The sequence below is a fragment of the Hemiscyllium ocellatum genome, chromosome 10, assembly GCF_020745735.1.
Source record: "Hemiscyllium ocellatum isolate sHemOce1 chromosome 10, sHemOce1.pat.X.cur, whole genome shotgun sequence".
Taxonomy (NCBI): Eukaryota; Metazoa; Chordata; class Chondrichthyes; order Orectolobiformes; family Hemiscylliidae; genus Hemiscyllium; species Hemiscyllium ocellatum.
The window spans coordinates 77,874,238-78,018,416 of NC_083410.1; positions in this window are offsets into that span (position 1 = coordinate 77,874,238).

Genomic DNA, 144,179 nt, shown 5'->3' on the forward strand with positions numbered 1-144,179 from the left:
TTGAGCGAAGATTTTCTAAATTAGCTGCTTTACTACCAAGGTCACTGTTACTGGTATCATGCAACTGAACAGCAACCTTCCACCGTTTATTCTTCACAGAATCCAGAGACTGATTTGTGTATCCTTTTAACTGTTATCTTTTTTACTCAATAGACATATCTAATTTCTGTGTTCTGTGCTCTTAGCTCGCCATTACAGAGTGCCTTCTTTTTCACTGTACTTGCTGTTTCCATCATTGTTTCCTTCATTGTGACGATGCTGATTGGCTGTCCAATCTTTTCACAAGAGAGATTATATTTCAACTTTTTTTTACTTGAAGGTGGAGGGAAGAAGTGAGCAAATTTCAGAAAGATACGCAACAGTAAACATGCATTCAAAAATATATACAAAAGTTGGGATTGGAAGCTGCTGTCCAAAAATAAAGTCAGGGAAATGAAAGAGAAATGAGAGAACAAAAAACAAACAGCAAAGACAAACAAATCAAAATGGGAGCAGAGATTACAATCTAAAATTGTCAAAACTAATTGTAGAATCCTTGCAGTGTGAAAACATGTCATTCGGTCCAGCATTTGACTCTCCGAAGAGCATCCCACCTAGACCCATTTCCCTCTAACTTATCCTTGTATCAAATTCACCGAACCTACACATCCCTGAATATAATGGGCAATTTAGCATGGCTAATCAACCCAACCTGCACATCTTTGGATAGAAGGAGGAAACTGGAGCAGCTAGCAGGAATGCACACAGACACTTGGAGAATGTGCAAATTCCACACAGACAGTCACCCAAGGATGGAATCAAACTAGGTCCCCAGCACTGTGAGGCAGCAGTGCAAACCACCATGCTGCTCTTTAAACTGCACATCTTTGGACTGTTGGAGGAAACCAGAGCACCCAAAGCAAACACATGCAGACATGGGGAGATCTTGAATCCATTAGGGTCTAAATTGCCTTGACTATTAGATGCTGTTTCTTGTGCTGGCATTGAGCTTCATTGTAAAACTGCAGCTGGCCAAGAACATAAATGTTGGAGTGAGAATGAGGGGGAGGAAAAAAATGACAAACAACCAGAAACTCAAGGTCAATCGTGCAGACTGAATGCAGGTGTTCCACAAAGTTATGATTGGGCCTATGTTTTATCTCTCCATTATAGATGGGAACATATCATGAGCATTGAATACTGTATACTAGATTGAAAGGTTTACAAATAAATTGCTATTTCACCTTTGAAAGAATGTTTGTGGCTTGAGCAGTCAAGACTTTGGAGAAAAAGAGTGTGTTTTGCATTTCCTGTGCTTGCATGGAAAGGTGCTTGGAAAGATTATTGGGGTGACTGAGGACTAGCTGAAGAAGTGGTTCCTTTGGAATGTTGAAAGAAATGGGAAGATATCTTGATAGACATCTGCATGCCTGGAGGAGGACATTAGCTGCAGCACAGCTAGCACCCCTCCAAAGATCAATCAATGTTGCTGTTAGCTTGCACTGCACAGCATCCCCTGCACATTATAAATATCAGGACACAATTCCTAAATACATTCTAAGTGCTGCCACATGGAGCTCTCTATCAGGTTAGCCATACTTTACTTGGAGTTAATGTGCTCAGAGCTGGAGTTATTGTGGTGCATATGAGCTGGAAAGATTCTAAAAGATTCTCTCCCCAAAACTCTACACTATCTCAGGGAACAGAGCATGGACCTGTGTAAAGTAGGACCTCCTTTCCAGTGGTCCTGAGGCCCTCGCTCCTGAGAATGGCTGTGTCTGGCCTTCACTCTGCATACAGAGCTGGTCATCATTGCCTCTGGTTCTATCATCTCTTGCTGCATGCTCGTAGAGTGCTCATCATCCTGTTCTACCATATCTATATATGTGTAAGGAGCCACAAGAGATGGGTCAGTACTTTGCAAGAAGGTACTACAGTATTATTACAGCAAATTATTACAGTATTAAGCAGGAGCTTGGGAGTATTAAATGGGTGGAGCTGTTATCAAGTAAGTCCACGTTTGATACATGGGTATTGTTTAAAGACCTACTGATGGGAGTTCAGGACTGACATGTTCCAGTAAGGAGGAAGGACAAGGATGACAAGGATAATGAGGAACATTGTGAATTTAATCAAAAGGGAAAAAGAAGCATATTGAAGGTTCAGGAAGCTACAATTGGATATGGCCTTAGAGAAAGCAGGAAGGAACTCAAGCAGGGAATTAGGAGAGCAAGAAGGGGCCATGAAATGACTTTGGCAAATAGGGTTAAAGAGACTCCCAAGGCATTCTATACAGGTATTAAAGAAAAAGACGAGAATGGGGTAGAAGATAGGACCACTCAAGGATAAAGGAGGGAACTTGTTGTTTGAGGGAGAAGTTGTGGACGAACTCCTTAATGAGTACTTTGCACCAGTATTCATCCAGGAGGAGGATATGGAGGATAATGAGATTTGTGTGGAGTGTGCTAATATGCTGGGACATTTTCAGCTCAAGGAAAAAAGTGGTGTTGGATCTCTCACGAGGCATTAAAAGGATAACTCCCTGGTGCCGATGGTACGTACCCCAAGTTATTGAGACAGGCAAGAGAGGAGATTTCTGGGGCCTTGATCAAGATCTTTGTATCCTCATGAGCCATGGGTGAGGTGCTGGAGGATTGGTGAGTAGCTAATTTAGTTCCTTTGTTCAAGAAGGGATAATCCAGAAATCAATAAACCAGTGTGCCTCACATTGGCGATTGGGAAGCTATTGGAGAGAATTCTTAGGGATAGGATTTACACATATTTGAAAAGCATGACCTAATTAGGGGCAGTCAGCAGAAGCAGGCTTTATGCAGGGCAGTTCATGTCTTACTAACTTGATTGAATTTTTTGAGGAGGTGATGAAGGTGATCAATGAGGGTATAGTAGTAGATGTTGTCATGTGGATTTTAGTAAGGCTTTTGACAAGATCCCTTATAGTAGGTTCATCTGAAAGATTAAGATGCATAGGATCGACAGTGACTTGGTCACTTGGATTCAGAATCGGTTGCCCACAGAAGGCAGAGGTAATGTTTTATTTGTGGCTGGAGGTCCGTAACTAGTGGTGTTCCACAGGCATCTGTAGTGGGACCTCTGCTCTTTGTGATATATATAAATGACTTGGATGAAAATGTAGATGGGGGCGGGGGTAGGTGTTGGGTTAGTCAGTTTGGAGACAATTCAAAGATTAGTGGATAGTGGAGAAAGTTGTCAAAGTATACAGTGGGATATAGATCATGTGCAGAAATGGCAGATAATCTGGATAAGTGTGAGATGCTGCACTTTTGGAGATCAAGTGTAAGGAAAAATATTACAATTAATGGCAGGACCCTGGAATAGCATCGACGTATAGTTGCAATTCCACAACGTTGTGAAAGTGGCCACACAAGTGGATAAGGTGGTGAAGAAGGTGTATGGCATGCTCACCTTTATTGGTTGGAGAATTGAGTACAACAGTCAGGATGTCATGTTGCAGCTTTATAAGGTCACACTTAAAATATTGCATTCAATTCTGCTTGCCACCTTACAGGAAGGATGTGGAGGCTTTGGAGAGGATGCAGAAGAGGTGGTGCCTGGATTAGAGGGTATGAGCTATGAGGAGGGGCTAAGAAAACTCAGGTTGTTTTCTCTGGAGTGACAGAGGCTGAGGGAGACTTGATAGAAGTCTACAAAATTATGAGATGCATAGATAGGCTTGATTGTCAGAATCTTTTTCCCAGAGTTGAAATGTCTAATAGCAGGGAGCATGCATTTAGAGCGAGTGGAGTTCAAAGGAGATGTGTGGGGCAAGTTATTTACACTGAAAGTGTTTGGAGTCTGCAATGTGCTGCCAGATGTAGTGGTGGACATAGATATAATTGGGGCATTTAGGGATCTTTTAAAATAGTAGATGCATATGCAAGGAATGGAAGGATTTGGACCAAGGGCAGGAAGAGATTATTTATTTAGTTTCATGTTCAGCATAACATCGTGGGCCAAAGGGTCCACTGCTGTGCTGTACTGTTCTATGTTCTATAACAGAGTCAAAAAGTGTGCTGCTGGAAAAGCACAGCAGGTCAGGCAGTATTCGAGGAGCAGGGGAGTCGATGTTTCAAGCATAAGCCCTTCATCAGGAATGCTGTCTGACCCGCTGTACTTTTCTAGCACCACACCTTTTGACTCTGATCTCCAGCATTTGCAGTTCTTACTTTCTTCTATGTTGTGTAACAGTGTCTACACTAGTGCAGGGTGTGCTCATAAAATGTGATAGTGTTAGAGGTTTGTGAACCTTTGAAATTCTGTGCCACAGATGGTTGTGGAAGCTTAGCGTTTGAGTAGGTTTAAGATAGAGATTGGTAAATTTCTGATGAGATATGGGGTTATGGAGTGGGGTGGGCGAAAACCATTGAAGTGTCTAATCTGCCATGGATATATTCAATTGCATGGCAAGCTTGATAGGCTTATTGGCTTACTCCTGTTCCTACATTGGTCTTCATTTTCTTACTCTGGGCCCAGAGGAAAGGGGAATGTATGCTTTAGGATAAGACACCTGCAGCTATGAAAGGCACAGAACAGAAAGTGAGAGTTCCTCTGGACAAATGGAAACATCTGCATAGGAAGCTACCTCATACTGCAACACCTTGTCGGAGAAGGTGGGATGCACTATACCCCCTGAATGCACACGTTGCCCTCTGTAATCACATCACATAATGTAAGGCTCATTGTGATCTCTCAGCTAACTAAGGCAGACTGCTTCCTCTTTTACTATCCTTGCTGTCTCCAACACTGTCCCCTTCATTGTGACAATGCCATGGAATAAGGTTGTCAAATATTTTCATAAGGGAAACCATCCAATATTCTCTTTGTGGGGTGGGGTGGGAGTGTTTGGTGGGAGATATAGAGGTAAGTGAGCACTTTTCAGGAAGATAAGCAACAGTTAGCATACATTCAAGAATTATTACAAAAATGGAGGTTGGAAGCTGGGACCTTTCAACTTGGGATTTCATTCTCTCCAAGCCTGTTTTTCTGATAGAGTTTTTTTTTTCTGGGGGAGGAGGGGGCAGTGAGTAAAAACGGAGGAAGAGGGGAAAGGTGGCTGTGTGTTTGGCTTATTCAGCCTCCATGTTCAGACATATTGACACTCCCCTCCTCCTATCACTTCTCACCACTTCTCCCTTTCTTTTCCCCCTCCTCACAGACCTTCTCTCCTCTCTTTCTCTATCCTTAGCTCCCTCTCCTCCTCCTTTCTCTCTCTTCATCCTCTCTTCCTCCTCTGTTCTCTGCCTCTGTCTTCATTCCTTTCTGTTCCACCCTTAATTCCTTCTCCTCTCTCCATCCTTACATGCACACTCCCCCACCTAATTGCCCCCATAATCCTCCCCTTCCATGATGAATGAAAGTAGGAATATTCACACAGCCTGCTGCTTTTCATAGTGAGCCTATCAGTAGCTAATTGTGGAAGAGAAACAGACTCAGATTGGACAAGCAGCAGGGTGTGTGAATAGTGAGCCTATCAATAGCAAAAGTAAGAGAGAGCTTCCATCTGATTGGAGGATCAGCTCCTTGTGGAATCGTCTATGTGCTTGCCACTGAAACAAACGTCAAAGGCAGGATAGAGTCCCAGCGAGCTTCATTCTGGCCTGGGGGCCACCTGTTGAACAAGGCTGCTGCAGAGGAAGAGCTGGCCTCCTCAGAAACAACCCTCTTCTGGTCATCTTGTAACTGTTCTCCTGCAAGGACAAATAGAGTGAGATAGGGCATTACCATTTGTCTAACGTGATCTATCCAACAAAGATTTGCAGGTGTCACTGGTGATGGGCTGGCAGTATCACTATGGCAATGAATGATTCAGAATGGCAGGTGCATGGAAGGAAGTCATGGGTGATTCTCTTGTTTCATGACCCCTTATTCACTTCACTACCACTGCCCCCCACACCCTCCCCCCACCACCCCCAGCTCCGATCCCTCCCTTTCAGATCAAAAAATACAAAATTTGAGGATGCTGACAATCAGATACAAACATTGAAATTGCTGGAAAAAAAATCAGCAGTGGACAGAAAGCAGAGATGTTAACTTTGCCTCCTTTTCATATCCTTCAGGTGCCCAGGATTGAGAATCCTATCACAGTGGGGTTGGATTCTTTTCTTTGGTTTTGAAAAATGTCTTGGCTTTTATAGTCTATTCCTCCACTTCTAAAGCCCATCGTGAAATCAGGTTTCAGTATAGTACACTTTACAATCAATATGTAGATAGACAGCTATTCACAATTTGGAGAAAGTGAGGACTGCAGATGCTGAAGTACCAGAGTTGAAAAATGTGGTGCAGGAAAAACACAGCAGGTCAGGCAGCATCCGAGGAGCAGGAGAATCGACGTTTTCGGGCATAAATCCTTCTGCAGGAATGAGGCTGGTGTGCCAAGTGGGCTGAGATAAAAGGTAGGGGGGAGGAAATTTGGGGTAGGGGTGCTGGGAATACGATAGATAGAAGGAGGTGAGGGTGATAGGCCGGAGAGGGGGTGGGGGCGGAGAGGTCGGGAAGAAGATTGCAGGTCAAGAGGACGGTGCTAAATCTGAGGGTTGGGACTGAGATAAGGTGGGGGGAGGGGAAATGAGGAAACTGGAGAAATCTACATTCATCACGTGTGGTTGGAGGGTTCCTAGGCGGAAGATGAGGTGCTCTTCCTCCAGGCATCGTGTGGCCAGGGTCTGGTGATGGAGGAGGCCAAGGACCTGCATGTCATTAGCAGAGTGGGAGGGAGAGTTAAAGTGTTGAGCCACGGGGCGGTTGGGTTAGTTTGTGCGGGTGTCCCAGAGGTGTTCCCTGAAACGTTCCGCAAGTAGGCGGCTTGTCTCCCCAATATAGAGGGGGCCACATCGGGTGCAGCGGATACAGTAAATGATGTGTGTGGAGTTGCAGGTGAATTTGCGACGGATATAGAAGGATCCATTTGGGCCTTAAAGGGAGGTGTGGGCACAGGTTTTGCACTTCTTGTGGTTGCAGGGGAAGGTGCTGGGAGTGGAGGTTGGGTTTGTGGGGGCGGGGGGTGTGGACCTGACGAGGGAGTCACGGAGGGAGTGGTCTCTCCTGAATGCTGATAGGGGTGGAGAGGGAAATATATCCCTGGTGGAGGGGTCTGTCTGGAGGTGACGGAAATGACAGAGGATGATACGATGTATCCGGAGGTTGGTGGGGTGGAAGGTGAGGACCAGTGGGGTTCTGTCCTGGTGGCGATTGGAGGGGCGGGGGTTCAAGGGCAGAGGTACGGGAAGTGGAGGAGATGTGGTAGAGAGCATCGTTGACCACGTCGGAAGGGAAATTGCAGTCTTTGAAGAAGGAGGCCATTTGAATTGTTCGGTAGTGGAATTGATCCTCCTGGGAGCAGATGCGGCGGAGGCGGAGGAATTGGGAATATCAGATGGCATTTCTACAGGGGGCAGGGTGGGAGGAGGTGTAGTCTAGGTAGCTGTGGGAGTCGGTCGGTTTGTAGTAAATGCCTGTGTTGAGTCGGCCGCCCGAGATAGAAATAGAGAGGTCTAGGAAGGGGAGGGAGGAGTCTGAGACAGTCCAGGTAAATTTGGGGATGGAAGGTGTTAGTAAAGTGGATAAACTGTTCAACCTCCTTGTGGGAGCATGAGGTAGCGCCGATACAGTCATCGATGTAGCTGAGGAAAAGGTGGTGGGTGGTGCCAGTGTAGCTGTGGTAGATGGACTGTTCCACATATCCGAAGAGGCAGGCATAGCTGGGGCCCATGCGGGTGCCCATGACTACTCCTTTGGTTTGGAGGAAGTGGGAGGATTGGAAGGAGAAGATGTAAAGAGTGAGGACCAGTTCAGTCAGTCGAAGGAGGGTGTCAGTGGAAGGTTCCTGTTGGTTTGGCGGGAGAGGAAGAAGCGGAGGGCTTGGAGGCCTTCGTGATGGGGGATGGAAGTGTATACAGACTGGATGTCGATTGTGAAAATAAGGCGTTGGGGGCCGGGGAAGTGAAAATCATGGAGGATTTTGGGTGGTGTCCCAAACGTAGGTGAGGGGTTCTTGGACTAAGGGGGACAGGACAGTGTTGAGGTAGGCAGAGATGAGTTCGGTGGTGCAGGAGCAGACTGAGACAATAGGTCAGCCGGGGCAGTCAGGTTTGTGGATTTTGGGCAGGAGGTAGAAACGGGCGGTGCGGGGTTGTGGGACTATGAGGTTGGAGGCGGTGGATGGGAGATCCCCTGAGGTGATGAGGTTATGGATGGTCTGGGAGATGATGGTTTGGTGGTGGGAGGTGGGTCATGGTCAAGGGGACAGTAGGAGGAGAGTATTTGTGCGTGATGGAGAGAAAGTGTACATGTGTGTTTCAGCACAAAATCATGGGTTGAAGGACCTGTTTTTGTGCTGCACTGTTCTACGTTCTAAAGCCGAGAGTGTTAAAAGGGTAGGGAAGAGAAATGCTGAAAATTATAAGCTTTTCGAGAGAAACTGTTTCCATTGGCAAAAGAGTCAGTTACCAGTGGATGCCAGTTTAACATAATTTACAAAAAATACACAGTGCAGGGGAGATGAAAAGATGAAAAGAAGTTTTTTCATGTTGTTAGTTGTTATAATTTAAAATGGGCTTTAGAGGCAGGTTCAATAGTAATTTTCAAAAGGAAATTGGATATTTTTCTGAAGAAAGATCAATTTACATGTCTGTGGACAAAGAGCAAAAGGTGAGACTAATTGGATAACTGAACTGGCACAAATTCAATTTCATCCAATGTCCTCCTTTGTGACTAGATAATTCTATGATTCAGCTATAATGAACAAATTAAATATACACATCCACAATAATAAAATTTCACAATATTAAAATAGAAACTCTTACATATAAACAAGCACCCAAATTAAAAGCAGGAGTAGGCCATTAGCTCTCCACCACCACCACTGCTCAATCTTTTGATAAGATTGTAGCTGATCAGTTTGTGGCCTCAACTCTATTTTGCTGTCTACCCATAACACTCTCAGACTCCTAATTGACAAGGGATTCAACCTAACTCAATATTAAATATATTTAATATACCAGTCTCCAATGATCTCTGGGAGGTGAATTAACAAATTTATGATTCTCTGAGAGAAAAAAAACTTCTCTTCACCTCTGTCTTCAATGGGAAATTTATTTTACACAGCATACCCTATTTCTAGCCCCTCCTCTCGTAGAAACATTCTCTCCGTATCCAGATTGTTCAGTCCCCTCAAGATCTTGTACATTTCAATAAGATTATCTCTGATTCCTTTAAACTTCAATGGATACTGTCTCAACCTGTCCAACCTTTCCTCATAACTCCTTCAGTAATCAGTTGAGTAATCTTTTTCTAAACTATTTCTGTTGGAATTATATCCTTTAAATAAGGAAACTAAAACTAGGCAGTGCCTTGTTACCTTTTCTTCTTTTTTTGTCTTTGTTAGCTGATTTTTCTTCCACTTCTATACTCTGTACCTTCCTGTGATCTGGACAAGTTGAGTACGTGAGCAAACTCATGGCAGATGTAGTACAATGTGGAAACAGAGACCAGAGCAAGAGAAAGAAACTTAAGCAAACAGTGGTTGATGGTTCGCCAGGGAAGGAAAATAGCTGATAATGGGAATAATGAGTAAGTGAAAATAAGATGTGTTAAAAGCATACCATGTCACAACAGAGGCTGGGGTGTAAGGTTAGGTAACAGACATGGAAGAATATGTTCAGGCTTTAAAATGATTGAATTCAATGCTGAGTCCTGGAAGCTGCAGGGTCTCCAAGCAAACATGAGAGGGAAGAGAAACATATGTCTGGTGATATCATCCCATTGAATGTAACAGATAATGGCGGCTTATGATCCTTTGGATGTTAATACTGGTGAGGTGGAAAGTGAGGACCAGGGAATGCCGTGGGAGGGAAGAGAAGGAATGAGGGCAGAAATGCTGGAAATAGGTAGGACATAGCTGAGGGCTGTTTCAACCACAGTGACAGGAAATTTTCAGTTGAGGAAAAAGATCAATATTTTCCTTCCAGGAAAAGTGACATCATGAGAACAGATATGATGGAGACAGAGGAACTGAGACAATTTGATCGAGTCCTTCCTGAAAGCAAGATGTGATGATATGTAGTCGGGGTAACTGTGACAGTCGTAGAATCCCTATGGTATGGAAACAGGCCATTAGGTCCAACAATCCACACCAACCCTCTGAAGAGTAACTCACCAGACCCATTTCCCTACATTTACCCCTTATAAATGAACCTAACCTATACATCCATGAACTCTATAGGCAATTTAGCATGGTTAATTCACCTAACCTGCACATCTTTGGATTGTGGGATGAAACCAAAGCACCTGCAGGAAACCCATGCAGACAGAGGGAGAATGTGCAAACTCCACCCAAACAGTGACATGAGGCTGGAATTGAACCAAGGTCGCTGCTGTGAAGCAGCAGTGCTAACCATTGTGCCACTGGGAAGTTTGCAGTGGATTTTGCTGGCAGCCTATCTCCAGAAATGGAAACAGAGATTTTGAGGAAGGGAAGGGAGAAAATAGACCAAGTGAAAGGGACAGCAAGGTAGAAATTGGTGTCAAAATTGGTAAATCTTTCCAATTCTGTATGAAGGAGTAAAGCAGCACTTATGATGTATTGGAAAATGAATTGTGGAGAAGACTGGAACGAGGAACCTCCCAAACAAAGACACAGGCCCCAGGTGGGTACCTTTGATCTGAGGAAATTAAAGGAGATAGAGGAAAAAATGTTCAAAGTGAGGATGGGCTCAGCCAGGCAAAAGGAGGGTGGTAGTCAGCGGCAATGGATCAGAGCTTTTTTCCAGGAAGAAGTGGGAAGCCTGAAGACTATCCAGTGGGGGAATGGATGTGTAAAGGGATTTTACATCCATGGTAAAGAGGAGGCAGATGTTGCCCACAAACTGGAAATTTTGAAACTAATGTAAAGCGACAGAAGAATTGCAGATATAAATGGGAAAGCACTGGACAAGGGATGAAAAAAATTAAGTCAAGGAAGGAAGCGATCAGTTCTGTGGAGTTGAAATGGGCAAACAATGGGTCTACCCAGGTAGTCCTGTTATGAATTGTGGGAAGAAGGTAGAAATGGCTGTACGGAGCCAGGGAGAGTGGGGCAGAATCCCCCGATAATCAGATAAAATGAGATTAGTGGCTGCTATGGGCACAATAACCTAGGTTTGATGATAGTGTCATGGTTCATAGAGAATTAGGAAGTGGTATACCAGAAATCACGTTCAGCCTCCACAACATATAAGTTAGTATGCAGAAAACAACAGTTTTACAACAGTCAGTAGGCTTGTTTACACAGTTAGGGCTGGATCCAAGGATATGGAGTGCTTCCCTTTTAACTTGCTGATTTTGTACAAGGCACTAGTTAGTTCACTACTGTGAACAGATTTGGTCTCTTTAGTTATGGAAAGATATACTGACATTGGAAGCAATTTAGTGAAGGTCATTAGGTTGATTAGGTATGAAGGGGTTTTCTTTTGAGATGGGGATGAGTAGATTGGGCTTAAACTCATTGAGGTTTAGGAGAATAAAAGAACACCTTATTGAAACATGGTAAGATTCTTAGAAGACTTGACAGGAAAAGTCATTTTCCTCTGAGAGACAGTCTTGGACTGGGGGCATAATTTCAGAATAAATTGCCATATATTTAAATCAGAGATTAAAAGAAATATCCTCTCTCAGAGGGTGGTGAATCTGTGATATTCTTTACCACAAAGGGCTCTTGGGGCTGTGTCATTGAGTATGTTCAAGGCTAGATAGTTTGTAATCAGTAAGAGAATCAATGATTATTGGGATAAGACAAGCAAGTGGAGTTGAGGCTTATGAGATCAGCCATGATCTCATGAAATGGCACAACAGACTCAATGGGCTGAAAGTCAATCTCTGCTCTTATATCTAAAGGTCTTATGGTCTTTTGGCCCAGAGGCCTTTTTGCAGTTTCCTCATAACTCACAATCCCACTTAGTTTTTTTCTTGTCAGCAACTTTGGAAATATTATATTTGGTTCCTTCACGCAAGTCATTTATATATGTACCAAGAATAATCGGGACCCAAGCACGGATTCCTTTGGTACACCTCTAGTCACCACCTGCCCACCCAGAAAAAGACTCATTTATTCCCACACCCTGTTTCCAGTCTGTCAACTAATCTCAACTCTCATGTGCTTTAAATTTTTCTATTAGTCTCTGATGTGAGACTTTGTCAAAATCCTCCTTAACAATCTCTCAATTCAACAATTCTACAGTGAAACAAGCTACTAATCAAAATAGTTACATCTCCAAAACCCATTACTAGATTTTTTTCTATTCAAACGTTTTAATTGCCAAAACAGGCCATGCCCGATTTACTTTGTGTTATCCTTATAAGTGCTGGTAGAACACTAATTACTTTTTAATGCTGACACAAGTAAAGCAGAATCAATAATCACAGGTGTACTGCTGCAGTTTTCTTCTGAGGTAATAGCACCAATCCTCTGCTAAAGTAAAGTATTTTGATTTCTTCATGGATGGGTTCCTGGATGTCAATACATGATCACTGCGTATTTCTAGTGCTGCTTGACTTCCCTGGCATCCAGTTGTACCCTAAAGTTTACAACTAGACCAATTCCAAAAGAATCCCTTTCTCTCCTTGATGCTGTTATATTTCTCAGTTTCAAATGTTTTCCCAACTTTTTTTGAAAGGATATCTGGGTTTCTGCCTCAGTCATGTTCCAATAATCCTCCAAGTAAAATGATTTCTCCTTATTCTATCTTTTCATAGAAAATAGAACAGTACAGCACAGTACAGGCTCTTCGGCCCACAATGTTGTGCCAAATCCTTGTCTTAATCTCAGATCAACCTACACACCCCTCTACTTTACTGCCTTCCATGTGTTTGTCCAGTAGTTGTTTAAATGTCTCTAATGTCTCTGACTCTACTACCACTGCTGGCAGTGCATTCCACACTCACATCACTCTCTGTGTAAAGAACCTATCTCTGATATCTCCTTGATACCTTCCTCCAATCACCTTAAAATTATGACCTCTCATGACAGCCATTTCTGCCCTGGGGAAAAATCTCTGGCTATCTACTCCATCCATGCTTCTCATTACCTTGTACACCTCTATCAAGTCACCTCTCTTTCTTCTTCTCTCCGGTGTAAAAAGCCCAGGTTCATGCAACCTCTGATCCTCCCTTCATAAGACAAGCCCCCCCCCCCTCCAATCCAAGCAGCATCCTTTCTTTGACAGGTCTTTAAATTGATTACCCCCTTGTTATCAGATCAATGAAGAAAGGAAATAAGTTGTCACTCTTCAAAATATTTCTAAATCTAAATGAAATGCTATTCAACCTCCTCATTGCCATCATGATAAGGTCAGGAATGTCTCAGAATGGCTGAAGGATATCCTTCTGGGAAAGACTGAACAGTCAGAAGTCATGATGCACATTGGTACTAATGACACAGGTAGGAAGCAGTTGGAATTTTGGGAACTGGAAAGAAAATTAGCAAACAGGATCACAAGTAATAGCCTCCAGATTACTCCCAGTGCCACATGCAACTTAGTGCAGAAGTAGGAAGTTAAGAAATGTGTGGCTAGAAAAATGGTGCTAGAGGGAGGAAATTAGATTCCTTGGATACTGACACAAGTTTGAGAGAAACCACACTTTTACAAAGTAGATACGTTGCACCTGAACAGAGCTGGGATTGAGTTCCTTGTGCGCACTTTGCCAGTACTATTCAGAAGGGCTAAGCCAGGATGTATGTAATGCTGAGAGATGCATATATGTTGAGATCAGAATAAGAGAGAAAGTAATGAAATCTGAATCAGGGTTGCACTGCATGTATGTGAACAAATATAATTAATAAGACAGGGGAGTTACAGGCACAAGATTGCCTTGTGAAATTATGATGTTGTGGAGATAACAAAAATCTGGCTTAAGGAAAGGCAGATTTGGATGTTAAATATTTCTGGCTACATGGTGTTCAGAAAAGACAGAAAAGAGAAACAAAGAGGAGGGACAACATTTCTTTGGCTAAGGAAAGTGATTGTAATGATTTCAGCCAGGTGGACCTCATAGAATTTGAGTTCCCCGATTGGAGCTGTTAATCTGGTCCAATCAGGAAGCTCTGGCTGACAGGTAAGAACAGGAGTGATCTGATAAAAAGAACAGGGTGTCAGACATCCTGTTCACTCTGAGTGCTGGCTCTGATGGAGTTGGATTAGTGTTAAGGACTCTGCATGTGTTAATAAAAGGTGACTTTGTGACAGGATATCAGCCTCTGTGGAGTTATTTCAGAGGGCATTGCAGTACTGGAGAAAAAAGGGATGCTTCATGTGTTCAAGGACAGAATCAATTTAGCTGGATTGAGGGAATAAGATAAGTGCAATTTCATTGCTCAATGTAATACATAGACAGCAGCTGATGGGAAAGCTATAAAAGGAATAGATTTGCCTGAAATTACAGAGCTATGTAAACATCATAGAGTAGTTCCAATGGAGCATTTTAATTAAATGTAAATTGATTGGTTAGTGGTGGTGTCAGTGGTAATGAGTGAAAGTGTTCTCCAATAGTGTTTAGTACAATTTTCCACAACAATGTTTGTACTATCCAGCAGGAAAGCGGGCTGCTACACTTGGTCCTTGGGAATGAGATGGGTCAAATAGATTAAGTTACAGTGGGGAAACATTTGAGACCGTGATTATTGTAATATAAGGTTTAAGATGATGGTAAAAATGGCATTGGTCAATCCAGAGTAAAAATAATCAACTGGTGGAGAAGTGACTTCAATGAAGCATGTCCAGGGCCAGGCTGGAATCAAAGATGGGGCAGGAAAAGCAAAAAAACCTGAACAATGAACTAGCTTCAAAGTTGTTGTGGTTTGGACACAGTCAATATATATTCCCTCAACAAGGAAACGCAGGACAAACAAATCCAAAGCTCCCTGAATGATGAACGAAGTTAAAGAAGAAAACTAGATTAGATTCCCTAAAGTGTGGAAACAGGCCATTTAACCCAACAAGTCAACACTGACACTCTGAAGAGTGACCCACGCAGACTAATTTCCTCTATACTTACCCATGACTAATGCATCCAACACTATGGATGATTTAGCATGGCCAAGTCATCTGATCTGCACACCTTTGGACATCTAAGGTGTGCTTATGATATATGTCAGTAGTAAGTACAATTTGCTGAATTTAAAGCTGGATTAATAAGGTCCAGAAGAGAGGTGAATAAGCAAATATGAGAAGTAAGAAGGATTCTTAGAAATTACTGACAGTTAACACAAAAGGAAATCTCAGAATCTTCTATGAGCATATCCACAATTAAAGGGTGCTAACAGGTTGTCCGCGGGTGATTTGTGACCTAAAGGGGATTTTAATCTTCAAGGCAAAGACAGGAGTGATGTGTTAAATGAATACTTTGCATTTGACTTAGCCTACGAGGCAAATGCAGCCCAATCCATGGTAACTGAGGAGAAAGTACATTCACTTTGAAGTGCTTAAAATTGATTAGGAAGTGGATAAGCTGTTGGTACATAAAGGTACCAGAACAAGATGAGATGCATCCAAAGATAGTGAAGAAATTAAGAGGGAACATTGTAAATGGCCTGTCAATAATCTTTAAATCTTTCTTGGATTCAGAGATAGTGTTATAGGTTTGGAGAATTGCAAACATTATGCACTTGTTCAAAAAAAGATTTTAAAGATCAGCCCAGCAATGTGTTAGGAACCTTACCTTTGCTGATATATATTTATAAGTGATCTCGATCTTGATGGATAGGGACAATTTCAACATTTGCAGCCAACACAAAACTTGGAAAACAACAATGTAGAACTTCAGAAGGACATTGACAAGTTAGTAGAATGGACAGGTCGGTGGCAGATGAATTTCAATCTGAAGTGTGAGATGAAGTATTTTGGTACAAGAACATGCAGAGTTACAAAAAACTAAAGGGTACTGTTCTAAAGGATTGCAGGAAATCTGGATATATATGTGTATAAGTCATTTAAGGTGGCAGGAAAGGTACAGAGAGTTTTTATTAAACCAGATATTGTCTTGGCTTCATTAATAGGTTAATAGAGTGCAAGAACAGGAAGGTTATGATAAACTCAAATAAGAAACTAGTTACACCTCTATTGGAGTATTTTATACAGTTCTGGGTGTCACATAATAGGAAGGATGTGAATGCATTCATAAGAGTGGAAAAGAGGTTATGGGAATGGTTCCAGGGATGGGACACATCAGGACTGAGGAAACATTAGACAAGCTAGGATGGTTTACCTTCAAAAGAAGAAAGCTAAGAAAAGATTTAATTTAAATTTGGCAAATTTGGTATTTAATGAGGCAAGATATGACCTTAACAAGAAAGTTTAATGATCAATAATGAACGTCAACTGCCAATTTGCTGCTGTCTTGCAAGAATCTCACCACGCCACTTGTGAAAATCATAAAGGACAAAGAGTGATGATTTTGAAGCCAAGCTGTGCTGCACCCATCTTTGTCCAGTAATCCTTAGAGCTGCATTGGTATGTCAGATTAAACCGTGTGCTAATTTCTAGAGTGAATCTTACCCATTTCTCTAAAATGTAATTGTAGCTTATGATGGACAGTGACATTGTCTTTGCTTGTGAATATTTCAGTAACACAAAACAACTACCCTACTGCATGTACAATATTACTCGCTAATAAGTGATACATATTTTTAAACATAAATATAAAACAACAGCAAGATTGAAGTGAACTGTTCCATCAAGATGTTGATCTGTCTATGCCTATGAAAGGAAAATTAAATGAGGTATTCCGTTTAGTTTGAACATTTAATGCAAATGATCACATCATCTGTCAGAATCAGGCACTAGGGAGTTTTGATTGAGAACAGATTTAACAACAGGTTAATTGTAGCAATGTAGTTAATGTCTCATTGATCATTTACTTTCCAAACCAATTTATATGTCACGCCTTTACAACCCAATTTACAATACCATTTGCTTCAATGTATCTCTGCTACAACAACCAAACCTTGACCCATTGTGCAATTCTTTTCTTGTAACAACCATTTTTTTCTCTGCTTCCAATATGGATTCAGTTTGCCCTTTAGAGAAGGATAGTTTGTGTCTTGACCACTTCCTGTTGTCAAATATTTATCTGCCATAGGTTTCTGACTGAAGTTTGGGAGGAATGTCTTGAGCTCTGGTGCAAATTGGACTCAACATATATTGGGAAGCAGCATGATTAAAATAGTTTCTTGCTTTACAAAGATATTTTCACGACTTTATTTTGTTCCCAGGTACTTTACAACCAATGAAGTATTCTTGAAGTCCAGTCACATTTGTAATGTATGAAATGAAGCAGCCAATTGCCCACAGCAGAATGACAATAATCAGACCACCTGTTGCACTGATGTTGATGAGATAAATACTATGGAGAATTTCATGTTTTTTTATTATATAGTTTAATTGAATTCAATTGAGAGGCTTAATGGGTAGTTGGTTTAATGTCTCATTTAAAAGGCAACACCCATGACAGTGTAGTCATCCTTTAGTGCTGCACAGAATTATTAGCTGAGAATGGAACTTGGGTGCAAGTATGACCATTTGAGCACTGGTTGATATTTTTTACAGTGACATGAGATGGGTCTTGTTGCCTCTCCTGTAACTAGATTTGTTAATGCTTGCCTTTACAGTAACAAAGGTTGAATGAATTGCATAACACTTCTTCCTTAGATGTGTCAGTAGCAGACTAATAACTGTATTCTGCCAAGATTTGTATGAGTAGAACCACCTAAACCTGATGAAATGGTAGCCCTAATCATGAAAATTTTAAACTGGAAATAAACTAGAAATGGGTCATGAAGATTTTAAGTGATGTGGTTGTGACTAATGCTGTCAGCAGCTTGTTATTTTGTGGGATTGTTTGTGAGAATAAAGATACTGGAAGGTACTAGAGCAACTCACCAAACACGGCAGCATCTGTGAAAAGAGAAACAGAGTTAATATTTCAAATCTCTATGACTCTTCTTCAGAACTGAAGTTCTGTAGAAGTTTGAAAGAAGAGTCATACCAGACTCAAAGTTGGCTTTGTTTCTCTCTTCACAAATGCTGCCAATCCTGCTGAGTTTCTCCAGCATTCTTTGTGTTTGTTTCAGACTTTCAGCATCATCATTATTTGCTTTTGTAATAAATATTGATTATATTGGGCTGGAAACAAATGGCGCAGAATCCTGTAGGGGTCTGAGCAATGTGGGCTACAGAGAGATGTGTGGCAGAGTAGGTTGACAAGTGCAATGAGGCCCATCTTGATGTCAGGAACAAATTGTGCTATCTTTTATGCTTTTTCAAGTGCCATAAAGAGATTTTCACCAGGCAGCTGCAAGTTGCCACCTGACAGGGAATAATGCATATTAAGCACCTTGTTAAGAAACTATATCATCTTATTTGATATTTGGTTACCCATGTTACCAAATTCGACAAACAAGCTCAGCATCAGGAAAGCTCAACAAGAAAACCAGAACAAGCACTCAGCAGATTCGACTGACATGACATCCATTTTGGGAACAGAACACTGACCACAGGAACACTATATCCACAGACATTGGCATCCAACATGTGCCAACTTCTAAGAACCCTCATGACATATCTCTGATTCACTGACATGACATTTCTGCACTTCAGTGCTGCACCTTGGGCTGCATCAGCAACTATCATTATAATGCTGCAGCAAGGACATTGTGTAATCAGGGACATACACCCAGCTCATGGACTGAACTAGGTTGCATCTCTGACTTTTAGCCTGCTTTCATAGCACTTACTCATTCTGACCCTACCTGGACACTAATGCATCCTTTCTTTGCATTGCCACTTTGCTCTTTGGTCCCTCAGTCAGGCTTATTTTACCACTGTCTAGCCTGACCATTTAGCTCAAATTCAGAGACTTGAAATTTGTCATAGTTGCCAGCAAACCTCACCAAAGCCAAGACAGACAGCCTTTGGTTAGGGATTTGCACCACAGAATTAAATGAGGGGTTACACTAGCGATTTTCCTGTCCTCTGGGACCCTCCCTGACTCCAGTCATATCTGAAAGATCACTACGAAAGCCTCCACGATTTCATCAGCTGTCTCCTTCAAAACTCTAGGGTAGAGGTGGGGAACATATGGCCTTCTAAGCCATTGTGTGTGGCCTTTTGAATGAATCCAAATTTTGCAGAACAAATCTTTTATTTTTTATTAATTTTTTTTGTTCTTTATTATTTTTATTTTAATCTTAAAATGAATGTATTTAAAATACCATAGTGTAAACGAAAATTCAACAAAATAATCCTCACAGACTGACCGCCACAACAAAAAAATTGCTAAGTCATAAGGGCTATTTTGACACCTGCTATGCTCATGATTTAGTTACAATGTGACTCTAGAATGTACGTTATCTTCCCCGACTGACTGACACCACTACTGCCCGAGGCTGGTTGGTGAGGGCCTGTGGGTATCCAGTAAGCCAGTCAAGATCAATGATTGAAGAATATATAATTGAAGTTTCTTGGATGCGGCCTTATTGGATTACAACTAATATAATGCAACCTTCCAACATGAAAAGGTTCCCTATCTCTGCTCTAGGATGTAGTCCATCTGGTCCAGGTGATTTTTCCACTTTCAGACCTTTCAGTTTTTCTAGCACCTTCTCCTTGGTGATGGCCACCATACTCATCTCTGCCCCCTGACTCTCTTGAATTTTTGTGATATTACTTTTGTCTTTCACCGTGAAGAATGATGCAAAGTACTTATTCAGTTCCTCACCCATCTTTGCTCCCTATTATTACATCTCCAGGGTCATGTTCCAGTAGCCCAGTGTCCCATTTTACCTGTCTTTTGCCCTTTATATATCTCAAGAAACTCTTGCAATCTTTTTTAATATTACTGGCTAGTTTACCCTCATATTTAATCTTCTCTCTCCTTATTTCTTTCTTCTTTGTCCTCTGTTGGTCTTTGTAGGTTTCCCAATCTCTGGCTTCCCACTGCCTTTTGCCACATTATATGTTTTCTCTTTTGCTTTTATGCTATCCATGACTTTCCTGGTCATCCATGGTTGCCTCCTCCTCCCTTTAGTATGCTTCTCTTTCCTCAGGATGAATCTCTGCTGTGTCTTACGGATTACTCTCACAAACCCCTGCCACTGCTGTTCCACTGCCTTTCCTGCTGGGCTCCTTTCCCAGTCAAGAGCTGAAAATGTGTTGCTGGTCAAAGCACAGCAGGTCAGGCAGCATCCAAGGAACAGGAAATTCGACGTTTCGGGCATAAGCCCTTCATCAGGAATCCTTTCCCAGTCAATTCTGGTCAGCTCCTCCCTCATGCCTCTGTAATTGCCTTTACTTAACTATAACATCATTACATCTGATTCTACATTCTCCTTCTCAAATTGCAAAGTAAGTTTGATCATGTTATGATCACTGCTTCAGAGGGTTCCGTCACCTTAAGCTCCCTTATCAAGTCCGCCTCATTATACAACACTAAATCCAGTATTGCCAGTTCCCTCGTGAGGTACATCACAAGCTGCTCCCAAAAGCCATCTCATAGACATTCCACAAATTCATTTTCTTGCAATCTACTACCCACCTGATTTTCCCAGTTCACCTGCATAATAATATCCCCTATGATCATTGTAACATTGCCTTTATTACTTGCCTTTTCTACCTCTTGGTGTATCTCGTGCCCCAAATCCTAACTACTGTTTGGAGGCCTGTAAATAATTCCTGTTATGGTATTTTTCATCTTTGTGGTTCTTCAACTCTACCCAGACAGACTCTACACCATCTGACCCTACATCATTTCTTGCTACTGATTTAATTTCATTTCTTACTAATATGGCAACCCCACCCCCTCTGCCCACCTGCCTTTTTTAAATAAGGTGTGTATCCTTGGATATTTAGTTCCAAGTCCTGATCCCCTTGCAGCCACCCGGTGATGCCTACCACATCATACTTGCCAATTTTGATCTGTGCCACAAGCTCATTTACTCCTGTGTGCATTTAGATACAACACCTTCAGTCCTGTATTAACCGTCCCTCTTCTCATAATCATTTGTTTATCCAGTATGTATGCAGTTTCATTCCTAACCCTTTCCAAACACTTTGTCCTATTTTGTGTACTGGAGATTTTAATAACTTCTCCTGAATTCTCCTTTCTTTTCATTTTTTTTCGTATTTTTCCATGCAGTTGAATCCACTCCCACAGATGTTAATCTGTAGCTTTGCTCTCCATTGGTTATTATGCTTCTTGGAGTTTTGCCCTTCCCTTCCCCCCACTTGCTAGCGTAAAGTCCTGTTGATCACTCTATTTATCATTTTCGCTGGAACACTGGTCCCAGTTTGGTTCAGGTGGAGACTATCCCAACAATGCAGGTCCCTCCTCTTCCAATACTGGTGCCAGTGCCCCAGTCAAGGTAACTATTGGAGTTAGTGGGTTTGTAGGAGAAATTGGTGGCAAGCCTGTCCCCAGAAATGGAAACACTGATGTCAAGAAAGGGAAGGGAAGGGAAGAGGCAGAGATGGACTAGGTGAAGGTGAGAGCAGGGTGAAAATTGGAAACAAAATTGATACATTTTTTCCAGTTCCAGACCAAGCAGGGAAGCAGACTCAATAATGTCATCGATATATCAGGGAAACTGTTGAGGGGAGGCTTCCAAGTAGAACTGGAGCAAGGAATGCTTTACAAACCCCACAAAGTGACAGGTTTAAGTGTGGGTGCTCACTGCCACACTTGGATCTGAAGAAAGTGAGGGGAATTAAAACAGAAGTTGTTCAGATGAGGATGAGCTCAGCCAGGTGGAGTAGGACAGTGGAGGATGGGGATGGGGATGGTTCAGGCCTTCTTTCTTGGAAGAAATGGAGGGCCCTCAGACAGGTTGTACCAGGTCGGGCTATCATGAGCTGGGGTCTGTAGTGGGGAGATCCCTACAATAGATAAGGTTGGTGACATCTGTGGACACAATGGCCTGATGCTGATGGTAGGGTTATGAGAGATAGGAGGAAGTGTCAAAAAGGTGGTACTCAGCCTCCTCAATGTACATGTGTTGCTGGAAAAGCGCAGCAGGTCAGGCAGCATCCAAGGAACAGGAAATTTGATGTTTCGGGCATAAGCCCTTCATTCCTGATGAAGGGCTTATGCCCGAAACGTCGAATTTCCTGTTCCTTGGATGCTGCCTGACCTGCTGCGCTTTTCCAGCAGCACGTTTTCAGCTCTGATACTCCAGCATCTGCAGACCTCACTTTCTCCTCCTCAATGTACAGGTCAGTACACTAGACAACAAGTCAGCAGACTTGATTACAAAGTCAGGATTAGATTTGAGAACATTGGGTGCAGAATGTTTAGAGAGAGAGGTTCAAATGGGTGAGGCATGGTGAGAAATTAAGGCGACCAATGCTACACATACAGTTCCTGGTGAGCAGGTCAAGTGCTGGTAAAAGGCCAGAGAGAGAGGTTCAGGTGGAGAGAAAGTATTGGAGGTGGGTGAAGGGATCTATGGGATGCAGAGAGGATTCCTGTCCACCGAAATGGGCACAAAGGTGAAGGCAGCAGAAGAAGAGTTCAAAGTCAACGTCATGTTCCAGATATCCTAACTGCTATTCCAAGTCCATTCATTCTTTCAGTTTCTCCATGCTCCCCACCCCCCATCTGTTCTCATGTTTCCACTTTGCTCCTGATTATCTTCCTTTTTCTAAACTGGGGATTCCCACCACCAAACTCTTGACATGATCCTTGATCATGTCTATCCCTTTTCCAACATTTTTGCTCTCATCCCTTCCTCTCCCTCCCAGGTTTTTCACTTTCCTCACCTTCCACTCCACTCCATTCAATATCCTCTACCTTTTCTACCATGTCCAATGTAATGTCATCAACAAACATATCTTCCACTTATCTCCCTTCCAGTCATTCCGAATAAATCATTCCCTCCACCCCTCAGTTACTTCTCAAGTCCCCTCTCCTTCCCATGGTATCTGTGCATGTAAGAGTTGAAACACTTGCCTTTTTATATCTTCCCTTCTCACTGTTCATCATCCTAAATTTTCTGATTAGGTTAAACAGTGACTTGTGTACATTTCTTTCAATTTATCACACTGTATTTGTGGCTCTAATGTGCTCTGTGTTTCATTGAAGAGACAAAATAAAGATTGGAATACAGATTTGTGGTCACCTCCATTCAGTTCACAAGCATGCACAGAACTCCCAATAGCTTGCCATTTTAATTCTCCCCATGCTGTCACTGTTATTTCTATCTCAGTCACCCAGTATTTCAATAAAGCTCAGCCTAAGATCAAAGAACAGCTCAGTTAAGCACTCTACAGATTTGCAGTCAACATTGTGTTTAGTAATTATAGCCTACAATCTCTGCCTCCATTTTGATTCTCTTTTCTCAGTTAGCATTGATTTTATAGTTTCAGCTTTGTATTTTTGCATGACAGTTATTCATCATTCTGCCATTTGCAGTTCTTTCAGACTCTTTTTTCTTTCCTTGTCCATTGCCAACTCCCTTGGCCCTTCACCACAAAATCTTTTGTCATTTAATCTCGTCTGTATTTCTAATCACAAACATTACTCTTTGTTCTTTTTCTTCCTCACCCGTTATCTTTCACCTGCTTAAAATCTGTTTTATTTCATTGACTTTTAAGGGTCAATAAATATCCCACATTAGGCTACTTAATAAAATAAAAGCCCATGGAGATAGTATGTTAGCAGAGATAGATGATTGGCTAACTAATAGAAGTCAAAGAGAGTTGGGATAACTGGTCAGTTTTATGGTGGCAACATATAATTAGTGGTGTGCCACAGAGATCAGTGCTGGGTTCATGGTTAGATGAGGAAAATGAAAGCACTGTAGCCAATTTTGTAGATGACACAAAAAGGGTGGGAAGACTACTGTTGAGGATGACACCAAGAGTTTACAGGGGGATATAGACAGGATAGGAGAGTGGAGAGAAATGTGGCAGATGGGAAAATGTGGGAAAATATAAGATTATGCACTTTGGCAGTAAGATTAGAGAAGCTGAATATTACTTTAAAAGAGAATAACTACAGAAAGCTACAGAACAGAGGAATTTAGGAGTCCTCATCCACAAATCATAAAAAGCTAGCATCAAAGTTCAGTGGATAATAGGGAAGGCAAATGGAATGTTGGACTCATGGGAGAATTCAGGACCAGATGGCATAATCTCAGAATTTGGGGTCACACATTTAAGACAGGGATGAGAAAAAATTTCTTTAGTCAGAATTGAATCTGTAGGATCCTTTACCACGGAGGACTGTTGATGCTGGGGCATTAAGTATATTCAAGGCTGAGATAGACAGGTTATTATTAATCAGAAAGGGAATCAAAGGTTATGAGGAAAAGGCAGGACAATGGAGTTGAGGATTATCAGATCAACCACAATCTTACTTGAATGATGAATTAGACTTGATGGACTAAAAGACATACTTCTGCCTGACATTTTATGGTCTTTCAGATTCCCAGAAATGGTTTTACTTTTTTATATTATTGCACTTTAGCTATTGGAGTACTGTATATACATTTATATTACTGTAAGGACTTTCAGAAGGACATGACTGGGCAGACATATTGAACAGAATATTAACTGCTGAAAGGAGCTGGGTCAGGGAGTGGAGCTGAATGGGAAACACAACATGATCCTGCCCACGTCCAAGTTTGACCCGAGCAGCTGTCAGGAAAAATCATAAAAATATGTAAATATGAAATGAGCTATGAATTTAATCACGCATTCTGACTTTAACAACCAATGCACAAATTCCTGGCATTCTCTGTATCTTACCAGGGTCACAGAGGTTAATGCTCAGAGGGCAGAGATTGCTTAATAAAACTGCTAGAGACAAAGAAACTGCAGATGATGGAATCCAAAGTAGATAGGCAGGTGGCTGGAAGAACACAGCAAGCCAGGCAGCTTCATGAGGGAGAGAAGTCAACATTTCAGGTGTAACCCTTCTTCAGGCCTGGGGGTGGGTGCAGGGGGAGCTGCAAATAAAGGGGGTGGCAGGGACAGGGTGGTGAAGTGGGGTTAGATAAAAACAGGTAGAGGGTATGACCTGGTTGGTCAATGGAAGGAATTAATCCAGTTGGTGGAAGAGAGCAGTGGAAGGGAGGGTGGGGCACTGGGAAGGGAGTCAGGGGATGGGAAGGGAGGTTATTTGAAATTAGAGAATTCAATGTTGAGTTCTCCCAGCTATAGGCTGCGCAGGCGGAAGATGGGATGTTGTTCCTCCAATTTGCTGTTTGGTTCATTGTGGCAATGGAGGAGGCCAAGGATGGTCATGTCGGAAAGGGATTGGGAAGGGGAATTAACATGGGCGGTGACTGGGAGGTCCGGTCAGCCTCTGCGGACCCTGCTGAGATGTTCAGTGAAATATTCCCTAAGTTTACGTTTGCTCTCCCCAATGGAGAGAAGACCACATCGGGAGCAACTGATGTTGTAAACTAGGTTCAAAGAGAGGCAGGTGAACCCCTCTTTCACCTGGAAGGACTGTTTGGGGCCCTGGATGCTGGTGAGGGGGGTGGTGTACTGGCAGGTTTTGCATTTTTTCGGGTTGCAGGGGAAGGTACCTGGGGGTTTGGGGTGATTGATGGGGTGAGTGGCGCAAACCAAGGACCATTGACGGGAATGGTCAATGATTAACCTCCTGATGTTGCCTGACCTGCTGTGTTCTTCCAGCCTCCTGCCTGTCTAATAAAGATTATGGCCTGCCACAGTAAAAGGCTCATACTTGCAGAATTAGTTATCAGAGCCTGAAATCACAGCTTTGAGGGTACCCTTCAAATTTTTATAAATACTTTCAACTACTTTTGATCATTCTCAGATTATTTAAAGATACTTTGAAAGGAGAGGAAGTTGGGAACAGGTAGACTGATATCTCTCTTAAGTTATGATAAGTTGGAGGAGTACATAATCATTTTAACCTGACTACTCCAGCAAAAATAAAAATACTTTTTCAGTTACCTTTTCTATATCAGATTGTAAAGAAAAAGATCCAGCAGAGAAATGTTTTAATAATCACAATTATTATCAAAGCAAAAGTCGCTCACTAGAAATGCAATAATTGGTTAACATCACACAAACATTAGTGGGTGGCACGGTGGCAGAGTGGTTAGCACTGCTGCCTCACAGAGCCAGAGACCCAGGTTCAATTCCCGCCTCAGGCGATTGACTGTGTGGAGTTTGCACATTCTCCCCGTGTCTGTGTGGGTTTCTTCCGAGTGCTCCGGTTTCCTCCCACAGTCCAAAGATGTGTGGGTCAGGTGAATTGAGAAGCGCAACCCACCCTTATCCCGACATTTACCCCTTCATCTAACACTATGGGTAATTTAGCATGGCCAATTCACCTGACCTACACATCTTGTGGGAGGAAGCCAGAGCACCCAGAGGAAACCCATGCACACACGGGAAGAATATGCAAACTCCACACAGGCAGTTGTCTGAGCCAGGAATTGAACCCAGTTCTCTGGCACTTCAAGGCAACAGTGCTAACCACTGTGCCACTGTGCCACCTATGGTGCCGCCAAGGTATTGTAAACCTTTGGAGTATAGCTGAAACATCTGTATCAACCATTCCCTACTGGACCTTACCCTGTCCAGAGCCAACATGTTCTTTTTGAAGATCTATCACCAAATTGCCCAATTAATCAACTAAGCAGGTAACAGTTAACAAGCATGGCCCAGGGCAGTGCAATAATGACAAAAAGATGAAGGAAGGTTTGGGTTACATCAAAATAGTGTTGGAAGGAGAGATAATGCACCCCTCTCCCTTGCGGTGCCTACCTCTATCTGACAGTTTTGAAAGCATTGATGGGCAACACAAGTTCACTGTCCAAGGACACCTCCGCACAAATATGGCTGCTGAAAAAAGTGAGCAGTTCTGCTGAGCTTCCTAGTGTCCTGCCAATCACTGCATTTTCCTTGTCTTGATCTTTCTTCCAAAGCTCATCATCTCACTTTTATCATGGTTAAATTCCATCAGCCTGGTCAAGAACATCACACTCCATCATCTGAATTCTCCATCATCTTACATCCTCCTTTTCCCGTTTAAAGACAGATGTGAAGTACTCGTTTAACACTCTTCCAGTATCTTCTGGCTTCACATACAGATTGCCCCCTTAGTTGCTAACAGGCCCTAATCTCTCTCAGCAATGAGAAACTATAGCATCCTCCATAGCCAACCACCTAGACATATAGATGGCGACTTTAGTCAATGCATCTAACTCTTTTATTTTAAAATCATCACCAAATCACCTGTGTCACCATTTAATACAGCAAGTTACAAGCACTGCCCACCAGCTGAAGTGCAACAATGAGAGAGAAGGGTTGGAAGAGAGGGAAGAGATTAAATTTGCATGGAATTGGAAGAGGAAATAAGGTGCTCCAACCCCTGCAGTAGCCACCTCTTTCTGAAGGCATCAAGGATGTTGGTGGACACCACATACTCCCTTTCCAAGGATACCAGTGCATGAATATAGTCATGGAAGACAGCAGGCAGTTGGGAAGTTAGACTTCCTCACAGACTGCTACTTGGACTTGTTGATGACTGCTTTGGCCAGACCCGGGTGTAGGCCCAAGAGGAAACCATCTGACTTGCCAGCTCCCCTCGCCATCTGGTTAAATCCAGCTCTTCTTTTTTTTAGTTTGGTCAGCAGGCTTTGGGGTTTCAAACCCCACCATGCTGAAATTAAACAGCTGTTTTGCAACTGTCTTAACAGTGAAAGAGGTGAATGACATCCCAGAAACACATATACATTAAGAGATAAGAAGGAGGAAGGAATTTCAAACAGTTGCAATCATTGGGGAAACAATACAAAGAAAAATATAGGAACTAGAAGCAAACAAGTCTCTGAATCGACTTAATCCTAAGGTTTTTTAAAAAAGCAGGATTTGAGCTATGTACACCCAATGTATTGGATTTAATTTTTTAAAATCCCCAGGGTTTTGAAATGGTGCTACTAGAATGGAAAACAGTAAAACAGTTCCTCTACGCAAGAAATGCTGGAATCTATTATGAAGGAGGTTTTATTTGTATCCATTTATATTCATATCTATTCATAGTCATATCTATTCTTAAATGAAGAGACCAAAACCATGTGAGGAACTCTAGATGTGATTTTATCAATGTCCTGGACAAGTGTAGCAAGACATCTTTACTCTTATATTCTATTTCTGTTGCAAAAAATGGCAATTCCATTTGCCTTCCTAATCACTTGTTGTACCAGATTTTAACTTTATCTGCTTCATACACTCAGGGCCCTTTGTATCTCAAAATTCTGCAAAGTTTATCTCATTTTAATTAATATGCTACTTTTCTATTGTTCCTGACAAAGCAGATAAATGTGCACTCACCAATATTAACGTCATCTGCCAGATCTTTGCCCACTCACTGAACATATCTAAAACCAACAGATTCCTTACCCCAGATCTTCTAATTATAGTCAGAACACCTACACCCAGATGAAATTGGGTGCCAAAAATGCACACTTATTTTGAGTTTGTTTGCTGCCTTTTCTGAGTCAAATAGATTTGAAGGGAATTGGGGCCATATCCCTAATAATGTAACTGGAGCTAGGAACAGCCTGTTTAAGCAATACAATCAATTCTTTAGACAGAAACCAAACCTGTGTCAAGTTTCTGCAGCAATTCTCAGATTTCACAATAGTTTAGTTTACACATAATTTCTAAATTTAATGTTATTCCTCTTAATGTAAAATTTCAGAAGTCCAAGTTATTCCCGCCTCAGGCGACTGACTGTGTGGAGTTTGCACGTTCTCCCCGTGTCTGCGTGGGTTTCCTCCGGGTGCTCCGGTTTCCTCCCACAGTCCAAAGATGCGCGGGTCAGGTGAATTGGCCAAGCTAAATTGCCCGTAGTGTTAGGTAAGGGGTATATGTAGGGGTATGGGTGGGTTGCGCGTCGGTGTGGACTTGTTGGGCCGAAGGGCCTGTTTCCACACTGTAAGTAATCTTATAGTCCAATAGGTTTATTTGACATCACAAGCTTTCGGTGCGCTGCTCCTTCATCAGGTGAACTCTTAATATAAGTTTAATTTTATTTTAATGTTTATTCTAAGTATTCAATGTCATTGTTATTTAACCATTTTTAATGTGATTAGTAGTTAGCTATTTTGCACATTGTTACTAAATGATTAAATATTAATTTGCTGAAATTACGCAGTTTGTCTGTGGAGGCTGGCATACAGGAAATGTCAATAAGGAAGATAACTCAAAACTGCAGCGATCAAGATATGAATGTTCTGTTTATTGATGTCTGTCAATGTCTACCTGGGATAATGGATCAATGCCAGAAAAAAATGCGTGATCTGATATGTGAGTGTATCTGTTTGCATATGTGTAAATGTCTTACAATGTTACTAGTATTAACTTTGATCATCAAGTGCCTCAGAGCATTGACCTTTAGAAGTTCACAGAAGTCATAAGATGTGTGACAAGACAGGACAGCATGATTTCATTTAAATTTTCATATCTTCTTTCTGGCATTGCTGACTCACAATGCACTGGAAGGATTTTTGACGAAAGCTGCAGGGCCATACAGCAAAGGTTTGCAAATAGCAAAAGTTCAGAAGGTGCCTTCTTGGCCATTCCCTTTCCAATATATGATAACAAGTGGAGATTCAGGCATGGACATGAATAAAGATGATGGAATACACTAGTCTAAGGCTTACAGTATTGGGAGAAGAGTTAAATTGTAACAAAGAATAATTATGTTTCTTTTTCTCCTCTGACAAAAGCCACGGACACGTCAGATGGCAATGTAGCTCAGTTTGTTCCATTGTCCAAGATATCTGAAACAGGTGGGGATGGGACAGAGGCATTCTGAAGCAATGCAGTTGAAGAGGGAGGATATTGTGTTGAGGGTGATATTTCTGTCTCTGAGGGTGGTGATGATCGTAACAATTCATTGATCATTTTAAATGTAACAGTGTTTGAGGAGGGCATGGCTTGTGATGCTTTGTTTGTATCAGAGTCGAGAGTGCGGTGCTGGAAAAGCACAGCAGGCCAGGAAGCATCCGAAGAGCAGGAGAATCGACATTTCGGGCAACTGTAGCCCAGTATAGAGACACTGCTGCTGTCTACTTATAACACAGACATCATATATATGGTGGAAGGGAATGAGTCATATTAGTCTCACAGCTGCAATATAACTTTATGATGGAATATTTTATCAGAGAATCATAATATGTCCATTAAAAAGACTGCCCTGCATTAAACAACTTTTAAAATATGTCTTAAGTAAAGTTTTCACCAGATTGTTTCCTGTTGCCTGAACGCTTAAGTCACATAGAAAAGTTGTAACCTGGATCAATCAGGTTGACATCAATGAATGAAGTACAAAACCCTATTAAGAATTGCCTCAGTCATAAGTGAATGCAGGTCCTCACAGTGTTATGGCAAGTGCCACACAAGTCACCAGTCCTGTGTTGAAGTGACCTACCAGTGCTGTGGTGATTTTCATTGGCATTGACAAGGTAGCAGACATCTCAAGGTTCGCAAAAAGACTTCATCCAAAATGTACAGAGACATTCAATTGTATCTTTGTTGAAGGGTAGTCTCCTCACATTGTTCCTCAGACATCATTTTTGCATGTACACTCTGTGGGCTCAGTAATTGCTCCTCTACACAACCATACATGAGCTGCCCTGTACCTGTGTGCATTCAACATCAGCAACACAACACTGGAAATTGAAACCTGAATGCTGAGGAAGAAAGTGGCAAACATATCTTCCACTAAAGGTTTCATTGTAGGGATATTGGGATACTTGCTAAAAGTGATTGATAATATCAGCCAACTGCTCACTTGCATATATCGTATATCATTTGAAACAGTAAATTATAAAACTCTGCACAACTCTTAACAGATATTTCAAATATGATCTCGAAAAATGTTATAAAGATCAATTACAGACACTCTTGGCACTGAAGTACATCATTTGGCATGACTGAGCAATATCCTTACCTGAAACTTTTGGCATGTCTTCAATATCATTAATTCAAAAGGACAACCTTTCACTTAATCTCACTAGCACTGAAATGTAATCTCTCATCTATCAGTTGGAAACAATTGCATGGAGAGCTGTAAATTAACATCCCAATTGTTATCAATTGTCATTTTCATTAATTGGCATCAAATATAATCACAATACTCATGTTAACTATATTATGAGATCCCCAGTGCTTTTAACTGACTGAAGCATAGAGTTGATTGGACCAAGTCTCTGCAGTGAGATAATTTGACTAATTCTTTCTGCAGTTTATCATACAGTCTATACTATTTTCTATAGTCCTATAGTCTGAATATAGCTGCATCTTAAGAAATCAAGCATATGTTTATTTCTTGACAGGTCTTAGAGACACTAAATGCCAGTCCACAATTCTTTGATGGTTGCTTATAGCTAGAACTATAACCTGAGTAGTTACCTGACAATGTTTAGCAGGATGTCCTGCATGCAGTCACTAGTAGTTCTTTATGCCAAATCATATAGAAAACCCCAAAGTGCTGACTTTCCACTCACTTCAGCTGCTGTGGCATATTGGGAATTTCTCACTGATTCATCCAAAGACCCTCAACATTCTTAGGATCAAGTATAAATACTCTGGCATCAAACTTGCTGGCTTCTACAAGTTGTCCCACTTGTTCGAAATTCGGTCAACCAAGCTCCCCATCGAAGTGTGTCATGTTTATGACACTAACCTTTGCAAGCACATCACAGGTTCTACTCAGTGAGATTACCTTTGCATGGATTTCTCCTCTGATGATCACAACTCACATCAGAACCAAGCATGTACATCTTTCCAAGGGTCTCACAAAATTGCTTCAAGTAAAAATTCATGCACGGTTTACTTTCATAACACCAGAGACCACCAGTCTTTGAAATTCCAGTTAATACAATCCTAACCAACTCACGCTTTCCTCATACAACAGACCTGCCAAATTTGGAGGAATCAATTTGGTGAACAAAACAGAAGTTGTGAGAAAAACTCAGTAGGTCTGGCTGCATCTGTGGAGAGAAAGCAGAGCTAACATTTCAGGTTCACTGACCCTTCTTCAGAACTGATTGTAGCTAGGAAAAGGTTGGTGGCATGGGGAGGGGGAAGAATAAACAGGAGATGGAAATAGAGGACAAAGAGAGAGATAAACTGTTGGACAGATAAAGGATTGGGAAAGGTCGGCTGGGAGAATGAATAGCTCCAAATTGGGACTATTAGTAGCTTAAGATGGGTTGTGTGCGGTGGCAATCCATGTCATGACAAGGTCTGGTGTGTGGGGTTTTGTAAGGATATGGGAGAAGGTGTTCAAGCCGTAAAGTTGTTGAACTCAATATTGAGTCCAGAAGGCTACAGAATTTCCAAGCAGAAAATGAGGTGCTGTTCTTTCGGCTTGCACTGAGCTTCACTGGAGGACTGCTTAATGCCTGAGATAGAATTTTAGGCCAGGGAACTCATTGGTAGGCAATTGGAAGCTCAGGCTCTATTTTTTGGACAGAATATAAATGTTCTGCAAAGCAGTCTCCCGTTCTGCACTTTGTTTTATAACGTAGAACAGTACAATACAGTACAGGCCCTTCAGCCCGTGATATTATGCCGACCTTTTATCCAACTCTAAAATCAAACTAACCTACATACCCTCCATTTTACTATCATCCATGCGCGTATCCAAGAATCGCTTAAATGTCCATAATGTCTCTGACTCTACTACACCTCTGGCAGTGCATTCCACACACCCACCACTCTCTCTGTAAAGAACCTATCTCTGACATCTCCCCAAAACCTTCCTCCAATCACCTTACATTTATGCCCCTGGTGATAGACATTTCCACCCTGGGAAAAGGTCTCTGGCTATTCATTCTATCTATGCCTCTCATCATCTTGTACACCTCTATCACCCCACCTCTCATCCTTCTTCACTCCACTGAGAAAAGCCGTAGCTTCCTTTACTTCATAAGACATGCTCACCAATCCAGGCAACATCCTGGTAAATCTCCTCTGCGTTCTCTGTAAAGCTTTCACATTCTTCATATAATGAGGTAACCAAACTGAACACAATATTCCAAGTGTGGTCTAACCAGGGCTCTATAAAGCTGCAGCATAACCTCGCGACTCTTGAACGCAATCCCCCTGCTAATGACAGCCAACACACCAAATGCCTTCTTAACATCTCTATCAACTTGGTTGGCAACTTGAGGGATCTATGGACATGGATCCCAAGATCCTTTAACCCTGTATTCAAATTCAACCTTCCAAAATGAATCACTTCACACTTTTCCAGGTTGAACTCTATCTGCCACTTTTCGGCCCAATTCTGTATCCTGTCAATGTCCTATTGCAACCCACAACAGTCCTCCACATTGTTCAACACTCCACCAATCTTCATGTCATTCACCATTCCACTAACCTTTGTGTCAGTGTAGAATGGACCAGATCTCCTCTACATTGGGAAAACAAAGCACAGACTGGGAATTTCCAGTAATTGCTGTTTTGTTTCTGATTTCCAGCATTTGTAGTTATTGTTTTTTCTTATCATTGGTAGAACATTGCTGCACTCCCTCCATAGCAAGAGCATGCTTCCTCAGATATGAAGACCAAAACTGTACACAATATTCCAGGTGTGGCCTCACTAATGTCCTGCATAATTGCAGCAGGCCATTTTTGTATATATACTGTAGGCAACATGGTGACTTAATGGTTAGCACTGTTACCTCATAGTGCCAAGGACCCAGGTTTGATTCCAACTTGGGGCGACTGTCTGTGTGAAGTTGCATGTTCTCACCATATCTGTGTGGGTTTCCTCTCGGTATTCTGGTTTTTTACTACAGTCCAAAGATGTGCAGGTTAGGTAGACTGGCCATGTTATACTATCCACAGTGTCCAGAAATGTGGTGTCTTAGTGGTTTAGCCATGGGAAATGCAGTTAGAGACAAAAAGAAACTGCAGAAGCTGGAATCTAAGCAGGAGGCTAGACGAACACAACAAGCCAGCCAGCATCAGAAGGTAGAGAAGTCAATGTTTCTGATGTAATCCTTCTTCAGGACTCATGGTAAATGCAGAGCTATGGGGATAGATGCTGGGTGAGAGTCAGTGCAGACTGTGTGGGTTGAATGGCCACTTTCTGCGTATAATTACATTTCTGCTAATGTTCTGACACACAGTTCTGAGAAAATGTCTATATGTCCATAATACTCAGGTGAAGATCTTGTACCCTCAAGGTTCTTCTTAGTCTTTGAATTCAGCTATAGATTGTTGAGAATCATGGCAATAGCAACAGCAAGCCAGTTGAGGAAAGTTTGTGTCAGCGAATCCATCTGTACATCTAGTTGAAAGCAGATTAAGCTGTAAATGTACCAATGGCAAGCTTATCAGTATAAGGGAGGCAGTAGAAACTATGGGAGGGCAATTAGCCATAAGGGGTGCGATAGTACTGGCCAGGTGGGCTAATAGCAGTCAGGAAAGCAACAGTTGTGACCAAATAGAGAAGCAGTGGCCTTCAGTGGAGGACTATTAGCACCTGGGAAAAATACAGTTGCTAGGCGAAAGAGAACCTATGAGGTCAGGAGAGTGGCCAGAGTGAAAACAATGGAGCTGGAGGGAAAGGCAAAGTGGGAAAGCATGGAAGCGTTGGATTGATCTGACCTTCTTTTCTTGCCTGAACAGGTAGTCAACTGTTTCTCTAATCACCCACCATGTCATTCCATTTGGATTGTCGCTGGTGTGCATGATGCCACCTGACCTGCTGTGCTTTTCCAGCACCACACTAATCTTAACCCCAGCAGACAGCCAAGAGGGGAGAAGTTCACATTGGTCTTCTGACTAGGTGAAAACTCCGACAGCATTGACTCATTGTCTCCCCACCGAGGTAAAGTATGACATGCAAAGTGGAAGAGATGAAGGCATAAAATGGGGCTTCTGTCCTGTGGTTGAACATCCTGTAGGTGACAAGTAATGGTCCTGAAGTGGCCTATTTTATGTTGTTCCAGTTACTGCATGATTTACATCCTCAACTTTGCAGGTTTGATGTTTTTTATTCACAGGATTGAGGACATCGCTGGCTAGGCTAGCATTTATTGCTAACCCTGAATTGCTGAGAGGGGCAGTTGAAAGTGAACCACACTGCTATGGGTCTGAAATCATACAGTCCAGACCAATTGTTAGACTCTTAATTCCAGATGCATATTGAATTCAAATTCCACCATTTGCTATGGTGGGATTTGAACCTGGGTCTGTAGAACATTATCAGGATCTCTGGATTAGCAGTAGGCCACTGCCTTCCCTTTGGTATTGTCAATGATTTTTGCAATAGTAATTCATCAAAAAAATGTAAGGGATGAAATTAATATTTTCACTAGAAGAGCCATTCACACTCCATGCATGCTTATTTATTTGTAGATCTACCTGTTACGAGACATTATTATATATCTCTGGAGCAGGTAGGGCTTGAAGCCAGGCCACCTGACCTGGAGGTAGGACCCTACCATTACACCACATAAGTCCTGATAAATTGTTTATATATTTCTCACATACAAGGAAGGAATTTGTGGAATAGCAAAGGTACAGTCTCTTCAGCAGCCAAGCTAAGATCACTGCAAACAAAACTATGAGCAGAACTTGAAAGACTTCACAGCAAAAGAAACAGCAAGAACATGAAAGACCTGCTGAATAGGAAAATAAATTCAGAATTCTGTACTATGCATTATTCAACTGGTTTCCACAACTCTGAATTCCCAAAGCAGTCAAAGAAGGTAATGTGATTTTCTCTTCTTATCAAAATTACATTTCCTGTAAAAGTGCAACTTCCATGTGACATTTTCCCTTTCATAGAGGATAATATTTACACTGAGGTAAGGCCAATCAGTGCAAATTTTAACATGCATTTTTTGTGCACAAGACACCGGTGCCCAGCAATTGTCCTGAAGAACCAGTCACTGGGATGTGCAAGATGACACCTAGCCCCCTAACAGCAAACTCTTCCTTCAAACAGAGACCACCCTAAATGATGAAAGTCACAAAAGGCTGTAAGTGGGAAAGAAGATCTGATATATGTACTACTCACAGAATAAAAAAAACCTTGATTTTCTTGTTGACACAAGAAGAGAATGTAGTGCAATTCTCAAGACACAAGATTTTAGTGCAATCAACCCATCATCTTCATTGTCACATACTCAAATGCATTTCTTACCTGTATTGCAGGTATTTTTGAGGTGACATGAACACACTGAGTTCTGACATTATAGGTGTTTTAACCGTTACTAGCTATAAGGCAGCAACTCGTTGGTCATGATGAGATGATCTTGTGGTGAAATATTGTATTTTAGAGGCAGATAGCCTCATCAGTCTACACCTATTTTCAAAAGTACCTTATTCTCCATAAAATGTAGCCAGCCTGAAACATATACTAAAATCATTTAGACTCCTTTTATTTCCTTCACAGTTAAGTTGTAATCTCTTATGAGTTGATGTAATAATATACTGTCTTTGCAGTGTTCATGAGATGGCAGTAAAGGAAAATGGAATGCCAGTGAAGACTGAGTTGGAAGTTAAGTGCACTGCCAATTGCTACTGTTTGAGCTCAAGTCACCTGTTCACCACACAGAAAATGGATTTCAGTAACATAACGGGAGATATGCAGCCATTTGATAAACGAGGAGGATCAGCGTTCAGTTGTTTGAACAACTCTCATCTTTTTATGCTCTGTATCATTTCTATTTGGTTACCAATATTTTTATAGTTGAATATGTTTATAATTTCAGTTTTTGATTTATCATCTTTGTTGTTATTTTTATAGTTCTTATGCTTATACAGTTTTTATAGTTTACATCGTAATTATATTTATAACTTGCATCGTCTTGTAGATTTTTAAAAATTATCTGACAAGTTTAATGAATTCAGTTAATTGCATTTTAATTTATTTTCTGAGTTTTTATTTCCTTCGTCTCAATGCTCTGTCTGCTGATTGAACTCAATATCAATTTATGGCAAACAACAAATACCTTTGACAGCTTGCGATGCCTTAAATGAAAACCTCTGGATATCTTTGAGAGCTTCTATGCTTTGATTCCAGTTATTCAATACTTAAGATATACTGTCTCTTTGATATTGAAGAGTACTATCCACTCATTCCAAATGAGAACACTTGATAGCTGCATTCTTTCTAAGAGCACTGAAAGCAAAATCGATCTTGGAATTTTTGATGGGGATCGCAAGAGATACTCTGTTAAAATCTAAATCAACCAGATGGCATTACAGAAACCAGTTAAAAGGTATTTGCAAACACATATCCTTTTCTTCAGAAAGAGCTGATCAAAACACTTTCATAGACTTATAACAATGAAATGTAACAAGCCAGTTAAAAGGCATTGCAATCACATACTCTTCATTTCAGTATGAGCTCAGCAGAGGCTTTTGGAAATTAGGGACCTTTTTAAATGAACAAATATCTGAATTGCCTCATGATATTTTAAATTGTTTTTTCTAATTTAGAGTTACAGAGCAATTTCAACCTGCACAAAATGTTTTTAATTCAGCTTCGACAGGTCTTCAATAAAACTGTTGCCTTACTCAATTCGCAGAGTAATAGAGTCTTATAGCACAAAAGAGGCCCTTCTGCCCTTTGGGTCTGCACTGATCTATCTACACTATTCCCATTTTCCAGTACTTGGACCATAACCTTGAATGTTATGACATTTCATGTGCCTATCCACATACATTTTACAGACTGTGATGGTTCCTGCCTCTCCTCCTCTCTTTGGCTGTGTATTCCAGATTCCTACCAATCTCTGGGTGACAGATGTTTTTCTCAAATCCTCTCTAAACATCCATCTGTTCACTTTAAAATTACGCCCCTTCATTATTGACTTCTCAACTAAGAGGAACAATTGCTTCCTCTCCACCCTGACTATGCCCCCCTCATAATCGTATGCATCTCATTCAGAATCCCCTCAGTCAAATGGAAATCAAGTAAAGCACATCTTTAGGTTTCACTTTATCCATGTTGTTTGTAACTCCTTCAAAAAACTTCAACAGGCTTTTAAAAATGCTTTCAGATGATGTGGGCAGTATTTATTGTCTGTCCTGATTGTCCTTGAGGGGGTGGTAGCAAGTTGCCTTTTTGAACAGCTACAGAAGTTTGACCCAGCAACAGTGGAGTGGAAAAACAACACTGCAGTTTCAAGTCAGGATGGTGCACAGGAGGGGAACACATGTTCCCATGCACTTGTCCTTCGAGGTAGGTAGAAGTTACAGCTTTGAAAGGTGCTGTCAAAGGAACCTTGATAAGTTCTGCAGTGGATCTTGCAGTTATTTCCAATCAAATTATTTAGACATTTTGTTACACATCTCAGGTGACACTTGAACCTGGGCCTTGTGGCACAACTGTAGGGATACTATCATTTAGTCACAACACCCCTTGCAATCGATCTTCCATGTTTAGTACACATTACAGCCACTGTGTGTCAGTGGTGAAAGGAGTATATGTATAAAGTAATAGATAGGTTGCTGATCAAACGGGTTGCTTTGTCATGGATGATGTTAAGTCACTTGAGTATTGCTGGAGCAGCATGCAAATCCGGGTAAGTGGAGAGTGCTCAATCATACTCCTGAATTGTGCTGTGCCAGTAGGGCAGATTTTGATGAGCCTGGAGATGGTTTCCTCACCTCAGAGTTACTACCCTTTAACAAAATCTTACATCTGTATTTTTACGTCTATTCCAGTTCAATTTTATCATTGGTAGCTCACAGGATATCAATGATGGAGAATTTAATAATGGTAATGACTTTGAATATCAGTGGAAATGGTTAGAGTCTTTGTTATTGGAGATGGTTATTGACTGGCACATGTGTGACACAAATGTCACTTTATCAGTGTAACCCTGAGTGTTGTTCAGGTCTTGCTGCATTTGGACATGGACTGCTTCAGTACCTGATGAGTTCCAAACAATGTGCAGTCATCAGCAAATATTCCAACTTTTGAGCTTTTGATAGAGAAAGATCATTGATTAAGTGGTTGAAAATGATTGGTCTTTGGACACCAATCTGAGGATCTCTTGTAGCAATGATCTAAGGTCCAGATGTTTGGCCTCCAACAATTACTACTATCTTCCTTTCTGCTCGGTCAGAATCCAACCAGTGGAGAGTTTTCCCTAATCCCTATTCACTTGAAGTTTGTTAGGGCTCTTTCATACCACACTCAGTCAAATGCTGCTTTAAAGTCAAAAAATGTCACTCTCACTTTATCTCTGGAATTCACCTCTTTGACCATGTTTGAACAAAAGCTGTAATAAATTGTGGATTGAGGTCTTTTGTTGAAACCCAAAATGAGAACCTGAAGCAGATTGTTGCTGAGTGGGTACTATTTGATTGCATTACTAATGAAAACTCACCACAATTTGATGATGATCAAAAGTGGACAGATGGGGTGGCAATTACCCAGGTCAGATTTATCCTACTTTTTATAAATGTGACATAGCTGAATGATTTTCCAAATTGTCAAGTTGACACCTGAATTTGTAGCTGTACAGGAATACCATAGTTAACAGTGCAACTAATTTGAGCATAGTGTCACAGAAATGTGCAAGAGACCCTTCAGTCCAATTTTCCAGGCTGACCAGATATCCTAACCTAATCTAGTCCCATTTTCCAGCACTTGGCTCATATCCCTTTAAACCCTTCTTATTCATATAAGCATCCAGATGCCTTTCAAATGTTGTAATTGTACCAACCTCCACCACTCTCTCTAGCAGCTCATTTCATACACACACCACCGTCTATGTGAAAAAGTTGCCCCTTAGGAGTCTTTTAAATTTTTCCCCTTTCACTCTAAACCTATGCCTTCTAGTTCTGGACTCCCCCACCCCAGGGAAAAGACCTATCTCTTTATATAATCCATACCCCTCATGATCTTATAAATCTCTATAAGGTCACCCCTCAGCCTCTGACAATCCCGGGAAAGCCACCTCAGCCTGTTCAGCCTCTCCCTACTGCTCAAATCCTCCAACTCCAGCAATATCCTTGTAAATCTTTTCTGAACCCTTTGAAGTTTCACAACATCCTTCCAAATAGGAAGGAGACCAGAATTGCAACCAATATTCCAAAAGTTGCCTAACCAATGTCCTGTATAGCCACAACATGACCTGACAATTCCTGTACTCAATACTCTGACCAATAAAGGAAAGCATACCAAATGCCTTCTTCACTATCCTATCTTTCAAGGAACTATGAACCTGCACTCCAAGGTCTCTTTGTTCAACAACACTCCCCAGGACCTTACCATTTTTTGTATAAGTTCTGCTCTGATTTGCCTTTCCAAAATACAGCCCCTTATATATATCTAAATTAAACTCTATCTGCTACTCCTCAGCCCATTGGTCCATCTGATCAAGATCCTGTGGTATTCTGAGGTAATCTTCTTCACTGTCCATGCTTGGCATCCTATCTGAGCATGAAATAAGTTTATAACCTTATATTTGCTGACGTCCAACTATGAAGCAATTCATGTCTCTGTCTGAATCTGTACCAATCTCATCTGCTGCCTACACCATCATCTATGTCTTTTTAAAGATTTAAATTTTCATATGTCAACTTTTCCTGGCGAGACTCAATAAACTTGAACTCATTCAAAACTCTGTTTCTCATTATCCTCCATAAATCCAGTTCCATTCACCCATTCCTTGACCTACAGAAGCTGCTGGTCTAGAAATATAGTTTCACTCCTCTCTATGGATCATCCAGCTCGAGAACATTGTAATTCCAGTGGACCCCCAATTCTGACCTGCCGCGCACCCCCTCAGTTTAATTGCTTCACCCGATCAGAATATGAATTTTAATATTTATGAATGTGAATCTTAATCAATATGAATCTGAATCATTGTGAATCTAAATTTGAATCATTCTAACTGTGAAACTGAATGAATGTAAATCAGTACTGTGCTTTCATATGTCTAGGCCCTTAACTCAGGAATTTTCTCTCTGCCACTCTCTGCCTTCACCTTTTCACCTTCAATTCATCAGCATTCTTCCATCTACATAAGATGATAAACATTCAGCAAATCCATTGGGAATAGGGTAGCTTCATTTGGAGCACTTTTGCTGGTGGCTGAAGAGGCTAATATGTGAGAAGTGAAGTAGAACTCACTCATGTAAGGTGGCTATCAATGGTCTTTGTGCATTGTCATTTTTGGTGTTGAAGCCATTGCTATTGCCACTGATCATCATGGTGATGCCACCATTTTCCTCAGTCATGGCCCAGAATCTCATAGTACAAAAATCAATGTCTAGTGCCTCCAGACCTTGTAAGCATTGTTGTTGTAAATTTTAGGGCATCCTACCAAGTTTCTTGCTTCAGTTACCTCACCAGACCCATCCTTGGGTAGGTGACCATCTTCTATCATGTGAATGTGCCCAAGCCAGTGAAATCACCTCTGTCTGATGAATGACAAAATTCTCACAAGATTTGCCTTTGACAGGATTGTGCCTTCATGATGATATCTTTGCAGGCTGCTCAGAATGAACCTCATACTGCAAAGATAAAAGTTTTTGATCTTTTCTTGACAGTTCAAACTCATCTTGTTCCACAGCCATACAACATCGCGTTTAGATCACAGGCCTCATAAACTAACATTTTAATCTGAAAAATCTCCAGGGCAATTAGGTCCAGCCAGCAATGCCAACATCCAATGACGTTTTTTTTTTCAAATCACTTGTTTCTATTTCATTCATTTTTTATATGTCAGCCAAAAGTGGTAGCTGTTTTCTCAATGTGCTTTGAGTTCTGGATTAAGAATTAGTCTATCAATATTAGAAGAATTTGCTGATATTTACATTGGAATGTAATTTCAGGTGATCAAGGATGGAGATCTGACACACAACAGCACAGCCACGGTTTTCTTAATTCTTCAAAAGAAACCTTTAAATACAACTTAAAACATATACCTCTTTGACCAAGGTTTTGTTCATACATCCAAATGTCACCTTATGTGATTTAGGGCTAAATTTTGATTGGTAAAGTTTCTTTGAAGATCATGAAGATATTTTACTACATTAAGGCTTCCAAGTAAATTAATGTTGTCCTTTGAAGAGCATGAAGACCTTTTATTACATGAAGGCGCTATATAAATGAATATTGTTATTGTGCAAGGTCAGCATTTGAAGTTACAACTTTAGGAAATAAGGTCGGATCCTGTAAAATGTGTGGAATACTTTTTCCCTCTTCAATGTTTCCAACTTGTTTTCCAGTGGCCAGAACAACCAAAGCAAAACAGAAAATAGCTGAAAGTGTTTTCTGTCAGTTAATCGACAGAATGGTTAAAACAGATGCTGCAAGATTTACATTTCCTTGCTATTTTTCTGTTATTACCATGATAATAATGAATATTTTTTCCATCTCACTGTGCCTGCATGGGTTTTTGCTGCATGCTCTGGTTTCTTCCCACAATCCAAAGGTGCACAGGTAGATAGGTTAGTCATGGTAAAACGCAGAGTTACTGAATTTGGGGCTGGTGGGGTGTTCTTTAGAGGGTCGTACAGACTCAATGGGCTAAATGCCCTCTATATGCATTGTGGAGATTCAATGGCATACAGGCTTTTTTCTAAGCTAAAAAAAGACTTTGCAAATTTTTAAATGGAAAATGTAACTCCCTTATTTAAGAAAGATGAGAGACAATAGTGAGGAAATTATACACCATTCAGTTGAATGTTTGTGTGAAATTTATTGGAATCTACAATTAAGGAGAGAGTGAGAGAGAGAGCTAGATGCCGAAGGCTTATTGAACTTTGAGCTGATCAGGGAGAGAATATATGGGGATCTAAAGAATAGGTGATATCTAATTTGTCAGCTTTTTGACAAATTAACTGAAGTGATAGAGGAATGTCAATGGGTGTAAGGGACTATTATTTTTAATTAAAGCTTATGTAATTGAAGCAAATTCTTGAGCTTGTTAGGAGAATGAGTTAAAAACAGAGAGTATGAATACTGAGAATGAACTTGAAATGGGAAAATGTAACTAATATTGCCTCACAGGATCTGTGCTGAGGTTACAACTTAGACTTAGAACTAATGACTTTGATAAAATAATAGAGAGGCACATATCCAAGTTTTTGGATGATGCAGAGCTTGGTGCCATTACAAATAGTGCAGACAAATGCCTGAAATTATAGAGATATCAACAGATTAAGTGGGAAATACTGTGGCAAATGGATTTCACTGCAGATAAGTGGGCTAGAATGTAAAGGATGAGAAGTTTTATTACAACTATATAAAACACCAATTAGATTGCAGCTGGAAAACAGCATTCAGTTCTGGGCACTATGCTTTACAAAGGATATTTTGGCCCTGGAAGGAGCAAAGGTCCATCAGGACATTCACAAGGCACTGAGGATTAGATCATGAGGAGCAATTTCATAAACTGTGCTTGAATTCCCCAGAACCAAGAAGATTAAGGGAAAATTTAATTCCAATTTTAAGGATTTTGAAAGGAATTAACAGAGTACATAGTGATCTTTTCCACTGCCAGAGGAATGTAGCACAAAGATTCAAAACCTAAATATCAGAGTGATGTTTCTCAAGACAGGACTTCGGAAACACTTTGCAAAGTCATGGTCAAGGTTTAGAATTATCTCCCAAAAAAATTGACAATATCAACCCAAGTAATCATTTTATATCTGAATAAAGACAGAGAGATCATAACATGTTATCGAGGTGATGGTGTCAAGCTGAAACTGATAGTCAAGTTCCATATCCATGAAGGTGGTCCCAGTCATGATCTTGGGTTCATGTTGCGCTACATGTGATGCCAACATACTGTTCTATTTTTGTAAAACCTTCTTCACTGCTCTGCTTTGACACCATCATCTTGATAACTTGTTACTTTACTTGTCTCTCTACTTTAATTAGTTTGTACAGTTTTAGATTCCTTATTACTTTGATTAGACCGTCGGTATGAGACTCTTATACCCATCATGGTATTCCAGCCATTTGGTTTATTTTCAGCACCTTATTTTTTTCAATTTTTAAAATTATTTCTCTGAATCATCTAATCAGATTATAGATCATCCCTTCAATTGCTATTCAGCTGTTGACACTTTATTCACACTGTCCGACACTTTTGATCACCTGCAGACACTTATTATTCGGCCTGTCGACACTCCATTCATACCAGTTGTATGATCTTTTGATCTCCCTGTCTATAAATTCTGTATGCTTCTCTTCACTCCACCTGAACCATGGAACAGTGCCCTAAAAGCTTGTGATTTCAAGTAAACCTGTTGGACTATAATCTGGTGTGGTGTGACTTCTGACCTTGTCCATACCAGTCGGACACTGGCCCCTCCATATCTTAATTAAACTCAACTCCTCAGCTTGACCCCATCTTCAAATCCTTTCCTGAAGATCAAAAAGGGAGAAAAGGTTTGTTTTGAATCAGACTGCTTGGATTTGTTATGACATATATCCATATTGATTGTAGGTCTTAAACCTGGACTCTCTGGTCAGGAGATAGAGACTTATCACTGCACAAGAAGAACCAACTTTTATCATGAAATTTCTGCTAGCTAGCTCCGCCTTTTCACTTTTGAAAGGTTATGTTTATAAATTATTCATTTGAATTATTAATTTATTGTTCAGAATTGATACCTTCTCCTTCATGAAGTACATATCCACTGTTGTGTCAAGCCTTATTTTCCAAAAATTTCTTCACCAGTCCCTGAGTGACAGAAAAATTGAAATGTGAAGCCCCCACCACCAAGTGCATCTTGATCTAACTGAATGGAGGAACTAATGCACAGGGAGCTGAATCATCTATTCTGGTTTCTATGTTTATGCTTGTTTTATAGGTCATGGTTACTGGAAAGTTTGTGTTAAAGATACCATTACCTTTGTAACAAATTTATGCACTCTGAATCCTAATACAAATTTCCACATTTATGGCAATGATACTCAGCAACCAAAAACCTATCAACCTTTAAGTGCTGTAGTCTAAATTCTATACATAATTTTGCATGAATACGACACTGTTGTTATGTGATACTCTCATTGTAATTTAATGTTTAAAATTTTATTAAGTTCAATTTGGCTCTGAAGGAATTGAATTTGCAAAACAGTATAGCTGGAAATATATATTAGGGTCAGATTTTTGCATATGCACAGAGGCAAGCAACCAATAAAAAAAATTGATATAATGCATTACAACTTAAAACCTCCCATTCCCAATCCTGCCAATTGTCATGAGGATGGGTGGGCACATGCAGTTCCTTGTACAGTTAACTGTGCACATTCAGGCAATTAAGCAGCTCCTTCAGTCTTCACCTTCAGAGGTAGCAAAATTTTCACAAGGATGGATAATATTTTGGAGCTTTATAATACTGAACAAAGTTCACAGATTTGGAAGTTTTAATAGTTTGAAAACTGTAGGTTTTGAAGAAAATATATTTCAGATTAATGAAATGTTAATGATTCAATCCTTTTCTACCCTATTCCAGCTTTGATCTTTATCTATTCTGGCCAAAAGAACTGTAGATTCTTTCAGTTTTAAAATTACTCACAGATGGCAGACTGAGTCAGTCCAAGATGCCACCCATGTCATGATGTTCCATCTCCATTCCTAATTCCCAGTCACTGAATTGCATCCTAACATGTGTGAATCTAAGAATGAACTTTTCTTGTGCAAAACCTGTTTCCCACAATATCCTCCAGCCCACCAATATCCTCCTGTCCCTCACTAATTGAACCTCTGCCTGCACCAGTATCAGAAGCTTTGCCTAATTACTCACAGTTGGTTAAGAGATTGTTGACATCACAGCCAGGAAAGGGGCTCAATTCCATCCCTTCAACTAAATTATAAATCTAAGGCTTACCCAGCGTGGCCTGATGGGTACACGGTCACACAGTTGTTCAGTAACTGGAAATCCATGTTGTGGGAAACAGGTTTTGTACATGAAAAACCCCTTTTGAGATACACACATGTGAGGATGCAAATCAATCCAAAGGGACTGCATCCCGGCGAATGTGTGCAGCAAGTAAAAGTTAGATGAACACTAAGCTCATCTACGGTACTTTTTATTGAAGTTAAACAATTAAATTCGTTTAGAGATTCTGATGAAGTTTCCTACCTATTGAGGTAAGTAGATTATGTGCATATGAGCTTAGAATTGATGTTAATAGATCCTATTCTATTAGCCTTCTGAGCAAATGTTTGTTATAAATATTCTCTGAGTCTCAAAAGTTAATCGAGTGAACTTTCAGCATATTAATCCATCCCCTTTATTCAATTCTGTATGTCTGTCTTCAGCATTTAACTCCTCACTCCATTTCCAGACCCTGATACTGGTAACAGAGTCTCCAATTAATATTTAATAATTTCTTCTCAGGTTCATCTAACTTTGTGATATGGCATTGTTAATCCTCCAGAATTATCCTGGAATCTGCAGGAATTAAAGATTGATCTTATACAGATCATTGCAAAAAATGTAGGAGAAAAGTCAGAGAAGGACTGAAAAATTTTTGCTTTTTGTTTTCATTTTCCTCAAAAACCTTTTGTTCATTTATTCTAAATCTATTAGCAGTATGAAGAAAGGATGTCCAACTAAGCAGGGTAATTGGAGGCAGGAAGTAATTTCATGAAACCTTCAGGGAGAGTTGGCAAACCTAGTTGAAGAACTAATGGTGTACTCAACCCAATATTGATCCAGCTGTACGTTCAGGGAGCTATAGCACACAACTATTGTTGCCAGGGATTCACTTCACGTATTTGGGAAATGGGCATTTCTCCCAAATTCAAATCTCATTGAGACTTATTAATTTTAAACCTCCTTCTACCAGACTATCCTAGATACGAAGAAGAGAAGAGGACTTCAATCCTGAATTTTATTTCTGTCATCAAATTGACCACTTAATTGGGTTTTCAGCAGGTGAGAATAGAAAAAACTTGGTTTAAATTAAAAGCAAATGAGAATTTGAAAACAACAGAAAGCAATGAAGACAAGATTAGATTACTTACAGTGTGGAAACAGGTCCTTCGGCCCAACAAGTCCACACTGACCCGCCGAAGCACAACCCACCCATACCCCTACATTTACCCCTTTACCTAACACTACGGGCAATTTAGCATGGCCAATTCACCTGACCCGCACATCTTTGTGACTGTGGGAGGAAACCGGAGCACCCGGAGGAAACCCACGCAGACACGGGGAGAATGTGCAAACTCCACACAGTCAGTCGCCTGAGTCTGGAATTGAACCCGGGTCTCTGGCGCTGTGAGGCAGCAGTGCCTCACAAGCACGATCAAATAGAAAGAAAAGAAAGGGAAGAGCATGTTCTGTAAACTTTCAAAACCTATGATTAGAAACTCAGTAACAAAGGAAGTTGAAACTGTTTCTATTTTTAAAAGTCAAATAAAATAGGCTCCTTTTCTATATAATTTATGCCCCTCAGAAGTTCAAAAACATGCATTGGGTCCTCCTCAAACTTTTTGTATTCTGTGAAAACAATTTTATTTTTGTACATTCTCTTTATAAATTGAGCTTCTCTCTAAACATTGTCCAATGTACCAACAGCTTTTGGATTAGCAGTAATCCAAATAGGGTCTCAACAACTTATGTCTGGAAGATAGAGTTGATACTGACAAAGGTCCCATTTATTGTCCATCCCTGTTGCCTTTGGTGGTGATGATGGATATTCACCTTGAAATGTTATAGTTTTACCACTCATTGTACAATGGTAATAGTTGGGAAAATTCAGATCAATTATGTAGAAATGCTGAAGAAACAGGGGTGTTCACTGAATTTAAGATGGTGGTGGTGACTTGGAGAGGAGATTTCAAATGTCATTTTATTCAAGCATAATGATGTTTTTGTTTAGTTAAAAATCACACAACACCAGGTTATAGTCCAACAGGTTTAGTTGGAAGTACTAGCTTTTGAAGCACTGCTCCTTCATCAGGTGGTTGATGGGGCCTGATGAAGGAACTGCACCCTGAAAGCTAGTGCTTCCAAATAAACCTGTTGGACTATAACCTGGTGTTGTTTGATTTTTAACTTTGTACACTCCAGTCCAACACCAGCACCTCCAAATCATGTTTTTATTTAAGGACTGTATTCCTTTTAGATCAAAGCTGAATCATCTATTAGCATAGTTAACGGAGGGTTTGAGGACTTTTGTGTTATCAACAAAAAAAAAGGTTTTCTGGGAAGTTCCAAATGAGGTAACAATGATGGAGGTCTCCCCATTGACTGCACAAAAACAGCAAACCACTGTGAAATGTTACACATACTATTGTTGAACTTATTCCAATTTACAAAAACAAAAGACCCTGAGAGATAGATTTGCCATCCGTTTTGCATCAATGACTGTTACTCATATGACTGAAATTATTCTCCGATACTAAAGTTCTTTTATCCCAAACTTAAACCTGGTAGTCCACAAATCAACGTCAGTGGTATTGTGGTTACAGAGAAAGGCTGTGCTATTTGCTGTGCAAGACCATGAGGTTTAAAAATAAATTGAAATCCTCATCTGGCCTGTTTTCAAAATGACTGAATGAATGAATGATTTATTGTCATGTGTATTTTACAGTGAATTACAATAAAATACAGAGAAAATCTTTCATTGTTGCCATAATCCGGCACTTATAAGGAAAATGGACCTCCAGTTACAACAGTCACCAGTCCCAGTCTCTCTGATTTGTTGAACAGTTCCTACTTTGAAGGACCCTATAGTTAATCCTGATCTGACCCCAGCTATCTAAATTTAGCTAAACTCCACTTCCAAATTGGGAAAAGCTCTATCTTGTGATTCCAAAGATCGTCAAATGTAAACTACTTTGTTTTAAAACTAGTAGAAGTGCACACTTTCCTTTAATTGTACAACTCGTTCTGCTATAATGCATGTTTTGTTAATGCAAATTTGCTGTAACGCAATAGAAAAATTTGGGACACCATTTCTAAAGTGCAAACTTTTAAAGGGTGTATTGGTTATAATATGATTCTGGCCTCATTAGTTTAAATGGTGCTATTATTACGTGACTTTCTTTTAACATGGGGTTCCACAAGAACGGAACTAACAGCTTATAGCAGAACCGACTGTATCTTGCTTGGGAGTATGCGCAGTGTTTGTTGTAGTGATAGACTTTCTGAATGAGTGTGTGAATAAATACTATTCTTTATGTAGATCCATGAAAATGTGCTGCTACCTACTTTTAGCTTGACTGCATACTAACAGTTTTGGCGTCCACACTTCAGCCATTTCAAATCTGAACCATATTGATTATGAACAGAAGGGAAGGAGAATTGAGGATTTTAGTGCATCTCCCATCCCTGTCCAAAACAGAAATTGAAGTGATGCATTTCAAGATTTAAACCAATTAGACTAGAACAAGTCAAATCTGACATTAAAAGAATAAACTGGAAGCCAAAACAAGAAAATATTCAGTTGCTGAAAATAGCTTTTTAACAAACAGCTAAAGCAGTATCAACTCTAGAAAATATCACTAACAGTGTTAAAAGTAAAATATTTGTTAATATTGTTCATACTTTGGATTCTTTGAACAGTTCCTATGTTAAAAACACTTGACCCAAGTGCTCTTGTTGGTGAGGTGGACAAACAGACATGAAATTCAGTTTGTGGTTCAACTCAATTTTATTAGCAAAATATTCTTTATGAGAAACATCAAATGAGCATTTCCCAAATTCCCACCATATTTATAGAGCCAGAAATGTACAGCATGGAAACAGACCCTTTGGTCCAATCTGTCAATGCCGACCAGATATCCCAGCCCAATCCAGTCCCACCTGCCAGCACTCATTCCCATATCCCTCCAAAACCTTTCTATTTATATACCCATCCACATGCCTCTTAAATGTTGCAATTGTACTAGCCGCCACCACTTCCTCTGGCAGCTCATTCCATGTATGTACCACTCTCTATGTGAAAATGTTGCCCCATAGGTCTCTTTTATATCTTTCCCTCTCACCCTAAACTTATGCCCTCTAGTTCTGGATTCCCCCACCCCCGGAAAGAGACTTTGTCTATTAGTCCTATCCATGCCCCTTTTAAGTCACCCCTCAGCCTCCAACAGCCCCAGCCTATTCAACCTTTCCCTGAAGCTCCAATCCCCCAACCTGGCAACATCTTTGCAAATCTTTTCTGAACCCTTTCAAGTTTCAGAATTCCATGCAATATTCCAAAAGTGGCCTAACCAATGTCCTGTACAGCCACAACATTGACCTCAAACTCCTATACTCAATGCTCTGACCAATAAAGGAATGCATACAAAGCACCTTCTTCATTATCCTATCTAATTGCAACCGCTACTTTCAAGGAGCTATGATCCTGCACTCCAAGGTCTCTTTGTTCACCAGCACTCCAAGGTCTCTTTGTTCAGTAGCACTCCCTAGGATCATACCATTAAGTGTATAAGTCCTGCTAAGATTTGCTTTCCCAAAATGCAACACCTTGCATTTATCTAAATTAAATTCCATCTCCCACTTCTCAACCCATTGGCCCAACTGGTCAAGATCCTGTTGTAATCTGAAATAAGCTTCATCGCTGTCCACTACAGCTCCAAATTTGGAGTCATCTGCAAACTTACTAACAATACCTCTTATGCTCACTTCCAAATCATTTATATAAATGATGAAAAATAGTGGACCCTGCAATGATTCTTGTGGCTCTATTCCTGAGATGCTGCCTGGCCTGCTGTGCTTTGACCAGCAACACATTTGCAGCTGTGATCTCCAGCATCTGCAGACCTCATTTTTTACTCTTTGCACTCCACTGGTCACAGGCCTCCAATCTGAAAAACAACCCTCTACCCCCACCCTACGTCTTCTACCTTTGAGCCAGTTCTGTATCCAAATGTCTAGTTTTCTCTGTATTTCATGAGATCTAACCTTGCTAACCAGTCTCCCATGGAGAACCTTTTTGAACACCTTACTGAAGGTCTCACCAAGACCTTCCCCACACCTCCACTACTTGCCTTTAAACAACCGTCAAACCTCAAACAGATTGTTGTTCATAGCAAGCTGCCCAGCTCTCAGGACAACTCCATACAACCCTGTCACGGTAGACACTGCAAGACATGTCAGAGTGTGAACATAGATACCACCATTACGCATGGGGACACCTCCCACCTTGTACATGGCAGGTACTCATGTGACTCAGCCAATGTTGTATATCTTATACGTTGCAGGCAAGGATGCCTGGAAGCGTGGTACATCGGAGAAAACGAGCAAAGGCTATGACAATGGATGAATGGGCACCGCATAACAATCAACAGACAGGAGGGTTCTCTCCCAGTTGGGGAACACTTCAGTGGTCCAGGACATTCAGCCTCGGACCTTCGGGTGACCATCCTCCAAGGTGGACTTCAAGACAGGCAGCAGAGAAAAGTGGCCGAGCAGAGGCTGATAGCTAAGTTCGGCACCCATAGGGAGGGCCTCAACTGGGACCTTGGGTTCATGTCACATTACAGGTGATCACCATTGCATTGTACACATACACAGATGCTCCTACACACACACACACTCTCACACACACACAGGCACTCCTATACACACATACACACGGACACACATACACACAAATGCTCACACAGACACCCACACACACCCTTACAGACACACATGCTCCCACACTCACACATGCACCCCCTCACAGACTTAAGACACTCTGCACTCACTATACACACACATACACTTTCTCACACTCACAACACCTAACCCAGACAGATACACACACAGACAGATAAAGGCGCACATGCACACATATATTTTGTGGGGTGAATTTGTACTTGCAGGGTTACATTGTACTTTGCTCAAAAACTGCATGCATTCATGTAGAACTGTGAGTTCAAAAACTGCATGAATTTATGTAAAACTCCGTCATCTCACTTTTTAGATTAGAATCAATCTAAACATCATGGCATAGACAGAGAACACAGGGGGCCAACACCTTCAACATATTCTAGATTAGTGGTGCTGGAAGAGCACAGCAGTTCAGGCAGCATTCGAGGAGCAGTAAAATCGACGTTTCGGGCAAAAGCCCTTCATCAGGAATACAGGCAGAGAGCCTGAAGGGTGGAGAGATAAGTGAGAGGAGGGTGGAGGTGGGGAGAAAGCAGCATATAGTGAAATAGGTGAGTGGGGGAGGGGATGAAGGTGATAGGTTGGGGGAGAAGGGTGGAGTGGATAGGTGGAAAAGAAGATAGGCAGGTAGGACCTGGGAGTTGCAGTGGGAGAGGGACTCCCTGAGATTCTTGTGGAGAGAGGAGGAAAACTTCTTCAAGGCAGGCATCCTTGCAAGAGGATTCATAGTACCTTCAACATATTGTGTAGCTATTACCATTGTTAACAGCTAACCCGAGAATGCAACTTTTTAATAAAAAAGGATTTGTGATTTACACATGAAAGAAGTGAAACTATCACTGTATTCTAACAGATGAAAGACATAACAGACAATCAATTTTTCAATGTATAATTTCCGTTACATCACATTGTAAATTTTTGCTATAAATTCTGTGTTAGGATTGAGCCCTCCACTATCACCTGATGAAGGAGCGTCCCTCCGAAAGCTAGTGTGCTTCCAATTAAACCTGTTGGACTATAACCTGGTGTTGTGTGATTTTTAACCAATCAACAATCTTTAGTAATAGTCATCTCACTGTTTTCTAGCAAGCATCTCATCTCACCTGAGAAACGTGATGAGAAATATGACTTGTCATTCCCATTGTCAAGACAGGCCTCCATGGAATTCTCATTCAATTCTCCCAAATTTCTAGCCTTGGCCTATATTGTTCAGTCTCCTATAAGACTTTGTCATTGACTTTGCCTCGTGAAACAAAATTCATCAAGTTTATCATTCTCATCAAACTATCATTTGCAGGCTCAGTTTTGATTGTGATAAACTTTGGTGAATCTGAACACATTGACAGAAACATGAAGATAACCACTATTTCATGACAGGAGGGTGGAGGGGATCATTTGGAGCAATTGTACTGAACCATATTAAAGAAAAAGCTACAAAGTGCAGAGCCATAAATGTGAAACAAAGATGACACTCAATTCCGGTATCAGTAGTCAGAATCATCAGTTTGGAAGTGAGGGAGAATGGAGATGGCACAATAGGAGTCGAGGAAAGCACTGCCTTTCACATTCTGTCCTGAATGCACTGGTTAGAGGCATAGACAGATAAAAAGAGATTCTGTTTGCATGGGGCGACAATGGGTGCGGGCAAGACACTCTCAAGGCTGAGCCTCTCGAGGCAATATGAGCATGTGGCAAAAATGGTTAATGTACTGCATTGCCTTAAAGGGTAGCACTGAGTTGATACTTCACATGATGAGTTACTAGACACAGAACCACTGCCAGAATAGGGATATAGGTCATCTGATATGAAGTTGAACACCATTTCTGCTGCACGGGCCTCAGAAAAAGATCTCTTGAAGTGGACTGATGATAATGTTGCATTCTGGGATATTTGGCATGTTAACAGAATCTGCCATATAACCCTCCACTCACTGATAGGAGTATGGCACAGGGCAGTATGCAGTGTTGAGATCTGCCCTTTCAAGCATGGAACTTCGACACCTCCCAAAGAACACTGACAGACTGACCCATTGAGTATTTCCTGTCCTCTGTCTCAGCTTTCACTGCATGGTATGTGGAATGCATCCATTATACCAGTTTGCAAAGGAAACTTAGACAGAGGTCACTACCTGGTATGGCAAAGGCGGTTACAGAGAGTGGTGAACTCAGCGCGGGCAATCACAAAAGCCAACCTTCCAACTATAGAATCCATCTATCAGGCCTGCTGTCAAGGAAAGGCTGCCAGCATTCTCAAAGATCCATTCCACCCCGGCAATGTTTTTCTACAACCTCTACCATGGTTTTACAACAGTTTCTACCCTACTGTTGTTAGAGTAGTGAAAGGACTCACAAATTCTTAACATTTGCCTCTACCTGTGTTTTTGTTTTTGATGCTGTTGGCTATTGTTTACTCATCTATGCCATTTAACTCTGTGATCTGCCTGTATTGCTCGTAAGACAAAGCTTTTCACTGTGCCTCAGTACACATGACAATAAATTCAATTCAATTCAATTCAGTTCAGAAATCCTTGGCCTTTGCCAACATGGAAGCAAATCTGACTGATTAGTGGTGTGTAACAATTCTCATAGCAATCCAGTAACCTGTGTTCCTGGAGATTGTGAAGATGGTTGAAGGGCATGCTATGTGAATAGCAGTGACACTCAAGAGCATTTTTCTGTTATCCTTTCTCAAAATGGCAGCATTAACCACTGCCACTCTCACCACAAGCACTCCATCTGTATCCTTTCAATAATAAATAATGTTGGCCAAGAGAATTTTAGTAAGAGATTAAAGTGGAAGAGATTCAGGGAACAGTGGGACCATATTATGGTCAGCAAGTTCATCTGAACTAAGCTGTGATCCCAACACAGTCATTTTTATTTCATCCAGTTCTTGTCATGAATGTGTTCGCCTTCCTTCCTCCTTCTCTTTCTTTTCTTCTCTTCTTCCTCCACTTTCTCCCAAGATGGGCTCCAGTGTTGGTCCAGAAAATGAGACACTTTAGGAGATAATTTGAGCTAATCTTGGAACACTTTTAATTTTATAAGCACTTAGATACTAAGTTACAGATTTCAAATAAGCAATTCTAACTTGCAAGTTAATTTAGAACTGTTCCTACCAATACATGCACAGATGAATTTACTGTTAATATCCACCATTTGCTTACAATAATGTTCACTTGGTAGTGTATGATAATGTGTATGCTTACTATCAATGTTAACTGTGCTTGATTGGGTAAGCATGGGTGCGAACTCAGAGAAAAAGAAACTGTAGAAAGACCAGGAAGCTGAAGCTGGAGCTGTAGCATGGAGTAGAACAGAGAATAAAGAGCATAAGACATAGAACAGTATAGTACAGTACAGTCCCTTCAGCTCTTGATGTTGTGTCAACCTTTTATCCTACTTTAAGATCAAACTAAACTACGTACCCTTCATTGTACTATCTTCCATGTGCCTACTCAAGAATCGCTTAAATGTCCCTAATGTATCTTACTCTACTACCACCATTGCTGGCAGTACATTCCATGCACTCACCGTTCTCTGTGTAAAGAACCGATCTCTGATATCTCCCCTAAACCTTCCTCCAAACACCTTACAATTATGCCTCCTCATGATAGCTATTTCCACCCTGGGAAAGAGTCTCTGGCTATCCACTCTATCTACGCCTCTCATCATCGTGCAAATCTCTATCAAGTCACCTCTCATCCTTCTTTGCTCCAATGAGAAAAGCCCGAGCTCCCTCAATCTATCTTCATAAGACATGCCCTCCAGTCCAGGCAATATTCTGACCATTCTCCTCTGCACCCTCACTAAAGCTTCCAATCTTTCCTATAATGAGGCGAACAGAACCGAACACAATATTCCAAGTGTGTTCTAACAAGGGCTTTATAGAGCTGCAGCATAACCTCGCAGCTCTTAAATTCAATCCCCCTGCTAATGAAAGCCAACACACCATATGCTTTCTTAACGACTCTGTCAACTTGGGTGACAACTTTGAGGGATCTATGGACATAGCCCCAAGATGCTTCTGTTCCTCCACACTGCCAAGAATTCTGCCTTTAACCCTGTATTCAAATTCGATTTTCCAAAGTGATTCACCTCACACTTTTCCAGGTTGAAGTCCATCTTCCACTTCACAGTCCAGTTCTGCAACTTGTCAATGTCCTATTGCAACCTACAACAACCCTCCACACTATCCACCACTCCACAAATCTTCGTGTCATTGGCAATCTTATTAACCCATCTTTCCACTTCCTCATCTAAGCCTTTTATAAAAATCACAAAGAGCAAACATCCCAGAACCAATCCATGTGGAACATCACTAGTCACCAAGCTCTATGCTTAATACTTTCCATCTACTATCACCCTCTGTCTCCTATTGGCCAGCCAATGCTGTATGCAGACAGCCAGGTTTCCCTGTAGCCCGTGCCTCCTTACCTTCTGAATGAGCCTACCATGGGAAGCCTTATGAAATGCCCTGCTAAAATCCATGTACATCACATGCATGGCTCCACCTTCGTCAATGTGTTTGTCACATCGTCAAAGAATTCAATACAGTTTGTGAGGTATAACCTACTCCTCACAAAGCCATGCTGACTTTTCCTAATAAAGCAATGGTTTTCCAAATTATCATAAACACTGTCTCTCAAAATCCTCTCCAATCTGAGCACAGGTTTGGTAAGGATACTAGTTTTTTTTAATATAATCTGTTTGGAAATTCAGAACAGTGGGAAACGAGGTTGGGGCAGTTGAATGCTCCTCCTGTAGAATACTGGAGGCAATGGTCACCACTAATGTCCCTGCTGACTTAATCTGTGGGAAGTGCATCCAACTCTAGCTCCTTGGAATCGGTATTAGAGAAAAGGAGCTGGAGCTGGATGAACTTCAAATTATTTGGGAGGCAGACAGCATAATTGAGAAGAGTTACAGGAAGGTAGTCACACCTCAGGTACAGGAAGAAGGAGGTGGGTTACAGTCAGGGGATGGAAAGGAAACAGGCAGACAGTGCAGGGATAGTCAACATGGCTTTGTGCATGGGATATCATGTCTCACAAACTTGATTGAGTTTTTTGAAGAAGTAACAAAAAGGATTGATGAGGGCAAAGTGATACATGTGATCTATATGGACTTCATTAAGGTGTTTGACAAGGTTCCCCATGGGAGACTGATTAGCAAGGTTAGATCTCATGGAATACGGGGAGAACTAGCTATTTGGATACAGAACTGGCTGAAAGGTAGAAGACAGGGTAGTGGTGGAGGATTGTTTTTCAGAGTGGAGGCCTGTGACCAGTGGAGTGCCACAAGGATCAGTGCTGGGTCATCTATTATTTGTCATTTGCATAAATGATTTAGATGTGAGTAAGAGGTACAGTTAGTAAATTTGTAGACGACGCCAAAATTGTAGGTGTAGTGGACAGCGAAGAGGGTTACCTCAGATTGCACCAGGATCTGGACCAGATGGGCCAATGGGCTGAGAAGTGGCAGATGGAGTTTAATTCAGATAACTGTGAGGTGTTACATTTTTGGAAAGCAAATCTTAGCCAGACTTATGCACTTAATGGTAAAGTCCTAGGGAGTGTTGTTGAACAAAGAGACTTTGGAGTGCAGGTTCATAGCTCCTTGAAAGTGGAGTTGCAGGTCGATAGAAGGCATTTGGGATGCTTCCCTTTATTGGTCAGAGTATTGAGTACAGGAGTTGGGAGGTCATGTTGTAGCTGTACAGGACATTGGTTAGGTCACTGTTGGAATATTGCGTGCAATTCTGGTCTCCTTCCTATCGGAAAGATGTCTTCTTCCTATCAGAAACTTGAAAGGGTTCAGAAAATATTTACAAGAATGTTGCCAGGGTTGGAGGATTTGAGCTATAGGGAGAAGCTGAACAGGCTGGGGCTGTTTTCCCTGGAACGTTGGAGGCTGAGGGATGACTTTATAGAGGTTTACAAAATTATGAGGGGCATGGATAGGATAAATAGGCAAAGTCTTTTCCCTGGGATCGGGGAGTCCAGAACTAGAGGGCATATGTTTAGGGCGAGAGGGTAAAGATATAATAGAGACCTAAGGGGCAACTTTGTTACACAGAGGGTGGTACGTGTATGGAATGAACTGCCAGAGGAAGTGGTGGAGGTTGGTACGGTTGCAACATTTAAAAGGCATTTGGATGGGTATATGGTTGGGAAGGGTTTGGAGGGACATGGGCCAGGTGCTGGCAAGTGGGACTAGATTGGATTGGGATATGTGGCCAACATGGATGGGTTGGACTGAAGGGTCTGTTTCCATGCTGTACATCTCTATGACTCTCTGACTCTGTGGTCATTCCCCTCATTAACAAATATACCATTTTGGATACTGTTGGGGGGTGGGACTTACCAAGGGTAAGTAATGGGGTACAGATCTCTGACACAGAATCTGTTCCTGTTGTTTAGAAGGGAAGGTGGGGAGGAGAGTAGAGCATTAGTCATTAGGACTCCATAGTTTGGGGACAGATAGGAGTTGCTGTGGGAAGGAGGGAGACTCGCTTCCGTTGCTTCTGTTGCTTCCGTAATTTCTCGGATCATGTTTTTGGGATCCTGAAAAGGGAGGGGAGCTGCCCCAAGTCGTGGTCCACGTAGGCAGCAATGACATGGGTAGGTTAAGGGATGGGAATGTAAGGCAGAAATTCAGGGAGCTAGGATGGAAGTTTAAAGCTAGAACAAACAGAGTTGTTATTTCTGGTTTGTTACCTATGCCACGTGCTAGGGAGGTGAGGAATAGGGAGAAAGAGGAGTTGAACAGGATGATCTCCACCTGAACCAGAGGGGTACTACTGTCCGGGGTGGGGGTGGGGCAGGTTTGCGAATGCTCTTTTGGAGGGTTTAAACTAATTCAGCAGGGGGATGGGAACCTGAATTGTAGCTCCAGTGTATAGGAGTTTAAGAGTAGTGAGGTCAAAAATAATGTTTAAAGTCACAGGAGTGTACTGGCAAGCAAGAAGGTAGTTTGAAGTGTTTCTACTTCAATGCCAGGAGCATCTATAATAAGGTGGGTGAACTTGCAGCATAGGGTAGTACCTGGGACTTCAATATTGTGACCATTTCAGAGACATTGATAGAGCAGGGACAGGAATGGTTGTTGCAGGTTCAGAGGTTTAGCTGTCTCAGTAAATCAGGAAATGTGGTGAAAGAGGGGGAGGTGTGGCATTGTTAGTCTAGTACACTATTAAGGTGGCAGAAAGAATGCTTGATGAGGACTCATCTACTGAGGTAATATGATTGAGGTTAGAGCTGAAAATGTGTTGCTGGAAAAGCACAGCAGGTCAGGCAGCATCCAAGGAGCAGGAGAGTCGATGTTTCGGGCATGAGCTCTTCTTCAGGAATGAGGAGTGTGTTCAGCAGGCTAAGATAAAAGCTGAAAATGTGTTGCTGGTTAAAGCACAGCAGGTTACGCAGCATCCAAGGAACAGGAAATTCGACGTTTCGGGCATAAGCTCTTCATCAGATAAAAGGTAGGGAGGAGGGACTTGGGGGGAGGGGCGTTGGAAGTGCGATAGGTGGAAGGAGGTCAAGGTGAGGGTGATAGGCTGGAGTGGGGGTGGGGATGGAGAGGTCAGGAAGAAGATTGCAGATTAGGAAGGCGGTGCTGAGTTGAACTCCCTCCCACTCCACATGCAGGTCCTTGGATCCCCCATCGCCAGACCATAGCACCACGACAGCTGGAGGAAGAGCGCCTCATCTTCTGCCTAGGAACCCTCCAACCACAAGGGATGAACTCAGATTTCTCCAGTTTCCTCATTTCCCCTCCCCCCACCTTGTCTCAGTCAAATCCCTCGAACTCAGCACCGCCTTCCTAACCTGCAATCTTCTTCCTGACCTCTCCGTCCCCATCCCCACTCCGGCCTATCACCCTCACCTTAACCTCCCTCCACCTATCGCATTTCCAACGCCCCTCCCCCAAGTCCCTCCTCCCTACCTTTTATCTTAGCCTGATGGACACACTTTCCTCCTTCCTGAAGAAGAGCTCATGCCCGAAACATCGACTCTCCTGCTCCTTGGATGCTGTCTGACCTGCTGCGCTTTTCTAGCAACTGATCTCCAGCATCTGCAGTCCTCACTTTCTCCTGGTTGAGGTTAGAAACAGGAAAGGAGGGGTCACCCTGTTGGGTGTTTTCTGTAGGTCTCCAAAGAGTTCCAGAGATGTAGAGGAAAGGATTGCAAAGATGATTCTGGATCAGAGCGAAAGTAACGCAATAGTTGTTATGGGGGACTTTAACTTTCCAAATATTGACTGGAAATGCAGTCAATGCACTGGAAATGCAATAGTTTCAGTAATTTGGATGAGTCCGTTTTTGTCCAATTTGTGCAGGAGGATTTCCTGACACAGAATGTAGATAGGTGAACAAGAGGCAAAGACACATTGGATGTGATACTGGGTAATGAACCTGGCCAGGTGATAGATTTGGAGGTAGGTGAGCACTTTGGTGATAGTGACCACAATTCAATTACGTTTACTTTAGCAATGGAAAGGGATAGGAAATACCACAGGGCAAGAGTTACAGCTGGGGGAAAGGCAATTATAAGGTGATAAGGCAAGCTTTAGGATGCACAGAATGAGGACAGAAACTGAAGGGGATGTGCACAACTGAAGTGTGAAGCTTGTTCAAGGAACAGCTACTGCGTGTCCTTGTTAAGTATGTACCTGTCAGGTAGGGAGGAAATGGTCTAGTGAGGAAGTTGTGGTTTACTAGTTGAATCTCTAGTCAAGAGAAAGAATGTGGTTGATGTAAAGATGAGGTGAGAAGGCTCAGCTAGGTCACTTGCAAGATACAAGTTAGCCAGGAAGGATCTAAAGGGAGAGCTAAGAAGAGCCAGGAGGAGACATGAGAAGTCTTTGGCAGGTAGGATCAAGGCAAACTCTAAAACTTTCTTTTTGTATGTCAGGAATAAAAGAATGACTAGAGTAAGATTAGGGCCAGCCAAGGACAGTAGTGGGAAGTTGTGCGTGGAGTCCAAAGAGATAGGAGAAGCGTTAAATGAATATTTCTCATCAGTATTCACACTGGAAAAAGACGATGTTGTCAAGGAGAATACTGAGGTACAGACTATTAGACTAGATCAGATTGAGGTTCATAAGAGGGAATTGTTAGCAATTCTGGAAGAGTGGAAATAGATAACTCCCCTGGGCTGGATGGGGTTTCTCCTTGGATTCTCTGGGAAACTAGGGAGAAGATTGCAGAGTCTTTGGCTTTGATCTTTATATCATCATTGTCTATACAAATAGTGCCAGAAGACTGGAGGATAACAATATTGTCCCCTTGTTCAAGAAGGGGAGTAGAGACAATCCTGGTAATTATAGACCAGTGAGCCTTACTTTGGTTATTGGTAAAGTGTTAGAAATAATTATAAGAGATAGGAATTATAAACATCTAGAAAGGAATAAGTTGATTAAGGATAATCAACACAGTTTTGTGAAGGGTAGGTCGTGCCTCACAAACCTTATTGAGTTATTTGAAAAGGTGACTAAGCAGGTGGAAGAGGGTAAAGCTGTTGATGTGGTGCATAAGGATTTCAGTAAAGCATTTGATAAGGTTCCCCATGGTAGGCTATTATAGAAAATACAGAGGCATGGCATTGAGGATGATTTAGTGATTTAGATCAGACATAGGCTAGCTGAAAGAAGTCAGTGTCATGGCTGATGGGAAAAGTTCATCCTGGAGTTCAGTTACTAGTAGTATACCTCAAGGATCTGTTTTGGGGCCACTGCTGATTGTCATTGAGTCATAGAGTCATAGAGTCATAGAGATGTACAGCATAGAAACAGACCCATGGGTCCAACCCATCCATGCCGACCAGACATCCCAACTCAATCTAGTCCACCTGCCGGCAACTGGCCCATATCCCTCCAAACCCTTCCTATTCATATAGCTATCCAAATGCCACTTAAATGTTGCAATTGGACCAGCCTCCACCACATCCTCTGGCAGTTCATTCCATACATATACCACCCTCTGCTTGAAAAAGTTGCCCCTTAGGTCTCTTTTATATCTTTTCCCTCTCACCCTAAACCTGTGCTCTCTAATTCTGGACTCCCCGATCCCAGGGAAAAGACTTTGTCTATTTATCCTATCCATGCCCCTCATAATTTTGTAAACCTCTATAAGGTCACCCCTCAGCCTCCAACGCTCCAGGGAAAACAACCCCAGCCTGTTCAGCCTCTCCCTGTAGCTCAGATCCTCCAACTCTGGCAACATCCTTGTAAATCTTTTCTGAACCCTTTCAAGTTTCACAACATCTTTCCAACAGGAAGGAGGCCAAAATTGCATGCAATATTTCAACAGTGGCCTAATCAATATCCTGTACAGCTGCAACATGACCTCCCAACTCCTATACTCAATACTCTGACCAATAAAGGAAAGCATACCAAACACCTTCTCCATCATCTTATCTACCTACGATTCCACTTGCAAGGAGCTATGAACCTGCACTCCAAGGTCTCTTTGTTCAGCAACACTCCCAAGGACCTTACCATTAAGTGTATAAGTCCTGCTAAGTCGACAAGGTTTCCCATGGGAGACTGGTTAGCAAGGTTAGATCTCATGGAATACAGGGAGAACTAGCCATTTGGATACAGAACTGGCTCAAAAGTATAAGACAGAGGGTGTTGGTGGAGGGTTGTTTTTCAGACTGGAGGCCTGTGACCAGTGGAGTGCCACAAGCATCGGTGCTAAGTCCTCTACTTTTTGTCATTTACATAAATGATTTGGATGCAAACATAAGAGGTACAGTTAGTAAGTTTGCAGATGACACCAAACTTGGAGGTGTAGTGGACAGCGAAGAGGATTACCTCAGATTACAACAGGATCTGGACCAGGTGGGCCAATAGGCTGAGAAGTGGCAGATGGAGTTTAATTCAGATAAAGGCAAGGTGCTGCATTTTGGGAAAGCAAATCTCATCTTTAGAAATTATCTGAATGAAGCCATAGGAGAATGGATTAGTAAATTTGCAGATGATATTAACATTGGTGGAGTTGTGGATAGTACAACAGGATGTTGCAGGTTACAGGGGGACACAGATAAGCTGCAGAGCTGGGCTGAGAGTTGGCAAATAGAGTTCAGTGCAGAAAAGTGTGAAATGATTCACTTTGGAAGGAGTAACAGGAATACAGAGTACTGGCATAATGGTTCTTGGTAGCGTGGATGATCAGAGAGATCTTGGTGTCCATGTGCATCGAACCCTGAAAGTTGCCACCCAGGTTGATAGGGTTGTCAAGAAGGCATATGGTGTATTGGCTTTTATTGGTAGAGGGATTGAGTTTCAGAGCCATGAGGTTGTGTCGCAGCTACACAAAACTCTGATGCGGCCGTACTTCGATTATTGCATATACTGCTGCATTATAGGAAAGATGTGGTACAAAGGAGATTTACCAGGATGTTAGGAGGTCTTATGGAGGGAAGGTCTTATGAGAAAAGGCTGAGAGATTTGAGGCTGTTATTGTTAGAGCAAAGAAGGTTAAGAAGTGACTTAATAGATTCATATAAGATGATCAGAGGATTAGATAGGTAGATAGTGAGATTCTTTTCCTCAGATGGTGATGGCTAGCACAAGGGGTCATAGTTTTAAATTGAAGGCTGATAGATATGGGACAGATGTCAGAGGTGGGTTCTTTACTCAGGTAATAAAGGCATGAAATGCCCTGCCTGCAATAGTAGTAGACTCACCAACTTTAAGGGCATTGAAATAGTCATTGAATAAACATATGGATAATAATGGAATAGTGTAGGTTAGATGGACTTCAGATTGGTTAACAGTTCGGTGCAACATCGAAGGCCAAAGGGCCTGTACTGAGTTGTAATGCTCCATGTTCTAATAATTTGCATAAGACTGATTGGTTTATAGTTCCCAGGATTATCCCTATTCCCTTTCTTGAACAAAGCTATAACATTTGCCACCCTCCAATCATCTGGCACTACTTCAGTGGACAGTGAGGAAGCAAAGATCATCGCCAAAGGCACACAATCTCCTCCCTCACTTCCTACAGTGACCTTGGGCATATCCCGTCTGGCCCAAGGACTTACCTATCATTACGCATTTCAAAATTATCAGCACAACCTCCTTCTTAACATTAATCTATTTGAACATATAAGTCTGCTTTGTGCTGTCATCACAAACATCAAGATCCCTCTCAGTAGTGAATACTGAAGCAAAGTATTCATTAAGGACATCCCCAATCTTCTCCAACTCCAGCATGGTCCAACCCTCACTCTGGCCATCCTCTTGTTCTTCACATAAGTGTAGAATGCCTTAGGGTTTTTCTTAATCCTATCCACTAAAGCTTTTTCATGCACCCTTCCAGCTCTCCTGAGTCCATTCTTCAATTCTTTCCTGGCTGCCTTGTAACCCTCTAGAGCTCTGTTTGATCCTTGCCTCCTTGACATTAAGTCAACTTTCTTCTTCCTGTTGACTAAATGTTCCACATCCCTTGTCACCCAAGGATCCTTCGCCCTACCATCCCTACCTTGCCTCAGTGGGACAAACCTATTCAGCACTATCAGCAAATGCTCCCTAAACAACCTCCAATTTCTGTTGGGCATTTCCCTGAGAACACCTGGTCCCAATTTTGGAACCCCATTTCCTGCCTAATAACATTGTAATTCCCCCCTCCCCAGCTAATTAAATACTTTCACATACTGTCTGCTCCTATCCCTCCCCATGACTATAGTAAAGGTCAGGGAGTTGTGATCATTATCACCAAAATGCTGTCCCACTGAGAGATCGGACACCTGACAAGGTTTGTTGCCAAGCACCAAATCCAATATGGCCTCCCTTCTAGTCAGCCTATCTACATAGTGAGGCAGGAACCCTTCCTGGACACACTTGCTCCATTCAAACTATTTGAACTAAGGAGGTTCCAATCAATATTAGGGAAATTAAAGTAACCCATGACAACAACCCTGTTACTTCTGCACCTTTCCAAAATCTGCCTCCAAGTCTGCTGTTCTGTGTCTCTGTTGCTAATTGAGAATCTGTAGAAAACACCCAATAAAGTGACTGCTCCTTTCCTATTTCAGACTTCCACCCATACTGACTCTGTAGACAAACCCTCCTTGATGACCTCCCCTTCTGCAGCTGTGATACTATCCCTGATTAGCAATGCCACTCCTCCACCTCTTTTACCTCCCCCTATTCCTTTTAAAACATTGTAAATAACACATGTTAAAAGCACAAACACGAATATCATCTGACCATATAAACGTATGAATCAGAAGCAGGGGGACATTCATTAAGGTAATGGCTGATTCGACTGTAGCCTCAAATCTGCATTCCCACCTACCCTGATAATCTTTCATGTGTTGCTTCACAAAAATCTACCTACACTACCTTAAAAGTATTCAAGGACATGCAATTACCATATTTTTGTGAAGAGATTTCCGAACAGTCATGACCCTCAGAGAAAAAAATGCAGCTAATCTCTGTGTTAATTGGGTGACCCCTGCTTTTTAAACAAATTTTTGATTCTCACAAAATATCCTCCGTCAAGACTTTCAATATTTTATATGTTAAAATCAAGTCGTCTCTTAGTTTTCTAAATTTCAGCAGATATAAGTTTAGCCTATCCAACTGTTCTTCATCAGACAATAAGCTTATTCCCAAGTTATTAGTCTCACAAACCTTCTCTGAACTGTCTCCAATGCATTTGCATCAATAAAATCTCCAAGTATCCCAGTGCCCTGTCTAACTGAAACATAGTCTTCCTCCATGTATATTTAATCTGTCTCATGATAATGGATAAAATTCTATTGCCACTTCTAATTATTTGCTGTACTTGTATGCTAACTTTTCACAATTGGTGCACAAGGACATAGAGCTGCCATTGCATCTCAGAGCTCTGCAATCTCTCACCATTTAGATATTATGATTCTTTTTTATTCTTCTTGTCAAAATGGGTGATGTCATAATCTCTCACATTATATTTCATTTGCCACCTTCTTACCCACTCACTTGGCCTATTGATATCTTTTTGTAACATCCTTATGTCCTCCTCACAATTTACGTTTTTACCCATCTTTGTCATCAACAAAATTGGAAACCAAGCCTTCTTTTCTTTCATCTAAGTCATTTATATATTGAAAACAATTGAGGTTCCAGCACCAATCCTTGTGGCACACCACTTGCCAACCTGACAAAGAGACCCATTTGAACCCACACTCTGTTCCCTGTTACTAACCAACATTCTATCCATACTAATGTGCTGCCCCTTGCACCATTAGCTTTTATTTTCTTCATTATGTGTTGTTGTAGTAACTTGTTAAATGCCTTCTTGACATATAAACACAGTACAAATACCGGTTCCCCTTTATCCACAGCATGTGTTACCTCCTCAAAGAACTCCAATAGATTGATAAAACATGATTTCTCTTTCATAAAATCATACTGACTGTGCCTGATTTCCTTGAACATATCCAAGTACGCTGTTATAAACTCTCTGATAATAGCTTCTAACATGTACAACTGATTTGTCCCTGAATATTTGAAAAATTAAAACCAATGCATCAAATATCTCATGAACCATTTCGTTTATGACTCTTTGATGAAGAGGTCCTGGGCATGTTTCAGCTTGTAGCTCCAACTTCTTTAGTGTCCTCCTCATTTCTGGTTTATTGCTGTTTTTGGAATGATACTTGTATCCTCTTTGGTGTACAGTGATGCAAAATATCTGTTCAATTAATCTACCATTTCCTTATTTTTCATTATTAATTCTCCATTTGACTTTCTGTAAGATCAATCCTCATTTTATTAACTCTTGCCTTCTTTAAATATTTATAGAAACCTTTACAATCTGATTTAGTATTCCTGGCTAGCTTTCTGTCATGCCATAACTTTCCTTGTTTATCAATTTTTTTGTCCGTACTTGCTGTCATATTCTGTCTAATCCTGTGACCAGCTACCTATCTATACACAACCATATTCTTTTTTGCTTAAAGTTTGAGTCTACCTTGAATGACTCTATGCTACCCTTGACAATCTATTTTTACAACTAATTTGCAAATTAAAATTATCCACACTTACCACCATACCTTTCTGTCCATCTGTTATTATATTTTCCTTTAAATTCCATTTACTCTGTGGTTGCTTTTATTGGATTTATACACCACTCTCACAAGTGACTTCTTACTTTTATCATTTCTCCCATCTATCTAACTATTTTCACATCTCAGTTTCCTCAACTTGGGTTAATCATCTCTATTGTGGTAACACCATTGTTCACTGAGAGCCATCCCTCAACCCTTTCCCTACTTTGTCGTTCCTTAACCTCGTGTACCTTCAAGAATTAGATCCCAATCCATGTCATCTCAGCGTATATTTGAAATATAAAGTATGTAACATTTACATAACAATTAAACACAATTAACATGTAATGAACATTCAGATTCCGGTGGACATTCACATATGTTAACAGGCAGCGAAGAGTGACAGAAAATAAAGATTAATTGGTTGCCCGGTTTGAGCTAGTTAATCACCAGCATGGCAGCTTTGGGTTCTCAAAACCTCAGGTCCAGTCAATCTGTGACCAGAAAAAGAAAGATTCACATTTACTGTGTGTGGTACTTTGTACCATCTCAAGATGTACTAGGAGAAAGTGAGGACTGCAGATGCTGGAGTACCAGAGTTGAAAAATGTGGTGCTGGAAAAACACAGCAGGCCAGGCAGCATCCGAGGAGCAGGAGAATCGACGTTTCGGGCATAAGCCCTTCTTCACAAATCCTGAAGAAGGACTTATGCCCGAAACGTCGATTCTCCTGCTCCTCGGATGCTGCCTGGCCTGCTGTGTTTTTCCAGCACCACATTTTTCAACACCATCTCAAGATGTCCCAACATGCTTTATGGTCTGTGAAATACGTGGCAATTAATGGCAATCAATAAGCTCACAAAAACTGCAATATGATAATAAGTGGATAACTTGTTTAAAGGATAAACGTTGACCTGGCTGCTGGAGATATTCTTAGAAATGGGATGTCATATGTCTATCATATAGTATAAAAAAGAGGGAAGCTTTAACTTAAATATTTCATCAGAACTGCACAATGCAGCACCTTAGGGCAAGTTCTTGAAGTTGAAATTCTGACTCTGAGGTGACAGAGCTACAAATTGAACTACAAGGAAGTAAGCCTGTCAACCAAGCTGACTTTCAGTAACAAGGTAAAAAGATATCCATGCTAAAAACGATAACATACAGAAAAAAACTAGACCTTCCCATCCCCATTATTTACAGGGGTGAAAATACATCCACGGTTAATGCCCATTTCCTGACTAATCAAACATAATTAATTTGCACTTAACATCCAGATCCCAAGAGACATTCAAAAAACTAAGCTAGAGTGATCAGGAATAAATGGGCAAGTAGACTCCTTCACTCAGAAAACTAATTTATAATTTAAAAATTCTCAAACATGGTGAGAGATTTCTGTGGGAATCAGACATTTATCTGACAAGCAGTTGATTCTAATCTTGCTGCTTATAATGAGCTTTGTTTTTGCTTCATACAGAAAATCTACAGATGGCTCCTGGCCCTAATAGGATTGTTGTAAGATTTCACAAGTGGCTAAAATAAAATTGCAATAATTCCGAGAGTATGTCTGTCACATAAAAGCGTTTGACTGAAGTGGAAAGTACCCTCTTTACTGAACTGTTTTATACAAAGTAGGCCACTGCACTTTTCAAGTGATACAAACTTCAGAATGTTTAATATTCCTCATGGCTTTGAAATTATGCAATCAGTTGGTGGCATGCAAGTGTGAACGGCATTAATTTGAAATTTCTCCCATGCTACTTAACCCATTAAGTGAGTAGAGGTCAATTAAATGTTCATGCTTAGCATTAATTGAATTGAATTGAATTAGCCTCTACTGTCACGTGCACTCGAATGAGTGAAGTACAAAGTTTGTAATGTTGCCACTTTGGCACTCTTAAAAAGCCTGTGGTAACAATCAAACCATGCAGCATCATTGCTTTCTCCCCATTTTACCCAATGCTACTGAATGTTATTCATTGTTTTCAGATAATGGACAATGATTATAGAATTAAATAAGTACTAGTTTTAACTGAACTCTTGGGTTTAAAAATATACAATTGAATCATCTTGTGCTAACATAACAGTGTACACACATGTCGTCATATCCTCTTGCAAGTATATGGTACCACCAGATGTATTGCATGACTCTATCCATTGCAATTTCTATTTCTTTTCTAGTGTCAATTCCTCATGACGTTTGAGACTATATTCAAATGTATATTGATTGTTAAGCAAATCACTTAAGGATTTTAGTTCCAAAATTATGCTATGTAAATGGGAGTGCTTATTGTAATAATGCCTATTTCTAAGCAGACCACAATTCTGCACATTCTCCTCCCTCAGTATCAACCGGTGAGTGAGCCTCTGAACCTGCAATGAACCTGCAATGTAAAATCAACAAAACTGAATCCGTTCAATTTGACTCTCATTAAAAACAACCAGATCTACAATTGCTCATTCAATACCAGTAACAGCATTCCTGAAGATCCTAACTTTATGTAAAACAACTTTAAGTGAATCGTGAACTCACAGAAGTATCAATGTTGAAGTCAGAATTAGGTTCCTTAGGTAATTTCTTCCCAAAAAAAAGGAATGCATGAGTTGAAATACAATATCATAAATAGTACTGCGCATTTTAGCGGAAATAACTAGCAAAATAAAAGTCATCATGAAATATAAAATAAATATATATATAAAACAAAACAAAGCACTCAGCACTCTTAGACTGATGAGGTTTCATCTAACGGCAGAAGTTATTAGTGTAGCTTTCAGCTGAAGTTCCAGGACTACCAGCACTGACAATTTTTTGCCATTCAATGATAGCCAGGATTTCAGTATGAATTCAGAAAGGGAGTGAGGACCAAAGCCATGAGAAGAAAAAGGGACAGTAGAGCTTAAGTTAAGAGCAATCGTCTGAGATGAAGATGGAGGGGAATGATGTCAGACAGCAAGAGCGGAAATTAAAGCAAGGTATGCTACGAGGATCAGTTCCAAGGGTAGGAGTCAAAGTCAGAAGTGAAAGCAGAAACAGGGGAAAGTGGACAGTGAGTGAGTGAAAGCACTGAACGAAGGATGATGTGTGCAGGTATGTTGTGACAAATGATGTAAAGTGAAACTGGCAAATGGATAAATTTACACAATTTAATTAACAAAGTTAAAATGAAAGTGTTAAATGAATCGATGTTAAGTGGGGACTTACTGTAATGTTCTTAAGTGGTCCTTAATTGGCCACTTCAGAGTCTCAATTTGCCTTCAAGCAGGAAGTTGGCCTGATTGATTCTACCCCTGGCTAAATTGGAGGGAATATTCCACTCTACCTTTTCCCTCCCTAATATATGTCTCTTCCAACCTCCTAGCCTATTTTTAATATTCCAACTTATATTTGGACTGTAAATGTTTGATGTTCTATAAGAGGAAAATATTTTTGTTCTTCACCATATTGTCAATAAGTATAACATTTTACCAGATTGGATACATTTAAGATATTTAATAACTAAAGGAAGTGAAGGAATTGCCATGACAAAGAAATACTTGATGTTCCAGTGCAGATGAAGTAAAGGAAACATCGCAGCACAAAATGTTATCACCATATGAAAACTCAGACTTGAGTAGAAAGGGTGAAAAGCATAAAATCAAGAATCTCATTGAATTGTTTGCCAAAACCTTCTTCAAAATAATCACTACCTTACATGAAACAATTTGGCAAGCACCAATTCATCAGTTTTTACTGTGGAGAAAGAATTGGAGGCTATGGAACGTGTAGAAATAAATACTGATGTCTTGAAAATAGTCCACATTACAGAAGAAGAGGTATTGGAGGTGTTAAAAAAACATAAGGGTGGATAAATCTCCAAGACCTGATCAAGTGTATCCTAGGAAGTTGTGGGAAGTACAGGGCCTCTAAAACAGATTTTTGTATCATCTACAGCTGTGAGAGAGGTGTCAGAGGATAGAAGGGTGGTTAATGTTATGCTTTATTGAAAGAAGGCTGTAAGGAGAAGCTTGAGAACTGTAGGCCAGTTAATCTGACATCAGTGGTTGTTAAGTTATTGAAGGGTTTTGACTGTTGGGATTCATTTGCATTTGGAGAGGCAAGGACTGATTAGGGATAGTCAGTGTGGCTTTGTGCATGGGAAATCATGTCTCACAAACTATTTTGATTTTTTTGAGGATGTAATCAAAAGATTAATGAGGGCAGAGTGGTAGACATTGTCTATATGGACTTTAGTAAAGCTTTTTGACATGGTCTACTGATTAATAAAGTAAAATCACATGGGGTTCAGGGAGAGCTTGCAAACTGACTACAAAATTTCCTTGAAGGTAATAGTGGAAGGCTGTTTTTCGGACTGGAGGACCGTGACCAGTGATGTTCTGCGGGGCTCGAGGCCGTGTCCACTTTTTTTTATATTAATGATTTGAAAGGGAATTTATGAGATGTTGTTGGTAAGTTTGTGGATGACACCTAAATTGGTGGTATAGTTAACAGTGAAGAAGGTTATCTAAGATTACAAAGGGATCTTGATCAATTGGGCATTAGAAATGCCAGATGGAGTTTAATTTGGCAGTGCTGGGCCCTCTACTTTTTGTCATTTACATAAATGATTTGGATGCGAGCATAAGAGGTACAGTTAGTAAGTATGCAGATGACACCAAAATTGGAGGTGTAGTGGACAGTGAAGAGGGTTACTTCAGATTACAACAGCATCTGGACCAAATGGGCCAATGGGCTGAGAAGTAGCAGATGGAGTTTAACTCATAAAAGTGTGAGATGCTGCATTTTGAGAAAGCAAATCTTAGCAGGATTTATACGCTTAATGGTAAGGTCCTTGGGAGTGTTGCTGAACAAAGAGACCTTGGAGTGCAGGTTCATAGCTCCTTGAAAGTGGAGTCGCAGGTAGATAGGATAGTGAAGAAAGCGTTTGTATGCTTTCCTTTATCGGTCAGAGTATTGAGTACAGGAGTTGGGAGGTCATGTTGCGGCTGTACAGGACATTGGTTAGGCCACTGTTGGAATATTGAATGTAATTCTGGTCTCCTTCTTGTTGGAAAGATGTTGTGAAACTTGAAAGGGTTCAGAAAAGATTTACAAGGATGTTGCCAGGGTTGGAGGATCTGAGCTACAGGCTGAACAGGCTGGGGCTGTTTTCCCTGGAGCGTTGGAGGCTGAGGGGTGACCTTATAGAGGTTTACAAAATTATGAGGAGTGTGGATAGGATAAATAGACAAAGTCTTTTATCTGGGGTCAGGGAGTCCAGAACTAGAGACCATAGGTTTAGGGTGAAAGGGTAAAGATATAAAAGACACCTAAGGGGCAAGTTTTTCATGCAGAGGGTGGTATGTATTATGGAATGAGCTGCCAGAGGATGTGGTGGAGGCTGGTACAATTGCAACATTTAAGAGGCATTTGGATGGGTATATGAATAGGAAGGGTTTGGAGGGATATAGGCTGGGTACTGGCAGGTGGGACTAGATTGGGTTGGGATATCTGGTCAGCATGGATGGGTTGGACCGATGGGTCTGTTTCCATGCTGTACATCTCTATGACTCTCTATAAATGATGGTTATTGCATTATGGTAAAGCAAACAAGGGCAGGATTTATACACTTAATTGTAGCATCCTGGATAGTGCCATTGATCAGAGAGATGTAGGAGGTTCAGGTACACAGTTATTTAATAGGTGCATCACAGGTAGAAGGATTGGTAGAGAAAGTGTTCTCTATGCTTGCGTTCATTGTTCAAACTATTGAATAAATGAGTTTGGAAGCCATGTTGAAGTTGTATAGGATGTTGGTGAGGTCACTTTTGGAGCACTGGTCTCCTACTCTAGGAAGGATATCATTAAATTGGAGAGGGTTCAGAAAAGACTTCCCAGGATGATTCTGGGACTGGAGGGTTTGAGTTATAAGGAGAGGCTGAATAGGCTGGGTGTTTTTCACTGGAGTATAGAAGTTTGAGAGGTGATACCTTACAGAGGTTTATAAAATCATGAGAAGAATAGATAAGGTGCATAGCAAAGTTCTTTTCCTTCAGGTTGGGAAGTTCAAAACCAGGGAACATATTTTTAACTCAAGAGGAGAAAGGTTTAAAAGGTATATGAAGAACAATTTTTTCCACAAAGAGGGCTGCTCATATGTGGAATGAATAGCCAGAGGAAGTAGTAGATGCAGGTGCAGTTACAACATTTTAAAAAAACATTAGGATAGGTACATGAATAGGAAAGGTTTAAAGGGATATGGGCCATACACAGACAACGTTTAGTTTGGGAAACTTCATCATATGGAGGATTAAACTGAAGGTTCTATTTCCATGTTGTATGTCTGCGTGAGTCTAAGTACTAGATACACAACTTTGGTCTCATAAAGCAATAAAATATTATAAAGCAAATGTAGGCTCGTATGGGTCATGTTCCAGGTACACATGCAGCATATACTTTGTGATTCAATGCATAAATAACAATTTTTAGCTGCAGTTTGCAGATGTTTGGCTCACAGTAATAGCAAGTAATTAAAATCGCCAACAAGTAGAAACTAGATTTTTTTGCTGCTGAGATGAGATAATCTTATCAATCAAGACTATTGTCAATGGATTCTTCAGACACCTACATGAATATTCACAGTGAACTAATGCAAAATAAATGAAGCAATAGAGGATCTACACATTTTATCACTTTGTCATGGACTTCTTCACTGCATTGTAGATGCATATTTTATAATTTCAGGAAATTTTGGCATCCCTGGTTATTTATTGCTCCTCCCTAATTACCATTGAGAAAAAGGCAGTAGGAATTATTCTTGAAGTGCTACAGTCCATAAGTCAGGAGTTTAATTACTTGCCATAGAATTCCTAGCCTCTGAGCTGCTCTTGTAATCATAATATTTATAACACTGATTTATTTTATTTTATGATCAATATTAACCTTCAGGAAATTAATAATGGGGGATTCAGCAATAATAATGTTTTAGAATCCTTACAGTGTGGAAACAGGCCTTTAGGTCCAACAAGTCAACACCAACTATTCGAAAAGTATCCCACCCAGACCCATTTCCCTTTACATTTATCCCTTACTAATGCACCTAACCTACACATCCCTGAACACTATGGGCAATCTAGCATGGACAATTCACCTAACCTGTACATCGTTGGATTGTGGGAGGAAACTGGAGCACCCGAAGGAAACCTACACAGACATGGGGAGAATGTGTAAACTCCATACAGAAACTGGAATTGAATCCAGATCCCTGGCACTGTGAGGCGACAATGCTAACCATTGAGCCAACATGCCGACCAAACACCATTGAAATTTTGGGGATGGTCATTAAATATTTTTTGTTGGGAATGATCATTGCTTGGCACTCAAATGACTTAAATATTACTTGCCACTTATCAGCGCAAGCCTGAATATTGTTTAGAACTTGCTGCATATGGATACAGGCTGCTTCAGTATTTCAGGAGTGCTGAAAATTGTGCAAGCATGCAAATATCCCCACTTTTGCCCTTATAAGACTAGAGACCCTAAGAAATAGGATCAGGGTCAGATTATTCAACTCCTTGAGCCTGCTCCACCATTCAATAGGATCATGGCTGATACAACACTCTTCACATTCACTATCCTGTCCTTTCCCTATAATCTTTCATTCTCTGACTGATCAAAATTTTATCTCAGCCTTAAGTATCTGCAAGTGCTCTGTCTCCACAGCGCTCTGTGGCAAGGAAATACAAAGACTCACAACACAGAGAAAAGAAATTTCTCCTTAACTCTATATAAATATTTAATTCTGAAACTACGACTTCTCATCCTAGACTTTCACAATGCTAATCATCCTCTGAGCATTTACCTGTCAAGCCCCTGAAGAATCCTATATATGTCAATGAGAACACTTCTCATCCTTCCAAATTCCAAGGGGTAGAGTCCCAACGTGTTTAACTTTTGCTATACCATGAATCATCTTAGTCAACCTTCTCTGAACTGCCAATAAGTATCGTTTCTTAAATAAGGGACCAAAATTGCTAATGGTACTCCAGATGTGGTCTCACCAGCACCTTGTACAGTTGCAGTAAAACTTCAACCTCTCTTATACTTCAACCCCTTTAAATTAAGGGCCGACATCCCATTAGCCTTCCTGGTTACCAGCTGTACAAGCTTTCTGTGTTCCAAGTAGAAGTACCTCAAGGTCCCTTTGTGTTGCAGCTTTCTGCAGTCTTTCTTCATTAAATACCATTTTGTTCTTTTGTTCTTCTTTCCAAAATGAATAATTTCACAATATCTCACATTATACTTCATTTTGCCAACTTTTGTAAGCTATCTTTCACACTCTAGGGAATCTAATCTAGTCTACACTTTACCTACTAATATCTACTTATAAATTGATTCCAATATTTTTCAACAATAGGTATTAGGCTACTCTGTCTATATTTATCCACTTTTTTTGCCTCACTTACTTTTTGAATGGGGTGCTACACTGGCAGGTCTTCAATGCTCCAGTGCATCTCTGGAATCTCTGGAATCTCTCTGGAGATTTGAAAATTTACAACTAATGGATCCACTGCAGCTACCTCATTTAGGATCCGAGGATGCAAGCCATCAGGGCCAGGGGACATGTGTGCCTTCAGCCAGTATAATGACTGATGCAAATTATCTGTTTAAATATTCTGCTGTTTCCTTGTTCCCCATAACTGTCTCTTCAAATTCATTTTCGAAGGGCCCCATGGTTTATTGTGATCGCTCTTTTCCCTTTCATATGTTTAAATATGGTCTTATTGTCAGTTTTTTACATTCCTCCCTAGATTACTTCATAGTTTATTTTCTCTGTCTTTATTATCTTTTTGTTCTCCTTTGCTGGATTCTGAACATATCCCAATCTTTGGGGCTATCAATGATGTCTTTCTCCTTATATGCTTTCTCTTTCAGCTTAATACACTGCTTAACCTTGGTTAGCAATGGTTGATTTATCTGTCTCTTAAAAATTTTCCTCCTGACTGAGGTATGTTTTTGCTGTATTCATGAATTACCTCCTTATGTGTCTTCCATCACTTGGTTACTGTCTTGCCTGGTCATCGATCTGGCCAGTTCACTTGATATAACTCTATCCTGATTTCAGTGTAATTCTCCTCATTTAAGTTTCTGATCTAAGTTTCTCACTTTCAAACTGAATATTAATTTCTATCATGTCATGATCACTACTTCCTAGGGGTCTTCTATCATAGAATAATAGAATCCCTACAGTGTTGAAGCAGGTCATTCAGCCCATACAGTCCACATTGACTTTCCGAAGAGCATATCACCTAGACCCACCTCATCCCTGTGGCCAATCCACCTAACCTTTGGACTGTGGGAGGAAACCCACACAGACACAGGGTGAACGTGCAAACTCCACACAGTCAATCGCCCGAGAGTGGAATCCTTCACAACATGAGGCAGCAGTGCTAATCACTGAGCCATTGTGTTACCCAAAGCAAATAACACGAGTTTCAATTTTCCCATGCCATTTCAAGGGAACTGCCTCAATTACATTGCCTGTGACTCTGTTAGCAATGGAATTTGAAAATCAATAGAGATCAGAGCTTAAATCCAGAGCATTAAATCACTGGGTCACAACATCACAGTTATTCTAAGGTCATTTATTAAACCCTGCCTCACTACCCATTACCACATCCAGGATAGTTTATTCCCTATTTTGCGTCATGACATCTTACTCTGGGAAACTATCTCTAATACACTCTATGAATTTGTTGTTGCAGCTCCCTTTTCAAATTTGATTAATCCAATCAACATGAACATTAAAATCTCCCATAATTATTCCTCCACTCTTCAATGAGAGGTAACCTTATTTGACATGTTTATCTATAATATGCAGTAAATTGAAAGTATGTGTATCTGCACAGCTTCTGCTTGCAATCAAACCAAATAACTATATATTGGATAATCTAAATCCTTGGACTATGAATCTGAACTAATTGATTTAGTTTTCAGCAAAAGCAACTGTATTCTTTAAACCTAAAAAGGTACTTATTAGAAGAGCACAAGTTACTCAACATGTAAACTTTCCACCTAATTATCCTGTGTGTTATTCCTAGCTTTAATAGGTATTTAATGAGATGTAAAGTTTGAATTTTGATTTTTTCATATTTTAGTTGAATAAAAGAATTGGCTAACTCCACTAATACCAAGGGTGCATGCTGTAGAATTTCCATTGTTCACAAACATCAAACATGCATTAATACATGCTCACTTCACATTTCAAAACCTGTAAGTGTTATTCAAGTCAGAATTCTTACATCTGGGTCATGCACACATGGAGTCAAGCTATACTGCATAGATATGAGCACAAAATCCAGATCATGCTCTGTCAATACTGAGGGAAACAAATTGGCAGACACATCTGTTTTTATAATTAAAAATAAAAACAATGAATGTGGGAATCTGATATAAAAACAGAAATTCACAGTAGGTCATCTGAAAGAGGAAGGTGCTGTTACCTTTTTAGGATAGGACTTGAAGCAATGATACACTGAGCTGATTGCAAGTCGCACTGAGATTTCTGGAGGAGTTTTTTCTCTGCAAGACCAAACAAGTTAAATACCTACCCTGCAGTATGGTGTCCCTTTCTTCTGATTCTACCTCACTCCATTCTCAGAACAACTCATCACTCTGTGAATATTCACCAAAAGGCTGACATTCCTGATGCAACACCATCTTCACTGTGCACCCAGTGTTGTTGGCCCTCATGGGCAATGTAATGACACAGCAGCCACAAAGCTGGATTGTTCATGGCACGCACCAGTTTGGCTGACACTCCCTTGTAGATACAAACTGTTTGAACACCAAGCAACACAGTTTACCTGCCCTTTCTAAGTCACAAGTGCTCTGTCTCTAGTACTTATTGACAATCCACATTCTTTAGAAAAGGAACTTTGCCATTCTTGGAAAAAGTGAGGACTACACATATTGGAAAGCCAGAGTAGAAAAATGTGGTGCTGGAAAAGCACAGCAGGTCACGCAGCATCTGAGGAGCAGGAGAGTCGATGTTTCAGGCATAAGCCCTTCATCAGGAATATGGAAGGGTAAGGGGGCTGAGAGATTAATATGAGGATGAAGGTGGGGCTGCAGGAAAAGTACCTGGGAAGGCAATAGGTGGATGCAAGTGGGGGGTAATTGTGATAGATTGGAGGGGAGGGTGGAGCAGATAGGTAGGAAGGAAGATGGACAGGTAGGACAGTTCATGAGGGCCGAGTTGGAGGATTGGATCTGGGATGAGGTGGGGGGAAACTAGTGCAGTCGATGTTGATGCCATGTGGTTAAAGAGTCCCAAGGCAGAAGATGAAGCATTCTTCTTCCAGTTGGTGGGTGTCCTGGATTTGGCAGTAGAGGAGGGCCAGGACTTGCATGTCCTTGGGGGAGTGGGAGGAGGAGTTGAAGTGGTTGGCCACAGGACAGTGGGGTTGATAGGTGCATCTGTCCCAAAGATATTCCCTGAAATTCTGGGCGAGTTGGTGTCCTATCTCCCGATGTAGAAGACCACACTGAGAGCAATGGATACAATAGATGGGGTGGGTGGATATCCAGGAAAATCTCTGCCAGATGTGAAAACATCCTTTGGGACCTTGAACAGAGATGAGGAGGAGGGGTTGGTTCAGGCTTTACAGCTCATGTGGTGGCAAGGGAAGGTGCTACATATGGCGGGTGAGTTTGTGGGAGGCGTGGGGAGGGAAATGTTGGATGCCAAAATCCATGGTCAGGTTTCACGTGTAGTTGGTGCCCATGGAATTTGCTCGGAGATACTGTTTGGTACTATGGCAGACACATCTGCTCATAAGGAGACTCCACCCTGCCAGAAGCAGGGTCCCCTCTCTGAATTTCATTTCGTCAATGTGAAATCACTGTGAATTTTCCAGTGCATTTTAAAGTTGATGATACCAACAAGGAGTGGAGTGGCATGTGATGAAGGCTTCAGTTTTCATTTCAAGGATTTTGGCCCAACCGTTTTCTCCTCCTCATGGGTGCTATATTTAACATGCCCCCGGCTTCAAGCAAGTCAGGGAGATTAGCAGAGGCAGGGTAGAGGAGAACAACTTGTTCATGGGAGAAAGAGAGGGAGAAAAGGACTCCCAAAAGGAAGCTTTGACCAACTTAAGTCTTCGAAGAGCTTTCCAATTACCTCAATCTCAGTACTATGTGTGCGAAATTTCCACTTAATTTAGGCTTACAGACCTCAAATCTCAGAACAGGATAAGGACCTGGGTGATAAGGACAATTCATTAGCTATCTGGTTCATAAATCTGATGCTTAACCTAACATGTGAGCAGCATGTATACAATGAAAGCAAATCTGCCACATGCCATCAAACACTTAGATGCTCAAGCACTTCAGTTACTACGATAAGTCTTGCAGTACTTGGTAAAGTTTGTATTCATGCTCACTTAGACCATTTATCATGGCCTGCAGCATTACTGTATCCCGTATAATCTGCAATGTCTGAGGACATAAACCTTACCATCAGCTACAAGTCAACAGCTGAGGAGTAGCAAGAAGAATGAGCTCCAAGAGGGGAAAACAGCAAACACCTTCCCTTTCTCTATATGTTGTCAGTGATCACCATATCTGACTGCAGCATTAATGAACACAACCCAAAGCATCCATTCCATTGCAGCCCATACTCCCCTTCTTACTGGCACTGAATATAACAATGGTTTCTTGACAAAATGCTAAATTAAAAACCACTACAAAACAGTGACTGCACACCAAATTTATCAAATAAACCATCCAAGATTCTCCACAAAATTCAGGAATCACTCTTGTGCATCCCCTTAATGCCTGTCGAGTGCCTTTCTCTGGCCTTGTGCTCCTTCACAATGCTACCCCAGTGGCTGCATCAGGGTTGGTCGAAGTTGCTGACTTTGCAGGGCACCCTTGAGCATCTGAAATATGTACAATGCCAGTATTAGAACATGGTTAATCTGAGTGTGAGATCAATTGATGGCATCTCATCATCAATCTCTTGTTCCTCTCGACTTCATGTTACAAAATTGCAGTCCAGTAAGATGTCAATTTTGGGTATCTGAAAGAACAAAAGCAGAGATAGGGCTGCAGTAAAAGAAAAAGAGAACAAGAGTGTGTACCTAGACCATTTACAGTTTGTAAATCCATTGGGATTTTAAGATAGGGAGAAATGAATAGTGAAATAGCCAATTAAGTAAGAAGAAAAACATTTCCATTTTAAGTTGCCTTGCTCTAAGACATTTTTTTAAAAAATGCACACAGCTTTTCCTTATTTACATTTTCAGTCATGGTATCATGTTATTTTGTCATCACGAACAATTTCATTTCACATTGCAATTTCACAATGCTGCTTCAATACATGGTTTTGCAACATTTCGCATTGCTGTTAGATGTTAGTACTGTGACCTGACTGAAGCCATTCTGATTTGTTTGCAAGGAGAGGTGTCTGAAGGATTCAAGATTTAAATTCTCAGACAAATTTAACTTTCCAAAGTGTAACTTTCCAAGTTAACTTTCCAAATATTGACTGAAAATACTATATTTGAGAACTTTAGGTGGGTCAATTTTTGTCCAATGTGTGCAGGAGGGTTTCTTGATGTAGTATGTGGACAGGCCAACAAGGGGCGAGGCCACATTGGATTTGGTATTGGGTAATGAACCCGGCCAAATGTTAGATTTGGAGGTAGGTGAGCACTTTGGTGATAGTGACCACAATTCGGTTACATTTACTTTAGTTAAAAATCACACAACACAAGATTATAGTCCAACAGGCTTATTTAGAAGCATTAGTTTTTGGAGCACTGCTCCTTCATCAGGTGGTTGTGGCTGCACAACCACCTGATGAAGGAGCAGCGCGCTGAAAGCTAGTGCTTTCAAATAAATCTGTTGGACTAAAACCTGGTGTTGTGTGATTTTTAACTTTGTGCACCCCAGTCCAACACCGTCACCTCCAAATCATTACATTTACTTTAGTGATGGAAAGGGATAGGTATATAGTGCAGGGCAAGAGTTACAATTATGATACGCTTAGGCAAGATTTAGGATGCATAAGATGGGGAAGGAAACTGCAGGGGATGGGCGCAATCGAAATGTGGTGCTTATTCAAGGAACAGCTACTGCATGTCTTTGATAACTAGGCACGCGTCAGGCTGGAGGATGTGGTTGAGTCAGGGAACCGTGGTTTAGGAAGGAGGTTGAATGTCTTGCCAAGAGGAAAAAGGAGGCTTACGTTAAGATGAGACGTGAAGGCTCAATTAGGGTGCTTGAGAGTTACAAGCTAGCCAGAAAAGACCTAAAGAGAGAACGAAGAAGAGCCAGGAGAGGGATGAGAAGTCATTGGCGGATAAGATCAAGGGAAAACCTAAGGCTTTCTATCGGTATATCAGGAATAAATGAATGACAAGAGTAAGATTAGGGCCAATCAAGGACAGTATTGGGAAGTTGTGCATAGAGTCCAAGGAGATAGGAGAAGCACTAAATGAATATTATTTGTCAGCATTCACACTGGAAAAAAAATGTTTTCGAGGAGAATACTGATATAGAGGTTACTAGACCACTAATAGCCTAGGCTACAAGTGGGCAGCACGGTGGCACAGCAGTTAGCACTGCTGCCTCACAGCACCAGAGAACCAGGTTCAATTCCCGCCTCAAACTCCCGTGTGGAGTTTGCACATTCTCTCCAGGTGCTCCGGTTTCCTCCCACATCCCAAAGATGTGCAGGTAAGGTGAATTGGCCATGCTAAATTGCCTGTAGTGTTAGGTGAAGGGGTAAATGTAGGAGAATGGGTCTGGGTGGGTTGCGCTTCAGCAGGTTGGTGTGGACTTGTTGGGCCGAAGGGCCTGTTTCGACACTGTAAGTAATCTAAATCTAAAAAAAAGACCACATGGAGTTGACCTTCACAAGGAGAAGAGTTTAGCAATTCTGGAAAGTGTGAAAATAGATAAGTCCCCTGGGCCGAATGGGACTTATCCTAGGATTCTCTGGGAAGCCAGGGAGAGGTTGCAGAGCCTTTGGCTTTGATCTTTATGTCGCCATTGTCTACAGGAATAGTGCCAGAAGACTGGAAGATAGCAAATGTTAAGGGGAGTCAGGACAACCATGGTAATTATAAACGATTGTGCCTTACTTCGGTTGTGGGTAAAGTGTTGGAAAAGATTATAAAAGATAGGATTTATAATCACCTAGAAAGGAATAAGTTGTTTAGAGATAGTCAACACAATTCTGTGATAGATAGGTCATTCCTCACAAACGTTATTGAGTTCTTTGAGAAGATGACTAAACAGGTATATGAGAATAAAGGGGTTGATGTGGTGCATATGGATTTCAATAAGGCATTTGATAAGGTTCCCCATGGTAGGCTATTGTACAAAATATGGAGGCATGAGATTGAGGGTGATTTAGTGGGTTGGATCAAAAGTTGGCTGGCTGAAAGAAGACAGAGGGTGATGTTTGTTGGGAAATGTTCATCCTGAGTTTCAGTTACTAGTGGTGCACTGCAAGGATCTGCTTTGGGACCACTGCTGTTTGTTATTTTTATAAATGACCCAGATGAGGGTGTAGAAGGATGGGTTAGTGAAATTTGTGGATGACACTAACGTCGGTGGAGTTGTGGATAGTGCCAAAAGATGTTGCAGGTTACAGACAGTCATAGATAAGCTTAAGTGCTAGGCTGAGAGTTGGCAAATGGAGTTTAATGTGGAAAAGTGTGAGGTGATTCACTTTGGAAGAAGCAACAGGAATGAAGAGTACTGGGCTATTGGTAAGATTCTTCACAGTTTCGATGAGCTGAGAGATCTTGGTGTCCATGTAGATAGATCCCTGAAAGTTGACCCCCAGGTTAATAGGATTGTTAAGAACGCATACCGTGTGTTAGCTTTTATTGGTAAAGCGATTGGGTTTCAGAGCCACGAGGTCATGTTGCAGCTATATAAAACTCTGGTGCAGCCGCACTTGGAGTACTGCATACAGTTCTGGTCACCGCATAATAGGAAGGATGTGGAATCTTTGGAAAGGGTTCAGAGGTGATTTACTAGGATGTTGCCTGGTATGGAGGGAAGTTCTTATGAGGAAAGGCTAATAGACTTGAGGCTGTTTTCGTTAGAGACAAGAAGGTTGAGACGTGACTTAATTGAGACATATAAGATAATCAGAGGGTTCGCTAGGGTGGACAGGGAGAGTCTTTTTCCTCGGATGGTGATGGCTAGCACAAGGGGACATAGCTTTAAATTGAGGGGTGACAGATATAGGACAGAGATAGTTTCTTTACTCAGTGAGTAGTAGCAGCATGGAATGCATTGCCTGCAATAGTAGTAGACTCGCCAACTTTACAGGCATTTGAAGGATCATTGGATGAAAATGGAATAGTGTAGAATAGATAGGCCTCAAATTGGTTCCACAGGTCGGTGTAACATTGAGGGCCGAAGGGCCTGTACTACACTGTAATGTTCTATGTTCTACGTTCTATGTCTTAAGAAGAACATCCAAAAAGAAAAGTTCTTTTTGCAAGGGAAATATCGAATAAAAAGTTCATTTCTTGACCCTCAGAGTAAGCAGATATTTTGTGATGCTGAACAAGAGATTTTCTCATAAGCTTCAAAAAACAGTGTGAGTACAGAATTCGTTCATTGTAAGTCAATCCTTATCACTACTTATTTAACCAGAATGGTTTATTGCAAGGTATATAATGCTGTCATAAGCCAATCCTCAAATGTATAATTTAGTACCTATACACACATTGAATTTAGATTTGTTCAATTGAAAGATAGGTTTCAATCTCTGACTCAAAACAGAAATTACTGGAAATATTTGATAAGTTTTGCAGCATATCTACAGAAAGAACAAAGCTCACATTTTAGGTTGACAATCTCTCATTTGAACTCAACTCCATAAGGAAAACAGTCATGGGGATGATGATGCACAATTGCCTGCTCCCACTTGGAGGGATGCAGGTAGCACATATTGTTGGCAATCTACATTAAATATACAGCTAAGTCTCAACAGCAAAAAGGGTTAAAATGGCACAACTGGCACAGAACATGCTACAAAGCTCTCTGAAACAGTGTTGCAGACATTGGGCAAAAAATCTGTGAAAGGAGACAATTTCTTTATTTACAGAAGCCATTTGGCCCTGCAGACAGATATTGAAAAAGCAACAGACTGGATAGCTATCACAGTCAATGTAAGCTGAACAGAGCTGAAGACCTGGCTACAGAGCTGCATAAGGTTCGCAAGCAAGAAAAAAGGATTCCTGGTAGTCCAAGATGGAGGATGGGAAGAATTTCAGGCTGTAACAGGCTGCTCCCTTTTTGGGGTATTTTGGGTGTTAGAGGTGATTTCCTTGAAATCCAGGGGTAGCAATTACTGTTTTATATGCTGTTGCATTGTTTTGGAACTTTGGAGAGAAAAAAATCAAAACAACAGCACTTTTAAAAGGGAGAGGAACAGACAAAGGAAGTACATGGTGAGGTCAGTGCAGGAGAGAGAGAGAGAGAGAGAGAGAGAGAGAGAAAGAAAGAAATCTGCACTGTTCACTGACACAACAGTGAACCTGCACAGTTACTGCCTTTGCTATTTGAATTCATGTATCGATGGACATTGGAGCATTTCTGGGAAACTTAACAAACAGTGAAATTCACAACTAAATTTGGAGGAACCTGTTGGGAGAGGTCAAAGCACAGAAACAAATAAGTGAATATTTTAAGCATGGCCTTACAGTAAGTCTGCAGTAGTGAGTGGAGTGGGTTCTTTCTTGATGACATGTTATATTGAGATAGATCTCTTGATTAAACCTAAAAATTTAAGCCGTAAGTATTAATTTAACCTGGAGCAGTATTTTGTAGAGAATAAGATAGTGCTATTTTCTAAGTCTGTAGATCGAAAGAAGCAAAAATGGCCTTTAGTAGAGTGATATGCCCTTGTTGTTGGATATGGGAATTTAGGGAGAGATTATGTGTTACTGAGGATTATAACTGCAATAAATGCCATTGGAGGCAAATTCTATCATATTGAATGGATCAGTTGGAGAGACAGTTAGAGGCAATGAGGAATTTACAAGAGCAAGGGGATCTGATGGATGGCAGTTATAGGAAGGGAGAAAAGTCACAAATATAGTCACAGAGATGGATTAACTCCAGGAAAGGTAAATGAGGCAGGTACGTCATTCCGGGGTGTTCTGTGGCTATCCCCATTTCAAACAAGTATGCTGTTTTGGAAAATGTAGGGGTGATGAATTCTCAGGAGAATGTAGCACAAACGGCTACGTTTGTGTTATTGAGACTGGCTTTAATGCAATATGTCAGGATATGTCGGGTTCCAAGGGATTGATTGTGTTAGGGAACTCTCTAGTCCAAGGTACAGACAGGTGTTTCTGTGGCCAGCAGTGAAAAATCAGAATGGTTTGTTGCTTCCCTGATGCCAGGATCAAGAATGTATCAGAGAGAGTGCAGAATGTTCTCAAGGAGGGGAAGGGGCCAGAGGGAGGTCATTGCCCACATTGGAACCAATGACATAGGAAGGGGAAAGGTTGAGATTCTGAATGGAGATTACAGAGAATTAGGAAGAAATTTAAAAAGGAAGACCTCGAGAGTAGTAACATCTGGATTATTCCCGGTGCTAAGAGCTAGTGAGGACAGGAATAGGAGGATAGAGCAGATGAATGCATGGCTGAGGAATTGGTGTATGGGAGAAGGGCTCACATTTTTGGACCATTGGAATCTCTTTTGGGGAAGAAGGGACCGGTACAGGAAGGGTGGATTGTACCTAAATTGGAAGGGGACTAATATACTGGCAAGGAGATTTGCTAGAGCTGCTCGGAAGGTGGGGGCGGGGAGCTCAGGGAGATAGTGAGGAAAGAGATCAATCTGAGACTGGTATAGTTAAGAACAGAAGCAAGCCAAACAGTCTGGGATAAAGCTGAGAACAAGGTCGGGCTGATAAATCAAACTGCATTTATTTCAATGCAAGGGAAAAACAGGGAAGGCAGATGAACTCAGGGCATGGTTAGGAACATGGGACTGGGGTATCATAGCAATGACAGAAACATGGCTCAGGGATGGGCAGGACTGGCAGATTAATGTTCCAGGATACAAATGCTATAGGAAGGAATGAAAGGGAGGCAAGAGAGGAGGGGGAGTGGCATTTTTGATAAGGGATAGCATTATATCTGTGTTGAGGGAGGATATTCCGGGAAATACATTGTAGGAAGATATTTGGGTGGAATTGAGAAATAACAAAGGGATGATCATTCCATTGGGATCGTATTATAGAGCCCCTAATAGTCAGTCAGAGGGAAATTGAGAAACATGTTTGTTATCTGTAAGAATAATAGGGTGGTGATGGTAGGGGATTTTAACTTTCCAAACATAGACTGGGACTGCCATAGTGCTAAGGGTTTAGATGAAGAGGAATTTGTTAAGTGTGTACAAGAAAATTTTCTGATTCAGTATGTGGATGCACTGAGTAGAGAAGGTGATAAACTTGATCTACTCTTAGGAAATAAGGCAGGGCAGGTGACTGGGGTGTCAGTGGGGGAGCACTTTGGGACTAGTGATGATAATTCTATTAGTTTTAAAATAGTAATGGAAAAAGATAGATCAGACCAAAAAGTTGAAATTTTAAATTGGAGGAAAGCCAATATTGACGGCATTAGGCAAGAACTTTCAAAGGCTGACTGGGGCAGATGTTCGCAGGTAAAGGGACAGCTGGAAAATGGGAAGCCTTCAGAAATGAGATAATGAGAGTCCAGAGAAAGTATATTCTTGTTAGGGTGAAAGGAAAGGCTGATAGGTATAGGGAATGCTGGATGACTAAAGAAATTGAGTGTTTGGTTAAGAAAAAGAAGGAGGCATATGCCAGGTATAGACAGGAAGAATTGAGTGAATCCATAGAAGAGTATAAAGGCAGTAGGGGTATAGATTAGATTAGATTACTTACAGTGTGGAAACAGGCCCTACAAGTCCACACCAACCCGCCGAAGCGCAACCCACCCATACCCCTACATTTACCCCTTACCTAACACTACGGGCAATTTAGCATGGCCAATTCACCTGACCCGCACATCTTTGGACTGTGGGAGGAAACCGGAGCACCCGGAGGAAACCCACGCAGACACGGGGAGAATGTGCAAACTCCAGACAGACAGTCACCTGAGGCGGGAATTGAACCCAGGTCTCTGGCGCTGTGAGGAAGCAGTGCTAACCACTGTGCCACCGTGCCGCCCTAAGAGGGAAATCAGGAGGGCAAAAAGGGGACATGAGACAGCTTTGGCAAATAGAGTTAAGGAGAATTAAGGACAAAAGGGTAACTAGGGAGAGAATAGGGCTCCTCAAAGTTCAGCAAGGCAGTCTTTGTGGGAGCCACGGAGATGGGCAAGATACTAAATGAGTATTTACTGTGGAAAATGACATAGAAAATATAAAATGTAGGGAAATAAATGGTGACATCTGGAAAAATGTCCATATTACAGAGGAGGAAGTGCTGGATGTCTTAAAATGCATAAATATTGATAAATTCCCAGGACCTGATCAGGTGTACTCTAGAATTCTGTGGGAAGCTAGAGAAGTGATTGCTGGGCCTCTGACTGAGATATTTGTATCATCAATAGTCACAGGTGAGGTTCCAGAAGACTGGAGGTTGACAAATGTGGTGCCACTGTTTAAGAAAGGTGATAAGGATAAGCCAGGGAACTATAGACCAGTGAGCCTGACATTTGTGGTGGGCAAGTTGTTGGAGGGAATCCTGAGGGACAGGATGCAAAAGGCAAAGACTGATTAGGGTTAGTCAACATGAGTTTGTGAGTGGGAAATCATGTCTCACAAACTTGATTGAGTTTTTTTGAAGAAGTAGGGCGGCACGGTGGCACAGTGGTTAGCACTGCTGCCTCACAGCGCCAGAGACCCGGGTTCAATTCCCGACTCAGTCAACTGACTGTGTGGAGTTTGCACATTCTCCCCGTGTCTGCGTGGGTTTCCTCCGGGTGCTCCGGTTTCCTCCCACCGTCCAAAGATGTGCAGGTCAGGTGAATTGGCCGTGCTAAATTGCCCGTAGTGTTAGGTAAAAGAGGGGAATGGGTGGGTTTCACTTCGGCGGGTTGGTGTGGACTTGTTGGGCCGAAGGGCCTGTTTCCACACTGTAAGTAATCTAAAAGTAACAAAAAGGATTGATGAGGGCAAAGTGACAGATGTGATCTATATGGACTTCAATAAGGTGTTTGACAAGGTTCCCCATGGGAGACTGATTAGCAAGGTTAGATCTCAAGGAATACAGGGAGAACTCGTCATTTGGATACAGAACTGGCTCAAGGGTAGAAGACTTGAGGGTGGTGGTGGAGGGTTGTTTTTCAGACTGGAGGCCTGTGACCAGTGGAGTGCCACAAGGATCGGTGCTGGGTCCACTACTTTTCATCATTTATATAAATGATTTGGATGTGAGCATAAGAGGTACAGTTGTAAGTTTTCAGATGACACCAAAATTGGAGGTGTAGTGGGCAGCGAAGAAGGTTATCTCAGATTACAACAGGATCTGGACCAGATGAGCCAATGGGCTGAGAAGTGGCAGATGGAGTTTAATTCAGATAAATGCGAGGTGCTGCATTTTGGGAAAGCAAATCTTAGCAGGACTTATACACTTAATGGTAAGGTCCTAGGGAGTGTTACTGAACAAAGAGACCTTCAAGTGCAGGTTCATTGCTCCTTGAAAGTGGAGTCGCACGTAGATAGAATAGTGAAGAAGGCATTTGGCATGCTTTTCTTTATTCATCAGAGTATTGAGTACAGGACCTGGGAGGTCATGTTGCAGCTGTACAGGATATTGGTTAGGCCACTTTTGGAAGATTGTGTGCAATTCTGGTCTCCAGCCTATCGGAAAGATGTTGTGAAACTTGAAAGGGTACAGAAAAGATTTAGACAATAGGTACAGGAGTAGGCCATTCTGCCCTTCGAGCCTGAAGGATGTTGCCAGGGTTGGAGGATTTGAGCTATAGGGAGAGGTTGACTAGACTGAGGCTGTTTTCTCTGGAGCGTCGGAAGCTAAGGGGTGACCCTCTAGAGGTTTATAACATCACGAGGGGCATAGATAGGGTAAATAGACAAAGTCTTTTCTCTGGGGTGGGGGAGTCTAGAACTAGAAGGCATAGGTTTAGGGTGAGAGGGGAAAGATATAAAAGAGACCTAAGGGGCAACATTTTCACGCAGAGGGTGGCACATGTATGGAATGAGCTGCCAGAGGAAGTGGTGGAGGGTCATACAATTGCAACATTTAAAACATATATGAATAGGAAGGGTTTGGAGGGATAAGGGCCAGGTGCTGACAGGTGGGACTAGATTGGGCTGGGATATCTGGTTGGCATGTACATGTTGGACAGAAGGGTCTGGTTCTGTGTTGTACTTCTCTCTGACTTTGTGACTCTATCCCAGATCATTTTCATGTTCCTTACATGCTTACAGCATGAGGTTACTGTGAAGGGCGCTCCTTCTCAACCTCTCTCTTCACTTGAGGCATGGTAATTCTTTGGTTAAACTACCACCAGTCATCTCTTCCTGATGAGAAAGCAGCCCTATAGTCCATTTGCACTATGGCGACTTGTTTTCTTATAACATAAATGGGCCAGTAACAGGGTGAAAAAGAAGAAAAAGCTCGAGAGACAAAATCAAGTTTGCTGCAAAAGCTCAGCAGGTCTGGCAACACCTAAGGAGAGAAATCAGGGTTAATGTTTCAGGTCTAGTGACCCTTCCTCAGAAAAATCTCTACTCTTAATTTCCTCCTGAAGCCTACCCATTGTGATTTTCAACTGTCTCTTGAGTTAAGGGTCAGTCCTTCCATTTGAAGCAAACAGGAGCCTCATGATGTTTTGTATTTGAAGGTCTTATCTGGACAGAGTTATCACTCACATTGGGCTAGCTGAAAGGAGTTTAGATAAATTCCATCATGACTGTTATACAAATGTGAGTTGATAATGATGAATCAGATATAATTTGCAGCTGATTTATATTCTTAATTATAATTATGACAAATCTTTGTTCCATTATTAACAGAAATTTAAGATGCGTAATAATGAAAACATTACATGAGCATCTTTGTACTAAATGAATGGAAATTAATGACGCTGAACATTTGCTTTTTGAGTATCCACCATTAGCTCGGTAATTGATGCCCTTTTGGAAATAGTTTCATTGCAAGCTTGTTTATGTGTTTAACAGTTCCATTTTCTGTGATGCTGAAGAAAGTCTCCACGTCGGCACAACTAATCTATAATTGAGATTTGTGTTTTGGAGTTACGATTGTCATTACTTTTTTTTAACACATTTAAAGAAATTGAATAGAAGTTTATTGAGAAAGTGCAGATTCCATGAAAGCTTCTGAAATAGACTCTTCTTGCAAGTCTTTGCAAACTGAACCAATGCTGTGGAATTCTATTCCTATCGGCACTGTAGGCATCTTTACACTCCAAAGATTGGAGCAATTAAAGAAGAAATCTCACTGTCATCTTCTCCAGTGTAGTTGTGGGTATGCAGTCTCTGCTGCAGTACTTGCATCCTCTCGCTCTGAAGGCCTATATTTCATTTGTCTTCTTCACTGCCTGTCGGGCATCCAGGTCTTGTTGCACCTCCCCTTTTCCCAAGCTAGTGTCATTTGGATAATTATCTTCCTGACTGATTTTGCTACCAGAGTGACTAACTTCATATTCATCCAGTCTATACTTCACTTGCCATGTATTTTCCCACTCATTTGCTCAAATTGTGCCAATCACACTGAAGCATCTTTGCATCTTTTTCATAGTTCATCATCCCGTACAGCTTTATATTGCCTACAAAATTGAAGATATTACATTTAGTTCACCCATCTAAATTATTAATATACATTGTCAATAGCTGGGGTCCAAGCATTGATCTCTGCAGTACATACTGAGCCTCTGGCTCAGAATAGACTCATTTATCCCCACAGTAAAACAAAAAACTGTTGCGTTGGAAATCTAAAACCATAACAGAAATTGCTAGACAAACACAGCAGGTCTGGCACCATCTTTGAGTAGAAAGTAGAGTTAATACTTCAAGTCCAGTGACCCTGCTTCAGAACAAAACACTATTTATTCCTAATCTTTGTTTCCTGTCTGACAATTCATTGTCTATCCATGTCAATGTACTACTGCCAATCCCATTTTACATGCTAATGTCATATGTGGGACCTTATCGAAAGCCTTCCATTGACCTTACAATTGCCTCCCAACCCGTAAAGAGGACAGCACCCTTATCCTCACAGGAGAAGACTGGGATTCCTGCAGCTGGAATGCTGAAACAGCGCTGTCCTGCCAAACAAGTATTATTCATTCCACTGCATGTCCCCAATAACCCGCAGTCATTGGGTCATAGAGTCATACAGCACGGAAACAGACCCTTCAGTCTAACTGCATCGATCAGATATCTCAATCCAACCTAGTCCCATTTATCAGCACTTGGTCCATATCCCTCTAAACCCCTCCTTCGTATATCTATCCAGATTTCTTTTTAATGTTGTAATTATACCTGCCTCCACCACTTTTTCTGGCAGCTCATTCCATATCTGCACTATCATCTGTGTGAAAAAAAAATTCTCCTCAGGTCTTTTACAATCTTTCTCCTCTCACCTTGAGCCTCTGCTCTCTAGTTTTGGACTTACATACCCTAGGAAAATGACCTCAGCTATTTACTCTATCCATACCCTTCATGATTTTATTAACTTTTATAAGGTCATCACTCACCCTCTGATGCTCTGGGGAAAAAAAATCCTGTCCATTCAGCCTCTCCTTATAACTCAAGCCCAGCAAGATCCTTTTAAATCTTTCTGCATCTTTTCAAGTTTAACAACATCTCTACTCTTGCAGGGAGATGATAATTGAGTGCACATTTCCAAAAGTAGCCTTACCAATGTTCTGTACAGCCTGAACATAACAACCTAACTCCTATACTCAGTGTTCTGACTAATGAACCAAACATCTTCTTCACCATCCTGTCAATGTCAATATCATTCATTGCAATTGACTTATGGTCATTGGTCATGGGACACTTTTTTCTCTTTTATCTTACAGGTACCACCACCATAAGCACCACCTCTGCAATGAAACTGTCAGCTCCCTAGCAGCCATCGCCTGGATGTTTACGGAGAAAGTACCAAGGCCTCAAAAGAAACATTGGTAAGGCTGCCTCCTGCATCCCACCATTCCAGATACTGACACCATGGGGGAACCAAAGGGATAGGGAGTGTGGGAGCTATGATAACTCCACACGTGGTCAAAGAAGAAACATCCCAAGTCACTGGCTTGGAACATAGAACAGTAAGTACAGGAACAGGCCCTTCGGCCCACTATATCTGTACCGACCATGATACCATTCTGGACTAATCCCATTTGCCAGCACAATGGTCTGTCCCCTTTTATTCTCTACATATTTGTGTTTGTCTATAAGCATCTTAAATATTGCTAACATGTCTGCTTCCACTACCTCTCCTCGCAATGTGTTCCAGGCACCTACAACAGTCTGCATAATAAATTTGCTTTGCACACCTCCTTTAAACCTATCTCCTCATTTTAAATCAATGCCCCCAAGTATTTCCATACTGGTAAAAAGACTCTGACTATCCGCCCTATCTAAGCTTCTCATAATTTTATATAGTTCTATCACCCTTAAGTCTTCAACTCCCTTGTGAAAACAATCCAAATTTGTTCAACCTCAACTTAGGGCAAATACTCCAATCCAGGCGACAGGAATGTAAATCTCTTTTGCATCCTCTCCAAAGCTCCCACATCCTATTTATAGTGTAAAGACCAGAGCTGCATGCAATACTCAAAATGTAGCCTAACTAAAGTTTTATACAAAAGCAGAAGTTGCCGGGAAAACTCAGCAAGTCTGCTAGCATCTGTGCAGAGAAATCAGCAGTAACATTACGAATCCAGTGACCCTTCCTCAGAATGAAACTAAACTTTTATACAGCTGCAACATGACTCACCAACATTTACACTCAATGACCTAATCAATGAAAGCAAGTATGTCATATGCCATCTTTGCCACCTTTTCAATTGACACTTTCAGGGAACTCTGCACTTAACCCAAGATCGCTGTGCACATCAGTGCTCCTAAGGGTCCTGCCATTTACTGTATACTTTCATCCTGTATTTGACCTCCCAAAATACATCACCTCACACTTGCCTGGATTACACTCCATCTGCCATTTATCCACCCAGGTGATCTTTATCCTGCGGTACCCTTTGACAACCTCCTTCTCTATCCACAATTCCACCAGTTTTCATGTTAACTGTAAATTTAATCAGAGCACCTACATTTTCATCCAAATCATTGATATGCATTACAAATAACAGAAGTCCTAGCACTGACCCTTGTGGAACATCACTGGTCACACACCTCCAGTCAGAAAAATACTCCTCCACAAGTACTCTCTGTATTCTATGACCAAATCAATTTTATATTCAACTTATCAACTCACTGTGCCTCTATTTTGAATTAACCTTCTGGTCCAGTCTTCTATGAGAGACCTTGTCAAATGCTTTAGTAAAGTCCACATAGATGATATTCACTACCATCATCTACCAACTTCATCATTTCCTCAAAAAACTTAATGAAATTTGTCAGGCCCTCGGAGGACTGTAGAGACAGACATTTGCCCAGCCCCAGGCAGGAGAGGCCCATGTGGTATCAGACACTGTGTGATAATCAGGTACTTTGGCCACATCCACATGAAGGAGGAGGAGTAGCAGGCAAGTATGTGAGATGCAATAGCTCTAGAAGCTGCAGCAGTACAGTGAGACATACAACTATCTGGCTGCTTCCAACTACAAGTTGGCAGCTGCCGTGGAGAACAAGGTTCAGACCTTCAGGTTCTGCTCAAGAGACTCACACATCTGCACTTCATACCTCAGGCACTGGCCCTCAGAACTGAAGAAATCACAATGGGGTAATAGGGAATTGAATAGTTACTCCTGGTGCCCCTCCTCACAAAGAAACAAGAGATACAGCAGGCATTTAGCTGGAAGTGAAACCATACGTTGGGCCCCTCAGAAGTCTCCACTCCAGACACTGTGCAAGTAGCTTGGCCTTCCATCTCCATCCTACCGACCCTTCCTCTGGCTCTTGGAAGTTCTCACAGAGGAAGGTTAATTTGCCTCCAGCAAGAAGACTCTCAGCACATGTGGCCTGTCCATCCACAAGTGTTCCTCACCCCACCTCCAGGTTATCTGATCAAACCTACAGGTTCCACTGTTAAGCAGGGTCCCTCCACCTTTGCTATGGAACCAGGGATTATGCTGGGGATATAATGATTCGAATAAGAAGTAAAACTCCTGTTGAGAGCACTGTGACGGCATGAGTGATAGTGGCTTGTAAATGAATCTGAAGTTTGTGTAAATGTATGTGCTTTAACTGTATATCCAGTAGTTAGACCGTCTGTGTAGGCCTGAATTGCATTGTTATAGCACCCAGTATCACTTCATGGCCACCGACAATGTTGTATAGATGGTCTGATCTGTGTTGAGAGCCTGCTGCATCACGTGGAGGCAGTATGAACAATGTGTAAACATGGCATTGGCTCATATTGACATCTTTTGCCCTCCTTGTGCAACCTCTTTATTAGTTCATGGCCTCTGTGCCCAGGGATTTAGCTGTCAATGAGTTTTTAGCCCAATTTGAGACAGGGAAATGGAACACAAACGTGGAGGCAATGTATTAGGAAGGCCAGGGAATATTCAGCTCTGTACCCTGTAAAATACATGGATTTGCCTGCAATGTTCTTTCTATTTTGAAGCCCTAATATCAGTGAGTGCCACAACCCTGTCTCTTAAAAATCAGATCACTTATGCCACCCACTCCAAAAGTGGGTGTAGCCACATTCTTCCCTTTATTTATTCACTCACAGTCATGTCGGTGTCACTGGCTGGGCCAGCATTTATTGGGCATCACTGATTGTCTGTATGAATGTGATGATGAGCTGTCTTCTTGAACCATTGCAGTCCATTTAGTATTTGAAGACCCACAATGCCATGAGGGTGGCAGTTCCAGAACTTTAATCCATTGCACACTTCCAGCAAGGTGGAAGACATCAGTGAGCTCTCCTCAGTCTCTGCCTGAATATGTTGATGACAGCCCAAACACCCAACTCCCCTACCTGGTAGTGCATCCCATAGATCCTACAGGCTTCACACATACCCAAGTTCCCAGCCAAGCCATAGACATACACCTATACCTTCTATGTTCCCCATCCAGGCCCTTGTATACGAGGTGACCATTCCAGTATCATTACTCACTTTACACCTCTCCTTCAAGCAGGAAAATGCTTCCACAGCTCTTGTGTTAACCCCCTCCCAGCTATGCTTTATTTCAGATGACCTTAAGCTGGATGGGAGGGTGAACTGTAAGAAGGATGCTGATATGCTTCAGAGTGATTCAAGCAAGTTGAGTGAATAGGCAAATGCTAGGTAGATGAAGTATGATTTGTACCAGTTTGGCAGCAAAAACTGAAAGTGGATTATTATCTAAATGCTAATAGATTGGGAAAGTGGGCAGCTGCAATGAAACATGGGTGTCATAATATACCAATGGTTGAAAATGAATGTACGGGCGCAGCAGTCAGTGAAGAGGGCAAATGGTTTATTGACCTTCATGCTGAAAGTATTTGAGGAAGTGAGCAGGGATGTTTTGCTGCAATTATACAGGGCCTTGGTGAGACTGCACCTTGAGCAATCTTTGTAGTTTTGGCATGCTTATCAGTAGAAGAAAGTCCTGGCTATGGAGGGTCTGCAGAAAAGGTTTAGTAGCCTGATTCCTCGGAAGGCTGGACTGATTTATGAAGAGATACTGGATTCGGAAGAATTAAGGTAGAATCTCATAGAAACGTTAAAAATTTTAACAGGAATAGACAAGATAAATGCAGGAACAATATCCCGATGACAAGGGAGTCTAGAAGCAGGGGTCACAGTCTAAGCATATGGATGGGCCAATATGGACTGAGATGAAGTGAAATTTCTCCACCCAGAGCGTGGTGATACTGTGGAATTCACTACTAAAGAAAGCAATTGAGACTAAAACATTGTATCTTTTCAAGAATGAGTTGGATATAGTTCATGGGGAAAAAGAGATCAAAGAATAAGGGTGGAAAGCAGAAACAGTATTGAATTAAGAGATTGGCCATGATCATAATAAATGGCGAACCATGCTAAAGAAACGTACTCAGTAATACACTCCTCCTCCTAATTTCTGTTATTATTTAGGTTTGTGGCCAAGCACAAATCCCAATCCCAGTTACCGCGCAGTAATGGCTTCTAATGGTTGTGACCAGTCAGCTACTGGCTGGCTTTTTTTTTAATTTTCCAAGTTGAGTACAATTTATATAAAAGGAAATCAGCAAATCCAGCCCTAATGAACAAGGCCATATGAGTTAGATGATATATGCAATCCTGAAATGCCAAGAAAACAAAAGAAATGCTGACCTTGCCAAGCACATATAGCTCAACAGACCAAAGTAATAAAATTTAGCTTTTATTCATTTGATCTGCACTATGATTATGGTGCAGGTAACTCACGTCATTGTGTATGTGCTCTGTGTTGATATGTGATGAAGTTCAAGGTTAAATGATTAGTGGTATTAATGCTGTTTATGCAAGTTTATCAAGAAATCATTTTAAGATGTCAGTTGGGAAATTCTTCTTTACAATATTATAACACAATAATATAATTTCAGTATTCATATAACTCAATAAATCACAAACTGAAGTGAATCTATCAATTGGGGGACAGATCCAAAATTTCTTCTATTCAATAACATTAAATGTATCTGTTTTGAGGTCAAAACGAAAATCTCTTTTTAGATGCTAGTTAATTTTTGGTTATACACAATAAAATCAAATGTTAGGAATACAATTTGGAGTATGTTTCAAAAAATGATGATCTAAGAGGAGATGGAGGATGGGTACTGTTTCACATTCACCTGTGTGTGGAGTAAACTGACTATTCATTCTGATATCTCATGTCTACTCCTGCAGATTATACTTCACATTAATATACCATGCAAGCGCACCTATCTCTCTCTTTCTATGTAATGTCCACACATTAATCCCAAACGGGGAAAGAAAAAGTTCAACCAGAAGGTTGAATCTGTTGCCAGTCAGTATGTGAAATCTGTTGGAAATGGTTAAACCCAGTTCCGTGCAGTAATGGCTTCTAATTGTTGTGACCAGTTAGCTCCCGTGATTAGAAATGATCAACACTGGCTGGCTTTTTTTTTATTTTCCAAGTTGAATACAATTTGTACAAAAGGAAATCAGCGAATCCAGCCCTAATGAACAAGGCCATATGAGTCAGATGATATATGCAATCCTGAAATGCCAAGAAAACAAAAGAAATGCTGACCTTGGTTGTAAGTTTCAACCCTTTCTGGTAAAACATAATTTATTTAGACAGTACATTAATCAGTTTTCTCACCATATCTAATCAAACTTGACACATTAATTATCTCCCTCACCACTCTGCATCTCTCATGTTTTATTTCCACCATATTTTCGATATTTTCCTAATCAATCAGCTCAGACACCTTTAGAGTTGGTGGGACTTGAACATAGACCTCTTGGTTTGGAGGTAGGGATACTATACTAGAGCTCTCTCCACCCCATTTTACCATGCACCATTTCCAGAAACTAGTCATCATTCAGCAGACATCCTAGAATTTACCAGAATCCCTTGCACCCATGCTATCTTTAAAAGTACACCCAGGTAACCACTGTCAGTCCAGAATTACCCTACATGGTTGCTGACCATTGACCTGGGTATGATAGACAGAGGAAGATTGATGATCTCCTTTGTAAGAAAGTTCCCAGACTGGATAGATGGATCCCTTAGGACCAGCACTGGAAGAGACAAAACTAGATTATGAAAGCAAAGACAAAGTTTGCCACCTGCTAAAGGTTAAAGGAATTTCAACTGCATGAAGGCTGGTCAATATTCTTTCCCGTTCTCTCAACATAAGTACTTCTCTCCAATACTTCACATTCATTCTATCACTGTACAGACCTTCACCAAAGCCCTTGCTCTACCATACTACTATTGCCTGAATAGTCCTCACTGACTATTACCCACCCCAAATCCTGACACAACTAATCCTGAGTTTGAGTTTAATTTATTGTTGTCACATGTATTGGGATTCAGTGAAAAGTGTTGCATTGTGTGCTATGCAGGCAGATTGTACCATACAAAATGCTTCAGAACAGAGTGTAGAATACAAAGCCACAAAGAAGATGTAGAGAGAGATCGATATTAACAATTGGGAGATTCATTCAAAGGTCTGATAACAGCAGGGAAGATGCTGCCCTTGAATCTGTTCATATTTGTATTCAAACTTTTTATATTTTCTCCCCAAAAGAGGAGAATACAAGACAATATAATTGGGATGGGAGAGGTCTTTGATTATGTTGATTGCTTTCTTGATGTAGTGGGAAGTATAGATGGAGTCAATGGATGGAAGGCTGGTTTGCATGATGAATTAAGTTATGTTCACAACTTGCTGTAGTTTTTTTGTGGTCTTGAGGAAAACAGTTACCATACCAAATTATGGTGCAAACAGATAGGATGCTTTCAATGATGCACCTCTAAAAATTGGTAAGAATCTTTGTTAAAATGCCAAATTTCCTTAGCCTCCTGAGTTGGTAGAGGCTCTGATGTACTTTTTGACCATCGCGTCGACATAGGTGGACCAGATCAGATTGTTTGTGATTATCATTCCCAGGAACTTGGCATTGTCGATCACCTCCACCTCAGTACCATTGATGCAGACAGGTGCATGCCCTCCACTCCACTTCCTCAAGTCAATGACCAGTTCTTTCATTTTGCTGACATTGATGGAGATATTGTTGTCTTTACACCATGTCACTAACCTTTCCTATACTCTGTCTTATCATTGTTTGAGATCCAACCTACAACAGAGATGTTGTCAGCAAACATGTAAATGGAGTAGGAGCGGAATTTGTGAGTATATGAGGAGTACAGTAGGGTATTGAATATGCAGTCTTGCAGGACACTGGTATTGAGGATTATCATGGAAGAGGTGTTGTTGTCTATTCTTACTGATTGCAATCTATGGGTCAGGAAGTAAAAGATCTACTTGCAGAGGGGGAGTTGAGACTAAGGTCTCAGAGTTTGCATGCCATCGTGTGCTGCCTATTCACTCACTAACTTTAATAGCTGTGGCACTCTCTTCCATCTTCTGTAATGCCTATCTCTCTCTAATTCAATGATGAAAACAGCCCACAACAGGGTAGAGACAGTCAAGATTGAACACCATCATCTATATAAGTAAATAAGATGTTCATTAGACATCATCTTTAGTATTATTTTCAGTGGCACATTATAGGAAAGATACTGTTATGAAGTTGAAGGTATGTACTGTACCTTTAAGAGAGAGTGAAAGCTGGCAAGCACCTGTCATGTGACTGACTAACAGATACAGTGTGCTGGAGAACTGAAAGATGTAACTTCAAGACATAATCTTTGGCTGTAGCCTAGGTACATCAATTATTTTCACAGCAGTTCAAATTTAACCAAACTGTTTAAATTATGCCCCAACAATCTGATATTTGGGGTATAAAAAAGTAGGCATTTTGGACAGTTAACCAGAAAGAGCACTATCTGCCATTTAGTGAGCAGAAGGGTTTACTGCTGTGTCATAACAATATGAATGTATTAGAGAGAGAGGAGGCCAAGAGGAAGGACTTTGATAGAGGGTTTCAAAATCATGAAAGGGCTGGATACAGTAGGTAGGGAGAAGCTATTTCCATTTATAAAGTGATCAAGAATGAAAGAGCAAAGATTTAAAGTGAAGTTCAAGTGAAGCAAAGGTGATATGAGAAAAAACTTTCCACACAGTGAGTAGTTAGGCAATGGGAGGATGTTGAGGCAGTTGTGGAGGCAGTTTCAATTGAGGCACTGAACAGGTCATTGGATAATTATTTCGAAAGAAATGATGTGCAAAGGTATGGGGAAAAGCAGAAGATTGGCAATAGATAATGATACTTGTTTGATGACCCATTGCAAACACATTGAGCTGAATGACCTCCTTCTGTGTCACAGCCATTCTGTGATTCTCAAGGGGATCCCAGGATGGGCCATAAATGCTGATTTAGCCAGCATCACTCACATCCCATGAGCGAATAGAAAAGAACTTACTGGACTTGGAACCCCAAAGGCCTGCTGGCGACAATGACAAGTTTTTAGGTTTCGTGCCAGGCTTTGGCTCTGCACTAAAAGCACAGCAAGACAGCCCTGTCCATGAGTTGGTGCATGATCCTGAACACAGTGTTTTTACAGCAGCATTACAGTGCTCAAAAAAGCAAAAAAAAACAATGTAGATGGTGGAAATCTGAAATAAAAACAGAAAGCGTTGCGGAAGCCCAGTAGATCTGACAGCTTCTATGGAAAGAGAAACAGAATTAATGTTTCAAGTTTGACATGACTCTTCTTCAGAACATGTTCCTGAAACATTAACTCTATTTCTCTGTCCAAAGATGTTGTCGGGTCTGCTGAGACTCTCCAGCACTTGCTGTTTATACTTGCTGTAGTCGCTGGTGCAACATGACATGCAGCACTGAAATGCAGAAGTATGTGGGAAGTTCATTGGAGGTGTGCCATGAGGGTGCTCAGAGGATGGAACAAGTATGATGCTAACACTGTGGATGTGATATTATATATGGCCAGTGCCTATGGAATCTGCTTTGAGATGTCAGTGCCCACTTTCTGTGATCATGCAGTATAAGTAACGAGTTGAATCTGCAAGGTGCTCATTCGAATGTCCTTGTTTGGTGTGTTTTGTAAAATGGGAGGCTGAATATTAATGAGGCATGTTGTGATGTTAACAAGGTGTTTATCAAGTTTTCATTCCTGTCAATTGGCATCTCCCTATTGCCTGGACAGAATCTCACTATCTCAGATGTGGAATGCATGTAAGATGGCACAAGTTCCTCCCCACATGAGGTGAGCCTTGCTGCAATTACACACTACCCAATTCAGCCACACATCTTGCTATAGCACACATTGCTCAGATCCCTATAAGATTTTGCTTCATTGTTTGTTGCAAATGTCTTAGGATGCGTTTAGTCTGCCGTGGCCTGTGCCAAATTTTCTCATGCAACCTTCCATTTTTCACCTCAGTAATTATGCTACTGAGGTTTCCGATTATTTCTCAGGTAGAAGTGCTCACCACTGGTGACTGTTTCCAGCTTTCACAAACTGTACTTGAAGCTTAGCTGCACACCATTTCAGATACTGCAAGCTAGGAAGTGCCCCTCACACTGTGGGGCTGAAGTCTCAATATTCAAAGCATGGCACTGAGGAAAGGTATACTCGCTCATTGCTCCTCACGAAAATAGTCTAGAAATGCAGGTTATGGGGCAATAGAGAGGGAGGTTTTTTTTGGTCTTTTGTCTCAAGACCACCAAAGTAGGCCATGTCATCTGACCCTCAGCTCTATTCTTTTTGCCTGAAACATTGATTTTCCTGCTCCTTGGATGCTGCCTGACCTGCTGTGCTTTTCCAGCACCACTCTAATCTAGACTCTGGTTTCCAGCATCCGCAGTCCTTGTTTTTACCATGTCATCAGACCTAACCAGCCTGGATACAATTAGAATTGTGGGTCAGTGCTGTGTCCTGGGTGAAAGGGAACACCCAGCAGTGCAGAAAGAAGGTCAGAGATCTTTTGTGCTCTGCAAAAATGTCAATGATTTCCTGCACAACAGGCATGACAAATTTCAGGGTTCTTGCTCCTTGCAAAGTAGTAGATTTTGTCAGAGAAGAGTATAACCGCTCATGTGTGAGTGGAGAGACTTCATTAGCAATCAAGGTGGCACCGTGGCTCAGTGGTTAGCATGCCGCCAAGCACCCGAGTTCAATTCCACCAGAAGGCGACTGTGTGGAGTTTGCAGTTTATCTCCATGTCTGTGTGGGTTTATTCCAGTGCTCCGGTTTCCTCCCAAAGTCCAAAGATATGCAGATTAGGTGGATTTGCCATGCTAAATTGCCCTTAGTGTCCTAGGATGTGCAGACTAGGTGGTTTTGCCATGGGAAATGCAGAGTTACAGGGCTAGGGTAGGTTAGCTCTTCAGAGGGTCAGTGTGGACTTTTGAGTTAAATGATCTGCTTCCACACTGCATGAGCTTTTATGCATCTTTGACAATTAACTCTCTTCTCTCATGCCTGGCGGCATGCTAACCACTGAGCCAAGGTGCCACCCTTGATTGCTAGCCGGGTCCCTGGCAGTAACATCACCCAGTGGATCTCCATCAGGAAGAGGCCAGAGCTAGGGAGCCTCAGCTCTGGCTTTATCTCAGATGAGGAAGTCACTAATCCCTCAGAAAGCTGCACCAGCAAGGCTTTCACTTGCACTCTCCACCAGTTCAGGCATTTTTACTGTATCTGGATTAGACTCAGGAGTACCAACCTACTGAGCACATCAGTGCATCATGGAAGAAATGCTCTGATATGCAAAGAACAGACACCTACTCAGGCCAAAGCAAGGGATATAAGCCTCTTCTGAGCCATTAATCACTTTGTCTCCCCAGTGTAGAGGAGACCACATTGTGAGCAGTGATGCTGTAGACTAGGTTGAATGAAGTGGAGATAAATCACTGCTTCACCTGGAAGGTATGTCTGAAGTTTTAGATACTAAGAATGTTCCATGTACCCCACAAAGATACCAGATGCTGCACTTTCTGCGATTGAATGGGAAGAAGATGTGGGGGTGGGGAATATTATTGGAAATGATGGAATTGTGGATCAGAGAGTCAGGAATGGGTCCTGCGAATGCTGGTCCCTGTGAAGAATATGCATCTATGCATGGCATCCTGCTTGAAGTGATGGAAACGGCAGCTTATGATCTTTTAGATGTGGAGGCTAGTGAAGTGGTAAGTGAGGACCAGAGGGACCATGCCATTGTTGTGGAAGAAAGAGAAGGTGACAGCAGAAGTGCAGTAGATGGGTCAGACATGGCTTAGGGCCCTGTCAACTGTGGTAGTGGGAAATCCTTGTTTCAGGATAAAGGTGGATATTTTTGAGACCTCACTACAGAAGGTGGCATCATCAGAACAGATGCATTGGAGATGGAGAAACTAGGAGAATGGGTTGGATTCCTTACAGGAAGGGGAGGATGTATAGTCCAGGTATCTGTTGGAGTCTGTCCCAAGAGACACTGGAACGAGAAATGTTCCATGTACCCCACAAAGAGACAGGCCTAACTGGGGTCCATGTGGGTACCCATTAACTTTGACTCAATAAAATGAAAGGAGATAAAGGAGAAGCATTTCAAAGTAAAAGCAGGTAGAAACCGTGAACTGGAAATTTTGAAAATGACATAATGCTTCAAAGGAATCAAGGATGTTAGTGGGAAGGTGGAGAGTGAACTGGTGGAGAGTGCCCGGGCAGTCCTGTTTCTGAATTTTTGGAAGGAGATAGAAGCGGGCTGTGCCAGGTTGGGAAATTACCAACTTGCAGATGGTGGGTGGGAGATCAAATGAGAAATGAGATTAGCAACTGTTGTGGAAGGATTGAATCAGGCTCTGAAGTTATTGAACTTGATGTTGAGTCCTAAAGACTGCAAGGTCCCAAAGCAGAAGATGAGATGTTCTTCTTTGAGCTTGCACTGAGACTCACTGGAGCACTACAGCTGGCGTGCAACAGAAATGTTGGCATGCGAACACGGCGGTGTGTTGAATGATGTTCAATGGTGGGGTCATGATCCAGGGGAGAAAGGAGGAGGTATCTGAAAGCTGGTAGGATGCAGTTTTGCTCAAGTATTTGAGGCTAGTGGGCCCAGAAATGCTGAATGCTTTCTTCCAGAAGCATGTGACGCCCCCTTATCTTGATATCCCACAGGGCAATATTTGGTAGGTAGGGTGGATGTGGGATACTTGTAGATTGTCCTGAAAGGAGACTTCTAAGGGACCTGTATGTGATCCTTTCTTTGGCTGGGTGCCTACTGGCACTGCCCTGCCTTTGTCTGAGAGAGACGGACAGCTGGAGTGAGGTCTAGGTTGCTGTTCTCCTGCCACCTTGCCAATGGTGCTGACCACCATTGCCTAGAGTGACAGAATGCAGGCCCATGCATTGATCCAGCAAATAGTGAACACTTTGAACCTGGCTGTTCATGGTAGCTGCCGAACTCTCCATAGAGACAGCTTGATGCTCCTCTACCAGAGTCACTTGCTGCAGACAGCATTCATGCAGTCCTGTAATCTTTGAGTTAGTTTGCCCAGTGCCTCTGACAAACCTGCCTGCTGCTCTTGTATCTGCTGATGCATTTCTGTGGAGTTCCTAATTGCCAACACTATGGAATCCTCTCCTGCTTCCAGCTGAGCAGGTCTGCCCTTCAATATTCCTCTGAACGCTAACAACTTGGGGCATTTCTTCCTCAACCAGGATGTGCTCATCAGAATTTGTGATCCAGTTACAGCGTACTACTTACTGTTCATTGTTTCAAATCATATGGGCAGAATGGCCAGTTCTTCAAATACTGACATAGACACAAATACATCTCAGTGTGAATTGCCAGCTACAGGAAAGTAAGACAGAAAAGTGGAGGAAAAACATTCTACGATATTAAAGCAGATAGCCACAAAGGAACTGCAAAAGCAAATATTATCTGCTTTCGATATCTTGGTAAGACATTTTTATTTAAATAACAAAAGCAATGTTTCATGCTTTCAAAATATAAATCAAAAGTAACTGAAATAATGAAATTCTTTGAAATAGATTAAAGATAATTCAGATGGAATGTTTCAGTCTAGATAAAGGGAAGGCATTTTTTATTAAGGATCAAAGGTATAAACAATTTAAATTGCAAAAGAATCCCATACAGGCCTCTCTAAGTCACCACCAAAAGACAAATATGAGATTGCGATTTGTTGCTATGTCACTGTGGGACCTGTCATGTTTTGCTAATAAGGAAATATTGTGACAGCTAGATCATATAATAATGTTCTGAGCCTTTGTGAGACAGTCATATTCTGTCTGATCTTCAGAGAACAATTTACTTTGTGTTATTGTTCATTAGCAGCTACCAAGTGCTGCAAGGAAAAACTTACCTATTAGATTGCATTAACTATAAGTTTATTTATCATGTTTTGCAGAATAGATTTATTGACACCATAAAATTGTTTAGCATTTTCTAATTGATTAATTAATCTTTCATGGGATGTAGGTATCATTAGCAAGGCCAACATTTGTTGCCCATCATTTTAGGCTTTATCGAACATACAAGGGCATCATAGCAGAGTAACATATAATAATTTCCAAATAACCTACTTCTGTATATAGCCTCAATCTCAGCTGGCACATTGTTTTCATTTGGGTGTGGTAACATCCTAGGGTATAAACAAGTAGATGAGTTTGCCTTCAGTGTAATGTGGTAATGCAGCATTCAGCTTCTCCAGGCTTTTATTCTTTTCTTTATTTTTCCAACCCCCAAATCACCAAGACCCACATTTTAGTGTTATCCACCTCTGGCAAATTATCTATGTAGCTAATTAGATATCTATGCATAGCTCTCTATTGGCAATACAAACCATCAAAAGTGAGGGGGAGGGAGAGCAATGGGAGCCTACATCAAAATGGACACCAGCCCTTTAAAGAGTTGTGTGAATTGTTTAAACTAATTTTCTGATTTCTGGCTGATAATTGTATTGCTGTAAGGCATTCGGCTAAGCCATGAACATGGCTAGATAATACATACGATTTCAATTATTTATTTGTTTTTGTGCATTGATGTTCCTCAAAGCTGGCCAATCCCCATGATGCTGGTTCCTTCCAGACCCTGCAGTTGGAAAGATGAAGGCTGCAAGGCTATCCATTAGAACACTAAATAGCATCTAATAGCTGTCCATTGCAACTTTAATCATGCCCTGTTTTAAATTCAAAATGTGTGAATTTCTCATTGATGGCAATGGCAATGCTCCAGTATTGGCCACCATTGTCTGTGATTTCTCAAGAAAAATAATTTGCAATATGGTTTCACCTCTAAAAGCCGTTAATTTTAAAAGCTTTTTAAAACAAAAAGGGCTGCTGTACCTGCAACCATGGCCTTCAGTAGTGTGGACAGGTCTCTTTTCCCTCTGTGAATGTTCCTTGTGCCATCTCAAAAGCTGGCAAAATAATGGTAGGGGGTGATGTATTTTTCCACGTGCTTTTACCATTGTTGGTATGGCATACCTACTATACCTGTTATGGTGACTCCACACTTGTTGAGCCAGCCTAGGGCCCTGCAATATCCTGGAGAAAGTAAGGACTGCAGATGTGGGAGATTACAGTCGAGAGTGTGGTGCTGGAAAAGCATAGCCAGTCTAGGTCTGCCGAGGCCCTCAATTATCCAGAAGACTTTTGGGTGATTAGGACTGAGTTGATTGCTCAACTAAGTTAAATCTTATCTTCCATGGTGTTGTCCATATTGTTCAATGCGGGCAGTCAAGTCATTCACCCTCTACTGCTGGACAAATTTTCCTACCTTCTGTTCTTGGATTGCTGGGCTGACCTCAATCTTTACCTGTAGCACTGTACTGCTGCTGGACCTTACTTCAGGAGCTTTGAGCCTCCTGCCTTCAGTTCCATGGGTTTGGTCACCATTTCCTCATGTAAGATCAGTAACTGAGCCTATAAACAGGATAGTGCATCAGAACAGATTTTATATATACACACGTAGTTGGTAAGAAGGCATGGACATCACTGAAACATTAGACTCAGGTTCCATATGATCTAATGTCACTATGCCATAGCTCCTTATACACATGCTTAGTGATATCATTAGAAGATAGATATTGATAGGGGTGGAGGGTTTGAGCAAGAGGAAGAGACTGAATAGACTGGAGCTATTTTTCCTGGAGCACCAGAGGCTGAGGGATGACCTTACAGAGGTTTATAAAAATTATGAGGGAAATGGATAAGGCAAGGTCTTTTCCCCAATGTGGGGGAGTCCAAAACTAGATGGCATACATTTAAGGTGAGAGGGGAAAGATTTAAAATGGACCTAACGGACAATGTTTTCATGCAGAGGGTGATTTATGTATGGATGATTTGGAGATGCTAGTGTTGGACTGGGGTATACAAAGGTAAAAATCATACAACACCGGGTTATAGTCCAACAGGTATATTTGGGAGCACTAGCTTTTTGTATGGAATGAGCTGCCAGAGAGAGTAGTGGAGGCTGTTACAATTACAACATTTAAAAGGTACTGGATGGATATAGGAAGGGTTTAGAGGGATATAGGCCAAATGCTGGCAGATGAGACCAGATTTATTCAGGATATCTAGACAGCATGGATGAGTTGGGCCGAAGGGTCTGTTTTTGTGTTATGACAGTATGACTTTATTCCACAACAACTAGACCACCTCAGATGGCAGTTAACAGTTAATCACATTTCCATAGGACTGGAATGACTTTTAAAGAAAGAATGGCAGTTTTTGTTCCGTAAAAGAAGATAGAGAACCAGGTATGTTTGTAGAGCAGTTGATGATTATTTCATGATTACCATTACTGAGACTAACTTTACACCCCAGAATATCCAGTTATTGTGTTAGGATTTAAACTCATGCATTCAAAGCTTTCACTTGGTCCTGCTGGATTCAAAACTTTTGACTTGTACTCATCAGGAATAACACACAATAGATCAAACTTGAAAAGAGAATGCAGTTTTATGCAGCGCAAAAGATGGTGTAGATTGGTCGGATGGTTGGCATGGAGATGCAGCAGGAACAATTAATTGTTCATCCTAGTTGAAAAACACAGATGAGGCAGGTAGACTCTGATTGATCAGTTGTTGCCATGGGGATTACAGCAGAGAGTGTCAATCGTCATGGCCCTTTTCTCAATGAAAAAGTTTTCTTTCCAGATTGTGAGTTTAACCGATCATCTTAAACTGGTTTCTCCACACATAGGATGTTACTGTTCATATTTTTGACTATCGTATAAATGAGGAATGTGATGTGTTTGAATTCCACGTCTTTGCCTTACCAGGCGTGTTGGCCATAGAGTGGAGAATCATATCATACAGCAAAGCATTTGACCATTTGCAGGAGGCAGCGTTGTGTTCAACCAATCTGTGCTTTGGAAAACTCCAAGCACCATGAGCAACATTAGATGCGATTCTTCTTTAGATAGCATTTATTACTTCTGACTGTGCTAAGAATTGTAAGGGAAATCAATTAAAGATCATCAGTGAGCTTGCAGTGATGTATTTGCATATACTAGAAATCACATAAACTAACGCACAGGATGCTGTTCTGTGGAAGTAAACACAAATTTTCCATATGTTGCATCTGTTACTTTGAGAAAAGGACCATGGAACCATTTGCCAGTCACTGCTGCATTCCCCATGGAAACAACCAGACCAATCACTGTCTAGTTACTGGTCTGAATTTTTTTTCAGCTCACTCAGATTGACAGTTAACAGTATCTGCTGAATCTCCATGCCAATCAATCAGCACCCTCTTCTCATGCTGTCTCAAATGGTCTTGCCTTTCCAACTTTTTTTCTCGTTTGTCAGTCCTGATAAATGCAAGATCAAAAGTTTTGATATACTGTCTCTTTTTAGAAAGGTTTTATGCTTTGCAAATAGATCCAACTATATATAATTTATATATATATATGTATACACACAACAAGAAAATAAAATTCTGCAGAATTATTTTTTAAAAGAAATTCTGTCAAGGAACAATCAAATTCCACTGAAGCTATTTATAATGAAGTTATTCCAAATAGTCAAATTTTCTGTTTAAGATCATAAGGCCATAAGACATTGAAACAGAAATAGGCTGTTTGGCATCTTGATTCTACTCAACAATCCAATTGGATCATGGCTGATCTGACATTCCTCACATCCACTTTCTTTTCTTTTCCCTGTAACCCTTGATTTCCCTCCTGATCAAGGATATTCTTACCTCAGCTTTATATATACACAAGGACTCTTCTCCCGCAGTTCTCTATGGCAAGCAGTTCCAAAGCCTCATAATCCTTAGGAGAAATTCCTCCTCATCTCAGTTTAAGTTGGCAAACCTTAATTCTGAGACTATGCCCTCTGGTCCTAGATTGTCCCAGGAAGTGAAACATTCTCTCAGCATTTTCCTTGTCAAGCTCCTTAAGAATCCTATATGTGTCAATAAGATCACCTCTCATTATTATAAATTCCAAATGAGTGCCATACAAACCTATTTTACCTTTGCCCACAAGACCATCCCTCCAAACTGGATATCATCCCAATGAACTTTCTCTAAACTACCTCCAATAAAATAATGAAACAATTTTCTTAAATAAGTGTCCAAAACTGCTTACGGTAATCCAGGTGACGTCACATCTGCACCTTGTGTAGTTCCAGTAAGACTTCCCGAAACACATACTCCAATCCCTGTTAAATAAGGCAACATATTCCAAGAACCTTCCTAATCATCTGTTGTACCTGTGTGCTAGCTTTCTGTATTTTCTGCACAAGTAGTCCTAAGTCCCTTTCTGTTGCAGCTTTCTGCAGTTTTTCTCCATTTAAATCATATTTGGTTCTTTGTTCTTCCTTCCATAATGAGCAACTTCACATTTTCCTACATTCCACTCCAGTCTGCCAATATTTACCTACTTATGCAACCTGCCAATAACTTTCTCTAAATGTATCCCTCTCACAACCTGCCTTTCTACCTATTTTTGTGTAATGTATAAATTTGACTACAGTATATTTGCTTCCTTCCTCCAAGTCATTAATATAAATTGCAAACCGTGGTGGACCCAGCACTGATCCCTGTGGAGCACCAACAAAGTCACCAACCTACAAAAGAATCACGAATCCCTGCTCACTGTTTCCTACCCATTAGCCAATTCTCTATCCATGCCAATATACTACCTCAACACTGAAATATCTAATTTTATGGCTTAAACATTTGTGAGGCACATTGTTGAATGCCTTTTGGAAAACCAAGTACAACACATCTACTGACTCTCCTCTATTCACTCTGGTTGAGACTGCCTCGAAAAACTCTCATAAATTACTGATATAATTACCCTTTCATGAAGCAATGCTTATTCTGCTTGATTAAATCGTGATTGTACAAATGTTTTTTTTTAGATTAGACTTACAGTGTGGAAACAGGCCCTTCGGCCCAACAAGTCCACACCGACCCGCCGAAGCGCAACCCACCCATACCCCTACATTTACCCCTTACCTAACGCTACGGGCAATTTTAGCTTGGCCAATTCACCTGACCCGCACATCTTTGTGACTGTGGGAGGAAACCGGAGCACCCGGAGGAAACCCACGCAGACACGGGGAGAACGTGCAAACTCCACACAGTCAGTCGCCTGAGTCGGGAATTGAACCCGGGTCTACAGGCGCTGTGAGGCAGCAGTGCTAACCACTGTGCCACCGTGCCGCCCAATGTTCTGCTATTATTTCCTTAATAATTGATTTTAAAAAATGCAAGGCTGTAGCTACGCACTTTATGCCTCCCTCTTTTTTTAAACAGAGAGGTGGTAGCAAAGATATAAACTTCTCATTTAAGAAGCCTCCAACAGTGATGATAGGATTTTGCAATGAGTTTGAAACCTGCAAATTTTGATGAGAACAGTTCAAGTGAAAAAAAAATGAGAATGCAAAACCATATTTAGAGGTAGCTCTCTAACTGTTCAAACCATTGACACCTGAACTGCAGGCAGCTCTGCATGCACAATCACTTGGAAACATGTCCATGGTTCCAGATCCTTTACATCATTATGCCATGCACAAATTCCATACTGCACAAGTGCATAGAAAAGGCATGACATTAAAACAGGAATCAGTTGAGGAGGGGAGAGAACAGATGAGGCTGGGGGGAGGGGAATGGACAGAACTGGGGTGGAAAAACAGAGAAGATGGGGGAGAAATGGATGGGTGGAGGTGAGAAACATACCTTTCTCTCTCTTAAGAAATTGTTGCCGTTGTGAGTGCTGGTCAGATAATCCAGAGAGTCAGAGCTTTGGTCTAGACAAGAACTGGTTTTGGATGTGGGAGGATCATCAATAAAGTATTCTAGTTCAGATTTACCATTCATCTACATTGTGCATATTTCCTGGTTCCAAAGAAAGCAACACCTAGTGACTAGGTTGGGATCTAACCGGCAAATTGAATCCAAACACTGGTTTTCTTTGTCCGGGTGGAGACTTCAGCTTTACCTTTACTGACACTTCAGAAATGGCACAGGATTAAGGAGGTAACATTGGGGGAAGCAGTCACAAGGTGACTCGGGCCAACAGCCAAAGAAGAAAGTATGTATCCGTGAGCTAACAACATTGTTGCAGAGCGTGAATGTGAGGAACAGTATGCTAGCACAGCAGGAATGGCCAATGTGTGGAGAATGTTCACTGAGGGGACATGGGCTGCAAATGGCTAATACGCTCAATTGGCAGGAAAAAATCCAGCCAATGGGAAACCAAAATGGCAGACCAATTTGCAGCAATGGTTTAGTTTTATGAAGAATCAGAAAATTAGACTTTATATAAGGAATGCTTGAATTCATTCTTAAAGACAAACAATGCAGCTGAGGACATTGTGGTACTGGTTTTCTTAAGTACTACCAGGAGCAAGACCTTCATGATTCTAAGGAGTCTGGTGCAACTATAGAAACCTGTAGACAAGAATTTTCAAGCATTATGCTTTGAGTGAATGAACCATATTGCCAGAAATTGATGGGAACAACCCAAACAAGAGAAGAGGAGTCAGAAAAAAACAGCCCTGAGGACAAGACATAAGGTATATGCTGCGAATCAATGAGTAGATCAGATGTTAGCTGGGTCTGCACAGAAGCATAAGACCCAGAGTCAGCAGAGTTTCAGCAAACATCCTGTCAGTAAAGGTGAAGCTGATCGTTTCTGGGTTCTATCCAAAGTGGAGGGGATGACAGTTAAAATAGAAGTGTGTACGGGTGCAGTGGTGTCTCTGACTCCCGAATCAGTCTATAAGGAGAAGTTGAGGGCACTACCATTAAAGCCTGTCAAGATTATGTTATGGACAAACGCAGAATAAATAGTGCCACTGAAGGACCATGTACTGGTGAAAGTACAGTTAAGGGATCAGTGTGCACAATTGGTACTTTACATAGTAAAAGACAAATAAATTGCATTAATTGGGTGCTCCTGGTTGAACTCTGGGGCATGTTTAAAAGGCAGGAGGACTCAAATATGTGTTTGAAAGAGAGCCTGGACAAATAAAAAGATATCTTCAAAGAAACTCTGGGGAAATGAAAGAAGTTGAAACTAATCACAGCTGAAGCCAGAAGCTTGTCCTAGGAGTGTGATGGTGCATCCAGAACCATACGTTATCTAAGCTAAAGTGGAGATGCAACTGGAACAGCTGGTGAATGGGAGCATTGGAACTAGGAACCAGCTGTGAACAGGCTGCACTCTGGTCATGCTTCTGCTCTTAAAAATGGATGGCATAGTGAGGATTTGTGGGGACTTTAAGGTCACAGCTCTGTGTGTGGATTAATAATCCTTTCCGATCATAGAAGACCTTTTTGCTTACTATCTTCCGGTCCAAGAGGGGGCCAGAGTAGGGCCTTTGTGCCAGACCTTGTCCACTTGGATCATATTTCATTTTCTTTTTCCTGTCTCTTTTCTTTTATTTTACTTACTTTCCTTGTCCTGAGCATGGATGGCATCGGTGGCAATGACAGCCCAGCACATGGAGCTCGAGTGGACCCAGGATGCAGGCCTTGAGTGGTCTCACCAGGCCCAGGGTGCCAACCTCGGGTGGGCCTACCAGAGACTTTGAGCAGACCCAAGACGTATACTTCAAGTAGGCCCAGTGCGAAGGAGAATGTACCCCCACTTACTTTTCTGGAGGAAGCACAGGATCTGGAATCAGTAGCTGCTATATCGACAGAGGCAACTTTGGTGAGATAGGCCCAGCAGCAAAAGGTGGTGCCTGAAGATCCATGACTTTGTTGTTGATTGGGTCGGTGCTGGCAGTGGTGAAGTCCTGGCGGAAAGTGGCAACATGGATGAGGTGGCCCAGCAGCAAGAGACATAACTCCAATGTTGATTGGGTGGAAGACCATCAGCCCAGCTGAAAAGATGGCACCACAGCATCAGCAACTTTAATGTTGGTTGGGTCTGGGTTCAACAGTGGCGAAGCGGTGATAGAAAGATAGCAGTGATGAGCTAGCTCATGACTGATGGACTCTCCTCAAGCTATGTCTCTTTGTTTTAAACCTTATTCCTAAATTATTGAAAATGATACCATTTCATGGTGATAAATGAAAGCTTTTCATTACATTTTATTGTATTCTTACTGTAAAATACACATGACAATAAAATTAAAATCAAGAACTATTCTGTGGACTGACTGGCTGAAAGAAATTCTCAAAAATGGATCTGTTGCAAGCCTATTAGCAGATGGGGGTCCTAAAGGAGTCCCACAAGCTGCTGGTAATAGTGACACACATATGTTTTGACATCGGGTAAACACCCCCTGCTAATTTAAACCAGTGACACAGAAAAGATTTAATCTCATTCATAAAGTCAGGAAGTATAGGATACAGGGAGATTTGGCTGTCTGGATTCAGAATTGGCTGGCTGTCAGAAGGCAGAGAATGGTTGTAGATGGAAAGTATTCTGCCAGGTCAGTGTTGAGTGGGGTCCCACAGGGCTCTGTTCTTGGGCCTCTGCTCTTTGTAGTTTTTATAAATGACTTGGATGAGGAGGTTGAGGGTTGGGTTAGTAAATTTGTAGATGACACAAAGATTGGAGTTGTCATCGATAGTATAGAGGCTGCAGCATGACATAGACAGGATGCAGAGCTGGGCTGAGAAATGGCAGATGGAGTTCAACCTGGATAAATGCGAAGTGATGCATTTTGGAAGGTTGAACTCGAATGCTGAATATAGGATTAAAGACAGGATTCTTGGCAATGTGGAGGAATAGAGGGATCTGGGTATGTATGTACATAGACCCCTCAAAGTTGCCACCCAAGTGGATAGGGTTGTTAAGAAAGCTTGTGGTATTTTGGCTTTCAGTAACATGGGGATCGAGTTTAAGAGCCGTGAGGTTTTGCTACAGCTCTACAAGTTCCTGGTGAGACCACACTTGGAATATTGAGTCCAGTTCTGGCCACTCTACTATAGGAAAGATACAGAGGCTTTGGAGAGGGTGCAAAGAAGGTATACCAGGATGCTACCTGAACTGGAGGGCTTGCCTTATGAAGAAAAGTTGAATAAGCTCAGACTTTCCTCTCTGGAGAGGAGGAGGAAGAGAGGAGACCTGATCGAGGTATACAAGATAATGAGTGGAATAGGTAGAGTCAATAGCCAGAGTCTTTTCCCCAGGGCAGGATTGACTGCTACGAGGAGTCATTGTTTGAAGATATTAGGAGGAAGGTACAAAGGAGACTCAGAGGTAGGTTCTTTACACAGAGAGCTGTGAATGCATGGAATGCATTGCTAGCTGTGGTAGTGGAAGAAAGTCATTGGAGGCATTTAAGTGACTGCTGGACATGCACATGGATAGCAGTGAGTTGAGGGGTTCGTAGGTTATGTTATTATATTTTACATTAGGATTAACTTTGGCACAACATTATGGGACAAAGGGCCTGTTCTGTGCTATACTTTTCTATGTTCTATGTTCTAACCTATGCTGTAATCTTTCAAAATTTGAGAGACAAAGAACTATCCCAAAGGTCACTATTTAAAGTAAAAACTTAACAACTTTATTTCTTTTTAAAAGTCTAACTGAGAATAATTAACTAACAACTATTTACAACTCCTTTTCCTAACCTATCATTTACTTTCCCTTCTATAATGCTGGTCCAATAAAACTCCCAATTAAGATTTTCCAAAAACTTCAAATTTCAGAACAAGCCAGCTGTCAAATCTTCTCTTTGTATCTTCCTCAGTCTTCTTTTCTTCTTTTCTTCTTCTTCGGGTTTCTGTTTCACAAGTCATTGATAGATAAAGGTACCATTAAGAGAGCTACTCTTTAGGCAGTCTTCATGTTTTGGTAGCTTGGCAGTTCTCCTCTGTTCAATTTTTGTTTTGGTTTTATACCCCAAAGCATTTGATCATTTCATTGCTGTTAATATTGTCAAAATTCAAATTGGATTGGAGTTTGGTATTTTGAGGCATAATTTAAACTGATTAGCCAAATTTAGTTTTATTTTTGTCTCCAGGCAATCCAGCTAATCTGGCTGTTTGACCAAATGTTACATTGTTACCTTGTTCAAAATACTTGGTGCTGTGTCAGGTAGCTCTGCTAGTTTTTAATTCTCACAAGATACAGTACCACTTGCACTTTCATAACACATAACAGAAAATTGATTGTTACTTAAGAGGCAGAGTAAAGGCTGAGTTCTGATTGGAAGGATAATCCTACTGGAATCAGAAATCTTTTTGCTATTTTTGAATGTAAATGGCTCAATTGTTCAGAAGTGATAGTGGTATTGAGAGACCCCAGGAGGTAGGATGATGAGGCTGTTGCAGCCTTGTCAATGAGAAAAGGCAGTACCCCAACAGACCAATGGTGGTAATTGGCTGGAAATGCATTGTACATGGCTCAGTGTAAATTAGCCCATGAAGCTTCAGTTCACAAATCAAGAGCAATATTCTGATGTTTCCGCTGATATGAACCAGCTACTATTTTTCATTGAAAAAAACTTTTAAAGTCACAATCCTGACCATACTAACTCCTTAACAAGCTCCTCATGGAGCTGAACAGGCTATCAATTGACTGTTCATGTGTTTTCCAAGCCCTACACACCCTCTCACCAGCTCTTTGAAATTCCAGATTCTCCTGGAGATGCTGGGATGTCAAAGTGTCTTTTGGAACTACAATTTTGAAATTATGTTCACACCAGGTGCCACCTTCACAGTCAATTGAAAATCTGGCTTGCCGGATACCTCAAGGTTCTGAACCAGGGTCATTCTCCTGAGAAGTGTTGCCTGACAAAAGTCCTTGGAGTGCATGTTTATAGTTCCATGAAAGTGGAGTCACAGGTAGATAGGGTTGTGAAGAAGGCATTTGATATGCTTGCCTTTCTTGGTCAGTGCATTGAGTATAGGACTTGGGAGGTCATGTTGTGGCTGTACATGATGTTGATTAGGCCACTATTGGGATATTGCATTCAATTATAGTCTCCCAGCTATTTTCCGTGGAGCATCAAAGACTGAGGGGTGATATTATAGAGGTTTATAAAATCATGAGGGGCATGACAGAGTGAATAGTTAAAGTCCTTTACCCAGGGTAGAGAGTCCAAAACTAGGGGCCATAAGTTTAAGTAAGAGGTGAAAGGTTTCGAAGGGAGCTATGAGGCAATTTTCTTAACCCAGAGGGTGGTGCATGTATGGAATGAACTGCCAGTGAAAATGGTGGAGGCTGTTTCAATTACAACATTTAAAAGGTATCTTGTTGGGTACATGAATAGGAAGATTAGGAGGGGTATGGGCCAAACGGTGTCAAATGGGACTAGGTTAATCTAGGATATCTGGTTGCCATGGACAAGTTGGACTGAAGGGTGTATTTCCATGCTACATATTTATGATTCTATGACTCTAACGAAAGGCTGTTGTTGTATATTTACAAATTATGTGGAATAGGTGATACTAAGTTAGTTGGAGAAAAAGGGACTAAAGAGTACTTTGCAAAAATGTATTGATAGTTTAAGTGAGGGATTAAAATTGTGTAAGATGTATGTCAATATCAGAAATTGTGATATCACACACTTTGGACTTGATGTGGTAGTATAACATAGTCTGCAATCTCCCTATATGTATTCCACAAAAACTGTATTCTTGTTCAGACTGTTGTTTGAAGTTGATCAATAACATAAATTATTTACACTGCTCCAAGATTTCAGACTTTCACATAGCCTGAGTTCTGTGTTTCCCAACTGCAGAGGGCAAAATACATTAACTGCAAGCACGCTACTCGTATTACTACTGCTACTGAAGGTGAAGCAGTTACTTTTATCAGGGAACATCAGATGTTACAATGCCATTTGTCTTACAGGTACATTGCCTGTCTGTTCTAGATTGGACTGAAAAGTATTGACAGAGCTTACAGGGTAAGGTTGAGAGTTGCAGTTATCATTGAAGGTGGGTGGGTGAAAATATGTTGGAAATCATTTGTGATAGGCTGTCCAGAGAGTGCCAGGTAAAAAGGGACATGGTGGTGAGAGCATTCATTGTTTGGCTGAGCCAGTAAATCATTGGGCCAAGTGCAACCTTGTTGCCTTCCATATTTTCTCAATTCCTAAACCTGAACTGAGTTTGGAAAGTGGCTATGTGCTCAGTGGATGGGGTCAGCTTTTTTTTTTCTGTTGTCCCAAGTGGGACTCCATTTTTTAGGGATACCCTTCATGGGGCAATTACATAAATCATTCACTTGCACAGTACAGGTTGAAGTTCCTTGCAAATGTGTCATCATACATGTCAAATATGTGCAGTGTACAAATGTGTGGGATGTAAATGCTGGTTAGAAGAAGCAGTGTGATCATTACCAATTAAAGATTGTCATTTCTGTGAAGCAGAAGTAATTATGAACCACCAAGCACAAAGATACTGCTAGATTGCAAAGGCTACACAGAGGCACGGAACCAATTCCTATCACCTTGAACTACAAATACTTTGCAAAATACTCTTATATGTACTGTTGCCATTCCTGGGGTTCTTGGGCTGGGAGCACAAGATCTCAGTGCTCCTGCAGTACCACATTAACCATTGCTATGTGACATAACTAGTACTACATTCGTCAGAATAACCTATATTGTTAACCTACCACTTAGAGGTATTCTATCATCCTCATTATTGGAGTGTTCCATGTGTCACTATATAGAGAAATACGCTTGATAGATGAATTTTCTCGGATTTCAAACTTCCTAAACGGTCACATATCAGACAAGACTCAATCCTTTTTATTACTGTTTTTTTTTCAAGCATATGTGAGAAACATATGTAAGCTTTTGTAAGCTTGCTGTACATGTTAAAAAGCAGTCGTATCTTGGAGATCTGTACTGACAGGTATTTTCCAGTTTGACAACTACCGTTTACTACGACTTGTTGCTTTTTGACTTTAAACCCTTTTTTTTAATCCAAGCTTGACATTGACCAGCTTATTCTGTGAGAACAGGCTGTTTTGCATGAAAATGGACTTGGCGTGGGACAGACTGTTTTGCAACGATACCTGGATTTGTTTATGACCAGCAAGCACAATTGAATACCTGATAAAAGTATTCAGAAGAGGTAATTTGCACATAACAGCAAATCCAGTATACTATTAATATCAGGGACTTTTCACAGTTCATTGGACCAGATCTGTGAACGATTCCACGGAAATTGAGATTGCCAGTCTTGCTGAGGGACTGCTGACTGGTGAAAGGACATGTGACTTAGTTGTTGAATACGTCTGAAGTAGTTTAAGCTGATATTATAAACTGATGAGTGAATCTATCTGAAGTTGTGTAAGCTGATAAATTTGTGTAATATCAGTTTTCTTTTTATTTTGGTCTTTGTTTATTCATTTTGATTAGACCTTAAAGAACCCGTGAAGGAACTTTAGCCTAATGGTACATTGGGCTCTGTGTTTCATGCGCATTCCCACACCTGGGCCCTCGAAGCTACAACACAGAACTGAACATTACAAAGTAACTGATGTGCAATACATGAATACAGAAAACTCAACTGCAACTTCCTATTTATTAACAATCCCATAATGATGCCTTTTAGTATCAGAAAATTTTAAATAAAGCATGAACAAAAGTAAAACAAAAATCACATTGAATTTAAACGTTTCAATTGCAATCAGAACATGATGCATTCAAAAATAAATCTTTCACCCTTGAACATTCTCTACTTGCCTTCAATCCCTTGCTGGTTCTTTTGCCATACAAGGATTGTCCCCAGTTGCTGTAACACGCACATTGAAAGTTTCGAGGTTGGAGAAGAGATTACTAAGTATTTCCGTGTAATCACAAAGTCTATGAACTGTGCTATTAAAATCCATAAGGCTGAATTTTGCCATAAGTGGATCCAAAATCCACACTAGCAAACAACAGGACGACATGATGACTGAATCGCAATCCAATTAAGGATTAATTGAGCAGATGGGTATTACTGAGGCAGATGATTTTGGGATATCTCCAGGCAAGTTATTTAAAAATTGGGGATTCTCTGTTTCAATGTAGAATGAGACATTGAAAATCAGATACTGCGACATGACTTTCCACGTGTGCTAATTGGATGTGATCGTCCATACCAGATTGGAAAGGGTGACTGCAGACTCTGCACAAAATCCTGAGACAGACAACTGCTTTTACATTTTGTAGTGAGTTTAATTTGATATGGGAATCCAACAAGTTCTTCTAATTATTGGAGGGGCTGATAATGTTAATGTGGAGTAAATGCCAGTCATGAACATTCACCAGTTCATCGTATAGCTTTCATCAACTGAATTTTATGGTCGATTTGCAAATTAATGCTGACGTGCATTGGAAAATTGTTATTTACCACTAAGGTGTCAGTTGATAATCAATACAAAACACATTGCGCAGCAATATACTCTATAAATTCTCATAGCGATAACGTGATGGGGCAGATTTACTGATCCCATAATTTATAGTTTCAATATCCTGTTATGACTAACATGGTCTGATCTTATCCTCACACAGCAGTCCTTTGTAAATTCACTTAAACATAACAGTGACTGCTGGTTTTCTTTTTCTCTTCAAAAACCTTATACCTACAAATTCTCTGATGAAGAGGAAGAGAGATTTCCCTACATAGTCATTGTAGAAACAGCATCCACAAAGCTCTTCACTGTCCTACTGCACAGAGGAAATAATATGCCATTGTTTTCAATTAGAACATAACTTGCTTTTATGATTTAATTCACTTACGAAGTATTCAGACTATGAGGTGAAAAATATTAATTTTTGCAGAATGGGATATATTTCTAATTTACACACCTAGAAGTCAGCGCTGAATATTCTCCAATTAATCCAATTTTCTTTCTTCAATCCCTACAGGCCTTAATCCCAATATCATCCTTACAATGACAGTGCGGCATTTGCATTAGTGAGAAAACTGCCCTGTAACACATCTGCCTTTCGAGCATAAGGTCATGCAAGTCCTGGGCCTTCTCCACTGCCAAATCCTGGCCATCCCACCACTGGAGGAAGAACACCTCATCTTCCACCTAGGGACCCTCCAACCACACTCAATCAATGTCAATATCGCCAGTTTCCTCATTACCCATTCCCCCACCTTATCCCAGATCCAACTCTCCAACTTTGCACTGCCCTCTTGAATTGTCCTATCTCTCCATCTTCCTTCCCACCCATCCACTCCAACCTATCACCATCACCTTCACCTTCATCTACCTATCACATTCTTAGCTACCTTCTCCCTAGTTCATCCCATTTATTTCTTAGCCCCTTTGCTACCCCACCACCCCACTCCCACCATTCCTGATGGAGAGCTTATGCTCAAAACTTTGATTCTCCTGCTCCTCAGATGCTGCCTGACTGGCTGTGCTTTTCCAGCATCACACTTTTTGACTAAACTTGGAAAATGTTAGGCCAGTATCAACTGGAGTTTTGAAGAGTAGATGGCAAACAATATGATAGAATTCACCCTGCAGTTTGAAAGTGAGAAGCTGCAATCAGATGTCATGATATTACAACTGAGTAAAGTTAACTACAAAGGTGTGAGGGAATTGCTGGCCAGAGCTGATTGGAAGGGGATCCTAGCAGGAAAGACAGTGGAGCAGCAATGGAAAGAGTTTCCGTGGGTAATTTGGTGGCACATGGCAATAAGAGAAGTCAAGGACAGCACAAAATCAAAAGAAAAAACATACAATGTGTTGAAGATTAGTAGGATGCTGAGAATTGGAAGCCTTTAAAAACGAGAACAAGGCAACTAAAAAGAAGCAAAAGAGGATAAGATGAAAGACAAAGATAAGCTAGCCAGTAATATAAAAGAAGATTGCAAGAATTTTTTTTTAGATATGTAAAAGGCAAGAGAGAGGCAAGAGTGGACATTAGACAACTGGAAAATGAATCTGGAGAAGTACTCAAGTGGAATAAAGAAATGATGGGAAAACTGATTAGATACTTTGTATCAGTTTTCACAGTGGAGAGCACTAGCAACACATCAGGACTTCAAGAGAGTCAGGGGCAAAGGTGAGAGTAGTGGCCAACGCTAAGGATAAGGTGCTGGGGAAGCTGAAAAGTCTGAAGGCAGATAAATCACCTAGACTGATGGACTATGCCCCTGGATTTTGTTATATATTGTTAAGGCATTGGTGGGGATCTTTCAGGAATCAAGGGAGTAAGGCAGGGTCCCAAAAGACTGGAAAATAGCGAATGTAATACCTCTGATTAAGAAGAGAGGGATGCACAAGACGGGAAATTATAGGCTTGTTAGCTTGACCTCAGTCATTGGTAAGATTTCAGAATCCATTATTAAGGATGAGATTGCAGAATACTTGAAAGTGCATGATAAAATAGGGCTGAGCCAGCATGGCTTCATCAAGGGGAAGTCACACCTGACAAATCTGTTAGAATTCTTTGAAGAGGTAATGAATAAGTTAGACAAAAGAGAGCCAGTGGACACGATCTATTTGGATTTCCAGAAAGTCTTCGACAAGGTGCAGCACAGGAACTGCTAAACAAGATAAAAGCTCATGGTGTTAGAGACAATGTATTGGCATGGATAAACGGATTGAAAAATGTGGTGCTGGAAAAACACAGCAGGCCAGGCAGCATCCGAGGAGCAGGAGAATCGATGTTTCAGGCATAAGCCCTTCTTCAGGAATCAGGAATCAGGAATGGATAAAGGGATGGCTGACTGGTAGAAGGCAGCAAGTGGGGATAAAGAACTGGTTTTCAAAATTGTAGCGGTAACTAATGGAATTCCACAGGCTTCGATGTTGGGACACCTATTCATGTTTTACATTAACAATCTAGATGGGGAAACTGTGAGCATTGTTGCTGAGTCTACAAATAACACAAAGATAGGTGGAGGGGCAGGTAGTGCTGAGGAAGTGGGGAGGTTGCAGAAGGACTTGGATAGGCTAGGATGCCACGTAAAGAAGTGGCAAAGAGAACACAATGTGAGAAAATGTGATGTTCGGAACTTTGGATGGACGAATAGAGGCAGAGACTACTTTCTAAATGGAAAAGGCTTTGGACATTTGAAGCACAAAGAGACTCAGGAGTCCTAGTTCAGGATTCCTTTAAGGTTAACATGCAGGTTTAGTTGGCAGTCAGGAAGGTAAATGCAGCATCAGCATTCATTTCAAGAGGGTTAGAATACAAGAACAGGATGTACTGCTGAGGCTGGCTCAAGCTCTAGTCAGACTGCATTTGGAATATTGTGAGTCGTTTAGGCTCTGTGTCCAAGGATGGATGTGGTGACACTGAAGGTGGTCCACAAGAATGATCTCACGGACATTGTGATACTAGGAGCAGCTGTGGACTCTGGGTCTGTACTCAATGGAGTTCAAAAGAATATTGGGGGATCTTACTGAAACTGAAAGAATTAGTGGCCTGGATAAATTGGACTTGGACAGGATGCTTCCACTAGTAAGAAAGACTAGGACCAGAGAGAATAGCCTCAGAGTGAAGAGATGACCCTTCATAACTGAAATGAGGAGGAATTTCTTCAGCCAGAGGGTGTGTATCTGTAAAACTCCTTGCCACGAAAGGATGTGGATGACAAGTCATTGAGTGTCTTCTGACAGAGATAGGTAGGCTCTTGATTACTAAAGGGATCAAGGGAAATGAGAAGAAGTCAGGAGAATGGGGTTAAGAAACAAGTGGGCCATGATTGAATGGTGGAGCAACTCATTGGTCTGAATGGCCTAATTCTGCTCCTACACCTTACGGTCTTATGATCTAAGTCCAGAATTTTCCAGAATTTGACCCACAGCCTTGTGTGCTTTGGCACCACAATTATACAACTAAGTACTTCGAAAAAGATGTGATGGTTTCTGCCTCTGTCATCCTTACCATTCTCAGGGTGAAAATGATTTTCTTCGCATCTTCTCTAAACCTTCTGCTCCTTACCTCAAATCTATCCTTAATGGTCATTGATCCCTCATAATTTTATACATCTCAATCATGTGCCCTTTCAATCTGCTCTTAAAAAAAGCATTCCCAGTTATTCAAACTCTCCTCATAATGTAAACTCTCCAGCCCAAGCAACATCCTGGTAAATCTCCTCTGCATCCTCTTCACTCCTGTTATATCCTTCCTATAATGTGGATTCCAGAACTATACACAATACTCCAGCTGTGGTCTCGCCAATATTTCACACGTTTCCAACATAACCTCCCTGCTCTTGTTTGACCGCATAACGGCTCTGAAGCTGCGGATGGACTCACTGTAGAGCATCCATGATGCTGAGGTGGTCGTGGATAGCACATTTAGTGAACTGGTCACACTGCAGGTTAGAATTGCTGACGGAGACAGTGAATGGGAGACAAAAAGACAAAAAAAGAGTAGGAAGGCAGTTCAGGTGTCCCCTGCGGTCATCTCTCTCCAAAACAGGTGTACTGTTTTGGATACAGTTGGGAGAGATGGCTCACCAGGAGAGGGCAGCAGTTGTCAAGATCATAGCACCGTGGTGGGCACTGCAGTTCAGAAGGGCGGGAAAAAGACTCGTAGGGCCATAGTCATAGGCGATTCTATTGTGAGGGGAGTAGATAGGCGGTTCTGTGGCTGAAAACAGGACTCCCGGATGGTATGTTGCCTCCCAGGTGCTCGGGTCTGGGATGTCACGATCGGCTGCAGAGCATTCTAAAAGGGGATGGTGAACAGCCAGTTGTCTTGGTGCATATAGGCACCAACAATTTAAGTAGAAAATGAGATGAGGTCCTGAAAGAAGAATTCAGGGAGCTCGGGGAGAAGTTAAAGAGGAGGACCTCAAAGGTAGTGGTCTCGGGATTACTACCAGAGCCACATGCTAGCCAGTGTAGAAATGAAAAAAATTAGGCAGGATGAACACGTGGCTTGAGAGATGGTATAGGAGGGAGGGGTTCAGATTTGTTGGACATTGGGACCGGTTCTGGGGAAGATGAAACAATTACAAAATGGATGGTCTACATCTGTACCAGACAGAAACCTATGTCCTTGAGGGAGTTTTTGCTACTGCTGTTGAGGAGGTTTTAAACTAATGTGGCAGGGGACTGGGAACCAGAAGAGAAAACAAGTAGGCAGCAAGGTGGAGACTGGAGACTGTAAGAATCATGAAGATAGCATTAATAATGGGAAGAGTAGGCAGAGATCAGATGAGCGCAAAAAAACTGGTGGCTTGAAATGCATCTACTTTAATGCAAGGAATATAGTGTGTAAGGCAGATGAACTTAGGGCTTGGATTGGTGCCTGGGAGTATGACATTATTGCAATCACAGAGACTTGGTTGAAGGAGGGGCATGATGATTAGCAACTAAATGTTCCAGGTTATAGATGCTTCAGACAGGACAGGGAGGGAAGTAAAAGGGGCGGGGGGGGGGGGGGGGGGGGGCAATGAAGTTGCATTGCTGGTCAGGAATTCTAGCACGGCCGTGCTAAAGGAGGACACTATGGAGGTCTTGGGTAGTGAGGCATCATAGGTGGAGCTGAGAAATAAGAAAGGTGCAGTTACATTGTTGGGGCTATATTACAGGCCTCCCAACAGTGTGAGGTAGAAGAACAAATAAGTAAACAGATTATGCAAAGATGTAGAGGCAATAGGTAGTGGTGATGGGAGTTTTTAATTTTCCTAACATTGACTGGGATACACTGAATGTCAGAGGTCTGGATGGGGTAGAATTTGTAAGAAGCGTCCAGGAGAGTTTTCTAGAGCAGTATGTCAATAGTCTGACGAAGCAAGTTGCTGGTAGGGTATTGAGGGATAGGATCTATTTATATTTAGAAAAGGGTGGGCTTATCAGTGATAGGCAACATGGTTTTGTGCGGGGGAAATCATGCCATACCAACTTAATAGAGTTCTTAGAGGAAGTGACCAAGTTGATATATGAAGGAAGGGCTGTTGATGTCATATACATGAACTTTAGTAAGGCGTTTGATTAGGTTCCCCATGGTAGACTAATAGAGAAAGTGAAGTCACATGGTGTGCCGGGTGTTCTAGCTAGGTGGATAATGAACTGGTTGAGCAACAGGTGACAGAGGGTAGTAGTTGAAGGGAGCTTCTCGAAATGGAGAAAGGTGACCAGTGGTGTTCCACAGGGGTCATTGTTGGGGCCACTGTTGTTTGTAATATACATAAATGATCTGGAAGAGGGCACTGTTGGTATGATCAGCAAGTTTGCAGAGGACACGAAGATTGGGGAAGTAGGAGAAAGCATAAGGGATTGTCAGAGAATACAGGAGGATAAAGATAGACTGGAGAGTTTGGCGGAAAAGTGGCAGATGGTGTTCAATCCAGACAAATGTGAGGTGATGCATTTAGGCAGGACTAATTCTAGAGCGAATTATACAATGAACAGAAGAGCCTTGGGAAAAGGTGATGGGCAGAGACATCTAGGAGTGCAGGTCCATTGTACCCTGAAGGTTGCTGCACAGGTGGATAGAGTGGTCAAGAAGGCATATAGTATGCTTGCCTTTGTTGGATGGGGTATTGAGTATAAGAGCTGGCAAGTCATATTAAAATTGTACAAGACATTGGTTCAGCCGTATTTAGAATACTGTGTACAGTTCTGCTCGCCACATTACCAAAAGGATGTGGACGCTTTGGAGAGGGTGCAGAGAAGGTTTACGAGAATGTTGCCTGGTATGGAAGGTGGTAGCTATGAAGAGAGGTTGAGTAGGGTAGGTTTATTTTAATTAGAAAAAAGGAGATTGTGGGGGGACTTGATTGAGGTTTACAAAATCATGAAGGGTATAAGCAGGGTGGATAGAGACAAGCTTTTTCCCAGGGTGAAGGTTTCAATAACGAAAGGTCACATTTTCAAGATGAGAGGTGGAAGGTCTAAGGGGGATACACGCGGCAAGTACTTCACACAGAGGGCGGTGGGTGTCTGGAACGCATTACCAGTAGAGGTGGTAGAGACTGGCATGGTAGATTAATTTAAGATGCATCTGGACAGATGCATGAGTAGGTGGGGAGCAGAGGGATACAGATGCTAAGGAATTGCGTGACAGGTTTAGACAGTAGATTTAGATTGGCTCAGGCTTGGAGGGCCAAAGGGCCTGTTCCTGGGCTGTAAATTTTCTTTGTTCTTTGCTCTCTGAAATTCTGTGCCTTGCTAATAAAGACAAATATCCCATTTAACTTCTTAACCATTTTATCCACCTGTCTTGATCCCCTAAAGGACAGGTGTGTATACACACCGAGGTCCTCAGATGCTCAGCATTTCCCAGGATCCTACTATTCAACAAGTTTTCCACTGCCTTGTTTGTGTCTTCCATTTTGCGCAGCATGGTAGCTCAGCTGTTAGCACTGTTACCTTACAGCACCAGGGACCTGCATTCATTTCTAACCTTGAGCGACTATCTGTGTGGAATTTGCATATTCTCCCTGTATCTGGGTGGGTTTCCTCCGAGTGCTCCCATAATCCAAAGATGTGCAGGTTAAGTGGATTGGCCATGCTAAGTTGCCGGTAGTGATCAGGGATGTGTAGGTTAGGTGAAGTAACCAAAGGAAATGTGGAGTTACAGGGAAAGGGTGGGATGCTCTTTGGAGGGTTGGTGTGGGCTTGTTGTGCTGAATGGCCTGTTTCCACACTGTTGGAATGCTACGACATTTGCCCAGATTGAATTTCATTTGCTACTGATCAGTCCACCTGACCAGCTCAACTATATCCTTTAGTACTCCTTGTCACCATTCACCATTCCATGAACCTTTATATTGTCTTTGATCTTACTGATCAACTCTCCTACATTCAAGTCTAAATTATTTGTATAAACCACAAACAACAAGACTCCAATTCTGACCTCCATTGGTCCCCACTGAGCATAGACTGCCAGTCAGGTAAACACCTCTCAACCATCATCCTCTGCTTCCTGCCATTCAGCCAATAATGGATCCAATTTCCCAAATTTACATAGATCCCATGGACTATATCAAAAGTGTTGTCCTCACCTATTTGGAAATTCAACCAAGCTGGTAAGACATGACCTTCCCCCTAACAAAATCACATTGATTTTTCCTGATCAATGAGAGTATGGAAAAGAACTGGCTTGTTGGCAATTTTGTTGTGTGGCTCAACTGTTATTTACAGGATTTGGAGATTAGATTACTTACAGTGTGGAAACAGGCCCTTTGGCCCAACAAGTCCTCATCAACCCACCTAAGTGTAACCCACTCAGACCCATTCCCCTACACCTAACACTATGGGGAATTTAGCATGGCCAATTCACCTAACCTGACCGTGGGAGGAAACCAGATCACCCAGAGAAAATCCACACAGACACAGGGAGAATGTGCAAACTCCACACAGTCAGTTGCCTGAGGCGGGAAATGAACCTGGGTCTCTGGTGCTGTGAGGCAGCAGTGCTAACCACTGTGCCACCGTGCCACCCACTTGTGCATGTGAGGCAAATGTGATAATCACTACACTACAGAAACATGCCAGTGTTGGACTGGGGTGTACAAAGTTTAAAATCACACAACACTGGGTTATAGTCCAACAAGTTTAATTGCTTGTGTGCTTCCAATTAAACCTATTGGACTATAACCTGGTGTTGTGTGATTTTGAACATTATTTACAGGAGGTTCTTGGATTTACGTTACTGCCTTCTCTGACCGCAGGCTCTGTCAGCCTTTCTAAGCTTGTGTGCACCTCCTTCTGTTGTGGACTGGAGAGGTGCCAACATTGCAATCTGTTCTCTGTGCTATGACATCATTGTAAATAATTGCATGATGCACAAACTTGAAGGCTTGCTGGGTTGTAATGCAGGCCTCACCAGATTCATCCAGTCAGTTTTGCGGATGTACTATTAAGTCACAACTGCTAAAGATATCCCTGATTTATCAATCTGATGGATGACTGTTACTCATCAAGCCTGGTAATGTGCATTATCACATGGTAAAAGTGTCATTCCAGCTTTCTCAGTTGTGATCATTAATCTGCAGACTTAGGTTATTGACGTCACAGTATTTATTGAATGTAATGTTTTCATGAAATTTTCAGGTTTGCAGCATTTTATTGCAATCCAATATCATGTGTTCTGTTAATTGTTTCTTGCCATCCTGTAAAATCCCATTGCCTCATAGGTACCAAGGATATGCTGTAGGCCTGGCATAACTTTCTACTAGTCTCTGGGTGAAAGCACAGATTTGCCTAAAGAAAGGCCTTCCTGTCTGCAAATCTTAGGGAAACAGTATGTTTGTGCTGATAGGAAATATCCTCAGCCATGCTTGAACGTAACAGGCTTCAAACTGGCTTGTTTCATTTGCAGACTTTTTTTTTCTGAAATAGGTATCTGTTGGGAAAAATTGGGAAATCTGTTCGTATTGTCAAATAGAAAAACATGAAGTTTTGCAGTCACTTGGAGATCCCCAGAACAGTAAAAGAGAAAAGTTCAGGCGGTTTCCCTGCTTTTTAACTGTACAACCAAGATGGTCCTTTTCATGCAGTATCCACCTTATGGATGTCTCTATGCATCTCATTGAGTCAATTATATAATGAGTGTTTTTTGAATGGTATGAAATTTAGAAACAATGGCACATACACATTAACCATCTGCCTTCACTTAACAGCAACAAAGTGGGCATCTACCCTGATGAACTATCGTTTGGTAAGATTTCCCATGGTAGACTGACGGAGAAAGTGAAGTCACATGGGGTCAAGGATGCACTAGCTAAATGGAAAGAGAACTGACTGTGCAGCAGGAGACAGAGTAATGGTGGAAGGGAGTTTTTCAAATTTGGCGAACTGTGACCAGTGGTGTTCCACAGGGATTCGTGCGAGGGCCACTGTTGTTTGTAAAATACATAAGTGATCTGGAGATAGATATAGGTGGTCTGATTAGCAAGTTTGCAGATGACACTGGTGGTGGTAGCAGATAGTGAAGGGGACTGTCAGAGGATACAGCAGAATATAGATAGATTGGAGAGTTGGGCAGAGAAATGGCAGATGGAGTTCAATCTGGGCAAATGCAAGGTGATGCATTTTGGAAGATTCAATTCAAGAGCGAACTACATGGTAAATGGAAATGCCCTGGGTAAAATTAATGTACAAAGAGACCAGGGTGTTTAGGTCCATTGTACCCTGAAGGTGCCAACACAGGTCAATAGAGTGGTCAAGAAGGCATACAGCGTGCTTTCCTTCATCGGACAGAGTTTCGAGTACAAGAGTTGGCAGGTCATGTTACAGTTGTACAGGACTTTGGTTTGGCCACATTTAGAATACTGCATACAGTTCTGGTTGTCACATTATCAAAAGGTTGTGAATGCTTTGGAGTGGGTGCAGAGGAGGTTCACCAGGATGTTGCTTGGTATGGAGGGCACTAGCTATGAAGAAAGGTTGAGTAGATTAGGATTATTTTCTTTAGCAAAATGAAGGTTGGTGAGGGGTTTAGATTGAGGTCTGCTAAATCACAAGAGGCTTAGACAAGTTGGATAGCAAGAAGCTTTTTCCCAGAGTGGGGAACCTGATAACTAGAGGTAATGAGTTCAAGGTGAGAGGGGAAAACTTTAAAGGAGATATGTGAGGAAAGTTTTTTCGCACATGGTGGTTGGTGTCTGGAATGCGTTGCCAGCGGAGGTGGTAGAGGTGAGGTATATCTAGACAGATACATGAAAGGGATGCAGAGAGATACAGATCCTTAGAAAATAGGCGAAAGGTTGAGATAGAAGATCTGGATTGGTGCAGGCTTGGAGGGCCAAAAAGGGCCTGTTCCTGTGCTGAAATTTTCTTTGTTCTTTGTTTTTTACAAGAAGAATGCAGGTGAGTATTGTTTGAGGTGGGATTCTGGCATTAAGCGCAACAACAACTCCATTTTATTTGTTTTACCACCATAAAATTATGTAAAATTGGAAAGAAATACCAGAACTGCACGGGAAACAGTTTAGAATGTTTAGAAGACTCGATAACACATCATATATAAATATTCCTTTCATATATGTGATTATTAAATTGATTGTTCTCACCTCCAAGTCAGAGCTTGTAGCTTTAAATCCCAAACCAGAGACCTGAGCACATGAAAGTGCTAATATTTTTTGAGGCAATGCAACACCATCAAAATTGCTTATGAAGAGAGGTTACGTAGGTTGGACATGTACTAATTGGAGTTCAGAGAATGAGAGCCAAACTTATAAACATTTAAGACTCTTAGGGAATTTGACAGAGTAGATGCTGAGGGGCTCTTTCCTCTTGTGAGACAGTCGAGGATGGCAGGGCATGCCTACAAGTAAGGGATCACCCATTTAAGACGGAGATGGAGAAGAGTTTCTTCTCTCAAAAGGTAGTTATACAGTCCTACAGCACAGAAAAAGGCCCTTTAGCCTATTATGACTGTGCTGATCAAAAACAACTGCCTAACTACTCTAATCCCATCTTCCAGCGCTTGGCCCATAGCTTTGTATGCATGGACCTGTGTATTCTTTACTGCAGAAGGCAGAAGATGCTGAATTATTAAGTATATTCAAGAATTGGATACAGATTTTTATTTAGTAAGGAATCAAGGGTTATAGGGAAAAGGCAGATCGGCCATGATCTCACTGAATAGCAATGGGCCAAATGATCTATTTCTGATCCTAGGTCTCACGGTGCCTGCTTTCTGATGAACTGTTAAACTAAAGCCTTGCCTGTTTCATTTGGTAGACATAAAATATCCCATGATATTATTTCTTAGACAATCAAGGGAATTCTGCCCACGGTTCTTTTCAACATTTTTCACAAAACCCACATCAATAAAACAAACTGCTTTCCTGCATAATAATTGTTAAAAAAGAACTGGAGTACACTTCAATGAAAAATGTACTTCATTTGCTTTGGGACATCCTGAGGTTGTAAAACCTGCTATATAACTTAAAGTATTTTCTTCATTAAATTCAAATGTACAGTATGAGATTCCTAAATCTATGAAGTACAATTCTGTCAACTTAAAGAACATTTATTCAATTTATGGCTGTGCCTTTGATATCATATTCCACCGAAACCTGTAAACCAATACAAGGGATGTATTGAAGAAATAATTTTCAATTAATTTCATGTACATTAAGAGGTCATAAAGAACTAACAAAAGGTACAGCTATACATAGCACATAGATCAGCACAGAATAACAGAGACAACTCACTGAGTATTAATTATCTTTGATTCCAAAACATTTCTCTTAATAAACCACTAATAGGTTCAAAGATGTGCAGGTTAGGTGGATTTGCCATGGTAAATGTGAGACTTGTGGAGATAGGGTGGGGAGGGTTGGTCTGGATGGGATGCTCTTCAGAGGGCTGCTACAGACTTGATAGGCCACATAGCCTCTTTCTGCACTGTAAGGATTCTATAAATCTGAAAATGCAACATAAGCAAATGAGTTGAAATTGCTATTGGTGCTAGAGAAATGTGTACAGTATTGTCGTATGCCCAAGTTGTTACATTAGGAGTACAATATAGCTTACAAGTTCTCATCTATTTATTAATTAGTTGACAAAGAAAATGTATTTGTTACTGTTAAAAACTCAAAAACATTGCTGCACAATTATTTGACAGAAAAATAACATAATGTTTATCTCCTAATTAAGGAAGTAAAGGTTATGCACAGAATTTTACCAGGGTCCGAACGAAGTGGGCAGTGTCTCCTGTAAACTGCAAGCTTCAAAATTCTGTGAAGTTGCTGCCACACGTGAACTTCAGAGGCCTACACAGTCAGAATGAAAATGAGAGGGATCACTGAATGAAGACCATGACGCAATAGTAGAATCGAGTGGCATCTTTGGCAAAGCCCACCTTGGTGCTGAGATTATGGGTGGCGTGGTGGCACAGTGGTTAGTACTGCTGCCTCACACCACCAGAAACCCGGAATCAATTCCCGCCTCAGGCAACTGTCAGTGTAGAGTTTGCACATTCTCCTCTTGTCTGCATGGGTTTCCTCCGGGTGCTCTGGTTTCCTCCCACAATCCAAAATGTGTAGGTTAGGTGAATTGATCATGCTAAATAGTGTTAGGTTAAGGGGTAAATGTAGAGGAATGGGTCTGAGTGGGTTGCTCTTCAGAGGGTCTGTGTGGACTTGTCCTGTTTCCCCACTGTAAGAAATATAATCATTATTTCAATGAATCTTGTATGCTTTTCTCAAATTGTGTAGCACAATTGTCACTAGACAGTTCCAGGTACCCAATTGATATTCATGATAACAGCTTGTTAACAGTCCAATTTGGCATTAGATTAGACTTACAATGTGGAAAAAGGCCCTTCGGCCCAACAAGTCCACACCGACCCGCAACCCACCCATATCCCTACATTTACCCCTTACCTAACACTAGGTGCAATTTAGCATGGCCAATTCACCTGACCCGCACATCTTTGGACTGTGGGAGGAAACCGGAGCACCCGGAGGAAACCCACGCAGACACGGGGAGAACGTGCAAACTCCACACAGTCAGTCGCCTGAGTCGGGAATTGAACCCAGGTCTCAGGCGCTGTGAGGCAGCAGTGCTAACCACTGTGCCACCGTGCCATCCGCATGAGTTGTGATCTTACCAAATTCACCACACAAACTAACCATTGTAAAGCTTTAGTGTGGAAACAAGAGTGGGTTCAACTTATTACCTCCTCTGAGCAACATCCATTGTGTTCACAGCCAAATTGCAAATTCCAAGTTCACTCCTCTTTCACTGAGCCATCGCCACCATCCTGCCATCCTCCAATGCACTGGCATTACGCCCTGAAAACAATGTATGCTCTACAAATAGCTGTAACTCCTGGGCCTTTGATAGGAGAGAGATCAAGGACACTTGTTGAGTGGTGGTCGGGAAAGGTTCTGGAGGCTAGGGGAAAGACAGAGAAAGGGGGATACCACCCTAGGCGGCTGCCACCAATGGGCACAGGCAGCCCCAAAACAGAATCTAGTCCCATTCAACCGCAACTTTTAAATCACTGTAGTAAATTTGTAAGCTGGCCACCTTCACTTGACGTTATCCGACTTTATGTAATTTTGTGGCAGAGGTGAAGTGAGGTCCTGAACTAGTCAATAATTGATATTTTAAGGACCTGAATGGACCAAAGGCAGGCGAACTGTATGATACCTGACCCACAGGTCCTCCTGCAATATGGGGGATAACTCGGGAGTAGGCAGTAGGCTGGCAAGCCACTTTATTTTACATAAAACTTTGCCTTTAAATATGTTGATGGAAAGCCATAAAACTCACTCTTATGATTCAATGAAGTTATTTCTAAATCCAAACACTGCTAGAATTTGACATACAAATTTATATGCAATTTGCTGATCAGTCTAGCAGTTTAACATTAAAATCACAGAGTGATATTCCACAGAGTAATGGCACATGCTCAACATTCCTGTGGGTAAGTTCTTTGGTAAATCCAGATACTCCTAATCCCCTGGCTTTAGGGCAAAACCTGATTCTCCTTAACCTTACTCCTGCATAAGGAAATGGATGTGCAAGAGTAATCTGACATATGTTGAAGCTCCACCCATTCAGATACATAGCATAAACTATGAGTAAATCAATGGGCTGTTTTGGGCAAACTTTGGCAACTCAAGCAGATAGCAATTGAAGTCTGTCTCCATCTCCCCTGGGTGACATTGTTGGCTCAGCTATTTCTTATCAGTGTTAGTTAATATGCCTAAGAGTTAATGTAATCTGTACACTTACTGCTATGTAATCGACCCTAGCTTGTAACTGAAGATAAATACTTCTTCTGCTGAGAACTACTTATGGTTCATCCTTCACCTCAGATTACTAAAAATCCCTGGTCTAGCACAGAAGGAAGGTAGCTACCTGTCCCAACTCAAATGATTGGTACCCAGGCCTTCACATTACTGTTATAACACTCCTCTAGCTAGCTATTGCTGTACTGGTAGGAGAGGCTACTACACAGTTTTTGTGTCCCCCTCCATTTTCTCACTTATATGCTGCTTTTCAGCAAGATTATCCAAAGGAGCAGAACTTACTTTTACATGAATGCTGACGGTTCCCAATTCTACCACCTCTCATGAAATGCTACGAAAACTGAAGTGAAATTATCAGATGTGGAGATTGGACTGGGTTGACAAGGTCAGAAGTCACAAGAGACCAGGTTATTGTCCAACAGGTTTATTTGAAATCACAAGCTTTCAGAGCGCTGCTCCAATGTCAGTGATCTTATGAATGAGTAGCAATCTGAAAGCTTGTGATTTTAAACAAACCTGTTGAACTACAACCTGGTCTCCTGTGATTTCTGTCTGTGAAATTGTCAGACTGCTTATACAGCATTCAGTACTAATGAGCAAAAAATTCCTCTATGTAAACATTTGGAAGACTGATTTCATGGTCCACGCTCCAAACTGCAATCTCTGACTACTGATCCATCCTTCTTCCAGGCAATAGCCTGAGATTATTTCAGTTTTATTGTCACCTTGGTGTCACATCTGTCTCCAAGATGAACTTTTGACCTCATCTATCATATTGCTTATTTCTGTTTCCAATTGCCATCACATTGTGCTGTTCCATTTTTTTTCAGATGACATGTTGTGTGTGTTTAGCTGTAAATTCTGCAAGCATTGCCAATTAAATACTTCAGGCAGATCCAAACAATGGCATTTCATGGAATCATGATTAACTGTTTGATGCACCTTCATGTAAATTTAATATGCCTTTTTGTGCATTGTGTTCAATTGTTTACATAGAGATAATGCTGATTTCCATGGGTGGTGAGTTGCCTGAGGGAGAAGTCCAGTGAATCACTTCTGGGAAGAGACTGGGAGGCAGAAACACAAGTTTTATATCTTTGCCTCCGCCTGATTCAATTATTCCCATTCTCCCCAGGTCACCAATAACGAACCACGGTTTATCCAAAACTGTATATCCTGATTCAGACCAAAGGCCATTCACTCATCATCTCTGTGTTCACTGACCTTCATTGGCTCCCAGTTTTACAGTGCCTTGTTGTTGTTAATGCTCCCATCTTGGGTTTCTCATCTTTCCATAACTTTTCCCCTTTCCTATTCTTATATCATCTTCTTCCAGACAATACTGTACTATTAATGCAACCAATTCTCTTGACGTAAATTATCTTTCAACAACAAAAATTAGTGCTCATATTCCCTTCCTTTTTCCATTTCAAACAGATTGTTTATTCAGGAGCTGGTTGCATTTGGCATCATCAGTTGTTTCATTTAGACTAGATATTTTGTCTATTTTAAAATTCACAAGAGTTCTCCAGTTATTTGGCTAACATTTCTTACCTAAACCAAAATCACTCAACCGCAAAATTAACTTGCTATTCATCTTTTTTCTTGTCATTTGAATGTTTTTGTGCAAATTGATTGGCATCTTTAATGACTGAACAATTTTGATTGCACTTAGATAGCAATCAATGTTGCTTATGCTTTCTGGATATGCAATGTGGCAATGACATGGCATTAAGTTTTTCCTTTTTCTGTACTTCACTGCACGAGGATTAAAAGTTAATTATTCTGTCCATTTTTCATGTTAGATTGTCTACTCAGAAGGAGGCTGTTCAGCCTGTCCTATCTGTGCAACTCTATAACACACAATATTCAAAATACTCACAGTACCAGAGTCCCAGGTTCAGTTCCAGCCTCAGGCGACTGTCTGTGTGGAGTTTGCAAATTCTCCCTGTGTCTGTGTGGGTTTCCTTTGGATACTCCGGTTTCCTCCCACAGTCCAAAGAAGTGCAGGTCAGGTGAATTGGCCAAGCTAAATTCCCCATAGTGTTAGGCGCATTAGTCACAGGGAAATCGGTCTGAGTGCATTATTCTTCGGAGGGTTGATGTGGACTGGTTGGGCTGAAGGGCCTGTTTCCACACTGTAGAAAATCTAATCTAAAATCTAAAATGCATTTGAAACAAATGGGGTTTCATTTCTGTAAATGACCTTTCTTTATTTAGATATTCTCAGCAAATTATCTTACCCTTGCATGAACTGCACTTCACAATAAAATATTTCTTTTCCTTCTTTTTCAGCTAGCCTTCTGCCTCTTCTTTCACTTTGTTTGTTGCTTTCCATCAAAAAATACTTATTTAAAATTGTTGATTTGTTTTATTGGGTTGAACTTAATGCTGACCAAGAGATCAGGAACTAAGGCAGGGAGGGAATTGAATTGTCTGGAAGGTGCCATGTGATGGGAAGGAAGCAAAATGTCAATACCATCCTGTCCTGTGGCAACTGTAATTTCAATAACTTTGCCATTGGGGCCATTGAGATTTGGGTTATTGCTTGGAGGTCAAGTGTCACCGTGTGACAGATAAAGGGAGGCTAAATGTTTCTGTGGAGAGTTTGAAGGGCATTGAGAGGAGCTAAGAGTGATTTCCAGGAGGTCAAATGGAGATTGGAATTAGAATAATATATTTTGGTGACTTGACTACAGGGTAATGTGGTGATTCTATGATCAGATTTTTGTTGTCAGGGTTCCAGTAGAGAATCCATCAATGCTAGGATCCTGGCATTTGTACTTCGGGAGGTAAAATAGATATCATTCACCCAATTTTCCTGAAGATGAAGGCAGAGGAGGAGCTGCACAAGCAGAGGAAGACTGAAATGATTCAGGCACACAACTTGCACAAAGACCAAAATAAAAATTTCTAGAAAAGCTCAGCAGGTCTGGCAGCATCCATGGAGAGAAATCAAAGTTAACATTTCGGATCCTTCTTCTTCTGAGGGAGGATCACTCGACCCAAAACGTTAAGCATGATTTCTCTCCACAGATGCTGCCAGACCCGCTTAGCTTTACCAGCAGTTTCTTTTTTTGCTTTTGATTTACAGCATTGACACTTCTTTCAGTTCCTATATTGCATAATCAAGGGTTGAATCTGTACCAAATGCTAAGCACTGTCAGGAAGGAGTCAATCAAGGATCAGTCTGATAAAGATCTTTATTGACTCTCATGGTCTCACCTCAATTAATTTCGAATATCAGAGGGACAATGCCAGTGATGACTGGAGATATCTCCCAAGGCCATAATCGGACTGTGTTTTCGAGAACAGGATAACCTGAGATTCAGTGGGAACTCCATGCAATTGTTTTGAAAGTCACAGTGGCATTAAGCCCCTTCAGCAGCATCTCCTTCCAGGTCTCTCCAGGGTACTCCTGCAATCACCCAAGCAGATACCCATCACTGTATCAAAGAAGTGGCAACAGCCAATTTAAAGGGGTGGGGAATTATTATTCCCTCGTTAATGGCAGGTGAACTGCAGCAGTTCAAGAAGGTAACTCACCATCACCTTCTTAAAGGCAACTAGGGATGGGGTATTAATCCTGCGAAGCCAGCGAAGCCCAATCCCACAATAAAATGCATTTTTAAAACATGACACAAAATGGATTCAGAGCACCATGTTTTGTGGTCATTGTTGGCTTTCTACAAGTGCAGAAGGCAATCAATTATCTACATATGATTATCATGGCTTGCTGGTACTGATCTGTGGCCTTTATTAATGGGGAGGTTTCCATTCAACTAATATTCAATTGGTATAAAAGCTCAGAGCTATAACTTGAAGGTCCATTTTGGTTGTCAGAGCTCTCAAAAATGCTTTATGCACCTCCTGCACTTTTTTTTTGCTTTCTGCCACCTTCTCCTCTGCACAGTTTGTCCTGGTGTTGGGCACTCCTCAGTGCATTTTTGCCCATTCCTTATCATTATATATCATTTTCTCCTATAAACAAAAGGCCTGAATGAGTCTCAGCTCTTTGGACAAACAACACCCCTACTAGCTGATATTTCTCGAACAGAAAATGAGTTTTTCCAGGTAAATTGTCCACACTCACCCTCATAACACTTTTACAAAGGTAGAATCACGAACCTAAAACCTCTCAGCAGCCTGCAACCAAATCTCATGGTGCATCTGTTGGTGTGATTTGTATTTTTTTCACCTTGCCTGCTCATTCGCTCTCCTATTGATTATAGGATATTTGGATGAGACAGAGGAGGGCATAAAAAATGTGGCAGTGTCACACGATTGTTTAAGGAATCAATTGCTGCAATAAGGAGAGATGATACCTTGGAAGTGTCCTCAAGCAAGGCTTTGTGCATAGAATTTAGGACTGTTGAGGGGGCAGCTACTCTACTGTTAGTGTATTATAGGCTGCCAAAGAGTAATTGGGAAATGGAGGAGCAAACATGTAACTGGTTCACAGAGGTGTGTAAGAGTAATAATCTGGTAATTATACTCGGGGATTTCAACTTTCCCAATATAAATGAGGATAGTCATAGTGTTAAGAGTCTAGTGAGAGGTAGATTTCTTGAAATGTATGCAGGCAGTTTTTAGTATCAGTATGTAGATGCCCAAACAACAGATGCCACAGTGCTGGATCTGGGGAAAGAAGCCAGACAACTGTTCGATGTGGCATGGGGGGAACGTTTTAGCAATAGTGACCACAACGCAGTATGGTTCAAATTTGTTCTGGACAAGGAAAAAAAATGGCCTGCAAAAGATAACTGTGGATGGGGAGAAAGCAAATTTTATTAAAGTAAAGCAGGATCTGGCCATCGTAGATTGGGAACAACTCCTCGCGGGTAGGACTACATCAGAGCAATGGGGGGCATTAAAAAAGTAGCTGGGGAGTGTACAGGTCCAACAAGTGCCCTTTAGAGGGAAGTGTAGGAGCATTAAATTCAGAGAACCCTGGATGCCTTTAATAATTCATGTCTTGTTAAGGAAGAAGAATAGGGCTTTTAGCAAGTCCAAAGGAAGCAATTCAGCTGTGGACCTATAGGAAATGCAGGAGGGAACTTTAAAAAGCAGATGAGCAAAAATGGGGCATGAGAACTTGTGAACAGGATTAGGGAGAATCCTAAGATATTTTATAAATGCATTAAAGGGGTCAAGGCAGAATACTGTATGTGAAGCTGCAGGGTATTGTAAAGGTGATGAATGAATACTTTTCTTCAGTTTTCATACTGGAAATGGAGAACACAGGAACAGAATTCAGGAAAAGGAACTGTGAAGGACTTATGCAGTTTGCCTTAGGAAATTGGGACGTATTGGAGATTCTATCAGGCTTAAAAACAGACAAATCCCTGGCCTAGTTGGATTGTATCCAAGCTGCTGTGGGAGGTGAGGCAGAAATTTATGGGGGCTCTGACACAAATTTTTAATTTGTCTCTGGCCACTGGGTAAGTCCCAGAGGACTGGAGGTTAGCAAATACAGTTCTACCTTTTAAGAAGTAGAGATGAACAAGGCAATTACAGACATGCGAGTCTCACATCAATGGTGGAGAAACTATTAGTTATGGACCAGGCCAGACCCCCTCAAAAAATTTTAAGAAGGTAGTCCAGACCCTAACTTTTGTTTTTAGGCAATTGTGGTAAGTGGATATTCCAGGAGAGGTGCAGTTGCTCAAACCTCTCAGCTTTAAACGTAACAGAATTTATTTAAACATTATCGATGAAACACAAACTGAAAATAGAATTTAGAATAATGTAACTTATTTGATAACCCAATACGATATTGCAATTTAACAAAGCTGTTCCAATCCTGCAACACGCTAAAAACAAACCCCTTGGCGAAAGGTAAATTCAAGCATAGGCTCTTACAGACAGGAGAGATTCCAGAGAGAAAGTTCACGCAAGACCTCTGTTGAAACATGGAACCTCTTTTCACTGTAGCTGCTTCTCTGGTCCTAACAGTTTTTCATTGCTTTCTAAACTAAACCAAACTGGAAAAAAAAACCTGAATTGGGAGAGCTGGCGACTTCTTTGCCAGTGCCCAAAGTAGCCATTTCCAGACAAATAAGCACCTCTGCCTTTATGTCCCCTCTTGAAAAAAAACAAGCACAACATAACCTTGTTAAAGGAGCAGCATTGTCACACTACTGGAGACAATTCTGAAGGAATGAATTAATACCCACTTGAACAGGCATGGTTTAATTTGGGTAAATCAATATGGCTTTGTCAGAGGGAGGTCATACCTTAACAAATCTGTTAGAATTTTTTGAAAATGCAATGAATTGTATGGATCAGGGAAGTTCAGTTGATGTCATTTATATGGATTTTAGCAAAGATTTTGCAAGGTCCAACATGGAAGATTTTTAGAGTAGGTTGAAGCACGTAGGATTGAGGGAAACTTGGTGAGATGGATCAGAAACTGGTTTAGTAATAGGATGTAAAGGGTAATGGTAGAAGGCTGTTTGAGTGACTGGAAGACACTGTCTAGCAGTGTACCACAATGATCAGTACTGGGACCCTAACATTTGTTATATACATAAATGATGTAGGTGAAATTGTAAGGGGAATGTTAAGCAAATTTGCAGATGAATTCAAGATTGGTAGAGTGGTTAATAGTGAAGAAAATGGTTGTAAGCTACAGAAAGATATAAATGGGTTGGTCAGGTAGGCAGACCACTGGAAGAAAAGTGTGAGGTAATGCACTTTGGAAGAGGGAACAAGATGCAGGAGTATTTAATTTAGAGGAATAGAGGGATTTTGAGGAATTCCAGATTCCTGAAGTCAGCAGAGCACGTAAATAGGCTAGTTAAGGTAGCATATGGGACACTTATGGGACAGTCGTGGCATCGAGTTTAAGAGCAAGGAAGTAGTGTTGGAGTTGGTCAGGCCACAATTGTGTATAGTTCTGGTCACCTCAATACAGGACAGATACGATAGCACTAGAGGAGGTTCACCAGATTTGAGCAATAATGAGACACTGGTAAGGTTTGGACTGTTTTCTTTAGAGTAGAGAAGTCTGAGGGGGGACGTGATTGAGGTGTATAAAATTATGAGTGGTATGGCCAGGATGATTAAAGAGCAGCTGTTCTCCTTGGTTGAGGGGTCAGTCACAAAATGGTGCAGTTTGAAGGTAAAAGGCAGAAGATTCAGAGGGGATTTGGAAAAATCCTTTTCACTCATTGGATGATGGTAATGTGGAATGCTCTGTCAGGAAGGTAGTGGAGGCTGGAAAACTTACAACTTTTAAAAAATGTTTGGATGAGTTCTTCAAAGGTCATAACATTCAAAGGTATGGGACAAGTGCGGCATGGTCATTCAAGATTAACACTGCTGCCTCACAGCGGCAGGGACCCAGGTTCAATTGCAACCTCAGGCGATTCTCCCTCTGTCTGTGGGTTTCTTCTGGGTGTTCCAGTTTCCTCTCACAGTTCAAAGATGTGCAGATTAGGTGAATTGGCCAAGCAAATTGCCCATGGTGTTCAGGGATATGTAGTTTAGGTGCATTAGTCAGGGGAAATATAAAAAAGAAGTAGTAAGGTAGGGGGAATGGGATACTCTTCAGAGGGCCAGTGTGGACATGTTGGGCCTAACTTTTAGATTAGATTCTCTACAGTGTGGAAACAGGCCCTTTGGCACAACAAGTCCATACCGACCCTCCGAAGAGCAACACACCCCTCTAAATTACCTAACACTACAGGCAATTTAGCATGGCCAATTCACCTACCATTGTTGTTCACCAACCTGCACATCATTGGACTGTGGGAGGAAATCCACGCAGACACAGGGAGAATGTGCAAACTCCACACCGACAGTTGCCTGAGGCAGGAATTGAACCAGGGTCCCTGGCACTGTGAGTCAGCAGCACGAACCACTGAGCCACTGTGCCGCCCAAACAGTCTACGAATGCAGGAAATTTAGATTAGCATACTTTAATGGTAGCTGTATTGGTACAGACTCAATGAGCCAAAGGGCTTTTTCTGAGATGTATGAATCTATGAATGATTTCAAAAGGAATTTGCATGGTATTATGATTCCAGCTCATATTCTTTCTAGATAAGTTAGATCCCAGACTGCATATTTGTTGGAAACAATAAAACAGAAATTCATTAAGCAGACTTTCAATTACAACACAAACTTTTAAAAATTTTTGGACATGCATCTCAACAACCCTAAACACTCTTTTACAGATCCCAAAGCACGACTGTATAATATCCAAAAGCATATTTTGTACAGTACTCACTCCAGAAATTGCCTTTCTTTAACACCTCAATGGATATATGTTGACGTCAAATCCCAGTTTGGAAAATTTGAAAAGCTTTTTCCTGGAGTTATCATACACATGAGCTGAAATATACTCAGCTTCAAATTATCTCTTCAGGGTCTTGCAAGCACTAATGGTGTGGAATTGTTATTAAATCCTTGTTCTAAGGTAATCCAGTCATAACAAATTTAACTATCTTCACCTTTTCTCAGGAGCAACTTAACACATAAAAACTTCTGCAAAACTGCCCAAAACCAAAAATAAAATTGCAGAAGGCTTTTCTATCTAAGCTATGTGTATTTCCCCAAAGCTTTTTATAAATGCCCAGAAATTTCTAACAGAAACTTTGAGGCACAATTAACTTGCCAGATCATAAACCCTGCTAAGGTGAATAAGAACCCATTTGTTCTAAAACCAAGCCCATATAAAATGTTTATGATCATCATGATTATAGAAACACTCAAATGTTAATTATTAATTCCCACATACACACACAAAAACTCATATGTTCACTTCTTCAAAATCCAAAAATCCAGCTTGACACAAATGTAAATACATACTATATATGCAATTCTCAGAGACAACATCATTGTGGATATTTGCAGAAAGTAAACTTTTGGACATATAGGGATAACATACAGGGCTTAGACTTGTTGTCTCACTCTACAGCGAACCAACACAGACCTCATATGCTGAATGCCTTCTTTTGATTCTATAATTACTGCTCCATGGCATCCAATTAAGGACAGAAGGGGTCTGAAATCTGTGACAAAAAACTGGTGGTGCAATTGATACCTCAATCTCCAGAAGGACAACTGGAGGTTGAGACAAATTAAGTTTCTAATTGTCAGCGGGAACTCTGCCACAAAGACTTCTAACTTGATGAAGGGCAATTGATTGCAGGCCTTCCCTCAGTGAGCTGAAATCTCACCTCTGAATGCTGCCTGCATTTGAGAAGTCAACAGGTTCATTATTGGCAGTGTCAATGTGAGTGGGAGTTGCTGTCCAGAATTCATTTGAGTTCCCAGGAATTCCTGGAGTAAGAGAAACAAAGGTGGGAAATTGGGATTTCATGGAAAGAGTCACTGACAAGGGGAAGAGAGGTGAGTGGTGTTGGAGAAAAGGGCAGAGGCATTAAATTCTGTCTCTTTTTTTGTTAAATTGCTGACTGTTTCTTTTTATATCATTTGATAATTTTATTTTGAGTTTTGAAGTTTCCGACAGGAACTTGACCCATGAGGGAATTGATTCAATTTTTATTGTTCACATAGGAATGAGTAATATATGTAGAACCAGGATTTTTTAATTCTTTCATGGGACACGGGCATCACTGATGAGCCAGCATTGACTGACTATCCCACATTACATTTCAGAAGATAACAGTGAACTGACTTCTTGAATACTGCAGTACCTGGGTAAACCCTCAATACCATTAGAGTGGGAATTCGAAGATTTTAAACCAGTGACAATGAAGGAACAGGAGCAAATTTCCAAGTCAGGATTTTGAGTGGCCTGGAGAGGTACTTGCAGGTGGTGGTGTTCCCATGTAGCTGCTGCCCTTGTCCTTCTCGATGGAACTGTTTGTGGGTTTGGAAGATGCTGCCTCAGCAGTACTTAGGAAAGAGGAAGCTATTAGGATGGGCTAAACACTGGGACCAGTGTTTTGAGTAATTATATTACCAGGGTTGCAGACAGAAATCTTGGGAGTTGTGGCAGGGTTGGGAGGAGGGCAGGGTTTAATTGAATTGAGATTTAGAAATTCAAAGAGAAAGATTGAAGCCTTGGGACATTTTTATTGTCTAGATAATGACACATGGAGTGGGTCAAAAAGAAACAGAGTTTACATTTATTATGCGTCAGCAAGTAAAGTCAATGTGTAGAATTAAAGTAAAAGAAAATGAAATTAAATGTTTTTTTATCTGAATTTGCCATACATATGCAACAAAATTGATGAACTAGTGTCATAAATGAGTGTAAATAGTTTAATTTAATAACCACTACAATAAAATGATTGCAAGCTGATAAAAATTGGAAATATATATTCCAGGGTATACAATATTTCTGTAAGGCAAACACAATGGCAAAGAAAGAGAGCTAACTTGATGACAAAGGAAGACATAAAGACAATGGTGAAAAAGGATGTGGTCTCAAAAGGTCATGATTTAGAGTCAGGGCAGGTGGGCACTTGGATTGACCAACAATACTATTGGAAATAGTTCATAGAAATCCTAAATGTACTTATTATACCATTAGACAGAATATTAAACAAGAAATTATTGGAGCTTGTAAGAAAGACCACCTTAAACACAGACTATTTTATAAAATATAGGAACTATTTGACACTGTCTTTTTACAAATATTAGAAATAAAAATTTAAACCTTTTACTCTCAACAACAACCTTACACATTCTCAAACCTTAGTGAAGCAACACCCTGTTCTCAAAATTTCTTGTTCATTTGTCAATGGCTGTACTTGAATTCTTTCCAACAAATCTCTGCATTTGTTTG